Genomic DNA, 124,221 nt, shown 5'->3' on the forward strand with positions numbered 1-124,221 from the left:
CGCCCCGCCCGCCCCGCCCGCGGTGGGAGACGCGCCCTCCAGGTGCGGGTGAGACGCGCGGACAGCGGGATGGAAAAGGTGAGACCTGCCCGGGCCCCCGCCTCGCGCTCCCGCTTCTCCAGGAAGAGGTGTCGCCGCCGCCCGGAGGTCCCCGTCCCTCCCTAGCCCGAACCCCCGGAGCCGCGGCCCCACCACCGCCTGGCACTCCTGGAACGCGCGGCCTCGGAGCCCCCAGCCCCGCGCAGCCCCCTGTCCCGGCTGGGAATGGCGCCTCGCACGGGGTCCCTCGGAGGCCGCGAGGCTCCGCTCGGCGTGTTCAGAAGCCGCCCCCAGCTCCCCCGGCAGCTTCGAGCCTCAGAAACGCGGGGCAGAGACGCGGAACGGAGCCGCCTGGCGCTGAGACTCCCCAGTGGCTGCGCCGCCTTCCCGGGGGCCCGAGGCGGGGGCGGGGGGCGCGCTCGCTTCTTCCCCTCGCGGGGCTCTTCCCAGCCCACCGGCCACGGCCGCTCCGTTCCAAGCGCGCTTTTCATTCCGCGTCATCTAATCTGACAAACGTTAAAAAGAGGGAGGGTGGGAGGCCCCGAAGTCCCACCTGAGTCCCCGCGGGGCCGCTGCGCCCTGGAAGCCCCCGCGGCCACATGGCGGCTCCGTGGAGGGCGCGGTCCTGTCCCCGGAGCCACCGCGGGGAGGGACGCCAGGGCCTGGGAGGCGCCTCCGGGGAACAGAGGCGGCCACGGAGGGGCTCCCGGGACACTCGCGAAATTCAGATTCACGGGGCAACCGGCTTCAGACCTCCTCACTCCCTTCTTCACCAGAGCCGCCTCTCCCAGGTTCACCTGCCAGCCCCTGAGTCTCCTCTGCCAATCTCTCCTCTCCTCCTGGTCTCTCTCTGTCTCTTCTTTGTCTCTCCGTCTCTATCTTTTGTCTCTCTCTATTTCTGTGTCTCTGTGTCTCTCTTTCTCATCTCTGCCTCTATCTTTCTCTCATTACTCTTCTGTTTCTCTCTATTTCTTTGTGTCTCTCTCTGTTCTCTGTCTCATCTCTGTTTTCTGTCTCTGTTCTCTGTATCTCTCTGTCCTCTGTCTCTCTGTCTCTCCCCTGGGCCTGGGCCCCTCCACCCCCTCACCCCACGTGCTGCTCATCTCTGGCTCTCTTGTCCTTGCCTGGGCCCCGGCCTCTTCCCCAGCTCAGCCTGCAGGAGGCCCGTCTCCTGCACCCCTCCCCGTCCTGCATCCTTTCTGGTCCCCCATCTCCTCCACCCCTCTGCATCCTCCATCTGCTGGTCCTCCAGAGACCCCCTTTCAGTTCCTCGCCCCTGTTTCAGGTGTGATATGGTTTGGCTCTGGGTCCCCACCCAAATCTCACGTTGAATTGTAATCCCCATAATCCCCACGTGCCAATCTCGGGACCAGGTGGAGGTGACTGGATCGTGGGGGCGGGTCCCCCATGCTGTTCTCGTTATAACGAGTGACTATCCCCGTGGGGCCTTCTCCCTCCGCTCAGCACACATTCTCTGTCCTGCCACCCTGTGAAGAGGTGTCTTCCGCCATGATTGTAAGTTTCCTGAGGCCTCCCCAGCCATGCAGAACTGCCAGTCAATTAAACCTCTTTCTTTATAAATTACCCAGTCTCGGGTTTTCTTGATAGCAGCGTGAGAATGGGCTCACACAAGGTGTGTCCCAGGCTGGAGGTTGTCCAAGTCCCGGAAGCATCCCCAGCACCAAGACTGGGGTCGTGATCGCTGGCCCCACGGGGGTGGGGGGGCCGGGCCACGGTGGATGGTTCTGGAGCTGCCTGTCCTCCAGCAGGAAACCTTCCTCTTCTGCACTTGAGTGTCTGCGGAAACTCCCACGCCACTTCCCGAAAGGAGGAACCTTCTCACTGTGCTGCGCCTGTGCCTGGCGAGCAGCTTTGGCATTTCTCAGCGGCTCATCTGTCAGGGCATCCACTGGGATCCAGCACTGCTCCGGGCGTGGGGGATGCAACTGATGGGATCATACGCGTGCATCTGTGAGTGTACACGTGCATGCGTAAGGATGTCACCTCCACACTGCATGGATGTGGTGTGTCCGTGAGTGTGCACGTGCACGCCGTGAAATAAGATTTTGAAATCAGTACCCTTGACATTAAGCAAATACCTTTGTAAATAACTTTCTGGTTGTAGAGGAAATGAAAACTTAGATTACAAGCTGTTTAGAGAAGAAGGACCTCTTAAGTTCTCAAAGCAAAACCTCCACGAAGTCGCCAAAGGGAGCTCCAAGGGCAACTTAAAGGCCTTGACTATAAAACAGGAAAGACAGAAAACAAGCCAGTTAGGCTGGAGTATGGCAGTAAAACACACTCCAGGAAAGTAGAGGAAAGGAATTATTAAAAGCAAAATAGAAAGTGATAAAATAGAAAAATTAAAAAGCAGAATTGCTCAATAAAACTCAAAGCTAGACTTGGAAAATAATGAATTTGACCAAAGTAAATAGAAATGAATCAATAGAAAGACAAAACTGGCCAGGTGTGGTGGCTCACACCTGTCACCCCAGCACTTTGGGAGGCCAAGGCGGGTGGATCACTTGAGGTCAGGAGTTTGAGACCAGCCTGACCGACAATGGCGAAACCCTATCTCTACTAAAAATACAAAAATTAGCTGGGCGTGGTGGCAGGTGCCTGTAGTCCCAGCTACTCAAGAGGCTGGGGTAGGAGAATCACTTGAACCTAGGAGGTGGAGGTTGCAATGAGCCAAGGTAATACCATTGCGCTCCAGCCTGGGCGACAGAGCAAGACGAAAGAAAGAAAGAGAGAGAGAGAGAGAAACAGGAAAGAAAGAAAGGAAGGAAAGAAGGAAGGAAGGAGGGAAGGAAGGAAGGTGGGAAGGAAGGAAGGTGGGGCTCTGGGTGAGGACCCAGAGCCAAACCATAACACACCTGAAAGAAAAGAAACAAAAGAGAAAGAAAAGGAAGGAAGGAAGAAAGGAAGAAAGAAAGAACAACCATGGGAAAGAGGAAAGGGAACAAGGGTAGATTCTGAAGACGTTTGAAAATTAAGAGAGAACATGTCACACACATTGACACCGATACATTTGAAGACCTTGATGAAATGGGTCATTTCTAAAGCAACATGGGAAAAACAGACTTGTTCTTTAACTCATTCATTCCTAGATATTTGGAGGCCCTCCCAGGAGCCAGGCTGCTGAGACCGCAGGAGGCAGACAGACAGACAGGGACCCCTGCCCTTGAGGCGTTGACCTTCTCACAGGACCCAAGCGAGGCAGAAAACCACAAGCCATGACCAGGAAGACGTAAGATGGTGCCCGTACCCCCACCAGCAGCTGGGAGACCTGCAGAGCCAGCCCCGCCAACCTCCAAGAAGCAGGCTTGGCCTGCGTTACATGGGCACAGCGTCCAGGGACAGATGGACAGCTCCTATGGCCGTGGTGCCAGAGCTGGGCACGTCCTGACCTCCTACTATGGCCTACCCATGGACAGACACGACACACACAGAGGCAGACACAACACTTGCCCAGAAATATGCACACACACACTGATTCAGACACACATACACACTCACCTCGAAATACGACACACACACATCCAGACACACACAGAGACACACTACCCTAGAAATACACAGACACACTCACATCCAGACACACACAGAGACACCCCCACATCCAGACATACAGAGACACACTCACCTAGAGATACACACAGACACACCCACATCCAGACACACAGAGACACACACTCACCTAGAGATACACACAGACACAAACACATCCAGACACACACAGAGACGCACCCACATCCAGACACACACAGACACACTCACCTAGAAATACACACAGACACACTCACATCCAGACACACACAGAGACGCACTCACCTAGAGATACACACATACAAACACATCCAGACACACACAGAGACACACATCTAGAAATACACACAGACACACCCACAGTAACACACACACACACTGACACAGAAAAACACACAGGTGCACACACACCCAGTGACACAGACACATAGAGACACAGACACACACACAAATACACAGAGGCAGACACCCAGTGATACACATGGACACAGCCAGTAACACACAGCAAGAAAAAAAATGGAAAAGAGAAAACCACAGGACAATATCACACAAAAATATGGATGCAAACATTCTATAAATTTCCATTTTATAGTTTTAATTTCACGAGCCACGCATAGATGATACAACGACACAGATAGTGCCTAGATCCCCCATGGCTGTCCCATGGCCCAGCCCCTTCACCTCCCCAGAGCTGACGCTGTCTGCCTGGTTTAGGCTGGGGTCTCTGCTGCATATGGAAACACACAGTGTGACTGCTGTCCACACAGTTTAGGGTGGGGTCTCTGCTGCATATGGAAACACAGTGTGACTGCTGTCCGCACAGTTTAGGGTGGGGTCTCTGCTGCATATGGAAACACACAGTGTGACTGCTGTCCGCATGGTTCAGAATGGCGTCTTTGCTGCATACAGAAACACACAGTGTGACAACTGTCCGCATGGTTTAGAATGGCATCTTTGCTGCATATGGAAACACACAGAGTGACTGCTGTCCGCATGGTTTAGGGTGGGGTCTCTGCTGCATATGGAAACACACAGAGTGACTGCTGTCCGCATGGTTTAGGGTGGGGTCTCTGCTGCATATGGAAACACACAGAGTGACTGCTGTCCGCATGGTTTAGGGTGGGGTCTCTGCTGCATATGGAAACACACAGAGTGACTGCTGTCCGCATGGTTTAGGGTGGGGTCTCTGCTGCATATGGAAACACACAGTGTGACTGCTGTCCTTACGGTTTAGGGTGGGGTCTCTGCTGCATATGGAAACACACAGAGTGACTGCTGTCCGCATGGTTTAGGGTGGGGTCTCTGCTGTATATGGAAACACACAGTGTGACTGCTGTCCTCACGGTTTAGGGTGGGGTCTCTGCTGCATATGGAAACACACAGTGTGACTGTTGTCCGCATGGTTTAGGGTGGGGTCTCTGCTGCATACAGAAACACACAGTGTGACCACTGTCAGCATGGTTTAGGATGGTGTCTTTGCTGCTTATGGAAATACACAATGCTGCTTTCTTCCTTGCCTAAATAAAACACGAGCAGACAGAAGCCAGCAAGGGATGGAAATAGCACCTCGTCATAGTCAGAAGCGAGTTTATCTCAGCATGCGAGGGCGTTCTGACATTAGGAAGTCTATTAATGCAATTCAGTACACCCGGAGCTTGGGTGCAGTCTCAGGAAATCGGGAATGGAAAAGCACTTCCTGCATTCCATCCAGGGTGTCTACTAAAACATACAGTGTCTGTCTTGTGTATTCTAAAACCTCAGGCATCCATGAAACTCTGGAATAAGATGTAGGTGGGGATTTGCAGAGAATTGACATGCCTGACAACACCGAGTCTTCTGGTCCCTAAATAGGGTCTATTTCTCCATTTTCAGTGACAATCTTTAACTTCTCTTGAAATGTCATAATTTCCACCACCGTGTTCTTCCACATCTTCTATTAAATTTATTTATAGACGTTTGATATTTTGAGCGCTACTATAAATAATAGCTTCCAAATTTGATTTTTAGTGGTTTGTTACTGAAGTGTAAATTTTTATATATTAATTTCTTTATTATGTTAAAATACACATAACATACAATTTACTGTATTAAACTTTTTTTGAAAATTTGAGACAGGGTGTCACTCTCTCCCAGGCTGAGTGCAGTGGTACAATCACAGCTCACTACAGCCTCCACCTCCTGGGCTCAAGCCATCCTCCCGCCTCAGCCTCCCAAGTAGCTGGGACCACAGGTGCGAACCACCATGCCCGGCTAATTTTTTCATATTAAATATGTTTCAGTGTGTAGTTCAGCAGCATTAAGCATTTTCCCAGTGCTTGATTTTTCCTGTGAGTGGTATTAAGTAGCTGGCTAGGGCTGCCTTAACAAAGCCCCACAGTTGGCCAGGCGCAGTGGCTCACGCCTATAATCCCAGCACTTTGGGAAGCCGAGGCAGGTGGACCACTTGAGGTCAGGAGTTCAAGACCAGCCTGGCCAATATATAGTGAAACCCTGTCTGTACTAAAAAACACAAAAATTAGCTGGGCATGGTGGCACATGCCTGTAATCCCAGCCACTTGGGAAGCTGAGGCAGGAGAATCACTTGAACCTGGGAGACAGAGGTTGCAGTGAGCCAAGATCACACCACTGCACTCCAGCCTGGGTGACAGAGCAAGACTCCGTCTCTAAAAAAACAAAGCTTCATGGGCAGGCAGCGTGAACAGCAGACAGTTACTCTCACAGTCCTGGAGGCTGGAGCCAAAGATCAAGGTTTCTTCTTGGACCCGCACAGGGCTGGGTCCTTCTGAAGCCTCTCACCTTGGCTTGTAGACAGCGTCCCCCTCGTGCACAGCTCTGTCTAAATGTCCTCCTTCTACTAGGACACTGGTCATGTTGGATTAGGGCCCACCCTGATGGCTTCATTTTAACTTCATTACATTTGCAAGTCCCTATCTCCAAATAAGGTCACCTCTGAAGTCCTGGGGGTCAGGGCTATAGCATCTGAGCGCAGGGAGGGGGTCACCTCTGAGGTCCTGGGGGTCAGGGCTGTAGCATCCAAGAGCAGTCCTGGGGGTCAGGGCTGTAATGTCTGAGAGCAGGGTGGGGGTCACCTCTGAGGTCCCGGTGTCAGGGCTGTAGTGTCCGAGAGCAGGGCAGGGGTCACCTCTGAAGTCCTGGGGTCAGGGCTGTAGTGCCCGAGAGCAGGGCGGGGGTCACCTCTGAGGTCCTGGGGGTCAGGGCTGTAGTGTCCGAGAGCAGGGCGGGGGTCACCTCTGAGGTCCTGGGGGTCAGGGCTGTGACGTCTGAGAGCAGGGTGGGGGTCACCTCTGAGGTCCCGGTGTCAGGGCTGTAGTGTCCGAGAGCAGGGCAGGGGTCACCTCTGAAGTCCTGGGGTCAGGGCTGTAGTGCCCGAGAGCAGGGCGGGGGTCACCTCTGAGGTCCTGGGGGTCAGGGCTGTAGTGTCCGAGAGCAGGGCGGGGGTCACCTCTGAGGTCCTGGGGGTCAGGGCTGTGACGTCTGAGAGCAGGGTGGGGGTCACCTCTGAGGTCCCGGTGTCAGGGCTGTAGTGTCCGAGAGCAGGGCAGGGGTCACCTCTGAAGTCCTGGGGTCAGGGCTGTAGTGCCCGAGAGCAGGGCGGGGGTCACCTCTGAGGTCCTGGGGGTCAGGGCTGTAGTGTCCGAGAGCAGGGCGGGGGTCACCTCTGAGGTCCTGGGGGTCAGGGCTGTGACGTCTGAGAGCAGGGTGGGGGTCACCTCTGAGGTCCCGGGGGTCAGGGCTGTAACATCTGAGTGCAGGGTGGGGGCCACAGTTCAGCCCGGGATGTAAGGTTCTGCATCTTCTACGCACCCAACCACGTCCTGTGTGACGCCATCACCTTGCTTTCTCCTCTAATCTCTCTTCTTTTGGGCACTGGAATTCAGCCCAGCGCCGCACACAACGCGACACCAGGCCCCCAGCCTTGTTCCTGCCGTCAGGGACGGCTCCTGTGACTCACCCACAGTTACACTGGGGATGTTTCCTGCTATTCCTGGTCTGCTAGGTTTTCTTGTTGTTTTTTAAAAAACCCATGAATGAATGTTGGATTTTATCAAAAGCACTTTTGGCGTCTGTGGAGATGAGTGTGCGATTTTCTTCCTTTGCTAGTGTGGTGGATGCACGGATGCCATTCCTACGGGTTGCGTGCTCACAGGGTCCGGGTCGGTGACTCCTCAGGCATGGATTTTCCACGTTGCTGTGGACACCATCTCCTAACAACTGTCATCGCGCTGCCTGGGACAGCTGACACGGGCACGGTCGGCAGTTTCCACCCGGGCGGCTCCTCCCTGGGCGAGGCTGGACAGCAGTGGCCCTCGGCGGGTGTCTTGCAAAACGCCATTTCAGGATGATTTGGAGAAGGAACATGAGTCCTGCCCCTGGCTGGAGCCTGGCTTAACACCTTTCAGTGAGCTTTTTTTCTTAAGTGCCAGCATTAGAATTTGCAAAATTGTCAGCAGCTGCTCAGAAGAAAACCCCAGCGTTGTCAGTGGCCCACCGTTTTGAGAAATGCTGAAACGTGTCTAGGGAAAACCTTAAGACCCCCAAAGGAGAGTCCCCAGCAGATGTACGTGGGGCCAAGCATCGGGCGAGGTCAGTGCAATGCCGCAAAGGTCCCCACACCTTTTTTGCAGTTAGACGGGTTGATGGCAAAGTTTTTACAGGAAAGCACTCAGGTAAGAAGAGGTGGGAACACACTAGCAGACAGAACACTCCTTGAAACTTCAAAGCAGAAACTGTGGATAGTGCAGGCTGGGCGCGGTGGCTCACACCTATAATCCCAGCACTTTGGGAGGTCAAGGCGGGCGGATCACGAGGTCAGGAGATCGAGACCGTCCTGGCTAACATGGTGAAACCCCGTCTCTACTAAAAATACAAAAAAATTAGCCGGGCGTGGTGGCAGGCGCCTGTAGTCCCAGCTACTCAGGAGGCTGAGGCAGGAGGGTGGCGTGAGCCCGGGAGGCGGAGCTTGCAGTGAGCCCAGATCATGACACTGCACTCCAGCCTTGGCGACAGAGCAAGACTCTGTTTCAAAAAAAAAAAAAAAAAGAAAGAAACTGTGTCTGGTACAGGTGTAGATGCCCCAGGCCTGCAGACAGGAGACCCCAGGACATGGGTGGCTGCAGGTGCAGACGTCCCAGGCCTGCAGACAGGAGACCCCAGGACACGGGTAGCTGCACAAGTCACAGAGGCAAGGCTGGAATTTTGAATAAATGGTGCTGGCTAATAACCCAGTGTCCATTTGGACAAAGACTTTGTTCCGCCTCTGCCACCCCTGAGACAGCAAGACCAGCCCCTGCTCCTCCTCCTCAGCCCACTCAATGTGAAGCCGACACGGATGAGGGCATTGATGATGATCCACCTCCACTTAGTGAATATATTTTATCTTCCTTATGAGTTTTTTAATAACATGTTCTTTTTTCCAGTTTACTTGATTGTAAAAATACAGTAGATAACATATATAACATACAAAATATCTGTTCATCATCTGTTTATGTTATTGGGAAGGCTGTCCTGGGGTGGGCGAGGATGGACGTGTGCCCTGGGGTGGGTGAGGACAGGGCCCATGTCCGTGGGGTGGGTGAGGATGGGCGCGTGCCCTGGGGTGGGTGAGGACAGGGCCCATGCCCCTGGGGTGGGTGAAGATGGATGTGTGCCCTGGGGTGGGTGAGGATGGGGCGCGTGCCCTGGGGTGGGTGAGGATGGACGTGTGCCCTGGGGTGGGTGAGGAGGGGGCGTGTGCTGCTGGGGTGGGTGAGGAGGGGGCGTGTGCTGCTGGGGTGGGTGAGGAGGGGGCGTGTGCTGCTGGGGTGGGTGAGGAGGGGGCGTGTGCTGCTGGGGTGGGTGAGGATGAACGTGTGCCCTGGGTTGGGTGAGGACAGGGCCCATGTCCCTGGGGTGGGTGAGGAGGGGGCGTGTGCCCTGGGGTGGGTGAGGACACGGCCCATGCCCCTGGGGTGGGTGAGGACAGGGCCCATGCCCCTGGGGTGGGTGAGGAGGGGGCGTGTGCCCTGGGGTGGGTGAGGACACGGCCCATGCCCCTGGGGTGGGTGAGGACAGGGCCCATGCCCCTGGGGTGGGTGAGGGTGGGCGTGTGCCCTGGGGCGGGTGAGGACAGGGGCCATGTCCCTGGTGTGGGTGAGGATGGGGCGCGTGCCCTGGAGTGGGTGAGGATGGGCATGTGCCCTGGGGTGGGTGAGGGTGGGCGCGTGCCCTGGGGTGGGTGAGGACAGGGCCCATGCCCCTGGGGTGGGTGAAGATGGATGTGTGCTCTGGGGTGAGTGAGGATGGGCGTGTGCCCTGGGGTGGGTGAGGACAGGGCCCATGTCCCTGGGGTGGGTGAAGATGGATGTGTGCCCTGGGGTGGGTGAGGATGGGGCGCATGCCCTGGGGTGGGTGAGGATGGACGTGTGCCCTGGGGTGGGTGAGGAGGGGGCGTGTGCTGCTGGGGTGGGTGAGGAGGGGGCGTGTGCTGCTGGGGTGGGTGAGGAAGGGGCGTGTGCTGCTGGGGTGGGTGAGGAGGGGGCGTGTGCTGCTGGGGTGGGTGAGGAGGGGGCGTGTGCTGCTGGGGTGGGTGAGGATGGACGTGTGCCCTGGGGTGGGTGAGGAGGGGGCGTGTGCCCTGGGGTGGGTGAGGACAGGGCCCATGCCCCTGGGGTGGGTGAGGAGGGGGCGTGTGCCCTGGGGTGGGTGAGGACACGGCCCATGCCCCTGGGGTGGGTGAGGACAGGGCCCTTGCCCCTGGGGTGGGTGAGGAGGGGGCGTGTGCCCCTGGGGTGGGTGAGGAGGGGGCGTGTACTGCTGGGGTGGGTGAGGACAGGGCCCATGCCCCTGGGGTGGGTGAGGAGGGGCCGGTGCCGCTGGGGTGGGCGAGGATGGACGTGTGCCCTAGGGTGGGTGGCAGCAGCATGAGCTCACACGGTCAATCTACACACATGTAGATTGTTTGTGCATGGGGGTGAGTACACAGGCATGCATCTTCTGGCTCTGTCCACCAAGAGGGCCTAGACACCAGGATACCCCAGTACCAAAGGAAGCACAGGGTGCAGGTCTCGGTCCCCGACGTCACCCTCCAGTGAGAGGACCCCACAGGCCTCGGAGTCTCGGCTGGCACCAAGGCCGGCGCAGGGAAACGTCAGGCTGAGCCTGGAGCACTCACAGTCCCGGAACGTGAGGAAATGCGTGAACGGGAGCAGGGCTTGTGGGGAGGGGACCTGGGAGTCAAGATGAAAGCCCCCAGGCGCCGGGTGACAGTTTACTGGATTGTAACCCACAGAATAAGAAGCCGCGAGCCCACAGTGATGCACACGAATGATTCGCTGAGTGAAGAAGTCAGTGTACACGGAGCTGCCCTTTCTCCTTCCCGGCCTTGATGGGAGAACTTTTATCACAAGCGGGTGATGGGTTTCGTCCGGTGCTTTTCCATGTCTGCCGGGGTGGAACAAACGTGACGTTTGTCCGTGGCTCTGTCAGTGTACAGCATGTCACTGATCATCTGCATGTGTGCCCGGGACCGGGGCAGTCACCCAGCCGATACGCACGCGGGACCCGGCTTGGCCTCATGGGGTGGCAGCTGTGTCTTGGTTTTCATTTGGTTCAGAAGGTGGGTACAGACCGGGCGTGGTGGCTCACGCCTGTCATCCCAGCACTTTGGGAGGCCAAGACAGGTGGATCACTTGAGGTCAGGAGTTTGAGACCAGCCTGGCCAAAACCACCCATCTCTACTAAAAATACAAACATTAGCCGGGTGTGGTGGCAGGTGCCTGTGATCCCAGCTACTCAGGAGGCTGAGGCAGGAGAATTGCATGAACCCGGGAGGTGGAGGCTGCAGTGAGCCAAGATCGCACCATTGCACTCCAGTCTGGGTGACAGAGGGAGACTCTGTCTCAAAAAAAAAAACAAACAAAAAATTCCTTCAGGTCCTGCACAGCTACGAAACTGCTGACTCAGCTGGTCTGGAGGACCCCACTGACACACGCTGGCCTCACAGCAAAGAAACAGTTTTGAAAGACATCTTTGCTGAGTTTTCCATGCTCAGCTGGCACTCCCTTTCTCTTCTGAGTTCCTGGCCTCCTCAGGGGTCTTGTGGCCTCTCCAGAGGTCTTGCGGCCTCCTCAGGGGCCTGGTCAACCCTCCTTAGTTATAGGAAGGGCCTCGTTTGAGGAGATTCCCTCGAATAGGAGGGAGAAGCTTGCAGAGCAGGATTCATGAACAATCCGTGTAAGTGCGGAGACGATACCTAGCATGTTACACTCCAGATGCCGGCTGTCAGTAGCGCCATCACAGCCACTTTGTCTGTGGTTTGCTTCCCACGCCGTGTCTTCAGCCCCATCTACCCCCAGGGCCCCAGACTCAACCCCACCATCTCTGTAAATAGAACCACCAGCCACCCACTGCTTAAACAGAAACAGTGCCAGGAATGCTTGTGACTTTCCCCCACCCTCACCTCCACTTCCAAACAATGCTGGGGACCAAGCAGGGATCATGACCCAGATTCTGTATTTCTGGCTAATGATTAGTTGGAAGTTCCTTTGGAATAAAACCCCAAGTCCTTGCCACAGCTGGCAGGAGCCCGTTCTGCAAACCGCACCCCCTTCACGTCACCCTCTCTCTGTATCACAGGGCCCCTCTCTGGTCCTCAGACACTGTGGGGGGTGGAGGGATCAACCCTAGCCCTCTCTTCCCTACCCACCTTCTGAACTAAATGAAAAGCAAGACCCTGCATGAGCACAGGGGGCCAAGCTGGGTCCTACAAGTGGATCAGGCTGGGCGGCCGACCCTGGTCGTGAGTGTACAGATGTGGCCCCGTGTGGGGTGCTTGGGGAGGGCTGCATCCTTCCACCCGGGAGGGGAGATTAAATCACGCACACAAAGCACTAGCTGGTGGCAAAGGACATGCTTTATCTTATACGGCAGAGTCATGTGGTCACGGAGAACCCTGAGGAAAACCCAGCTGCCCATGAGAAGCGCGTCTGTCCAGCGTCTGGGGGAGGGGCATGTCGTCCTCAGGAAGGCCATGCAGGGCGCCCACCCCGAGCTCTCCAGGGACGGCCCCTGCGTGCGGCCTCGTGACCTTGTGACCTGGGTCTGGCTCTCAGGAGCACCAGGCAGGCAGGGAGGGCACACCCCGGAGGAGCCCTGCCTGTGGCTGCGTTGCCATTAGAATTTCAATGAGGGACACTCAGTTTGATGGACGACTCCTGCGGCCCTGGAGGCTTGAGGCCCCACCTGCTCCGTCTGCTCGGGAGACACAACGTCTTGACTCGGCCTCTGTCCCTTTGTCCTCCCTGACAGGCCTGCCAGCCCTGCGCTGTGGCTCTGCCCTGCAGGCCGGGGGGCCAGGTGGACACCCCTCAGGAAGAAAAGCCTCTGCCTGGAGCCGCCAGCCTGTGCTGGGGGGGCTTGGAGACCCCAGGGTGTGGGCTTCGGAGCTGCAGATGGCCCAGGCGCTGACCCAAATTCAGTGTTCTCGGGGGTGGGTCTGTGTGTCCCTCCACTGGGCCTCTGGACTGGAACCTTCCGGGGACTCGAGCTTTCCCCTAAGATGTCTCGGCCGACCCAGCCCCTCCTATGCAGTGGCCAGTCTGGGGCCCGGTGGGTAGATTTGCTCCTGCACCATCTCAGGGCTGGTGCCCTGCGGAGGGAGAGGCGCTGTCGGTCAAGCCTCGCTCGCTCCTGGCGAGGGCTCTGGTTTTCCAGCCACGCCGCTGCATGAAGAGCAATGCACACAGACAGGGTCTCAGATGCCACCTGCGCCCACCCTGGTCCTGCCGGATAACTCCTCCCTTCCCTCTTCTCAGGCCGTCAAAGCCCCTTACAGAGGGAACGATGGTCCTGGGGGACACAGCCCCTTTCCCCGGCTGTTCCCAGAGCACAGCTGGCTTCAGCCTGCATGCAGCCACGTCTTACGGGTCTAGCCCGAGTCCGTCCACTTCTGAGGGTCCTGCTGCCCTCCCCCACCTGCCCCCACGCTCTGCAGAGCCCTGCAGAATGAGAGGGTCCTGGACCCGGCTCCTCTGCCTGGGAGAATCTGACTGCTCCAGGTACAGTCGCAGCCACAGGAGAGGCCCTGGCGCCCTGACCCCCAGCAGGCAGCGAGGCTGATCTGGGAGGGCGAGACCGCTCCGCCCTGGCTCTGACAACCCTCCCTGTGCTGCTGCCCAACCCTCTCCCCATGCCTCCTCCGCTTTCCCCGGGGTTGGCACCTGGGAGCCGTGCTCTGGGATCACACTCCTCTTTGGCTCTGGGAATTTCTCCTCCCACGTGGAGGCCCCCACAGCAGTGGACACCACCCAGCCAGGCCCACCTGACCGGTCAGGCTCAAACCCTCTGATACCCGCCCCACCCATAGGACCAGGTGTAAACCAGGCAGCGACACCCCAGACGTGTGGCCTTGGTCAGCTCCCCTGGGCTCCTCTCCCTCCAGCCGGCCCTTCTCTGCCCAGGAAACAGTTTTCTGAAGAGTTGTCCATTCTCGAGCCTTCCAGCTGCGTGGGAGAGAGTTGACCCCAAGGCTGCGGCCATAAGAGGCCAGGGAGGGTGGGGCCTGGGATCTGCTGCTCACGGGCTGTGTGACTGTGGGCACGAGACTTCGTTTCCTGATTCATAAAGGTGGGGACCGATCAAAGCTACTCCTTCGACCTTTGTGAAGATTAAATGAGTTCAACACGGAACACTCCTGACCCACGGTGAGTATCGTAAAATGCTGGCCGCTGTAATTTTTCATTTTCACTTCGGCATTATGACAATATATCCCCAATGGCATAGGATTTTAAGTGAATGTACTGTAATCTGCCCAACCTTTCTTTTACTGTGGACACTTGAGTGATTTCTAATCATGTTTACTCTCATTTTTTTTCTTTTTCTGTTTTTTTGAGATGGTCTTGCTCTGTTGCCCAGGCTGGAGTGCAGTGGTGTGATCTCAGCTCACTGCAACCTCTGCCTCCTGGATTCAAGTGATTCTCCTGGCTCAGCCTCCCAAGTAGCTGGGACTACAGGCACACGCCAATGCACACAGCTAAATTTTTTTTTGACTTTTAGTGGATATGGGGTTTCACCATGTTGTCCAGGCTGGTCTCAAACTCTCAACCTCAGGTGATCCGCCCGCGTCGGCCTCCCAAAGTGCTGGGATTACAGGTGTGAGCCACTGTGCCCAGGATAGTAATATTGACTCTTAGGCTAGTAATGTTGACTCTTAGAGCTAACACTCTAACATGGAAAGGAGAAAACAATTGTTTCTCCTTAGGGATTGTTTCCTTAAAATATGGCCCAGAAACTATAATCCTGAGTCAAAGGGTGTTGATGTTCTCATTATCCTGGAAGAATCACCCTGACCTTGACTTTAAAAGGTTGAATCACCTTGGACTTGCGAACGGCAACGGGTCTCTTGTAGAAGCTCAGCCGGGTCTCTCTTGTAGAAGCTTGGCCGGGTCTCTCTCATAGAAGCTCGGCCGCACTGGATTATGCAGATGTGTTTGTTTTCATTAGTATTTTTGTGTTTTACCATTTTTCTGAGCTTACTAATTATGTGTTTTACCAATTTTTCTGAGCTTACTAATTATGTTCTATTTAAATGTTCTCTGTCTACTGATCTGTTACAAATGTAATTTGTAATTACCAGGAACACCCTCAGTGTGATGTGAGGTCTGATCTCCAACCTCATGCCTCCCTGCCTCCTGAGAATTAACCGGTTATTCCTGACACCCCTGCAAGATGGGTGGATAAACCCCCTGCCTCTGCCAGTTTCTCTCCTAGGCCTTATACCTCCACCTCTGCTGACTCCCCTCCTAGGCCTCACATCTAGAGCCCCATACCTCACCCCCCCCACCGACTCCCCTCCCAGGCCTCACACCTAGACCCCCACCCCCTGCCGACTCCCCTCCCAGGCCTCACACCTGGATCCCCACCCCCACCGACTCCTCTCCCAGGCTTCACACCTGGACCCCCACCCCCACTGACTCCTCTCCCAGGCCTCACACCTGGACCCCCCCACCCCCCGCCAATTCCCCTCCCAGGCCTCACTCCTGGACCCCCACCCCCATCGACTCCCCTCCTAGGCCTCACACCTGGACCCCCACCCCCCACCCCCGCTGACTCCCCTCCCAGGCCTCACACCTGCACCCCCACCCCCACCGACTCCCCTCCCAGGCCTCACACCTGGACCCCCACCCCCACCGACTCCCCTCCCAGGCCTCACACCTGGACCCCCACCCCCACCGACTCCCCTCCCAGGCCTCACACCTGGACCCTCACCCCATCCCTGCCGACTCCCCTCCCAGGCCTCACAGCTGGACCCTCACCCCCTACCCCCACTGACTGCCCTCCCAGGTCTCACACCTGGCCCCCCACCCCCACCGACTCCCCTCCCAGGCCTCACACCTGGACCCCCACCCCCACCCCTCATCCCCACCGACTCCCCTCCCAGGCCTACACCAGGTCCCCCACCCCCTCTTGCCTGTCCCAGTGCCTCCTGGAACATGGAGACCCTCTAGCAACTCCCTAATTTTCTTCTATTCATAGCAAATTGTCTCAAAAAATGTGTCTACACCCCCCATCCAAGACCCCCCATGCAAGACCACTCTCTCCTCTAGTCACTATGTGAACATCACCTCTCTGCATCTCATTTCCTCAGCCACCCTGCCGGTCCTGGGCCTGGACTCAGCATGGCCGTGGCTGCACGTGGCTCTTCAGCGTGGCCGTGGCTGCACGTGGCTCTTCTCCCCCTTTCCCAGGGCGCTTTCCAGCCCACAGAGCACAGCGCCACCTCCCTGCCCACCCTCAGCCCCAGTCCCTTCAAAGGGCAAATGTTCCACTTGCCGACCCATTTTCCTGCTTCGGGCTGGCCGGGGCCAGGCCTGGTCTTCCCAGCCCTACTGCGGTGCCCGACCCAAAGGACAGCCTGGAGGCATCAAGCCCCACACCTCTGAGAGCCCGTAAGTGAGTGGCCGCCGCGGTGCTGGGGCTGCTCCAGCCCCCTTGCTTGGCCCCCGGGCCTCCTTCAGGATCTAGATCACCCCCAGACACCCGTCCCTGCCTCTGCCCCAGCACCTCCACCTGGAATGTGAATCCGCAGCTACCTGTGGAGCCAGCTTCTTCTCTCCGTCCTTCTCACACTGAGGGGCACCCCCAGAGAGGTCACCATGGCCCGAATGTCTGTCCCCAGAAATTCTTCTGTTGAAACCTTCACTCCCAAGGTGATGCTGTTGGGAGGAGGGGCCTTTGGGGAGGTCTGGCCATGAGGGTCGGCCTCGTGGATGGATTAGTGCCCAGACAAAAGGGACCTCAGAGAGCCCCTCACCCCTTCATCACGTTCGGACGTGGCCAGGAGGCGCTGGCTGTGAACCACAGTCTGCCGGGGCCTGTTAGACTCACAGCCTCCAGAGCTGTGAACTAAATGTCAGTTGCTTGAAGCTGCCGCCTGGGGTGTTTTGCTGTGGTGGCCGGAGTGGCGGAGACTGGGGAGATCCTGGCCACAAAAGCGGCAGGGCCTGCCGCTCCAGTTCCTGTCTAAGCCATCACCATAGGTGCATCCTTCACCACCTGCCTGCTGCCCTGCTGGTCCATTCTCTGCCTTCCAGACGTGAACGTGAGTGCGAGGGCGGGGACGGCCTGCATGTCCCCGGCCCTGCTCCACACAAGCTCCCGGGTGTGCCAGTGAGCCAGATGCCTGCTGGGTTCCCACAGCAGCCTCTCTGTTCTTCTCCCTGATTGTAGAGACGTGACCCTTGCCTGCCGGCTCCGGCTCAGGGAGGCGTGCTATGTGTCCTTCGCGATGTGCGCTGGGGGCTGGTGCTGAGTGTCCTTCGCGATGTGCGCTGGGGGCCGGCCCCTGCCAGCTGGGAGGCCGATGCTGTGTGTCCTTCGCGATGTGCGCTGGGGGCCGGCCCCTGCCAGCTGGGAGGCCGATGCTGTGTGTCCTTCGTGATGTGTGCTAGGGGCCGATGCTGTGTGTCCTTCGTGATGTGTGCTGGGGGCCGGCCCCTGCCAGCTGGGAGGCGAGTGCTGTGTGTCCTTCATGGTGTGCACTGGGGGCTGGTGCTGTGTGTCCTTCATGGTGTGTGCTGGGGGCCAGTGCTGTGTGTCCTTCGCGATGTGCGCTGGAGGCCGGCCCCTGCCAGTTGGGAGGCCGGTGCTGTGCGTCTGCTCTGTCAGCTCCCTCAGGTGGGTGGCTTGGGTGTCGCCGTGGTGGGAATGTTTACACCATGGAAATTGGCCAGTGCCTCCAGCCAGGGTTTTGTTTCTCTCCTGAGTTGCTCGTTGCTAAATCAGCGCAGCACAGATTGGCCTTCCTCTTCCTCTGTTCTGTTTTGTTATGGGATGTTTCTAACATACGGAAAAGCACAGAGAATGATATGATGAGCACCATCGACCCCTCCCAGCTCTAAGACTCCCTGACATTTGGCTGTGTCTGTGCCATGATTTTCAGTGGATTCAACCCACCCAATCCACCCAAAGCCCCCGGTGCCCTCTGGTGCCATTGCTCTCCCTCCTGGGGCCGATTCCACATCCGGAGTGTCGTGCCAGGGCACGTTTGTAGAACTCACAGCACACATGACCCTCAACACTACACAGCGTGGTTTTTTGTTTGTTTGTTTTTTGAGACAGAGTCTCGCTCTGTCGCCCAGGCTGGAGTGCAGTGGCATGATCTTGGCTCACTGCAAGCTCTGCCTCCCAGGTTCACGCCATTCTCCTGCCTCAGCCTCCCGAGTAGCTGGGACTACAGGTGACCACCACCACGCCCGGCTAATTTTTTGTATTTTCAGTAGAGACGGGGTTTCACTGTGTTAACCAGGATGGTCTCGATCTCCTGACCCTGTGATCCGCCTGCCTCGGCCTCCCAAAGTGCTGGGATTACAGGCGCGAGCCACCGAGCCCGGCCTACAGTGTGGTTTTACATGGGGGTTTTTTGGTTTGTTTTGAGACAGGGTCTTGCTCCATCACCTGGGCTGGAGTGCAGAGGCATGATCATGGCTCACTGCAGCCTTCACCTCCCAGGCTCAAACCATCCTCCCACCTCAGCCTCCTGAGTAGCTGGGACCACAGACTCGTGCCACCATGCCCAGCTAATTTTTTATTTTATTTTTTTTTTAGATACAGGGGGTCTCACTATGTTGCCCAGGCTGGTCTCGAACTCCTGGGCTCAAGCGATCCTCCCGCCTTGGCCTCACAAAGTGCTGGGATTACAGGTGTGAACCACTACAAACAGCCCCTCTCTTCCTTGCCTGGGTTAGGGACCCACTGAGAATAGGACAGGAGAAAAGGCAGATGTGATTTTTTCAGAATGTCAACTTTCTACCCGGCCCCAGCACTGGCTGTCCACCCACGCTGCCCTGCCGTCACCACGGCACTCGGAGCTCCTGGAGCTTTGACTACTTTATCTTTGTGGCCCTTTTCTGCCTGCTTATCAACCCCCTTTCCCTGCCTCTGCAAACAATGCTGGTGAAACTTAGACAGGAGTTGCATTGTACACAGATATTACAGAGGGAAGGAATGACATTGTTGCAACATTGACTCCAACACACAAACCTCTCTCTCTCTCTCTCTCTCTCTCTCTCTCTCTCTCTCGCTGTCTCTCGCGCGCTCTCTCTCTGTCTCTGTCTCTCTCGCTCTCTGTCTGTCTCACTCTCTCTCTCGCTCTCTCTCTCACTCTCTCTCTCACTCTCTCTCTCGCTCTCTCTCTCACTCTCTCTCTCACTCTCTCTCTCGCTCTCTCTCTCACTCTCTCTCTCGCTCTCTCTCTCGCTCTCTCTCTCACTCTCTCTCTCACTCTCTTGCTCTCTCGCTCTCTGTCTCTCTCTCGCTCTCTCTCTTGCTCTCTTGCTCTCTCGCTCTCTCTGTCTCTCGCTCTCTCTGTCTCTCTCTCTGTTTCTCTTGCTCTCTCTGTCTCTCACTCTCTCTGTGTCTCTCACTCTCGCTCTTTCACGCTCTCTCTCTCACTCTCTCTCTCGTTCTCTCTCTTGCTCTCTCGCTCTCTCTGTCTCTCTCTGTCTCTCTTGCTCTCTCTGTCTCTCGCTCTCTCTGTCTCTCTCTGTCTCTCTTGCTCTCTCTGTCTCTCTTGCTCTCTCTGTCTCTCACTCTCTCTGTCTCTCTCATTCTCTCTCTCTCTGTGTCTCTCACTCTCTCTCTGTGTCTCTCTCTCTCTCTCGCTCTCTCTCTCTAGTCTTCTTTGAAGTCTTTCATTAAACTTTAACAATTTTCTGCTCACAGATCTTGTATGTATTTTGTTAGGTTTATTCCTAAGTATTTTTTATTTTGGGGTTTGAATTTTAACATTTGTGTTTGATGCCCATATAGAAAACTGCGAATGACTTTCGAATGTTGATTTCTAGATTGGAGCATCTTGTTAAACTATTTTAATTCTCGTAATTTGTGGATTGCAGTATTTTTTGTAAGTAATCATTTCATCAACACATAGTTTAGTTTCTTTGTTTCCAATTTTTAATATCCATTGTTTCTTTTAATAATTTATTTATTTATTCATTTATTTTGAGATAGGGTCTCTCTCTGTCACCCAGGCTGCAGTGCAGTGGCTCAATCTCGGCTCACTGCAAGCTCTGCCTCCCGGGTTCATGCCATTCTCCTGCTTCAGCCTCCCGAGTAGCTGGGACTATAGGTGCCTGCCACCACGCCCGGCTAATTTTTTGTATGTTTAGTAGAGATGGGGTTTCGCTATGTTAGCCAGGATGGTCTCAATCTCCTGACCTCGTGATCCGCCTGCCTTGGCCTCCCAAAGTGCTGGGATTACAGGCGTGAGCCACTGTGCCCGGCCCATTGTTGCTTTTTCTTTTCTGATTTTGAATGGGTCCTCAAGTTCTTCGTGGGTAGAGTCAGCGAGGGTGAGTTATCTCATTCCTGATTTTATTTAAAAATGTGTAATTGTGATGGTTACTGTGCTTTGTTTTTTGTGGTTTTTTTTTTGCGTATTCCTTTTATAAAGTTAAAAAATTTATTTTATTCCTAGTTTGGTAAGAGTTTTATCATAAAATACTTTGAATTTTATCAAGTATTTATCTTGCAGCTATTGAAATTGACGTGTGGTTTTTCTTTTTGCACTGTTTGTGCGGCAAATCACAAGACTGGGCCATGGAGTGACTATCCCCTGGGAGACTCGGGCGGGTGAGCTGGTCATGCCTGAGCTCCACCCAACCTTCCGCACTCCTCAGTCTCCCGATTCCTTCTCCACTTCCCCGAGGAACTCAACTGTTGGATTGTAGGGAGCACGGAGGTTGAGAGGCTTTCGGGAGACGTGGGAAGGTGGGCTCTGAACAGGAGAGGCAGGGGAGTTGCTGCCCGGTCCCTGCTTTCTGCAGCACCAGGCACAGGCTTGGAAGATGCTGCCGCCATGCTGGGGGCTCCGGGATGATGCCACTGGCAGAGGCTGACCCAGAACCATTCAGTAAAGACATCCCAAGTGGTGTAGTCCAAGCTTCTCCTGTGCTGTGGGAGGAAAGCACGTGAGGGTGGGGGTGTGCAGGGCTGTGACAAACAGGCCAGCAAACAGGCCAGCACGGCCTGCTTCTGGTCACTGGGCCAGGCCTGCCGTGCTGCAGAGTGACGACTTCCTGCAAGGCCCCCCGGCTGCTGCCCCCTGGCGACGGCTCTCCAGTGAGGCCCACCTGCCATCCCCCCGCAAGGGGAAACAGAGGCCTGTGAGTCGGTGTGGCAACCTCCGGGCCAGGCGAGGCTGGCTTTTCTAGGTCAACACTGATCTTCTCTTGCCATCCTGTAAATCAGATACCAAGATTAAAAGCTGACCACAGAAAACCAAACATTGTATGTTCTCACTGATATGTGGGAGCTAAGCTGTGAGGACGCAAAGGCATAAATGATACAGTGGGCTTCGGGGACTTGGGGGAAGAGTTGGGGGGCGAGGGATAAAAGACAACAAATAGGGTGCAGTGTATACTGCTCAGGTAATGAGTGCACGAGGATCTTGCAGATCAGCACTCAAGACCTCACTCCTGGAACCAAATATCACATGTACCCCAATAACTTATGGAAAAATAAAATAAATAAATAAGTAAGTAAATAAATAAATGCTGACCACGCCCCATGTAAAACAGCAGGGAAGGGCCCAGGGAGGGGAAGTGGTTGGCGGGAGAAAACGTGCGTGGCTGCCCCAGCCCTGCTGCCTCTGCATGGCACGGTGTCCTTTCCGTGGCTCCATAGCCATTGTGTTCTCAAAGGGGCTGAGCCATCATTCGTCCTGTTCTTTGGGGTTGTTCCAAAATGTCATCCACGGTCGGGCGCAGTGGCTCACGCCTGTAATCCCAGCACTTTGGGAGGCCGAGGGGGGCGGATCACCTGAGGTCAGGAGTTTGAGACCATCCTGGCCAAAATGGTGAAACCCCGTCTTTACTAAAAATAGAAAAATTAGCCAGGCGTGGTGGCGGGTGCCTGTAATCCCAGCTACTCTGGAGACTGAGGCAGGAGAATCACCTGAATCCAGGAGGTGGAGGTTGCAGTGATCCAAGATCGCACCACTTCACGCCAGCCTGGGTGACAGAGCGAGACTGTGTCTCAAAAAAAAAAAAAAAAAAATAGCAAAACATAAAAACAACAAAATGTCGTCCCTGAACTTTGGCTTCCAGGTGGTCTTGGGGAGACTCCAGGCTCAGCCTCCTCCTGCTCCTCTCGTGAAGGAGCAGTCCTGGCTCTCCTTGGCCGCCTGAGCCTGCTGCCCCAGCAAGAGGTCTACTGCTCTGGTGGCATGAGGACTCCCAGGTCAGTGGCTGTCCAGGCGTTCCCTTCAGGGGAAGTGTGTGTGTGTGACGTGAATACTCCACACCACCTCAGCACCTGCAAAACCCAGACGTGCTGACACGGGGAGCATGGGCTTAGCTGGTGCGTCACTAGGGCTGTGGTGCAGGGAACCACCCTGGGCCTACGTGTCCCGGCTCTGGGAGAACATCACACATGGACCTGGCCCACTTTGTGGGACTGCACCCTCCAGAGGCCTCTTCCTGTAGACAGCTGTCACACATTGTCACATAAGTGAGCCTTCAACAGCCCATGATGGGGGTGACGTGGCCCAGGCAAAGCAAGGGAACCCATGGGCCTGAGCCCTTTCTCTCCCTTTCCTCTGTGGAACGGGGCCCTGGGTCGCAGCTAATGCTTTGTGGAGGACCATGACAGCTGCTTAGGCTCTGCATGTGGTGTCGGCAGAAGCGCCGCAGCCAGGGACAGAAACTCATGTCCAGAGAAAGCGTCTATTCCAACCAGGACACATCGTTGCACCCTCCCTGATGGAGGGGTCCAGTGAAACCAACCTCCCCCCGTGACTGGCTTGTCCCGTGGGGAACAGTGCCGTTTCAGGCCCACAGCTCTGGCTCTCTGCTGCTGGTGGTTGGGCTTTTGGCCGTGGTGGGGGGCCCATGTCTGAGGCTGGGTGCAGCTTCCATGCTCGCTGCTGTGGGCACTGCCCAGGAGCCATCAAGCACGCCTGGGGTGGCTGGTGACATCTCCAAGACAAGCCGTGTGTTCAGCTGGCTGTGATGAGCCTCCTTCATGGACACGCAAATATCCCCAAGCCCTGTGCCCCTCTGGAAAGGTTCGTCCACAAGTCTCTCCGCGACCTCCTTGTCATCAACCTTCCAAACGGACGGCTTCCAAGTCCTGGACCATCCAGCAAACCGTTAGCCACATCCCCTGAAGAGGTCTGGTCCTGTCCTCTTGTCCAGGCACAGGACACAGCCAGTGAGGCCACCCCAAGCGCTTCTCGCTAGGATGACGTCCCTGTCCTGCCTCCCTCCAGGGCCATCCCCAGATGAGGCTGCAGCATTGCCCCGTCCGCTCTCAGCTGGTGCCAGTGTTGTCTGGAACTGTCTGGACCTACCTGGAAACTGAGTGTGAGTGTTTGATTCCTGAGTCCCCTGGTGGCTGGGAATCGCCCTGGAAGGCACTGGTGCTTATGGAGGGAGAAATGGCAATGTCATGGGTGTGCATGCTGTGGGTGTGGGTGCCATGGGCCTGGGTGCTCTGGGCCTGGGTGCCGTGGACGTGGGTGCTGTGGGCCTGGGTGCTGTGGGCCTGGGTGCCGTGGACGTGGGTGCTGTGGGCCTGGGTGCTGTGGGCCTGGGTGCCATGGACGTGGGTGCTGTGGGCCTGGGTGCCGGGGACATGGGTGCATGGCACAGATGGGCGGCCACCTGAGTGAGTGGGAGGGGTGCAGTCCCAGGCCCTCCCAGAGACTGTGCCATAGTCTCCACCCTGACTGACGGTGGAGGGATGCTGGGAACGGTAAGCTTTGATGCTTGGCGAATCTTGCATTGCCTCATTCATGACCGGTAGGTCACGTGGTCATGTGACACTTCCATCTCTTCCAAGGCCCAGTGGAAAGCCAGGAGCTGGGTCTCCAAAGGAAAATGGTTACTTTCAGAAGAGGGCATGATTTTTCTCCAAAACGCTGGGTCCTGAGCTGGGATTCTTCTGCAGGTTTGTCGGAAGCTCCACATGGCATCCCTGTCTGACACAGACCCATTGTCACCATCTGATTTGCTGAGACACGTGTGCAGAGGTGCCTGATGGCAGCCTGGACCTGCTGCTGAGCCTTCTGCTGCTGTAGGCCCCTTCAAAACTGACAGCCTCGGAGGCTTCCGTATGGTCAAAGCAGCCTGCTTCAATGTGGTGCATGAGATCTCTGAGGTCTAAAAAGGCCTACCAAGCAGCATCGTGCCACCTTCTTAGCGCAAAGAACAGGAACTTGGGGCAAGTATCTTATTATTATTATTATCATTATTGTTGAGACAAGGTTTCACTCTGTTGCCCAGGCTGGAGTGCGGTGGTGCCATCACAGCTCACTGCAGCCTTGAACTCCTGGGCTCAAGTGATCCTCCTGCCTCGGCCTCCCAAAGTGCTGGGATTACAAGTGTGACCCACCATGCCTTGCTGTGGGCACATATCTTCATATACCCCAGACCACAGGATGTCTAGAAATTTCACTGAAATGACAGAATCCTTAATTTTGTGGGGTGTGTCTCCTACTATGGAGGCACGAAAGGGCCTTACTAAGACAATTAGAGTATTTACTACTTCCTGCCACCAGGTCTGATCTCCATTACACCATCAGCAGAGTGAACTGGCACTCTGTCCCATGGGATGGCCAGGACTGAGATGAGCAAGGGCCCTGAGGTCTATATTTTGACAAAGGGATGGACAATGGGCAGAGTTCTGAGAAGCACGAGCCGGGGTGTATTGCTGTCCCTGCCAGGCGAAAGCAGCCTTCCCCTGTGGCTCAGCTGTTGTGTGTGGAAGAAAACGTTGGTCAGATGAGTTTCCTCGTGGAAGCCATGGCTGGGTGCTCCATCACATGGGGCACATCTGGAAGGGCAGCTGCAGTTGGAGTCCCCACCCAATTGTGTTTGCAGCCATCCACGGTCACTCTCCAAAATCCATCTCTGTCCTTCACAGGCCAAGGAGGTGAAGTAAAACGATGTGATAGGAAGCTGAGATATCAGCCGGGCACAGTGGCTCACACCTGTAATCCCAGCACTTTGGGAGGCTAAGGTGGGTGGATCACCTGAGGTTGGGAGTTTGAGACCAGCCTGGCCAACATGGCGAAACCCTGTCTCTACTAAAAATACAAAATTAGCTGGGCATGGTGGTGCATGCCTGCAGTCACAGCTACTCGGGAGGCTGAGACAGGAGAATTGTTTGAACCTAGGGGGCAGAGGCTGCTATGAGCCAAGATCACACCACTGCACTCCAGCCTGGGCAACAGAGCAAGACTGTCTCAAACAAAAAAAAAAAAAAAAAGGAGGAATCTGGGATACTGTTGCCAGTATGCACTGTTTCTCCTAGATTTCTCTGAATGAGCCTGCAGCCTTTTAGCAGCGTGGCTGCAGATGGAAGGAAGGAAACAGTTCGCCCTGGAGAATGGCTAGGCAGCATCTCTGAGCTGAGCATCCCACCTGCTCTGACTGGCCCACAATCGTGGGGCCACTGGTGTCTCAGAGCCCTTCTGTAAGGAGGTCCAGTCACCTGGCATTCAGGGGTTCTGAGCTGCTCAGTACTGGGATATGGGGAAAAGCCAGGATTCTCCACCATGCTGGCTGACGCCATTTCTCTGTTCACCAGACCTATAGGATTTTGTCACTTACGGTGATTGCCGTGGTCTAAATGCTTGTGTCCCCCTCGAAAGGTAGGTATTGAAACCTAACCACCAAGGTGATGGTGTTGGGAGGTGGGACCTTCAGGAGGTGGCAAGATCATGGGGGCAGAGCCCTTATGAATGGATTGGTGTCCTTATGAAAAGGGCCCACGGGAGCCTTGTTTGCCCCATGTATGGGTGCAGCCAGAAGTCGCTGTCTGAGAGGAAACTGGCCTTCACCAAACACAGCTGGCACCTTGGTCTTGCACTTCCAGCCTCCAGAACTGTTAGACGTGTTTCCGTCGTTTATAAGCCACCCAGTTCTTTAACGATATTTTTGTTATGGCAGCCCAAACAGACTAAGACAGAGACCAGTGAACACTTTGGCAGGCTACTTACATGTTTTAGTCCTGGGGACACTTCGATCAGTTAGACATTCCCTAAAGTCATACACGGTGAAGGATGCAGGTGCTGCCCTGGCCCTGTCACCCGTTGAGACCAGGACACTCCATTGTGCTGGAGCTGCTACCTGGTTGCTAACACTCAGACAGCCTGTTCAATGAGAGCAACTTCCACCACCATCTCGGTCCACAGAGCCTTCCAAGATGCAGTACCCTCCGTCAGCATATTGCCCAATGCCTTTCTCTCCCAGGATGCATTGCTGGGATGGATGAACAGGGCCATGCGATAAATCCTCTAACGTTGCCACGTCTGCGCTTTTGCCTTCTTTCCTTTCTGTTGTATGGAGGAAGTTCTGACAGCTCACTTCATTTCACGTGGTGTGCAGGCTTCTGTCAAACAACGGAACAGGCTATGAGAACCACTCCCAGCCACTGCTTCTGCACACTTCTCTGCTAAGTGAGTCTCTGCTATGTGAGTCTCATTGGTAAATCTACCCTGATCCAACATTCTGTTACCTCCTTTGTGGTCCAACACTCCAAGAGTCCACGGCCTCAGACGCCCCTGGGTTTCTGCTGATGTAATTGGCAAAAACTTGCATTCAGTGTGTATGTGGCTCCTCTTGGGTCTCACTGTGTGTTTATCCCTCTGCACCCAACTCTAGTCATGGCTCTGGGAATAATGAGGGTCAGTGGATGTGGATCTCAAGGGAGATCTGTCATCTTGCAAGGCTGTTTCCTCAAGTGAAGCCATCACACATCTTTGGGCACAGTTGTACTCACCTCAGACTCTAAGGAAGGGTCACTTCTGCTTACAGGGAGACTCAGGAAGGTCTAATGTTCAGGGGACTCAGAGTCAGAGAAATCCACCCTCTCCAGTTCTCGAGGTCTCATTCTTTCCAAGTAAATGCCTTAACTTTGACTTAGGAGATTTAGTAAGACATTTAATTATTCTTTAGTTGTAATTCATTAGCCTGCAAGATCAAATTTGTACTCTGCATTTAAAAAAAAAGTTGGCTCTGCAGCTACAAGAACTAAAATGGTTTTTTTTGGGACAGCCATAGAAGGGCTCTGGTTCTCTGTCTATACGTTCAGCTGAGCACTTAAGGCCACAGCTTGTCATTTTCTTTGTCAGTTCCCCAGTGCAATAAGCAGCAGCCACCCCATGCCACATCCTTGTATGCATGGTTTCCATCCCCATCCTAATGTCCTATTGCAAGAGCCCCCTGGTGTCTGAAACCCAGGCTTGTGATGGGCACTGCATTGCAGAGACCTCAAGGTAATGATTTTACCAGTGACAGTGTTCATGGATTATCTGCATCCTGCTTCCCACTCATCACGTGGTCATCACTGACATCAGACAAAACCTGGTCTGTCCAATTACTAACCCCAGATTCCCATCTTCGAGGTTCTGCCTTCCTGGAAACACTGCTGGTACTAGGAATGGTTGGTCAGGAACACTAAAGTCACTCTAGGTATTTTGGGTAGAAGGGGATTCATTGCAGGGAACTCTAGGCTTACACAAATGTTGAGAACTTTGGGGACTGAAGGTTATTTCAGGAGATCTGGAAGTACAGGGATAGAAAGGTAGCATCCATTGCTGCCTGATAACTGTACCACTGACATAGCTAGAAACCACCCCAGTGATCCCAGCTGCCTGTAGCACCTCAGGGTGATTCTCAAACTGACTCCAGAAGCCAAGGCACACTGCCGCCAATGACCGCAGGGGCCTCTGCAGAACGGACGTTGATGAATGAAACAAAGTGTGGTCTACCCATAGCAGGGAATGTTATTCAGCCTTAAATAGGAAGGAAATCCTGCAGCTCATGCCTGTCATCCCAGCTCTTTGGGAGGCTGAGGCAGGAGAATGGCTTGAGGCAAGGAGTTTGAGACCAGCCTGGGCAACATAATGAGACCCCCGTCTCTACAAAAAACAATTTAAAAAATTTGCTGTAGTCCCTGCTACCCGAGAGACTGAAGCAGGAGGATAGCTTGAGCCCAGGAGGTCGAGGCTGCAGTGAGCTATGATCTCTCCTGTCTCTAAAAAAGAAAAAAAAAAAAAGGAAAGAAATTAATTCTCACACAGGCTACAAAATGGATGAACCTTGAGGACATTATGCTGAATCAAAGAAGCCACTCGGCAAAGGACAAATCCTATAAGGTTCCCCATATACGAGGAACCCAGAGCAGTGAAATCCCCAGTGACAGGAAGTGGATGGTGGGCGCCAGGGGCTGGCGGAAGGGATGGGAGTCAGTCTTTCATGGGGACAGGGACAGCTTCAGTTTGGGAAGCTGAAGAAGTTCTGGAGATGATGATGGTGGTAACAGGTGCACACCAACGTGAATGTATCAGGGACAGCTTTGGTTTGGGAAGCTGAAGAAGTTCTGGAGATAATGATGGTGGTGACAGGTGCACAGCAATGTGAATGTATCTAATGGCACTAAACTGTACACTTTAAAACTGCATGCATTTACAATGGTAAATTTTATGTTATGCACATTCCACTGTAGTGAAAAAGAGTTAACTTCACCTGAAATGAATTCGTGTGGTAACCATTGGTTCTGTGTTAATAGCATGGACTTCCATTGTATCTGCATAATGCCAAGACCAGTTCAGTCTGGGAGACCCTAACCCAGTGGCACTAGAGGAATTAAAGACACACACACAGAAATATAGAGGTGTGAAGTGGGAAATCAGGGGTCTCACAGCCTTCAGAGCTGAGAGCCTCGAACAGAGATTTACCCACGTATTTATTAACAGCAAACCAGTCATTAGCATTGTTTCTATAGATATTAAATTAACTAAAAGTATTCCTTATGGGAAACGAAAGGATGGGCCAAATTAAAAGAATAAGTTGGGCTAGTTAACTGCAGCAGGTACACGCCCTTAAGACACAGATCGCTCATGCTATTGTTGTGGCTTAAGAATGCCTTTAAGCAGTTTTCCGCCCTGGGTGGGCCAGGTGTTCCCTGCCCTCATTCTCATAAACCCACAACCTTCCAGCATGGGCGTTAGGGCCATTATGAACATGTTACAGTGCTGCAGAGATTTTGTTTATGGCCAGTTTTGGGGCCAGTTTATGGCCAGATTTTGGGAGGCTTGCTCCCAACAACATAAAGCTGCAAAATATATTTAATCCACATTTTAAAGGCTTTACCACATGTGAAAGAAGCCAGACACAAAAGTAGACACAAAAGACAACACACAGTTTGATTTCACTTTTGTGGAATCCAAGAGTCGGCAAAACGGGCCAGGGGTAATAGAAGTTGGGGTTGCGTTTGCCCACGGAGGGGAGGCTGGAGCGGGTGAGGGGGCGTTGGGGCTAGTGGTGACGACATTCCTGGTTCCCTCGAGGGACGTGTTGGGCACATGGGGGTGTGGCTCCGCCACAACTCACGCAATTGTATGCACTGAAAACCTTTGCAACTCACTGTCTGTGATGTTTTCCCTCTTGATTTTAAGACAAACCCATGAACTAAATGAAGTCGATAAAGCCACACTTGTCATTGGAAATCTTTTCTTTTTTTTTTTTTTGAGGTGGAGTCTCACTCTGTCGCCCAGGCTGGAGTGCAGCGGCACCATCTTGGCTCACTACAAGCTCCACCTCCTGGGTTCACGCCATTCTCCTGCCTCAGCCTCCCGAGTAGCTGGGACTACAGGTACCTGCCACCACACCTGGCTAATTTTTTTGTATTTTCAGTAGAGATGGGGTTTCACTGTGTTAGCCAGGATGGTCTTGATCTCCTGACCTCGTGATCCGCCCGCTTTGGCCTCCCAAAATGCTAGGATTACAGGTGTGAGCCACTGCGCCGGCCTTGTCATTGGAAATCTTAACTCACTTCCTCCAGTAGACAACAAACAAGAAGGAAAAAGATCAACAACTTGACAGGTGTTCTGGAGCCCATGATAGACAGACTTGCTCCCAGAAACACCACCTGTGGAACCCCGCCCCCTCTTTCTGGGCGTAAATGGAACATGGGAGCACACATCGTGTCGTGGCCACAGCACAGATGTCCACATGGTTGAAAGGTTGGCATTGGACAGTGTTCTCTGGGCATGGTGGACCTCTGCCAGGACCCAGGAGTGGGGGTACCAGGAAATCCCCTCACATTGGGAGATGGAGACCCCGCTCCCAGCCAGGCTGTGTGCAATGGGTGTGTCCCAGCCCTTCTGATGCAGGGTAAGTGAGCCCCAGTGTGGAGCTTGGCCCTTGGGGATTCCTGGCTTTGCCCAGGAAAGAATCCAAAGGCGAGCAGGCAGAGAGCAGCTGCTGAGGGCAGTTTGCATCACGTTTATACCCACTTGTAATTGCATGCAGTTTATAGAGTGGTCCATGCAGAAATTTCTAGGGAAGCGGTAGTAACTTCTGGGCCATCAGATCATTGCCGTGGAAAGGGCAGCAAGGCCTAGGTGTTGCCACAGCAACGGTAAATTGACCTGGCACAGCGGAGGGCAGGTCTGATTGGAAAGCCGCTTTCACCCTGCCCTGTTTTACCTAGTCCTCAATCTGGTCCAGTGTCAGAGCCTGGCCTCTGGAGCCAAGTCCCGTCCCTACCTCAGCTCCACGTGGCGCTCAGGGCTGTACTGGGTTCCTGCTCACCCGCCCGCGACACCCATTTCACCCTGCCCCAAACGCCCCTGTGTTCTGTTGACCCAAAGCCACCTGAAGCCCCCTCCACCCTGTTGGAAAGTGGCCTCGGGCCCTGGCAGGACTGGACGCAACCTCTTGCTGCAGGGCTACCCCTGCCCTGCGTCTGCCTCCCCAGCCAGGCCGGCCTCTGGGGCTGCCCTCCGGGTAAGCAGTGCCCGCCTCTCCATCTCTTCTCCTGCAGCCATGACCTAGATGCTGAGTGACCCTGAGCCTCATGCCTCTCACCTGTGACCTTGGGGACACTATGCCCCTTGCGCAGGGTTGATTTGGTGAGTGGAATAATTCGGGTGAACGGGTTTTAGGAAACTCAGAGCTTGGTTCAGACACAAATCATTGTAATTAACTTTGCGAATGGTTTTAGGAAACTCAGAGCTTGGTTCAGACACAAATCATCATTATTAACTTTGCAAATGGAGGAGGAGGTTCCAGGTCCCTGGTGTCACAGGGTTTACAGTCGAGTTGGGGGAGCAGCAGGGACCCACACGAAATCAACTCGACAGACGACGTAATTGCAAAATAAATCATGCACGTGCGACGGGGACGGGAGCTGGGCGAGCAGTCACCTTCCTGCACCCACGGCCTCCAAGCCCACCTGCTGGGAGCTGACATGGGCTCCAGCTCAACCCAGGGGACTCGCTCCCGGTGGGAGGCAGGGGTCACCGAGGAGCTCCTGGCCAAGCTCATCGACTCAGCCCTGAGTGGAGCTGACACTCACTGGGCACGTGCAGCCCCTAGGAGTCCGGGGTGGACATGTGGCCCTGCAGGAGTCCCAGGGGCTTCCCAGAGGAGGGGAGCCCATGCCCCCTGGCCAGACCTCAGAGGCATGTGTGGGCACCTGTGTGTGCCGGGGAGAACAGGACAGAGGTGTGTGAGGGCACTTGTGTGCGTGCCAGGGAGGGTGGAGATGTGTGTGAGGGCACGTGTGTGTGTGCTGCAGAGGACAGGGAAGGGAAGGGAAAGAAGGCGGCATCCAGGGAAGGGTTGAATGGGGACCTACTGGCCAGTGGAGTGCGGACCCTGGGGTGGAGAGGTCAGGGGAGCCAGAGCAGAAGGTTCCAGCCTTCACCCAGGGAACTCAGCAACAGATCAGGGAGGGGTGAACTGGCTGGAACTTCCCACACCTGCTGCTCTGGTCATTTCATGGAGGACCAGAAGGAGGCAGGAGGCGTCTCAGAGCCGCTGTAGCACGAGGTTTCGCGGCTCAGGCCCCAGCTGTGTACCAGGGTCTGGGCGCTGTACCCTCCATGGCTGCAGGAAGGAAGGCAGTGGTGGAGTGGGGTTGGGTTGAGGACCCAGCAGTCCAGCGTGGGGTGGCCGGGTGGGTGAGGCGGAGCCAGGCTCCGGGAGCTTCCTGCCTGGGGTCCCCAAAGCTATTGGGATGGGAGAAAGCTGGCCGTGCCCTGGATGGGGGTGGGAGGCCTTGGCAAGAAAGGGACTCAAGACAGCCCTGGAAACAGGTGCGAGGGGGGCCCAGGCCAGCAGGGGATGGTGCCGGTGTGGCCCGTCATGGGTTCCCAGAGTGGCCTCAGTGACACTTCTGGTCCCACCTGCTCCTTCCAGCCCTGCCACCCAGCAAGAGGTGGGGCCCCCCTGCCCCCATGAGCCCCATGGAGGAGCCGCATGTCACCTGCGGCCCAGCCCAGCTAAGTTCTCCAGGGACAAGCAACGAGGGGGAGGAGGGGGAGGAGGAGAAGGGGTGGTGAGGCTCATCCTGGCTGGGGGTCCCCCTTGGCTGCCTTGAGTGTATGGGGGACTCTGTCGAGCAGGCACTGGGACTTAGTGGGGGGCCCTGACCTCCCATGACCTCTCGCCACCCCCCCTCCCTGCCCACTGCCCACCACACTGGACGAGGGGTGCTGCAGCACCTTCAAGCCCACAGACACCCGGCAGGGTCCCCTCTGTGCCCTAAGTCCATCCTCCCATTCATTTGGGCAGCACAGACACTCGCAGCAGAGATGGACTTGAATGTGTCCCCAGACGCACACCCAGAGTCCTAGGGCAGCCCACGGAGCAGCAGGGCTGTGCAGGCAGTCAGGAGCTCAGCCTGGAGCCTTGGGGCATCCTGGCTCCCCCGAGGCACAGGAGTCCCAGGCGTGGGTCCCACTGCCCGGCCCTCAGGGGCTGGTCGATGCCAACATGGGCTGGGGTCATTGTGCAGTTTGGGTTCGGCCAGGCAGTGGCAATGAGGCCAGCAGTCCCTGCGTGTGTCGGGGACCAAGGCATACAAACCTTGGACCAAGGCGTTCGGCAGCTGGACCCTGTGTGCTGTCATGGGCAGCGCCAAGGGGAGAGAGCACTGCCGGAGCCTCGGTCACCCAGTGCCACACAGGGCAATGGAGCAGGTGCAAGGACGGCCGTGGCCAGGGCTGGGGATCGTTCTACTCCGAGTCCCATCTGGGGAAGCCCCCGAGACCTGCCGTCCCCAGGTGATGGTGGAGCACACAGCACCTCGCGGGTCCAGCTGGGAACCAGTGCCTCACCGCTCTGCCCGTCTCACTGGCCTACACCAGGCCTGTGGCCACCTCTGACATGTGCACCTGTGTCCGTGGAAGGCACCACCGGGGACTGGAGGGAGGCTGGCGGGGTCTGGTGGGGCTGGAGGGAGCAGGGGACAGCGACTCACCCCACATCCCCAGCCCTGCACCCTGGCCTTGCTTGACAGCTGGATGCAGCCTGCCCTGGAGGCTTGTAAGCCTCTGAGGGTGGCACCGGGCGTTCTTGCCCTCACTAGACAGCAGCACACCCAGGGCTGGGCAGCGGCGGGAAGGTGCTGAGGGTGCTCTCGCCTGCTCAGACAGTCAGGAAAGTGGAGACCACGGTACCACAGGGCTCTCCCAGGGCCTCTCTCGTAGACCTGCAGACACCACCTCTCCCCGCCTCCTCACGGGGCTGCCCATCTGTGCACAGGCTCCCCGGGGGGCCGGCGGGGGGGAAGTGTTCAAGTCTCCTCTTCTCACGGGGAGAAGACTAGAACAGGGCCTGCCCCAAAGGCCTCATTTTAACAAAATTCCCCTTTGAAAGGCCCTACTTCCAAATGCAACCACTTGGAGGTCCTGGGGCTCAGGACTTTGACGCATGAATCTGGGGGACACGATGTAGCTGATGCAGGACGGCATTGGTGACATCCGCCCTCCGTGTGCTTTCGCCTGCATAGTTGGGGCCAGCCTGGCTCTGGCCGTCCTCCCGGGGGGCCCCTGCTCCCCAGCCTGAGCATTTGTCCCCTGTCCCCTCTAACCCCAGCTGTGGTTTCCGTATTAGAGGGTCAAGAGCAGGGAGACATAAAAGGCCAACGCTGATGCCAAGGAGCCAGTGACGGGGGCTGTTCCCCTCAGCAGGGGCCGGGACCCCTGGGCTCACTGGGAGGATCCAGGTGGGGCTGGGATCTTCACCAAGAGCGCATGGATGGGGACCTCGTGCAGGAGAGGGGAGAGGGGAGAGGGGAGGGGGGCTGCGGACCACAGACCCCAGAACACCCGCGGGAGGGGGCTGGGTGGGAGGATCATGGAGGAGCCCAGGAGGGAGCAAGGGGAAGGGATGGTGGGGGTAGCTGGGGGCCCCGAGCCTGAGGGGAGGCCACGGGACACAGAGCAGGGAGCTCTGTGTACAGGGGTCAAGGGAGCCTCAGGGACCACAGGAGTCCCGGGAGCAGAGGTGCGGCAGGTGCGGGAGAGACGGAGGGAGTGGCCGACCTTGGCGGCCTGCAGTGCCCTTGGCCTCCCTCGGGTTGGGCTGGCCCATCAGGCTCTGCACCCGCCCTGCTGTGGCTCCACGTCGGGATGACGCCGGCTGAGGAACAGAGAAGGAGGACAGGCTCCGGGCCAGGGAGCGTCGGGGAAGGATGAAGGATTCAACCCTTTGAGGGCCAACGGGCCCATGGAGGGAGTCTTCCCTAGTGCCACTGCACTTGCAGCTGCTGTGCCAGGGTGGGCCTTCCTCCCTTCCCTGTGGGAACGGGGCCCTCTGGGATCAGCCCCTCAGTGACTGCCGCCGCCCTGTCCCAGCCACTGCACTGAGGCCCAGCCATGGCCTCCCTCAGCAAAGGGGCCTCCAGGATTTTACACGGGGACCCAGCAACTGCACTCAACTGTGGGAGGCTTCACCTTCGGGTGACCAGAAAAGATGACTAATCCTACCCTGAGCCCACCCTAATCCCAGGCTCCCCCACACCTGAGCTCACCCTAATCCCAGGCTCCCCCACACCTGAGCTCACCCTAATCCCAGGCTCCCCCACACCTGAGCTCACCCTAATCCCAGGCTCCCCCACACCTGAGCTCACCCTAATCCCAGGCTCCCCCACACCTGAGCTCACCCTAATCCCAGGCTCCCCCACACCTGAGCTCACCCTAATCCCAGGCTCCCCCACACCTGAGCTCACCCTAATCCCAGGCTCCCCCACACCTGAGCTCACCCTAATCCCAGGCTCCCCCACACCTGAGCTCACCCTAATCCCAGGCTCCCCCACACCTGAGCTCACCCTAATCCCAGGCTCCCCCACACCTGAGCTCACCCTAATCCCAGGCTCCCCCACACCTGAGCTCACCCTAATATCAGGCTCCCCCATACCTGAGCTCACCCTAATCCCAGGCTCCCCCATGGGGGTCTGGCTACAGGGAGTCTCTGTCCAAAAGTGCCCGGCATCAGGGCTGCTGGAGAGCTGCCTTCGGAGTGGGGGTGGCAGTCACAGACCCCGTTCCCCTGAAGGGAGGCAGGGACCTTTTGTGAGGCTCATTCACAGAAGGAGCTGGAGACCCAAGAGCCACGGCTCTTTGGGATGGTGGACAGGACAAGGGTTTCTCCAGGGAGCCAGCGCAACGTATGCCAGATGGCCACGCCCCCAGCCACAGATGGCCTCACACCAGAGACAGGTCAAGGTCAAGTGATGGAGCTGGGCGTGGTGACTCACGCCTGAGGTCCCAGCACTTTCAGTGGCTGAGGAGAGAGGCTCATTTGAGCCCAGGAGGTCGAGACCAGCCTGGGCAACATAGGGAGACCTCATCTCTACAAAAAAAATAAAAAAAATAATAATAATAATTAGCAGGGTGTGGTGGCATGCACCTGTGATCCCAGCTGCTTGGGAGGCTGAGGTGGGAGGATGGCTTGGGCCCAGGAAGTCGAGGCTGCAGTGAGCTAAGATCACACCACGGCACTGCAGCCTGGGTGACAGAGGCTGTCTCAGTAAAAGATCAGGCGACCGGTGCTGATATTGAGGGGGGTCTGGAGAACCAAGAGAAAATCTCGTATTAAACGCAGATTTCACGGAAAACACTAACTTTACAAAGCTGGAAAGCTACCAGCCTTTTAGGCATGAGGAATTGTCATGCAGGGTTGCCTAGCAATGGACAGGCACATTTCAAGAAATACGGGCGGCTCAACGCATCGAGCCGTATTAACTTTAATTATTAACATTCAATGTAATTATGAGCTATCTTTCTCTTTGCATCCGAGGAAAGCTCTGTTCCTGTGCAGTGGGGCTGTTCTGGGGGTGAGAGAATGTCTGATATACTTCTCCTAAATCTGAAAAACAAATAATAGTAATGATAAAAAACAAATTGAAATCATAAATAAATGGTCTTATTACAGGCAAGGTGCAGGCAGACGGGAAGGCGGGGCTGGGGCACCCCTACAGCCGTGGTGGCCGTTCCCCAGCAGGGACCTCGCCATGGTCTCGAGAGCCGTATTTCATTAAACAAGTAAATACAAAGACAGTCATGCTAAAAATTCATGGAATGTTAAGCCACAATTCGCCAGACTATAAACATCATTACGTCTTGATATTCCTGTTATCGGTCAGAGGGGGAGGCTCCTCACGGTGCATTTTCTGCTCAATTGCTTTGGACACAGTTTCTTTCTACATCACTTCTTCGTGGCTATCTCAGGAAGGGACATGAGGGAGGAGAGTGGCCTCCTGGGCTCCTGCGGCCTCGGCATGCCGTGCTTTGTTAGTAAGCGCGATGTCAGGCGTGGCCTCTCCTCTTTCCTCCTTTGTGGGTGGGGCCCATTGTCCCACCTCACTCCGCTCCGGTTAACCACCACGATGTTGGTTGTGTGGACTCGGCCTGTTCCTCTTGAGGAATGGGATTCACGCTCCAAAAGTATCCAGCCTGCACCTGGGAGCCCCTCAGAGATGACGCCCTCCTTCCTGCCCCCGCCCCCGACCCTGCACCCAGCACCAGCCAGAGACAGCCTGGTGTAGCCCCCAGAAGTCCATGGAGGGGAAAGTGGGAAAAACCCCACTTTTAAGAATGTGACCCCCGTGCTTTTCCCAGCTTGTTTAAGCATTTTAAAACTTGTTCTGAAATACACATAAAAGGCACCACCTGACACATTCTAAGCATATACAGTTTGGGAGCATTCAGTACGTTTGCACGGATATGGTTTGGCTCTGTGTCCCCGCCCAAATCTCAGGTGGAATTGTAATCCCCAGGGTTGGGGGTGGGGCCTGGTGGGGGACGATTCCTCCCGAAGGGTTTAGCGCTGTCCCTGGGTGCTGTCCTCCTGACCAGGCCTGAGTTCTCTCTAGCTCTGGGTGTTTAAGGATGCAGCAGCTCCCGCTCACTCTTTTGCTGTTCCTGTCAGGTTAGACCAGCCTGCTTCCCCTTGCCTTCCGCCACGATTGAAAGTCTCCTGAGGCCTCCCAGAAGCCAAGCAGACGCCAGCATCAGGCTTCCCCTGCAGCCTGAGGAACCGTGAGCCAATTCAGCCTCCTTTCTGTATCAAGTACCCAGTCTCAGGTGATTCTTTATAGTGGTGCGAGAATGGGCGAATACATGCTGTGTTGCGTAGCCCTCCCCCCGCCCCCGCAGCCTGCTCTCAGGCTTTCTATACCCCCACCTCCTCTTTGCTCATGGCTGACGGATACCTAGCGAGGAGGGGACCTGCAGGGGCTCACGCCTTTTCTGCTAGGTCACGGGCAGCAAGCAGGGCCGTGGGCTTTCATCCGAGGCCGGGTCTGAAGGTTCCTACGCTCCCAGCCATCTGACCCCTCCACTCCCTCCCACCCCTGTACGGAAGCCCCACCCAGACTGGGCTGAGCCTCCTGGGGCCCCAGGGCAGTGTGCCCACTTCTGAGTCCCTGGAAGGTCTTTCTGCATCCTGCGGCTGGGTCCTGCCCCTGGGACTTGGGCCCTTTGGCCTCAGAGTCACCCAGGAACAAGGCCCCCATCTTTCTCCAGCACAGCCCGTGCTAATGAGAGGCAGACACAGACTCCGAGCCCCCCTTGCACCCCTGTTTCCCTCCTCAGCGCTTCTCCAGCTGCCCAAAGAGTGGGCAGGAACTGTCACCCTTGGGCTACAGAGGCTGGGCCCTCCAACCCCAGCAGACAGAGGTTCTGGGAGCTGCCTCAGCATGACCCAGCAAGGGTGGGCAGCGGGGACTGGCCATGGGGTGCTATGCATCTCAGTACCTGCTCCCAGCCCCTCCCACCCCCTCACATCTCCTTCCCGCACCCTGAGTCCAGGGGATGGGGTAGCGGCCAGCCCAGCGGGGAAGAGAGTGGAGTTTTAACTCGGGGTGCCCCAGGGCGAGCTGGGGGTGTTGAGGGGGTGATGCAGGTGGGCAGCACTTGGCCCTCACAAAGGCTGTCATTTTCATAGCAGAGAGTAAGGCTGCCAGACACAGCTCTGGGATCAGCTCCAGTCCCCTCGACAGTGTGGTCAATGTTCTGTGGGTGGCCAGTGACCCATCTGATGAGCCCGGCAGACAGGATCGTGTCCTTGGGGATATGGGACCGGCGCCTATGAGGCAGGGCCCGGCCCGAGGAGCCTCCGGGGTCTGCTGGGTTCTTGGCATCCGTCCACCGTGCACCTCCTATCCCCCCAAGCCTCTCCTCCCACACCCCTTCCTCCTCGCCTCTCAGGGCCCGTGCGGCACCTTCGTAGCACCCCAGCTTATGTGACCTCAGGTTACACAAGCAGCAGCCTGGGGCACCTCTGGGCTCCTCTGTCAAATCATCAGGAGGACCTGGCGGGCTGCATGTAGGCAGACGGTCCACGGAGCCACAGCCGGGACCCGAACAGAACCACTTGGGGTCCAGCCCTAGATGCGAGCTCAACAGCGAGGAGAGCCCTGACCTGGAGCGACAGCCCGAGGCCCCTGCTGAGACGGAGGCCATGAGCTCCGACAACACAGACGGAAGGCCAAGCGCAGTGGCTCATGCCTGGAATCCCAGCACTGTGGGAGGCCGTAGCGGGCAGATCGCCTGAGGTCAGTGGGTCGCCTGAGGTTGGTGGGTCACCTGAGGTCAGGAGTTCGAGACCATCCTGGCCAACATGACGAAACCCCATCTCTACTAAAACCACAAAAATTAGCCAGGCATGGTGGCAGATCCCTGTAATCCCAGCTACTTGGGAGGCTGAAGCAGGAGAATCACTTGAATCCAGGAGGCAGAGGTTGCAGAGAGCTGAGATCTTGCCACTGTATTCCAGCCTGGGTGACAGAGTGAGACTCTATCTCAAAAAAATAAAAAATAAAATAAAATAAACACAGATGAGAAAATGTCCCCAGCCCCCGAAATACCACAATGAAACCGAAAGCCAAATGAGCTGGGAAAGAAACATTGCTACATGCACGCCACAGAGAATGCTAATATCTTCCGTTTACATAGGGCTTTATAAATCAGTATTAAAACCCGGAAAGGGCATGAACAACTCACAAAAGAAAAAGGCAAATGGCTACTAAATACATGGAAAAAATGTGGAGCCTCAGCAGTGAATGAAAACACGCAAGGCAACAAGCGTCAGAGCTCGGCCCATGAGGGCACACCAGGGCGGCTGGTTCACATCCACAGCTGACGGAGGAAGGAACGGGCGTGAGCCCATGGCCTTAAAATCAGTGCAACTCGGCCCGGCACGGTGGCTCATGCCTGTAATCCCAGCACTTTGAGAGGCCAAGGAGGGAGGATTTCTTGAGCTCGGGAGTTCAAGACCAGCCTGGACAACATGGTGAAACCCCATCTCTACAAGAAATACAAAAATAGCCGGGAGTGGTGGTACATGCCTATAGCCTCAGCTACTCGGGAGGCTGGGGTAGGAGGGTTGCATGAGCCCGGGAGGCTGCAGTGACCTGAGATTGCACCACTGCACTCCAGCCTGGGTGGCAGTCGCCATGCTGACCATTATGGCGTCAACTGCGTCCCCCCAAAATTCAGAGGTCAAAGTCCTAGCCCCCAGGGCCTCAGAACGTGTCTGTATCTGAGGAGAGGGTCTTTAAAAAGGTAATTGATTTAAAATGAGGTCCCTGGGGTGGGCCCTAATCCAATAGAACTGGTGTGTTATAAGAGGAGTAGATGAGGACACAGACACACACAGAAGGATGACCACGTGAGGACACAGGGAGAAGGCAGTGTCTGCAAGCTGAGGAGAGAGGCCTTGGGAAGAACCAGCCCTGACACCTTGATCTCCGGCTCCAGCCTCGAGGACTGTGGGACAATTAGTGTCTGTTGTCCAAGCCGCCCTGTCCTGGGTGCTTTGTCTTGGCAGCCATAGCAGATGAATGCACTGGCGTTTGGTGAAAAACTGGCAGGCTCTGAGGGAGTTAGTCAAGTGCATGTGAAGGGAAGGCCCTCTGGGCCAAGTCCAGGGCGGTGGCCGGAGGCAAGCGTGTGCCCACCGCACAGCACCGTGAGGAGGAGCCAGCCAGCTGGAGCAGCGCACGGCAGGTGAGTGGGAGACGAGGTCAGAGAGATGGGGGGCATCTTGGCTTTGACCTTGAGTGAGAAGGGCTCACGGAAGAGTTGCAAGCAGATGGGGGATGGACTCTGCCTTATGTTCTTAGAGGGTCCCTCGGAGCCTATGTTTACCTCATAAGGGGCCAAGGGTAAAAGTCAAAGACCACAGAGAACTCATCAATATGAATATACACGTTATACCAACAAATTAGATTATTTAGTGGAACAAATTAGATCACTTAACTGGATAAATCAGGTAAGTTAGTTGAAATAGACAAATTCCTAGAAAGACACAATCTACCAAAACGGACTTAAGAAGAAATAGAAACACTGAATAAACAAGATTAAAGGAATAATTTAAAAATTTCCCATAAGAACAAACTCTGGACCAGATGGCTTCACTGGTGAATTCTACCAAACACGTAAGGAAGAATTAATACCAGTCCTTCACAAACTCTTCCAGGAAATAAAAGAGGAGGGAACACATCCTGATTCATTCCATGAGGGCAGAACCATCCTGACACCCAAACCAGACAACGACATCTCAAGAAAAGACAGTTATAGGCCCGGCGCGGCAGCTCACGCCTGTAATCCCAGCACTTCGGGAGGCCGAGGCAGGCAGATCACTTGAGGTCCAGAGTTCGAGACCAGCCTGGCCAACATGGTGAAACCCCATCTCTACTAAAAATACAAAAATTAGCTAGACGTGGTTGTGCATGCCTGTAATCCCAGCTACTAGGGAGGCTGAGGCAGGAGAACTGCTTGAACCCAGGTGGGGGAGGTTGCAGTGAGCTGAGATCACGCACTGCCCTCCAACCCTCCAGCCTGGGCAAAGAGTGAGACTGTTTCAAAAAAAAAAAAAAGGAAAAGAATAAGAAAAGAAAAGGCAGCTGTGCAGCTATAGATCAATATCCTTTCTGAATATACACACAAAAATCCTTCCACAAAATATTAGCAAACTGAATATACCAACACAGAAAAGGATTATATATCATGACCAATTTCTGGAGTCTATCCCAGGAGTGCAAGGCTGGTTTAAATTCAAAAATCAATTAATGAGATACACCATATCAACAGGATAAAAAAACAAAGCCACATGATCATCTTAACTGATGCAGTAAAAACATTTGACAACATCCAACATGCTTTCGTCATAAAAAAATCAACAAACTAGGAATAGAAGTGAATGTCTCTCACCTGATAAACAGCATTTTTTTTTTTTTTTTCCCTGAGACGGAGTCCTACTCTGTCCCCAAGGCTGGAGTGCAGTGGCGTGATCCTAGCTCACTGCAACTTCTGCCCTCTGAGTTCAACTGATTCTCCTGCCTCAGCCTCCCAAGTAGCTGGGATTACAGGTGCCTGCCACTGTGCCTGGCTAATTTTTTGTATTTTTAGTAGAGACGGGCTTTCACCATGTTGACCAGGCTGATCTTGAACTCCTGACCTCCTGATCTACCTGCTTCAGACTCCCAAAGTGCTGAGATTATAGGTGTGAGCCACCGTGCCCAGCTGATAAAGAGCATTTTTTTTAAAAAGCCACAGCTAACGTCATTCTTTTTTTTTTTTTTTATTGAGACAGAGTCTTGCTCTGTCACCCAGGCTGGAGTGCAGTGGTGCAATCTCGGCTCACTGCAAGCTCCACCTCCTAGGTTCACGCCATTCTCCTGCCTCAGCCTCCCGAGTAGCTGGGACTACAGGCACCCGCCACCACGCCTGGCTAATTTTTTGTATTTTTAGTAGAGATGGGGTTTCACTGTGTTAGCCAGGATGATCTCGAACTCCTGACCTCGTGATCCGCCCGCCTCGGCCTCCCAAAGTGCTGGGATTACAGGCATGAGCCACCGCGCCCAGCCAGCTAACGTTATTCTTAATGATGAAGGACTGCTGCTTCTCCCCTAAGATCAAGAAAAGAAAAGGATGTTTGCTTTCACCACTCCTATTTGACATTGTACTGGAGATTCTAGACAGGGTAATCAGTCAAGGAAAAGAAACGAAACGCATCCATATTGGAAAGGAAGAAGTAAAACGATCTCTATTTGTAGGTGACATGAACTGGTATATAGAAAATCCTAACGAATCCACTGAAAAGCTATTAGAACAAGTTCTAATAAACAAGTTCAGCAACATTGCAGGGTGCAGATCAATATGCAAAAATCAATTCTATTTCTATGTGCTAGCCATGAGCAATCTGAAAAGGAAATTAAGAAAACAATTCCATTTACAATAGCATCAAAAGGAATAAAATACTTAAAAATAAGTTTAATAAAAGAAGTGCAAAGCTTGTTCTCTAAAAACTACAAAACACTATTGAAAGAAATTAAAGAAGACCTAAATAAATGGTAAGATATCCCACGTTCATGGATTGGAAGTCTTACTATTGTTAAGATGACAATACTCCCCAAATTGATCTACACCTTCAATGCAATTGCTGTTAAAATCTCAGCTGCCTTTTTTACAGAAATTGACAAGCTGAGTCTAAAATTTATATGCAATGGGCATGGTCTACAGTTATGTGGATAAGTAAGGCATGGTCTACAGTTACGTGGATAAGTAAGGCATGGTCTACAGTTATGTGGATAAGTAAGGCATGGTCTACAGTTACGTGGATAAGTAAGGCATGGTCTACAGTGTCCGTGTGACGGAACATTATTCAGCCACAGAAGGAAGGAAATTCCAACACATTCCACAATGTGGATGGGCCTCAGACATTGTGCTTAGGGAAAGAAGCCAGACACAAAAGGCTACATATTGTGTGATCCTGTCCGCGTAAAATGTCCAGAACAGGCAAATCCACTGAGTGAGGAAGTAGATCTGTGGTTGCCTGCAATCGCAGGGGCCGGGAGTGGGGAGTGTGTTTAATGGATGTGGGGTTTCTGGGGGGATGATGAAAATGTTCCAAAATTGATTGCAGTGATGGCTGCACGGTTCTGTGAATACACTAAAAAACACAAATCACTGAATTTAAATTGGTGCAATTTAAATTGTGCAATTTAAATTGGTGAATGGTCTGGGCATGGTGGCTCATGCCTGTAATCCCAGTACTTTGGGAGGCTGAGGCGGGTGGATCACCTGAGGTCAGGCGTTCAAGACCAGCCTGGCCAACGTTGCAACACCTGGTCTCTACTAAAAATGCAAAAATTAGCCGGGTGTGGTGGTGGTGCACGCCTGTAATCTCAGCACTTTGGGAGGCCGAGGCAGGCGGACCACGAGGGCAGGAGATCAAGACCATCCTGGCTAACATGGTGAAACCCCGTCTCTACTGAAAATACAAAAAAATTAGCTGGGCGTGATGGCAGGCACCTGTAATCCCAGCTACTCAGGAGGCTGAGGCAGGAGAATCGCATGAACCTAGGAGGCAGAGGTTACAGATCACACCACTGTACTACAGCCTGGGTGACAGAGGGCGACTCCATCTCAAAAAAAAAAAAAAGAAAGAAAGAAAGGAAGTAGAAGGAAGTAGATCTGTGGTTGCCTGAAATTGCAGGGGCAGGGAGTGGGGAGTGTGTTCAATGGAGTGGGTTTTTTGAGGGGAACATATTGCAAAATTGATTGTGGTGATGACTACATAGTTCTGTGAATACACTAAAAAATACACATCATTGAATTGTGCAGTGTGAATTGGTGAATTGTATGATACGTGAATTATATTTTATAATTTATAATTATATATATTTATTATATAATTTATAATAAAGCTGTTAAACATTTTTAATGGAAAGGAAGATGTTACACACATCACATTTAGCAGAAGACAGCTGGCAGACACAGAGCTAGAGGTGAACTAGTGGTTTGCTCTGGGTGGTGGGACCAGAGGTGATTTTTGTTGCCTCTTCATTTGGCTACATTTTTCAAAATTTCTTCAATACCCATACATGTATTTGTCAATTTAGAGGCACATAGCATCACTTTCTCAACCGTCTTTTCAGACACATGGGTCCCACCCTCCTGTCTAAATTTTGGCTATCAGCTCATCCTGCCACCTCTCCCTCCCTATTCCTGGTTTCTCTCAACAGGAGGAGGAGCAGGGGCTTCTGCATCAAAGGCCGGCTTTGGGTGAGTCAGGTCACCACTCTGACCCTCAGAATCCTCTTCCCCACCGTGGGAGCTGTACCTTGCTTCCATGACACTCTCTCCCCTGCTTTCCTCCCGCTGCTCTGCTCCTTCTCTCCCGGGGCCTTCCCTTACTGCACCATCCCTCCGTGTACCCCTCCCCACCCGCTGGCCTGTCTTCTCACTCCGCAAGCCCTCCTTGGGTGTCTGGCTCCTACGTGGGCAACGCTTACCTCTGTGTGCTGGTGACCTGCAGAGCTTCCAGAACAATGTGTGCAGTGTGGAGCTGACCCCCCTGCCACCCCCAACAGGGGTCACCTGGGCACTGCCCTTCCCAGACTTCCCTCCTTGTCCCTCAGTGGGGGCCATCGTGGGGGTCTGAGCACACATGCTGGGCAGATGCTGGATCTGTGCTGGGCTTCTGAGCATCAGAGGCCTCAGTGTGCCCCTCCAGGCTTCCTGGACACCTCCATTGGGTGCAGCAGGAAGCCCCCAGGCTGGGACAGGGACAGGAGCTCAGATAGAGACAGGCGGTTCAACAGCTAATGTCCCCACTGTGACAGGCGCTGCTTTCCACCAGTGTGGCTGGGAGCACCTGGTGGTGGGGACACCCAGAGGGGCCTGGGTGGGAGATCCCGGCACCTGCTCCCACCTGCACACTGACCTCCTGCCTGTCCCTATGGGGGTCTCTGGCCACCTATGTACAACAGAGGGGGAATTAGACTGTGGCCATCCTCTCTAGAACTGCACCCTGTTCCTTTCTGCAGCAGGACGGGCTGGCCAAGAGCAACCGATTGTCAAGGTAAGAGGCCGATAGCTGTCGGGCACGGAGCTGGTGGGTGCCAGGCTGGCGGGGCATGGGGTAAGCCTCTGGGAAGGGACTGATGAGAGAGCAGCGGGAGGACCAGAGGCGATGATGAAGGCAGGGAGGGAGTGGGACGGGGTCAGCAGCAACAGCGACCCCAACCTGAGCCGCCCTGACCCAGCTCTCTGACCCCTGTCCAGGGACAGGTGGGTGCGGGGTGTGAGCAGAGAGGACAGAGGCAGGTGTGGCCGTGGGCAGGGTGGCCTCTCTAAGGCCCCCCAGGGTAGTGGGGGATCTGTTTGCAGGACCGAGTCATGGGCAGCCTGGGCCAGCCAGGGAGGCCCTGCCAGTGGGGAAGGAGGTGGCTGCTCCGACGGCTGGGCCAGAGGTGTCCCCTGATGTCCGTGAATGGTCTGGCAACCAAGAAAGCGGCCGCTCTTCCTCCTCCACACAGCTACCTTGGTGAGCGAGACGGGACAGATCAGGGATGGGGCAGGCGCAGGAAGCCCAGCTCTCAGGCAGGTGAAGGGGGCGGGTCCAGGAGGGGGTGTGAGGCTCGCTGGGAGGCCCCAGGAATGCGCCCGACTGCAGGCCGGCTGCCCACCCGTGCCACCTGCCCTCTCCCCCCGGGCCCTCGGCCCAGCTCCCGGTGGCCGCGAGCATGTCCCGCAGCTCGGAGATGCTGCTTAGCGGGGCGCCCCGTCATTGGTCGTGCGCCTGCTCAGTCTGGGGCAGGGGCTGGGACAGCGTCTTTAATCCCTGGTGCCGGTGCGGGGATTAGGGCAACGTGGAGTGAGTGAGTGAAGGGATGGCGCCGTGAGCCCTCAGCGCGGGGAGACACACGCCGCCGGGCCGGGGCGCCAGGAGCGGGGGTGGCGGGGAGGGGAGGGAGAGAAGGTTGATGACGTCAGTGGTTCCAGTTCCGCAGCAGCGGAGGCCAGAGGGGGACGGGAGACACCAGCTGACGCCCAGAGCCTCACAACCTCTGGACACACATTCTCCCGAGGGCCAGTGCCTGGAAACAAAGGCCACCCCCGCCGGCCGGAAACTTCTAGGCTGGCAATGGAGATGGGACATCCGGTGACCCCCTCTGTATCCTCCTCTCCCCTGGGGTCCTCCAGGAAGGCCTGCGTGATCGATGACCCACTTTGTTGTGTTTTGTTTTGTTTTTGAGATGGCCTCTTTTTCTGTCTCCCAGGCTGGGGTGCAGTGGTGCGACCTCGACTCACTGCAACCTCTGCCTCCCGGGTTCAAGCAATTCCCCTGCCCCAGCCTCCCGCGTAGCTGGGACTGCAGGTGCGCGCCACCACACCCGGCTGTTTTTTTTTTTTTTTTTTTGAGACGGGGTCTCACTCTGTCGCCCAGGCTGGAGTGCAGTGGCGCTATCTTGGCTCACTGCAAGCTCCGCCTCCCGGGTTCATGCCATTCTCTTCCCCAGTAGCTGGGACTACAGGCACACTCCACCACGCCCGGTTAATTTTTTTTTTTTGTATTTTTTTTTTTAGTAGAGACGGAGTTTCACTGTGTTAGCCAGGATGATCTTGATCTCCTGACCTCGTGGTTCACCCCCCTCGGCCTCCCAAAGTGCTGGGATTACAGGCGTGAGCCACCGTGCCAGGCCAATTTTTGTATTTTTAATAGAGACGGGGTTTCACCATGTTGGCCAGGCTGGTCTTGAACTCCTTACCTTAGGTGATCCACCTGCCTCAGCCTCCCACAGTGCTGGGATTACAGGCATGAGCCACCTGGCCTGGCCTCAATGACCCACTGAGCCCGGCCTCAATGACCTACTTGTCCACTGGCCTGCACTTACATCCTCAAGCAGCTGGAGCCGCCTCCTGCAGGAAGCCCTCCCCCTGCCACCCACCCACCCACAGGCAGGGCTTCCCCTTGGGTTGCCATGGACCTTGTGGTCGGCAGGGCACCCGGTGCACCCAGGTGTGTCTCCCTGTGTGGACCATGGGCTCTTCTGGGTGGAGCTCAGAAGAGCTGCTGTGCAGCTTTACTGAAGTAAGATTGTACGAATGTGATTCGATGAGTTCGGCAAACGACCCAGCCATCAGGATGCGCGAGAATTCCTATCGTCCTGGACCCGCAGCCACCCTTCTGCCTTCTAGCTACAGTTTTGCCTTTTCTATAATGTCAGAGAAATAGAATCATACAGCACATGGCTTTCTGAGGCCAGATTCTTTCACTTGGTCTAATGTGTTTGAGATTTGCCCACATCTCGGCCACACTCCCCAGCCCGCTGCTGTCACGGCTGAGTCGTGTTCCCCGTGTGGGTGCACCACAGCCTGTCTGTCCAGTCATCACCCAAGGACAACGGGGTTCTTTCCACTTCTAGGCTGTTACTAATAAAGTGGCTATGAACGTTTGCATGCAAGTTGTGTGTGGCTGTAAGTTTTCATTTTTCTTGGGAAAATACCTGTAAGCAGGATTGCTGGAGCGTATGGTAACGGTGTGTTTAATTTTATAAGAAACTGACAGACTGGTTCCCAAAGCATCATTTTGCACTCCCATCTGCAACGTCTGAGAGTTCGAGGTGCTGTGCGTCTTCTAAATTTTTGTCATCATTTTTTTGAGGCAGGGTCTCACTCTGTTGCCCAGGCTGGAGCGTAGTGGCTCTATGGCAGCTCACTGAAGCCTCCATCTCTCCAGTTCAAGCAATTCTCCCACCTCAGCCTCCCAAGGAGCTGGGACTACAAGTGTGGAGTCCTGGTGTGTAGCCATGCCTGGCTATTTTATTTTTATTTTTCATAGAGATAGTGTGTTAGGCTGTTCTTGTGTTGCTATAAATACCTGAGACAGGGTAGTTTATTTTAAAAAGATGTTTAATTGGCTTATGGTTCTGCAGGCTGTAAAGGAAGCATGGCATCCGGAAGCTTCCAATCACGGCGGAAGGCAAAGGGGGAGCAGGGGTCTCACGCGGCAGAAGCGGGAGCAAGAGAGAGTGGGAGGGGAGGCACCCACTTAACCAGATCTCACAAATACTCACCATTGCAAGGACAGCACCAAGCCACGAGAAATCCACCCCGTAACCAAAACATCTCCCAGCAGGCCCCATCTCCAACATTGAAGATTCCATTTCAACATATGTCTGGGTGGGGACAAATACCCAAACTATATCAGATGGAGTCTTGCTATGCTGCCCAGGCTGGTCTCAAATTCCTGGGCTCAAGCTATCCTCGCACCTTGGCCTTCCAAAGTGCTGGCAGTACAAGCATGAGCCACCGCACCTGGCAGCTTGTCAATTTCTAAAAAAAAAAAAAAAGAGAAAATTTTAAAAAATCAAATTAAAATTAAATCGATTACTTAGGCCTTGTTAAGTCTCACTCAATATACTGAAAAAGATATAATAGTTTCCTGTGTACAGGTCTCATCCAAATTCTGATTAATTTACCCCTAGTATTTCATGGTTTTTAAATTCTCTTTGTAAGTGGTACTGTTTTCATCATTTCAACTTCTAATTGATGGTTAGCACACAAATAGAATTGACCTTTTTTTGACTTTGTACCCTGTGGCTTTGGTAAACTTGCTTATTCGTTTTAGTACCAGTTTGTAGCTTAGAATTTTCTGCAGACAATAATGTTATCTTCTTGTCTTTCTTTTTGAGACAGAGTTTCACTCTTGTTGCCCAGGCTGGAGTGCAATGGTGCGATCTCGGCTCACTGCAACCTCTGCCTCGTGGGTTCAAGCGATTCTCCTGCCTGAGCCTCCTGAGTAGCTGGGATTATAGGTGCCCATCACCAAGCCCAGCTAATTTTTGTATTTTTAGTAGAGACAGGGTTTCACCAGGTTGACCAGGCTGGTCTCGAACTGCTGACCTCAGGTGATCTGCCTGCCTTGGCCTCCCAAAGTGCTGGGATTACAGACGTGAGCCACCCTGCCCGGCCATTAATGTTATCTTCTAATAAAGATCACCTAAAAGTTCCTTTTCGGCCGGGTGCGGTGGCTCACGCCTGTAATCCCAGCATTTTGGGAGGCCAGGGAGGGCAGATCACGAGGTCAGGAGATCGAGACCATCCTGGCTAACATGGTGAAACCCCGTCTCTACTAAAAACAAAAAAAATTAGCCTGGTGTGGTGATGCGCGCCTGTAGTCCCAGCTACTTGGGAGGCTGAGGCAGGAGAATGGCATGAACCCGGGAGGTGGAGCTTGCAGTGAGCCAAGATCGGGCCATTGCACTCCAGCCTGGGCAACAGAGCAAGACTCCATCTCAAAAAATAATAATAATAATAATAATAATAAATTTCCTTTTCAACTGGTACAAATTTTGTCTTCCTTGCCTCATTACTTCGGCATGTCCTCTGGCACAACACTGAAATAAGTGATGATGATGGACAACCTTGCCCCATCCCTGACCCAAGGAAAAACTTTCAGTTTCTCACCACTAAGCCTGACGTTAGCTGTGGGTTTTTGTAGTTTCCCTTTGTTGGGTTGGCGGTGCAGGAGTAGAATAGATTCGAATTTTCTCCTCCTGGTTTACTGAGAGTTTTTGTCGTGAATGAGTGCTGAATTTTGTTGAATGCTTTCCTTGCGTCTGTGGAAATGACCCACGTGTGGTTTTTCTGTGTCAGTCTGCTAATAGTGAATGACAATTGATTTTGAAATGTTAAACTAATCTTGCATTCCTGGGTACGCTCCACAAGGTCATATGTGTTCTTTTTATATATTGCTGGAATTGATTTGATGTTTTGTTAAGGAATTTTTGTGTCTAGGCTCCTGAGCGGACTTTAATTTTCTTGTCATGTCCTTGTATGGTTTTGGCACCAGGGTGATGGTGGTTTCACACAGGAGCTGGGAAGTGGCCCGTCTTCCTCTGTGTCCTAGAAGCGTCTGTGTAGCGGGGTGCTTTTCCTCCATTAGTGTTTGGTGGGCTCCACCGGTGAGTCTTGGCCCGGACGTCTTTGTGAGACTGGGCCCTTTCCTAACTCGGGCAACAGACCTTCGTGCTCAAGAGCCCTGGCTCCCTTGGGGCTCCTGCTCCCACCTTACACGCGACAGAGGGGGACCAAGGGCTGTGGCATCACAGTCGTGAGCACCTCCTGGCTGGCCACACCCTGGTACACCCTCTCCTGGAGCACCCCAGTACCAGGCCCGCTGGATGGATGGGCAGTCATCCTGTTGACTCCCACAAAGATGGGAGCAGGGAGGGTGCGGCGTGCTATCGAGGTGTTGAGTCTGGGGTTTTTTGTGCAGCACGTTCAAGAGGGGACAGCAGGGCTGAGGGAGGCTGGGAGGGCGATTTGAGGATAGGCACTGAGAGGCTGAAGGCTGAGTAGCCTCTCGCGCCTGGAGGACAGGCAGGGGGCCAGAAGAGAGGCCCCAGACTGAGCCTCAGAGGCCACCGATGGCATAGGCTGCTCAGACACAGACAGGGAAGAAAAGGCCTTAGGGCTGCAGCCAGGGGTGGGAGAGGGATGCAGGCTGGCAAGGAAGTGGGAAGGAAGAAAGCAAGAATTTGGGCCACTGGAGCAGCCGGATGCAAACGGTCAATAGGGCAAAATGCTGCTGAGGATGTCACAAAGGTGCCTGTGACTCTGCTGCAGGCTGGGAGGCCAGGTGACTGTGGCAGCAGAGAGAGGGCATCTCGGGTCAAGTGCCCCTGCCCTCTGGCTGTGGCCTGACGCCCTCTCCTAGTCTCCTGCACACCCTTGGCCTCTGTTGGCACCTGGACCAGACCACTAGCAGTCAGCCTCCAGCCAGACCCTCACTGCTTGACAGTTTCTCCAGCTGGAGGTCCCTAACAGTCTACATTCAGCTAAAAATGCCTGCCATCACCACTCACAGCAGCAGCAGCGGGGGAAAGGGGGGTGCCCTCTGCCTCTGTCCCATGCTCTCAGCCCTCCTCCCCTGCCCCCACTGGCGGGGCCCTGACTGCTCATGCTCAGAGGCCCCAGAATTGGGTAGGGAGGACCCTTAGTCCACAGCATTTGAAGGGAAGCAGGGCGGGGGGGGGGGGGGCGGGGTGCAGGCCAAGAATGGACAGGCGCTTTGGGGCCCACTCCCCTTCCCCAGCTGGAAATGCAGACAGCCCAAAGAGCAGGAGAGCGCACTGGGAAGACCTCGCAGTTTCCTGAGCTCATACGGGCTTACCAGGGTGGGGAGCGGGCCACGGTCAGCAGCAGTGTGTGGCAGAGCCCGCAGGGGAAAATTTGCCCACAGACCATACACGGGCAAGATCTGGGACCCCCACTTCTGCAGCGTTCCGGGTCTCCCTCACCTCTCCCCTCCCACCACCTTCTGCAGCACGGGCTTAAGGAAATACCAGTGTTTTTCTGCAAAGATACAGAGGGTCCGTCCAGGTCTGGCTGCCTCTTCGGCTGCCTGTGTTTAGATCTCCAAAGGCTGCTCCCAGCAGCCCCTGCCCAGCTGCTCAACCTGAAAGAGGGATCGGTAGCAAGGGCCGGGAGGCGCCAGGGCGCTGCGGCCGGATCCCAGGTGAGTTCCTTGACTCCGCGCCGCGCAGGTCACTGTGGCATAACTGGGAAAACCGTCGCTTCTCCCTCGGGCGTGGAGGCGGAGGGCCACGTCCTCCTTGGGGGTGCACAATCACTGCTTGGACAACGCCCGCGTGCAGCAGCCCCACAGACTCCCATGCAGCCCCCCCGCCACGTGTGCCGCATCCCCGCCCCGCATGCAACACCTGCCCCCTCCAGCGCAGCATGCCCCTCGCTGGCGTGCAGCACCCCCCATGTGTGCAGCACCCCTGCCCCGAATACAGCACCTCTCCCCAGTACAGCACTCCCGCCCCGCATGCAACACTCGCCCCCCTCCAGGGCAGCATCCCCATCCCCCGCGCGTGCAGCACCCCCTCGAGGGGCGGGTAACTCTTTGGGACACCCGGAGTCACGCCCTGCAGGGTAAAACCCCCGTCCAGGGCAGCCATCTGCACTCCCTCGCCATGGGCCCACTGCCTGCTCCGTCCCGGGATGCGCCTTAAGGGCGGGTCGGGCGGCAGCGGGAGCTCTGCTGCCTGGTGGGACCGGACGTGGCAGCCGGCGGGCTGGAGGCTCCCGGGTCCCGGCCTCGCCCTGGCCTCGCCTCGCCCCCTCGAGTCTCCCCGAGCGCTCGTAGCGGCGGGGCGGGGTGGGGAGGCGTTGATTGGCCGGCGCGGGCACCGCTGCCGCCGCCGCCGCATCCCTCTGCGTTCGTACAGGCTCGTGTCGGCTCGGCTCCGTTGCGCGGCCCGGCTCGGCTCGGCTCCCCTCAGCTCCGCTCGACTCCTCTGTTCGGCTCGGCTGTTCGGCTTGGCTACACGGCTCGGCTGCGCGGCTCGGCTCTGTTCGGCTCGGCTCGGCTGCTGGGCTCGGCTGTTCGGCTCAGCTGCGCGGCTCGGCTCGGCTCGGCTCTGTTCGGCTCGGCTCGGCTGCTGGGCTCGGCTGTTCGGCTCAGCTGCACGGCTCGGCTCGGCTCGGCTCGGCTGCGCGGCCGCGGACGGGCGTGCGCTGGGGGCGCGGGGCGCGGGGCGCGAGCCTCGGCGGCGGCGGCGGCGGCAGCGGCGGCGGCGGCGGCGGAAGCCAGGTGCCCCCGCCCGCCCTGTCCTCTCGACGAGGCGGAGGCGTCGCCGCGGGCCAGGCCTCGGACTGCCGCGTCGGAGTGGACGCGGGGGGCGGCGGCGCGGGCGGACGCGGGCGGCGCGGAGCAGCGGGGCCCGCGGGGGCGCCCCGGCCCGGTCGGCGCGGACGGCGCTCGGCGGACGCGGGCGGACGCTGGGCGGCCCCTCCCTGCCCGCGCGCCCGGGCGCCCCTGGCCGGCGCCGGGCCCCGGAGCGATGACATCGACGGGGAAGGACGGCGGCGCGCAGCACGCGCAGTATGTTGGGCCCTACCGGCTGGAGAAGACGCTGGGCAAGGGGCAGACAGGTGCGTGCGGCCGGGGCGGGGGCCGGGGCCGGGGAGGCCGCTTTGGCAGCGCGCTGGGTGGGGGGCGCCCGACGGAGGCCCCGGCCGCGAAGCCGCAGGCCCGGCCCGGGCCCCGGCCGCGAACAATGGGCGGCCCGTGCGCCCCCGTCCGCTCGTGCGCCCCGGTTCCGCCGCGGACCCCGCAGGCCGGTTGGCTGCGGTCGGCCGGGCGCGGCCCAAGGACACGCGGCGCGGCGCGGCGCGCGCAGGCGGACAGGGGCGCACGGGCCGGGCCGGGCCGGCGCCCCTCGGGCCCCGCTGCAGGTGCGCGGCCCGGGCCGCATTGTGCGCCCCAGCGACCGGGCCCATTGTGCCGCGGGAGGAGGGGGCCGCGCGGGCGCCCATCTGCCGTCTGCCGCGGCCGCGCTAATAGGCGTTCTGCCCGAGCAGCTGCGCCCCCGGCGGGACTCCCACCTCCGCGCGCCGGCCACCGGGGCCTCCGGGCAGGCCCGATCTCCCTCCGCGGTGGGGGCGGAAGAGTGCGGGGACCTGCAGAGGGCTGGACAGCGCCTTGCGCTGCTCCGGCTCCGGCTCGGGCGAGCGGAGTGTCTGTGACCTGCATTCCCCCGGGGCAGGGAGAGGCCATTGGTGCTGGGACCAGAAGTGCGTGGGACCTGACCCGCGGAGCGGCCCCGCGGCCTGCCGGTGGAGGGGTCTTCCCGGTGGGGCCTGGCTGTCGTTCTAGGGAACAGGCCGGGTCCCTGCGGGGCCGAACCCAGGCCAGAGGCAAGCCCGGCTACCCTCGCATGTGGCCAACTCTCCCCGGCCCGCTGGGCTTGGCTAGCCCTTCATCTGGTCAGGCGCATTCACAGAGTCGCCTTTGTGGAGGCTGGGGCTCAGCCATTTTCTTTCTTCTCCCAGGACCGGCCTGTCTCTTGGTGTCCCCGAGGTCCCACGGCACTGCCTCTCCCTTCCAATCCGAGAAGTTCCTTAGACCCGGGCAGGCAGGGGTGGAGGGAAGGAGGAGGAGGGCGCTGGTGCAGGGTGGAGGCTCAGCCCCTCACGGCTGCACAGAGGAGGAGCTGGGAGGTGGCGTTGGGGAAAGAAAGTGGGCCAGGCCCAGGCTCTTGGGGGAGGGCCGTGGCTGTGATGTAACTACGGCAGAGCTGCAGGAAGGGGTTTGGACCTAGGGGTTCAGGGGAGCCGCCTCGCCTTGGGTGCACAGCCTTCCGCCACCCGCCACGTCACGGAGGGGCCCCTGGCCACAGGGCAGGGCCTGGGCAGGTGGGGTGGTGCGGCCTGGGTTGGAGAAGGAGGTGGCATTCAGCCCATGTCACCTGAGTTCAAAATTCTCGTCTTTCCCGGAAAGAAAAACTAGTGTGTGAAATCCATGGTGAAGTAGGGGCCCAGGGCAGCAGGATGCAGGAGTCAGTGAGATAATCCAATTACGGTTCCAATAAAATGTTATTATAAGGAAACATCCACGTGTAAGTGAAGACACGATGAGTTATGTGCTGTGCGCGGCCTCGGTGGGTAGGGGCTTGTCTCCACTCCTCATGGAGTTCTGCTGGCGGCAGTTAATTACGGGAGGTTTCCACTGTAATTAACAGTAATGAATACAAAAGGATGGGCTGTGTGTGTCTACAACGTGCTGAGAGAGATATTTAGAAAACAGCTCGAGGGGGGGCACAAAGTGGCCCCTCTCTCCCGAGTTCTGACGGGCAGAGCGCAAGCGTGTCACCGGGAGGGCCCTGGAGAAGGCCACCATTTCTGTGCGTCTTCCATTGCTGCTGCTGAAGGGTCACCAGGAGTTGGGTGGAGGTGGGGCCCGGAGTGTGTGTGCTGGGCCACTTGGCACCAGATGCCAGGAGAGCTGCCAGGTCCCAAGCTCAAGAGGGAGATAGGCTTCCTGCCAGGAAACCTCCGTGGGAGAACGGGAGGCTGGGCTTCTGGCCGCCACCACCCGAGGACAGTCTGATCCTGCCGTTGAGAACGCTTCTCCTTCCAGGACCTGGCCACAGGGGAGCTGTGGAGGCCTTGCTTGGGGGGCCATTGGTGTGGACGCGACTCCAGCCCCTTCCCCGTGTCTGTGGCTGGCAGCTTTGTTTGGCCTTCTCTGTTCATCTTCTCTCTCTGCCTGAGTCCTTGGAAGTAGGAGCTGCTTGACTCGAGGTGGGCACTGAGAGGGAGGTGGTCAGTGGCAGTGGCAGTGAGCCTTGTGGTGCCACGAGAGCCCTTCCACCCGGCTGACCCAAGCTAGGGCCTGTTGGACGGTGGGTCAAAGATGTCCCAAACCTGTCCTTGGGGAGTCTAGCCGTGTGGGGAGGGGAGACCACGCAGCGCTCCCTGCACCCCCCCAGCCCAGGGCCTGGAGGACACCCTTCTAGACGCCGCAGGGTCCAGTCAGCTGTCTTCTTGTGCCTTTCAGCGGGAGCGCTCCATCGTCTCACCTGTACGGCACCTGCCTGTCTTGTTGTTTCTGTGCCTCCTGCAGGGCCGGTGTGGCTGTAGGGTCATCCTTCTGCATGGGGCATCCTGTGCACAGCTCCCCTTGGTGGCCATGGGGGTCGCCTCCAGTAGTCCTACTGCCGGTGCCAGGCACCAGGTGAAGCCGTCAGAGCACTGAGCAGCTGTGGAAGCCTCCTCACCAGCTGCTTGGTGGATTCTGGCCAAGACTTGGGGGGATGTAGGCTGGGGTCGGGGTGGGAACCCATCTGCAAAGGTGCTGCCCCAGCTTTTCTCGGGGCTGAGAAAGGCTTGTGTAGCCTCATCTGAGCTTGACCCCTGCAGAGATGCTGAGACACAGTCCCTGCCAGCAAGGGCAACCGTGGAGGTTGGAGGGTGCAGACACTCTGAGTTGGGGCATGCAGGTCCAGGAGGGTGTGTGGCACGGGCTGGGTGGCTTTTGTCCCTGTGCACCTTTGTCCCTGTGCCCCATCAGTACGCAGAGCAGGGCACCTTCTTGCCCAAACCTCAGCTCAGCTCCTGAAATCTGGGAGGCCTGGGAAGGCCCTGTGGGAGGAGCTGGAGAACCTCGGGCCCTTGGAGCTGTTCTTGGGGGCAGGCGGCTGGGCTGCATGGGATGATGAGGGGCCTGCCTTCGGGAATCCTCTGTCTGGGGGGTGGGAGAAAGGAACATGGCCGGGATAGGGCTCCCTGCGAGGGAGCGAAGGAGATAGGATGAGGGGCTGCCCTGCAGCTCACCTGGCAATGTTCACCTGCTATGGCGTGGGGGAGGGCCCTAGGCTGCCAGGGACCTGGGACATCCCCTCCACGTTCTCAATGGCCTTTAGAAAGGTTGAGCCCTGGTGGCTGCCAGGGTGGAGAGGGGTCCTGGGATGGGAGGAGCCATTGAAGATGGAACAGGGGAGGGGAGGGAGAGCCTGTGCCGGGGAGACCCTGGGGATGACCCCAGGCCCAGAAGCTGGAGGCAGTTGTGGAGGGGAAGGAAGCTGGCCTGAGATGGGGTCTGTTTAGAAAGTTGAGCAGGATGGGCAGTGACTGGCTGTGGTGTGCAGGTCCCTGGAGATGGGTCCCTGGAGATGGGCCCCTGGAGATGGGTCCCTGGAGATGGGTCCCTGGAGATGGGCCCCTGGAGATGGGTCCTGGAGATGGGCCCCTGGAGATGGATCCCTGGAGATGGGTCCTGGAGATGGGCCCCTGGAGATGGGTCCTGGAGATGGGCCCCTGGAGATGGGTCCCTGGAGATGGGCCCCTGGAGATGGGTCCCTGGAGATGGGCCCCTGGAGATGAGTCCTGGAGATGGGCCCCTGGAGATGGATCCCTGGAGATGGGTCCTGGAGATGGGCCCCTGGAGATGGGCTGTGCAGGGCCGAGCCTGGAGAGCGCATGGGTAGACAGGAACCGGCAGCCTCCCCAGCCATGAAGGTGAAGGTGGACTCAGCGTGGGTGTCTGCTGTGAAACCCCGGGGATTCTGTAGCCCTCCCCATATCAGGCCCTGGCCATCTGACCCCAGCTGTTTTGTCAGGGCGGCAGCTGCCTGGGGCTGGGCTGAACCCCTCATCTGCCCTGCATGGGGTTTCTACAAGCTGAGGTCTCAGGACGCTGTTCTCAGGGGCGCCGTGCACAGGGCCCGGGGAGCCAGCATGGTGGGTAGCCCTCCCATCTGAAGTCTCCCCGGCCCCCTGAAGTCCCTGGAAAGGCCCATTTGGTGTCGCTGGGCGCCATGTCAGTGACTGCGCCAGGGTGGAGGCCTCAAGATGCTGCCCCTGGCGTCTTCCTGCCCTGTATGCCCTCCACAGGGAGCCCCCTTTCCAGCTGAGAGCTGGCCTTGAGTGTCCGTCAGGGCCCTTGGCACAGAGTTTCCGGGTGGTGAGGACAGCAGTTCCCCTAGGCGGGGGTGGGAGGGTCCTTGGAGGCGGGAGCCCTAGGCCCCTGTCCTGTCACCACCCACTGTGGCCCTGGGCACCTCAGGTGTGTGTGTCCCTGTTGACATGGGTCTCCCTGCCTTGTCACTGGCAATGGCAGGAAAAGACACGCTGGGCAGAGGGCACCACCTGGCCCTGATCGTGCTGGCCGTGCTGGCCCTGCTCTGCTAAGGTGCGTGCACGCTGTGGATTTCCTGGATGTGGAAGCCTCAAGGCCAGGCTGTGCGCCCGCCCCCAGCTGTGCCAGGGAGGGCTTTCCAGAGTCACCATGGCTGGCTGCCGTCCCGCCTGCTCCACCATCTGCCTGAGCAGGGAGTCGTGTCCAGAACCACCCGGGAATGCAGGGCCAGGGCTGTGATGCGAGGTTGGCCCCTAGGCTTCAAGGGGATCTGTTTCTGGCAAATCTCACGCAGGCCCAGCTGGGGCTACTATCAAGCGCCGTGGCTGCTACCCACGACCAAAGCTCCAGGGCCTCTGGGTCCCCACCATTGTTGGCTGCCAAGGTGGCCAGATCCCTTCCTTGCTCTGAGGGTGGCTGGGAGTGTCTTAAGGTTGTCGCTGTGCCAGGTGTGTGTGGACCCCTGCGTCCCCCGCTCCTGGTCCCTCTTCCCTTCCACCCACGTCCCCCACTCCTGGTCCTTCTTCCCTTCCACCCACGTCCCCCACTCCTAGTCCCTCTTCCCTCCCAGCCACCTCGAGGACTGCGTGGGGCCAGCAAGGCCTGTACCCCAGGACACCAGGGTTGCTCGGACCAGCTCCCGAACCTGGGCCTAAGCGAGCTCTCCTGGTTCTCACCCCCGGAGTCGTCTGCGGAGTGACCCCGGGCCCTCTCATCATGGCCTCACCCTGCTCCAGCGCTCTGGGTGCCTTGCAGCAGACAGGAGACCCCCTCCAGGCTGGCCCGAGGGCAGGTCAGACCCCAGTCCCTGGGAACAGCCTTAGTGGGCTGCACCTCCCCGTCGGCCACTGGCGCCCAGGAGGAGCTGTCGGGAAGGCCCCTTCGCCATCACCTGGTGGCACTTGCTTGAGGGCTTCTGTGCCTTCTAGTCCTCACTGGGCACACTAGCTTCTTTGGGCACCTGGGGAGGGTCAGGCTGTCTCTGAAGTCAGCAGCCCTGCTGGGCAGCCGGCACCAGGAGAGGAGGCGGGCTGGTCCCCGTGACTGCCAGCTGCCGGCATCCACCTGTGCGGGGCTGTGCCTAGATGGTAGCACTGTGGGGCATCACTGTGCAGTTCTGGGCCCTGCCCTCAGCTCTGGACAGCCCACCTGGACCCTGGTACCTCGGAAGTGGAAGGACTGGGACCTCAGGGCCCCTGAGTGTAGAATGGGGTTTCCCTGAAGCTTGTGCGAGGTTCCAATGGCTGGAAATACCGTACGGGGCAGGAGGACGGCAGACCAGCATCTGTCAGGCCCCTTGGGGCTCACATGGCTGGTCCTCTGTGCTGCCCTGTGCTCCGCAGGAAGTTAATGGCACCCCGCCACCTCCTCTGTGCAGGGCAGCCCTGCTTTCACCTGTAGGGCTGGTGCCTGTGTCAGGCCCAAGCCCCAGGTCCTAGCCCAGGCTGACCAAGCGGCCCACAGACCTCCCCAAGGCCTCACCCCAGGGATGTCCGCCGGGCCAGGCTGCCCTGAGCCAGCTGCCTGGGGCTCTGGACAAGATGGAGGCTGGGCTGGGGCAGAGGCTGCAGGGACAAAGCATGGATTGTGCCAAGCCGGCTGCCTTTCAGGGCCCGGCCCGCCAGGTCCAGGCCTTGTTCCACCGCCTCTGAGGGGCCAGTGTTCTGGGCCCAGCAGCTGGGGGCCAGGCCCCACCCACAGAGCAGTGCTCCCGAAAGTCCCGCTGTTAAAGAGAAACTCCTCGTTTTCCTGGACGCCTCCAGCTTCCCAGGCTCGTTCTGCCTTCAGTCCCGGGGCCCACGGAGGCTGTGGCTGCCCTGCGCTGCTTTGCCCCAGGGGCCTGGGCTGCAGGCTAGGCCTGGCTTCCTCCCTGAACCCTGGAGAGTGACAGCACCACCCCCAGCAGATGGCAAGGTCCCGTCGGTTGGCATGCGTCTCTCTGGGCACCGTGCTCCTCGTTGTGTGCCACGTCCTTGGGCTGAGCTTGGGTCCTGTCTGCCCTGGGGGTGCCATCCTATGAGGACAGAGCTGCCTTTCCTGGGTGGCCATGGCAGCCTCGTGGTGCTGGCTGAGGGGAATGGACACTCCTGGGCTGGAGCTGGGCTGGGGTGGGGCTGGGTAGGGCTGGTGGGAGTCCTGGGCACCTTGGCCTGAGGGGGATAGAGGTGCCCAGGGCATTTGTGCCATCACTGCCCACTTGGCTTAAGCTGGAGCCCAGGGCCCTGGAGGGCAGGCTGGTCTTTCCGGCCCCGGGCAGGGGTGGGAGGGCGCCTGGACGGCCGCCTGCATGATCCCCGTGATACAGCGGGGATGGCTGCATGTCGGGCTGAGTCCAGCGGTGGGTGGTTTGCGGGGGCACAGGGAGCCTGCCTGGCCAGGAATGTGGCCTCTGCGGGTGGCTTGGCCTAGGAGCCCCCGGGAACCCTTTGTACGGGAGAAGGGGTCAGGATAGGGGTGGGGGTGCAGTGCCTGGTGGCCCTCCATGCTGAGGGAAAGCCCCTCTTCACAGCTGGCGTCAGGCCCCATGTCCTCGGCACCCTGAATCAGCTGCAGGGCCGGCTGCTGCCTGAGCTGCCTGGTTGGGGCTGGCCTGGGCCCCTGATTGGCTGCTTCCCCGGGCAGGGGTGACGTTGCTGCCCTGGGTCCGAGAGTTAACTTGTGCGGACGGAGGTAATAGGTGTGGTACCTGCCCCGGGAAGGGTGGTGGCCTGGGTGGCCATGTCAGGCGCCTTGGCCCTGCCCCCTGGGGGTACAGGGGGTGGATAGGCAGCCCCAAAGCTGGGTTCTCGGAGAGCTGGGGTGGCCAGATGGGGGCTCATTCAGCTGCCCCCTGTGCAGCCCCTTGGTGCCATTAACTTTCTGCAGAGCGTAGGGCAGCACAGAGGGCCAGCCAGGCCGAGGGGCCAGAGGGTCCACTCCCACACAAGCCCTGAGGCATCCAGGCAGGAGGCGGTGGCCCCAGTCCACACAGGCCAAGGCAGCCCCTTCCCCAGGGTTAGGCTGCAGACCCTGCTGGTGTGGCTTCAGGAGTCCTGGTCCCCGTGCTCAAGCTTCCTTCCTGCTCATCTGTGATGGGGCCTGGGTGTACCCAGGTCCTTGGTAGGCACCAGGAGATGCATGGGGTCCCCTGGAGCCTGGAGCCCTGCAGCCCCTCCGCTTGCCTTTGGTGTCTGGGGCAGGGACTGGCCCTTGGCACCCGCGGCCGTCCCTGGCTTTCGTCCTGTGCCGTCCTGGGTCTTTGGGTCCCTCTGCCAGCCCCGTGGTGACTTCTTGCACTCAGGGTTTGCAGGGGGCTGCGGAATGACCCCGTCCCTTCCACAGCACACAGGCACCTCCAGCCAGGAAGGAGCTGGGCAGGCAGCCCCACCCCCAGGCCAGAGCCACAGAGCCGTTGTGACTGGGGGTCTCTGGCCAGGACGTTCCTGTGCTGTCTGTTGTGGGCAGGCCCCCCAGGGCAGGGCCACCTCCAGGGTACTTGGTTCCAGACGCTGGCTGAGTGGTCACTTGTGTCCACACCGCAGTTTCCCTATCGGTGAAGTGGCTTGGACAGGATGGTGGGATGGTGCCAGGGGGTTGTGCCTGCCGGGACTGAGCCCAGGGCCTGGCCCTGCCACTGGGGCCAGCGTCAGCCTCGGGACAGAGTCGAGGAGGGGAGATGGCTTGTGGGCCAGGATGCCCGAGGGTGGGGAGAAGCAGCTCAGACGGCGTCACTGTGTTGCCTTCCCCCAGCCGATGGGATTTTCGTGGAGCTCTCTCTGCTGGGGACAGTGAGAGGGGAGCCGTGAGCTGTGAGCCATGATAGGGATTGTGGCAAGGCCGGACCGGTCAGCTGGGGATGCCAGGGTCGCACCGTCCCTCGGGTCTCAAACTGGCGGCTGAACCCCCAGGGCTCTGGGCTGGTGAGGAGCTTGTCCTGCTCGTCTCTCTGCTGCCACAGTGACCCCGGACACATCCCATGTCGCCTGCTGTGGCCCTGCCTTCTGTCGGGTGGACATGGGGGATTTGGGGTACGGGGGAGCAGTGAGTTCTGGGCCTGACCAAATTCCCCGGTGCCATCGGGCCCAGCCTCCTTCTTCCTTGGCACCCTGGGGTGTGTGGTGGCTGAGCCCCAGCTCTGTGGCTCCCGAGGCTTTTCTGGGATGGAGGCCTCGCTCCAGGTCCTGGCTTTTTCACATGGGAGCAGAGGAGAGTGCCCCAAGCCTGGCGAGCACCGCCCATAGCCGCCAGCAACACCCCCCACCTCCGTTACGCAGAAATAGTCCCAGGCACTGTTTATTGTAAACATTTGGTCTGCACATATAACAGAGAAACTCTTGAAAACCAAAGGGCCGTTATCACCCTGAGAAATTAGCACTGATTTCTAGAAACCGGCAGGAAGCCAGTCAGATGCTGGGATTTTAACTTTAAAAGAACATTTCCCAGGCCTGGGCCTCCGCTGCCAGCCCAGTCTCCCTGCAGGAGGGCGTGGGCAGGCGCTGGGCTCTGCGTGGGGCCGTGGACTCAGTCTCCCGCCTGCTTCATGGCTGGGGGCTGTTCCCAGGGGCCCTGAGCCTCAGCTTTCCGCGGAGGCCCGGGCATGGGGTGGGCCTGGGCTCTGCATCTCTCAGGAGTTTCCAGGTTATGCTGACGCTGGTTGGGGGACCCCACTTGGAGAGCTGGGGTGGCGGTGGCCTCCTCTTCCATAACCCCTGACCCTGGGCGGTGGCCTCCTCTTCCATAACCCCTGACCCTGGGCGGTGGCCTCCTCTTCCATAGCCCCTGACCCTGGGCGGTGGCCTCCTCTTCCATAACCCCTGATCCTGGGCGGTGGCCTCCTCTTCCATAGCCCCTGACCCTGTATAGTGGCCGTGGGTACTGTCTTCCACCCGTCCACATCCTTCCTGGGCACCGAACGCTGCCAGCACCAAGCCAGGCACGGGGCCAGCAAAATGCCCTGCCCGCCTGGGGCCACACATTCTGGAACGTTCACTGTGTGTCACACACGTGGTCTTGGGGGGCAGATGCCACGTGGGAGGAGTGGGCCCCCGTCAGCTCTGTTCTCCGTTGTGGTCGGCGGTTGGGGGCAGGTAGTGGAGGACCCGCCGGCTCTGCCTGGGCCCTGGGCCACCCACTCCGGACACTGGCTCTGGGAGGGGTGCAGATGAGGAGCCGGCCCAGGGCTGGGGCCCTTCCCGTCTAGCCATGGTCCTCCCCAGGGTCCTCGTGGTGCTGGGACCCTGTGACATCTGCTCTTCTGGCCCAGCGGCTGCCGGCAGCGGGGCTGTGTGACCCTCCTTCCTTCCGTCCCTGCTGGTGCCCAGCTCCCAGCCTGGCCTCAGTGTGGGGCATGAGGGCTCATTTCATTCAGGCCACATGAGTGTCAGGACAGCCACCGTTGGGCATCAGGGAGGACCAGCAGACAGAACAGTGGCGGAGCCGGTCACAGAGCTGTATGGGGCAGGGGACACCCTGCCCACTCCGCAGGCCTCTAGGCTCCTGTCTTCACAGTTCTTCTGCCGAGGCACCTGGCCTGTGTCCTCAGCATGTGCCCCCGGCATCACACCTCACCCGTGAGCAGCTGATGCACGGCTACCCTCGCGTGTCTGTATTTTGGGATTTCCTGCCGATGTCTGTGAGTCGGGGCTCACGCCCGGGGTACGGGTGCCCTCCTGGAAGTGTCTGTGTCTCACAGTGAGTCTGTCTGCCCGGGATTGTCACAACCTGGAAGAATAGGTCACTCTTCCATTCCCCCACCTTCCTGCACGGTCCGGGGGCGCTCAGGAGCCCCTGGGACCAGGGTCAGCATACCCTGGAGTATGTTCCTGGAGCAGGGGGACGTCACTCATGGGCCAGCAGCCCCACCTCCTGCAGGCTGCACAGAGCCCCTTCGGGCCCACGCCAACCGCCGGTGCAGCCCCTGCCCGTCCTCTGTGGTCTCCAGGGAAGGCGGCAGCAGCCGTGGGTGGTATGGAAGCCTCTGCTCTGCTGCGTCGTCCTGGAGGGGACTGTGGGGACACAGCAGAGAGTTCGCTGACTTTGAGGAGGAGGAAAGGACCTTGCGCCCTGTTCGGAGGCGGAGAGGCCCCAGGGAGCTGTCCAGCACCAGCCGTGCTGAAGTCTGCAGCTTCCGCCTCCCGCCAGGGCGCCTGCCTTGGCGCTGGGTCCTCACAGCCCAGCTGCAGCTGGAAAGAGATGTGTGAGGGCTGGTGATTTTTGGCAAGATCCCAAACCTGTCCTCAGCTGTGGGTCTCTGGTTCTATGCCGAGGAGGGGCAGGAGGAAACCAAATGTGCTCGGTGCCTCCTGCTGGCCAGTCCCCCAGCCCTAGGCCCTGAGCAGACCCACAGGCCCCACCGCTCGTGCCCTGCCAGGGCCTCTCTGTCTTTAACTTGCAGGGGAGAGGGAGGGCCAGGGCCCCACAGAGCTGAGGGTGCCCCCGCGTGTGGGTGCCGGAGAGCAGGCATGGAGCAGCCTGGGGAAGGCTGGGGGGCCTGGCCTTGCGCTCTCCAGAGGCGGTGGGTGTCAGGGCTCTCCGAGGTGGGGCAGGCACAACAGGCTGTGGTGGGGTCTGGTCCATGTCCCCTGGAGCGCACTCCTGGGAGCCCTTTGTGACAAACTCCTCCAAGTCCCCTTGTTTCAGGGCTCACATGGCCTGAGGGTAGGTTAGTTGCAGGAGTTTGAGAAGGTGGCCTTGGGGGTGGATGGTGGTGGGAAGAGGAGCTACTGCTGCAAACCCAGCTCCAGGCTGCCCCCACCTAAGCCTTGTCCATGCCTGAGCCCCGCCTCCTGGGAGGAGCATCACAAAGAGTGGGTGGTGCTGCGTGTAACCCTCTGGCTGCCCCACTCTCCTCCAGGGACTTGCCCCTCAGGCCAGCCCAGCCAGCCCTCCTGACTCCTCCTGGGGAGTGAGGGGCAGTGTCTCCCTGCAGCTCCCCACACACAGGAGAGGGTCCTCTAGGGCCTCATCTGATCCTTCCTGGGCACTGGTGGAGGGCCAGGGCTCAGGGGGCCAGGACAGAAAAGGCCACTCAGGCCCACAGCCCCTCACTCAGGGACAGAGGGTCTCCTGCCAAAAGGAGAGGGAGTGGAGTGGGGGCAGCTGACGCACAGGGAGGGAACGGGCCCCCAGCAGAGGAGGCGGGAGGGGCGCTGAGCTTGGCAGAGTGAGGGGCTGCGATTGCCTCTGAGGAGACGGAGGGCTCAGATCAGCTTGGAGGTTTGTTGACCCTAAACCCCAGATCCCCGGGGATTTGTGAGTAATCGTAAAGTGCACAGATGAGTGCCGTCTCCAGCAAAAGCCAGGGCGGCTGAGGGCATTTGCAGATGGTGTGGGCAGGAGGATGGGTGGGGCCTGCCGGGGCCACCATGGGGGAGGTGCCTGGCTGCAGGCCTCTGCCTGGCCCCTTACCCACGGGGTGTTGAGTCCCCCATCCCACAGCTCAACTGTGAGGTCAGCTGGCATGGGGCCTCATCCTCAGGGGGCCTGTGTCACGCTACCCTTCCCTTGGGGCAGTGCCCTTGTCACTGCCTGCTGTGACCGGACTGGCCAGCCTTGCCTGCTGGAGGGAACTTGGCAGTCGTCTCCCAGCCCAGGATGGAGGCTGCTGTGCGTGGCAGAGTGTGTGAGGCAGCCACCCCTCACCCCAGGCCACGGCGTCACTGGCTCACTGGTCACTGTGGGGTCCTCCTTACCAGGGCTACCCTGCTGGTGCCCCTGCTGGTGCTGGGGTTGGAGCTGAAGGTTGCTCTCGGGCCCGGGGACCCTGCGCTCCTGGCCTCAGCCTCCTCTCTGCTCCTTCCACTCAGGAGGCTATGAAACCCGCAGGCTCATGGGATGGGCAGGGGCAGCGGAGGAGGGGCCTGGGCGGTGGGAGCTGGCTGTTTGGTGTGAAAGGGGGATAATTGATACCCCACCTCTGACGGTGTGTCCTGAGCTCCCATCACCCCAGTTCAGTGGCGTCTGGCAACCCTCTTAGGTCCCTCACCTGCTGGTGACAGTCCTGTTGTGGCGCCTGCTGCACTGATGGTCGCCTGTGGACCCCGTGCTGGTGAGACAGAAGTGCGCTCTGTTCTGGGCTCTGTGGCTCCTGGTGGTGTTGGATAAACCAAGCCCCCACAGGGCCTGTATTGAGAGTGACCTGGGAGCGTCCAGGCTTCTCTGGGGGAAACACATTGAGCGCTTACCCACGTGGGGAGGCGGCCGGGCTCCAGGCCCCACTGCCCAGCTTGGGGCAGTGGCATCACGGAAGTTGGGATGGGAGGCGGGCAGCCGGCCTGGTCAGATGGGGCAAATGGGGTGAGCCTGGCCTGGAGTTGTACCCAAGCCCCTGCCCCTCTCCCGGGCTTCGCTCTTTGACCAGTGAAGTGTGAGCAGAATTCACATCTGTCTGGGTGAAAGCTTCCAGAGCCAGCACCCTCTCCCCTGTCCCACAGAAGCCGGTGTGGGTACACAGTGCCTCCAGCCCGGCCCCGAGAGGTTGGAGACTCAGCTTCCAGAGCCAGCACCCTCTCCCCTGTCCCACAGAAGCCGGTGTGGGCACACAGTGCCTCTAGCCCGGCCCCGAGAGGTTGGAGACTCAGCCCTGCGGCCACCCTTTGATTGCTCCCTGCCCCAGCTGCCTGCAGGTGCTGCGGGATCCGGGTGCGGGGAGCTGGCTCCCTGCCCAGGGCCTCACTCGTCTGTGTTCCCCTCCTGTCTCTAGGCCCCGTGTCCTTGATGCCACCCCTTTTCCTGACCCTGCTCTCCTGTCACGTCTCCTCTTCAGGGGAGTGGCCACAGGAGGAGGCCGTCATCCCAGTCAGCCCTCTCCCTGCCTCAGCCTCGCAGGACAGACGTCCCTTTGGCAGAGAGTTGCACCTGCCTCTGATCCTTGCCCTTGCTCTGTCTTCCCCTCTGTCCCTGTTCCAGCACCCAGAGGAGGTTGGGGTGGGGAAGGGTCCTCAGGGGAGACCATCCTCATGGTCCCTCCCTGGATGCCACAGAGCACCGGCCTCGGGAGGGCAGAGGGGGCGCCCCGGAGGTGGATGCCCTGCCCTGGTTCCTGATGTGGCCCCTGCCTCCAAGACCGCAAGGCACTCAGGGACAGATGCTAACGTTTGGGAGGGCAGGAGCAACGGGTGTGGGCCTGCAGCCCCTGCCTCTCCCCTCTCTGCCCTTCCCGCAAGCTGCCTGCTACCCACTGCCCGCTAAGCAGCTCTATTCTTACCGTGCTCTGGAGATTACTGCTGCGGCGGCTCCTCCAGGACGGGCAGGCTCACCGGGTTGGGGGCAGGGCTCAGCACTCCCGCCCCGTGGGAGGGTGGCCACAGGGTCCTGCGTGGAGTCCCTCCCCAGCCCTCGCTGCCCCTGTGTCCTGGCACAAGGCCCCCAAGGTGTGGCAGGCAGGCGGGCCTGCAGGCCTCCGTCTCTGGTGGTCTAGGGGGTGGGGGTGGCTCTCTGAGGGGTGTGGACCTCCATCTCTGGTGGCCTAGGGGGTTGTGGGGGGGCTCTCTGAGGGGTATGGGCCTCCATCTCTGGTGGTCTAGGAGGTTGTGGTGGGGGGCTCTCTGAGGGGCCTGAGCAGCCTCTAGCCCCTCCCCAGGGAGGTCAGTCACCCTGGGAGGGGGCTTGGGAGCGGCTCGGGCCAGGCTGCCTCATCCACAGCCCTGGGCCAGTCAGTGGGGCAGGGAATGTGGACACTGCCCTCCTAGCCCTCTGCCCAGGACCCTCCACGTCTCCCCACTCGGGACAGGAGCTGACGTTGCTCCTGGAGCCCTGTGTGCCAGCTGGGGTGGGAGGTGTGTGTGTGTGTGTGTGGTGTGTCTGCATGTGCAGGTGTGTGTGTGCGTGCCCACCTGTGTGTGCAGGTGCCAGCCTTGCCCAGCCTTCCCCTGTGGCTCGTGAAGCTCAGGATGGCTAGGGGAGCTGGTGGCAGCCCCACCGCGTGATAGATGAGAAGTTGGGATCCTAGGGCTTGCCTGCAGCCAGCACCACACAGTTACAGGCAGCGAGCTGCCAGCCCCAGCCCCTTCCTCTAGGAAAACACGCCCTGTCCTGCCCAGGGGTCTGGGATGGGGGACTGACCAGCAGCACCATATCCCACCAAGGGCACAGGCTTGGCCATTGACCTTTGCTCCCCAGCTTTGAGGACCCAGGGTTGAGCCAGGAAGATGGGGTGCGGAGCTGTTGGGCTCAGGGCAGCCTGAAGATTGTGCTCTGTGCCGAGGTGGGGAGGTCCGTCCTTTCCTGAGTGTGGCCCCAGCCAGCGGCCCGCATCTCCAGGGCCCGGTCCTTCCCGCCTGCCTGCGTGGCAGTGACCCCATCCAGCCCCTGCTCCTTGGCCCCACAGACCCCACACCCCTTGCAGAGTGACTGGCCCAGCCCCAGGCGCCCCTTCTGTCCACATCGGACCCTGGTCCGCACCTGTGCCGTTCCATCCCCAGCCTTCCCAGACCCCCACAAGCCCCCACAGGCTCCTAAACCCACCCAAGATATGGAGACAGGACCCTCCCGACTCTGTCCCAGCTCCTCACCCTCTTTGTTTGTTGCCCGCAGCCCTGCCGAGGTCAGGGTGTCCCTCGGCCAGCGGCTCCTCCTGCCCGGCCTTCCCCTCCTCTTGCCTGGCCTTCCTCTCCCTGCCCAGCCGCCAGAGGCTCCTTCTTAGGAGATAAACTGGGCCGGGCGTGGTGGCTCACGCCTGTAATCCCAGCACTTTGGGAGGCCGAGGCAGCGGATCACGAGGTCAGGAGATCGAGACCATCCTGACTAACACGGTGAAACCCCGTCTCTACTAAAAATACAAAACAAAAACAAAAATTAGCCGGGCATGATGGTGGGTACCTGTAGTCCCAGCTACTGGGGAGGCTGAGGCGGGAGAATGGCATGAACCCAGGAGGCGGAGCTTGCAGTGAGCTGAGACCTTGCCACTGCACTCCAGCCTGGGTGATAGAGCTAGATTCTGTCTCAAAAAAAAAAAAGATAAACTGAGCCACACCTGGGCTGTCCCTGCCACTCAGGACCCCAGAGAGCTCAGCAAATTGCATGGGTGGCGAGTGGAGCTGGTATTTGGCAACACAGGAGGGCGGGGGCCCAAACCCCTGCAGAGGATGCCAGCAAGCCCCAGGCTCTCAGGATGGGCCACACGGAGCTGGCATGAGGAGGCCTGCAGAGGCCAGGACAGCTGTGTGTCCAGCACTCGGCCCCCTGCTGGCTGTGCTGCTGGAGGGTGCGGGGGTGGGCCTGTCACTGGGCCACATCCCAGGGCCTGGGGAGGGGCTGGCAGGGTGTCAGCCTGCAGCCTGGAGAAGAGGAGCCCAGGCATCTGCTCCCTCCACGAGGTGCACGCATGTGTGTGCATATCCGTATGCAGGTTTGTGTGCGCCTGCATACCTTTGTGTGTGTCTGTGTGTGTATATGTGTGTGTGTGTGCATCTGTGTGTGTGTGGCGCGTCTGCATGTGCAGGTGTGTGCGTGCGTGCAAACGTGTGTGCGCGTGCATGTGTGTGCAGGTCTGTGCATCCTTGTCTGCCTGCACCTAGGATGACAGGCAGAGGCTCCTGGGGTTTCCCAGGGAAGGGGGTCCCAGGGTCATCACGGCAACTTGATAGCCATCCCCTGGGCTGCCGAGGGTGGGGCCTGGCAGATGCAGAGTGGAGGGAGCTGCAGGCCCTGGAGGAGGCTGCTGTGATGGCTGCGGTGTCTGCGTGGGCCCCCCACATCTGCTCTCTCCTTCCCAACCCAGCCCTCTCTGAGCATGGTGTGGGTCACTGGCTCTGACTGGCTCCCGCTGGCCACCTCTGCTGTGTCCACTACAGCCCCACTGCCTGCAGAGGGCCCTGCTGCCCCCTGTGCCCTCTGGCTACACCATGGTGTCCACACAGGAAGTGTGTTTCTGGCCCTACAGAGTCCACTTGGGGTGCTTCTCACATTGGACCCTTGGCCACAGTGTCACCCTCGTCTTCCTGCATGGGCCTCCCCTCCGAGGCCCTTGTTCCTGCCGCCTGCCCTGCATGACCTTCAAGGAAATTGCCGACCCCCAGGAGACCCCTTCCTTCATGGGGTGCCTCAGGCCCCACCTCTGCGGGGGTTCTAGACCCTCTAGGGGCCTCAACGCAGCCCCTAAACTAGGACATTAGCTTCAGAGACTGAATCAGCAAATAGTTACAGGATTCAATCAAAATGTTTCATCGGGCTAATTTTACAAGATTGAATTGTGAAAACCAGTTAATAGAAGTCTAACGTGATCATCTGGCTCCGCTGGGATTGGGTCGCACCGCCTCCAGGCAGGTGCCGCCTCCAGGAGGGCTTTCCCAGAGTGTGGGACGGGCCCTGCAGGGAGGGGCTGTTTGCTGCTCCATTTGCCCAGTGTGCCCTCAGATCCACAGCCTCAGGGCACCTCTGCCCTCCAGGGAAGGCCGCCTGGGTCTCCTACCCACCCTGGAGCTGAGCCCACCTGCCCTGCAGCTAGTTGGAGCCTCCTCCATCACCTCCTGGTGGAGGGGTTCCTGGTCCCAGGTCCTTCCACTCCAGAATCCACCTTTGAGCCCCATACTCTGCAGCCCATCCTCTGGCCTCCCTGGGGTGAATGGTGAGGCTCATGGCATGGGGAGCACAGGGCGGGCCTGGCCTCGGGCCCCAGCCTCCCTCCACCTGTGCCTAGAGCCCACAGTTCCACTGCTGGGGCTTTCTCTTGGCCACCTGGCCAGTTCACCTCCCTGTGTCCAGCAGCCCCACACTCATGCCCCAGGGATCAATCCAGCTCCTGCTGATCCTCTCAAAGCCCCTGGCTTTGGGGAGGGTGGAGTCCAGGGTCCCGGGTCACCATCCACCTTAGGAGTCCAGCGTCCAGCCCCAGGGCAGCAGCCATGAGGGAACTGGGGAGAAGGCTGTATGGGGTGGGGGTCTTCACACAGCGGCCACCAGGCTGGGGGTATCCTGAGGTCAAAGCCTGTGCCAAGTCCCCCCGTCTTCCCAGGAGACACCTGAGTGCTGTGGCCACTCCTTGTCAGGTCCAGGGCCTGGACCCTTAAGGACACCCCTGTGGCTGCCATCCTGACAGGCAGAATTCACTGCAGACCCTCAACCTGATGGCACAGGTCAGGGTTCACGTCGGAACCCTCCCCGCTGGTCCTTATTAGATCTGAGAGTGAGTCAGGTGGGGTGTGTGTGTGTGTGCACATCTGTGTGTGTGCAGTGGTATGTGCGCACATCTGCCTGTGCAGGGGTATGTGTGTGCACGTCTGCCTGTGCAGGGCTGTATGTGTGTTTGGCTGTGCGGGTGTGTGTGTGTGTTTGCCTGTGCTGGGGTGTGTGTGTGTGTGTGTGTGTGGCTGTGCTGGGGTGTGTGTGCATATCTGCCTGTACAGGGGTATGTATGTCTGCCCGTATGGAGGTGTATGTATGCCTGCCTGTGCAAGGGTATGTGTGTGTGTATGTATCTGTATACAGGTGTTTGCCTGTGCAGGGGTGTGTGTGCGTATGTCTGTGCAGGGGTGTGCATATGTTCTGCCTATGCAGGGATGTATGTGTGTCTGCCTGTGCAGGGGTGTGTGTGTGCACGTTTGTGTGTGTGTGTATGTGTCTGCCTGTGCAAGGGTGTGTGTACACACATCTGTGTGTGCCATCTGACCCTGGAGGCATGGGCCTGGCTTTCCTCAGGGCCTGCAGTTCCCTCTCTGGTTCTCTGCCCTGCCCCAGCCATCCCCTTCACCCGTTGCAGCCTGGAGCTGGGGGAGTCAGGGAGAGGCTGGGGCTGCAGACGGGGCAGCTGGCATCCTCATGCTCTCGTGCCCGCCTCTTCTCCCTGTGCTCAGTCGTGCTGCTTGGGCCGTGGGAGTGGAGCTCCTTCGCACAGGTGTTAGTCATCTGTGTTTCCTTAGAGATTTACCCGTCCGTGGCTCATTTAAAACAGTTGGGGTGTTGGTGGTTTTGTAACGAACTGGTCAGAGCACCTTCCATGAGAAGGGCCTTCTCCCCCAGTTCACCGGGGCTCCCCTGCTCAGGGTGTGCCGGGGGTTTTGAGTCACTTCTGTGTCTCCTTGGAGGCTGCGTGGCGTCCGCGGAAGTTGGCGTCTGTGCCGTGTGGTTCCGTTTATGGGTGTTGTAGAGAAGGCGCCGTCCAGAGACTGAGCCGCTGCTGAGGCGGGTGGGGGGTGTATGAAGGGCACGAGGACGCTTTGGGGGTGTCAGGTATGTCGGCCCCCAAGTCATGGTTTCACACGCGTGTGCTTTAAATGCGTGCTGGCCGTCACGTGTCAGTCGTGCCTCCACAGAGCTTCGCGAACCACCGAGATGAGGAGCTTGCCGGAGACACAGGTTTTCTGAGCACACCAGCGGCTCCAAAAGCAGAGGGAAGAGCCCTGCGTGCAGGTGGGGCGCTCATGGCGTCGGCCTCGCAGAGCGGTGACGGACGCAGAGTCCGTGTTTGGGGGGGTTTGTGACGTCGGCCTCGCAGAGCGGTGATGGACGCAGAGTCCGTGTTTGGGGGGGTTTGTGACGTCGGCCTCGCAGAGTGGTGATGGACGCAGAGTCCGTGTGTGGGGGCGCTGTGAAAGCACCCAGCGTAGTCAAGCTGCTGTGTGTGATGGGTGCTGGGCCTGCAGACCTCGGTGCTTTGAAGGCCCCACTGCTGAGCACAAGACGCCGCTTTTGTTGTCGTCAGGCTCTCTGGTCCCCGGGAGTGGACTTGGGGGCTGTGAATACAGGGGCTCACACTGTGTCTCCGAGGGCTGGTCACCCACCCAGGCACACCTGTGGCCCTGAGCCAGCACTGCCTGACGCCCGCCCTCAGGAGCCCCCGCCTGCCTAGGGTGGGGCCATGGGGGAGGCTGGTCTTCCATTCTCAGGGGCTGGGGGACACCCCTTCTGGTTGAGAAGGCCACAAGTGGGGCCCCCCCTGGCAGGCACAGCACAGCACCACCCAGACCACCGTGGCCTGAGGAGGAGCTTCGGCAGCCACTTGGTAGGAGGGCCTTCGACGGCCCTTTTGTGCAGAAGGTGGGTGTTCCCCGGTCTCAGAAGCCAGGGCCCTTGCTGGCTGGGGTGGGGGCTCCAGCCCAGGGCCCCGCTGAGTGGGGCAGGAGCAGAGGCGGAGAGAGCAGCCGTGCGTCTGCCTTTTCTGCTCCCATCACCATGGTAACACATGGAGATCTGGCAGGAAGGAGGAGGGGGCGGGATTTGGAGGAGGCAGCCCAGGTTTGGAGACCAGCTGGGGATCCTCAGGGGCCTAGGATGGGGGCTCCAGCCTCAAGCTGGCTGGTTCCTCCTCCCTGGTCACTGAGCCAGCCTTGCTGAGGGGAGAGTGGGCTCTGGACCTGCTCTGAGCTTCCTTCCTCATAGCCTTGCTCCTGGGCCAGATCAGCAGGAAAGCAGCCAGTGCCCCGCCATGGCCTGCCCGGGTAGAGTCCTGAAGCTGGGTCCATAGCAAGGGGCACAGTTCTGCCCCATCTGGCCCTAGTTTGGGGAAGGAGCCTGGCAGGGCACCAGCCTCACCCCGTGAGCCCTGAGGGCCACGCCAGCCGATGGGCACGTCCCCGCCGGCCCTGCACCCCGCCCTTCCTCCCTCTGCTCCCCAAGAGAGCCCAGGTCTGGCCCAGTGGTGGGCAGGGGAGGGGCCGCACATCACAGAGTGCCAGATGGCCACACACTCCCGGCCCACAGCTGCTCCAGCCGCGCCGCCACCTTCCTCAAGGCCAGACCTGGCTCTGCCCGCAGCCCAGCCCAGCAGGTGCATGCCACGCTCCCTGGCTGGCCAGGGCCCCTCAAGGGAGGAGTGTGTTCACGCGTGAGGGATGCAGCCCCCGCAGCAGGGATGGGGGACCTCGCCAGCCCCTGGTGGGCTGCACCTGCTGGGAGGGCCAGCTGTGTGGGTTCCTACGCTGGCACTGCCTGCCCCTGTGTGGGGAGGCTCCTGCCCATTGGCCCGGCCTGGCATCCGGGCCCTCGTCTTGCCCTCCCCAAAAGAGCTCTGCCCCCTGTGCTGCCCCGTCCTGTGGGGAACGTGGCCTTGGTCACCGGCCTTAACAGCAGCCGTGTGGTGAGTGAAGTCTGAGCTGTGCTGCCCCGTCCTGTGGTTGGCGGAGTCTGAGCTGTGCTGCCCCGTCCTGTGCTTGGCGGAGTCTGAGCTGTGCTGCCCCGTCCTGTGGTTGGTGAACTCTGAGCTGTGCTGCCGCGTCCTGTGCTTGGCGGAGTCTGAGCTGTGCTGCCCTGTCCTGTGGTTGGTGAACTCTGAGCTGTGCTGCCCCGTCCTGTGCTTGGCGGAGTCTGAGCTGTGCTGCCCCGTCCTGTGGTTGGTGAACTCTGAGCTGTGCTGCCCCGTCCTGTGCTTGGCGGAGTCTGAGCTGTGCTGCCGCGTCCTGTGCTTGGCGGAGTCTGAGCTGTGCTGCCGCGTCCTGTGGTTGGCGGAGTCTGAGCTGTGCTGCCCCGTCCTGTGGTTGGTGGAGTCTGAGCTGTGCTGCCGCGTCCTGTGGTTGGTGAACTCTGAGCTGTGCTGCCGCGTCCTGTGGTTGGCGGAGTCTGAGCTGTGCTGCCCCGTCCTGTGCTTGGCGGAGTCTGAGCTGTGCTGCCCCGTCCTGTGCTTGGCGGAGTCTGAGCTGTGCTGCCCCGTCCTGTGCTTGGCGGAGTCTCAGCTGTGCTGCCCCGTCCTGTGGTTGGCGGAGTCTCAGCTGTGCTGCCCCGTCCTGTGGTTGGTGGAGTCTCAGCTGTGCTGCCCCGTCCTGTGGTTGGTGGAGTCTCAGCTGTGCTGCCCCGTCCTGTGGTGGGTGAACTCTGAGCTGTGCTGCTCTGTCCTCTGGTCGGTGAAGTCTGAGCTCTTTGGTGGGCGGGGCCGAGGGAGCAGGTGCCCTCAGAAAATTCAAGACAGGGTCGGGTTGTAGGGAGGACGTCCAGTGGTGGGAGGGGCCCAGTGGAGCTGGGGTGTCTGTGGGAAAACTTTTACTGAGCCAGGGACAGTGGTTGGGGGGTCAGATAGGGCAGCCCCAGCCCAGATGGGATCCTCCTGCCTGCTGAGAGTGGGCAACGGTGCCCTGGCTGCACAGATCAACCCAGGCCCATTGGGTCACTAGCCCTGGCCACACACAGCAACCCCACGTCCCAGGCCCATCGGGTCTCTAGCCCTGGCCGCACACAGCAACCCCATGTACCAGGCCCGTCGAGTCTCTAGCCCTGGCCGCACACAGCAACCCCGCGTCCCAGGCCCGTCAGGTCTCTGGCCCAGGGCATGGTAGTGGCAGTCACTCCCGAGGGGCGGGACCGCCCACGGCCTCCCACCGTGCACGCCCTCCCTGACTGCTGTAGGCATGAGGGCTGGACGGGCGGGGCTCACTGCAGGCGCTGCCCCCAGCACCCCAGGCCCTGGCCTCCTTCTTCTCATGTTAGGAACCCACGTTCAGAACCCCCATTCCTGGGGAGGATGGGGCTGGGCAGGGACTGGGGTGCGTCTCTCCCCATCTCATGGCATCAGCTCAGACCTAAGCCAGGATCTCTGGCTGGAGCCAGCCAGATGTCTAGCTGCCATGAGCTCCCCTGGGGGCTTCTGCCTCCCAGATGGCCCCTGGGGACGGCCCCTCGGGACACCCTCTCAGGTGTGGTGTGCCCTGACCCCACTGTCCACTGGGGTCAGCCCAGGAGACCCTGCCTCTGGCCCACCCGTCCCACCCCTGCAGCCACTTGTGGGGGCCACGGGGAGACTCAGAGGCAGTGCCCCAGGACCATGGTAGGACACTCATACCTCTTGGAGGCCAGGGGCTTCTGCAGGGCCTGAGCTGTCTCTGTCCAGCCCCGAGGGCCCTGGCAGTGGTATCTCTGCAGGTGGAGGGGCCCTGTGCCCAGACTCTGCCCTGGCCTTCTGCCCTGGGAGCCCTACAGCCCACATGGGCCCTGGCATCCAGCTCCCCAGTAGAACTTCCCCAAGCCAGGAAGGAAGTGGGCATGGGCGTCTGGGGTCTGTGTGCCTGGAGCTGAGCCATGTGGCCTGGGCTCCCTGCACTGCCCACCACCCACTGACCCCGACCACACAGGTCCACGGCGGGGCCTGGGAAGAACGGGGGAACCAAGAGGAGGGGCCTGAGCTGAGCCTGGGGTGGTGGGGCCTGGCACCCCCCCTCCATCAGCCCCTCCTGCCGTCCCTGGGGGCATCAGTTGCCCCAGAGCCAAGGAGCAGCCCCAGGGGCTGGAGCTCAGGCGAGGACAGGTGGGTAAGGGACTGCTGCTGCACAGTGGTGGGCAGCCACAGTGCCCGGCTCTGCCTTCCGCCCCGAGGAAAATGGGCTGCCTCCCACACTGGACACACAGCGCTGGCCACTTCCTCACACGCTTTACTGTAGCCAGACTTGGAAATAGTCATGTGATCCCCAGGGATAAATAACTGCGTTTTCTCTATCTGTGCTTAGTTTAAAAACAATTGTTCATTAATTTAAAAGGAAGAGTTTCCCTTCAAACATAAAGACATTCAAATTAAAGATATTCAAATTTTTCTGTATGAACTAAGATTTGCGCTGGTCAAAAATACCACACCCCAAAGTTGCCATTGTTCCATTGTTTAAAGTTCTGCGTGCAAATAGAATCTCCAGAGGCCGGGCAGGAGGAGGACGGCCTGGGAGTGTCCAGGCTGCTTCTCCACCTGGACAGCTGTCTCCATGCCCCTGTGGCAGTTTGAGGCTGGGGATGCCACTGCCCCACAGTGTGCTCTGGGGATCTCAGGGCGCTAGGAACTTCCCTCTGCAGAGAGTTTGCATCACTGGGATCCCAGGATGAACTTGTGTGTGGAATGCAGTGTTCATTAGAAGCTAAGGAGCCTCAGAGTGTGCTAAGGTGCAGCTTCAAAGGCAGCAATTGTTTGGAACTTAGGCCAAGGTGGATTTGTGTTTTGGAAATGGCATATATTTCATCACTGACATTGTTTAGTGTAGGGTGATAAAAAGTAGACTGAATTTTTTTAATTAAAATGAAATTTGCATAATATAAAATTAACCATACAATTCAGGGGCGGTTAGCCCATTCACGGTGCTCCGCAGCCACCACTGTCTAGTTCCAGAATGTTCCACCCCGAGGGACCCTGTGCCACACGTCCTCTTGCCCCTCCTCCATCCGTGGGAGCGTGGCCTGCCTTCCGTTTCTGGACGTGTCACAGACATTGGTCCCACGCCGTGCGTCCATCTGTGTCTGGCTTCCTTCATGCAGCAGAACGTACTCAGGGCCATCCCTGTTGTCATCCCTGTTGGGGTTTCCTTCCTTTTGAGGCTGAACGCACTTCCCTGTGTGGACAGACCACATTGTTCGCCTGTTGTCTGCCGTGGACACGTGGCTGCCTCCACCTTGTGGCTCTCAGGAGTGGCATGCTGTGGACGTGTGTGTGAGTACCTGCATGGGTCCCTGAGCTCAGTGCCTGGGAGCATAGACCTCAGAGTGGTCATTTTGTCTTTACCTTTTTTTTTTTTTTTTTTTGAGATGGAGTCTCGCTCTGTTGCCCAGGATGGAGTGCAGTGGTGTGATCTCGACTCACTGCAAGCTCCTCCTCCCAGGTTCACGCCATTCTCTTGCCTCAGCCTCCTGAGTAGCTGGGACTACAGGCACCCACCACCACGCCTGGCTAATTTTTTGTATTTTTAGTAGAGAGGGGGTTTCACCGTGTTACCCAGGATGGTCTTGATCTCCTGACCTCATGATCCGCCCGTCTCGGCCTCCCAAAGTGCTGGGATTACAGGCATGAGCCACTGTGCCTGGCCCTGTCTTTACCTTTTTTAAAAAATTAGTTCATTTATTTTTCTGAGACAGGGTCTCACTCTGTTGCCCAGCTGGAGTGCAGCGATTTGATTCTGGCTCACTGCAGCATTGGCCTCCCAACATGCTAAGATTACAGGCTTGAGCCACTGCACCTGGCTTGTGTTTAACTTTGAGGAGCTGCCAGACTTTCTCATTGGACCCAGTTTTAGTCAGCCTCATTTGGGTTTTTAAAGGCCCCAAAGAAAAGGCAGCCCTAGTCCCTGCTGGACAGCTGGCACCCCTGCCTGCCTGGGGCCTGCTCTGCCCCCTCGGGTCCCTCACTTTCCTTCATAGAATTCACTGTCTTGGAGGAACCCGTTACCTGCTCGCTGCCCACAGGGTGGTCCCGGCAGAGGACTTGGAGTGGCTGCCCCTTCTGTTGCACGGGCTCCACCACGGCCTCCTCGGCCACTGTCCTCTGGGAGGGCAGCTGTGGTAAAGGCCAGAGCTCCCAGCTTTGGGCAGGTGAGTGCCCCTGGCAGTTTTGTTCTGTGATGTAGGTTTTTCAGACTGGGAAAAGTTGAGAGTTTCAAAGTCCATTGCCAGTGGGAACTGGAACCAGGCAAGCTGAACCAAGTTCATTAGTGCTCTTGGCAACCTCAGGGCTCACCTGGTGCACGGGGACGTTTGCAATGGCCAGGGCCTGGGGCCACCCGAGCTAGGGCAAAGGGAGGGGGAGGGATGTGTTTATAAAATTTCTGTTTTAATTTCAAGTACAATAATGTTGGCAGATAAAAACACACAAACCACAGCACTTTGATTTTGTCAGTAACTCTTAAGAGTATGGAGGGTCCTGAGCTGGGGGGTCTCATGGGCACAGAGTATGATGCCCGTGAGGACGTCCTTCCAGCCATGCTGCCCGTGGACCGCAGCATTGAGTGTTCTGTTTCCTGGGTAGCACGTCTGCAAAATCCGCTGTTTTGCAGAGTCAGTCTTTGAGAGATGCTCTTGTAAGAACAGGTTTTTAGGCTCATGTGCCCCCTTCCCAGTGCCCGTCACCCCTCCCTGAGGCTGTGGCCTGGGCTCACCTCCCTCGGACCGAAGGGCTTCCCACACGTCTGTGTCTAACACGTTCCCCCGGCTTTCATTTAACTACCGATGGCTGTATTTAGCCTCGGTTTTGGAGGATACTTTTGCTGAATGTAGAATTCTGGGTCTCCTTTGAATGCTTAGTAGGTGCTACACCATGGTCCTCTGCTGGTGAGAGGCAGCCACCACTGAGGCCCCAGGTGTGATGTGCATCTCTGGCTGCTTTTGAGGTTTTCTTTTTATCCTTTGGTTTTGTGAGTTTCGCAGTGACCCGCCTTGGTGTGTTCCTCCAGGTGTCTGTCCTGCTTGAGTTTCAGTGAGCCCCATGGATCCACGGGCTGATGTATTTAGTACATTTGGGGAAACTCTTCATTGTTCTCTCTTAAAATGTGGCCTCTTCAGCCAGGTGCGGTGGCTCATGCCCGTAATCCCAACACTTTGGGAGGTCAAGGAGTGCAGATCACGAGGTCAGGCGTTCGAGACCAGCCTGGCCAACATGGTGAAACTCCATCTCTACTAAAAATACAAAAATTAGCCAGGTGTAGCGGCAGGCACCTGTAATCCAAGCCACTCGGGAGGCTGAGGCAGGAGAATCGCTTGAGCCTGGGAGGCGGAGGTTGCGGTGAGCTGAGATTGCACCACTGCACTCCAGCCTGGGGGATAAAGCGAGACTCCATCTCAGAAAAAAATAAAAATAAAACGTGCTCTTTTCCCTGTTTGCTCTCTCCTGTATTGAGGGACTCTGGGAACAAGTGCCTTAGACCATGAGGGGGCCCCGTAGGCACCTGACATGCTGTGAGGTTCTCCACCTCCCTCTTTTGCTTTGGTGCTTGTCAGGATAGTTTCTGCTGGCTGGTCATCGAGGTCACTGTTCTATTGTACCCACGCTGAAGTTCAGCCAATCCACTGAATTACTTTCGTTTGTCTTTTTCTCCAATGAAATATATATATGTGTGATATTATCTTACCCTTTTCTGAAAATTCTAGCATTTAGATCACCTGTGTCCTGCTTCTGTTGGCTGTTTCTTCTCTTGAGAGTGGGTCACACTGTGTCCTGCTTCTGTTGGCTGTTTCTTCTCTTGAGAGTGGGTCACACTATGTCCTGCTTCTGTTGGCTGTTTCTTCTCTTGAGAGTGGGTCACACTGTGTCCTGCTTCTGTTGGCTGTTTCTTCTCTTGAGAGTGGGTCACCTGTGTCCTGCTTCTGTTGGCTGTTTCTTCTCTTGAGAGTGGGTTACACTGTGTCCTGCTTCTGTTGGCTGTTTCTTCTCTTGAGAGTGGGTCACCTGTGTCCTGCTTCTGTTGGCTGTTTCTTCTCTTGAGAGTGGGTCACACTGTGTCCTGCTTCTGTTGGCTGTTTCTTCTCTTGAGAGTGGGTCACACTGTGTCCTGCTTCTGTTGGCTGTTTCTTCTCTTGAGAGTGGGTCACCTGTGTCCTGCTTCTGTTGACTGTTTCTTCTCTTGAGAGTGGGTCACCTATGTCCTGCTTCTGTTGGCTGTTTCTTCTCTTGAGAGTGGGTCACATGTGTCCTGCTTCTGTTGACTGTTTCTTTTGGGAGGGGTCCCATTTCCCCACCTCTTTGCATACACTGTAATGTTTCATTGGATACTGCATGTTGTTTATTTAGAGTAGCAGTTCAGACTGAAGTAGGAGCCGTCATCCTGGAGGGGCTCCCTGCCTGTGTCGGGCACGTTGGGGGCTGCTCAGCCAGATCCAAACAGGACTTCAGCTGGACTGGGACTGGGGGTCCCTCCAGCAAATTTCTGTTCAGCTCTAACACATATCCAAGGGACTGAACCCCTGGGTGGGGAAGTTTTTTTCTTTTTTTTTTTCTGTAGTGCCATAAGTGCCTGTCACTAATAGAAGCTCAGTGAATACCTGATTGATTAACTGATTGATCGGTTGATTGATTGAATGCAGCAAGTGTCTGGGAGCTCCCAGTTACAGGTGCGTGTCAGGTGTGAGTCTGGGCACCGGGGTGGGCCTTTGCTCAGCTGTGTTTGTGGGCTCTGCAGGTGCGTGTCAGGTGTGAGTCTGGGCACTTGGAGGGGGGCCTTTGCTCAGCTGTGTTTGTGGGCTCTGCAGATGCATGTCAGGTGTGAGTCTGGGCACTGGGGGGCCTTCGCTCAGCTGTGTTTGTGGGCCCTGGGACGTGATTCCCTCTTGGGTGGTGTTTCCAGCCGCTGGCTGCCCAGGCAGCTCCAAGCACTGAGCTGTCAGGTCGATGGTGTGTCTATGTCTTTCTGTTACCTTGTTCTGCTTTGCTGGGAATTTTCTCATTTTTTCAGTCCTTAGTTAAATAGTTTCTTATTCTAGCAGTTACTATTATATTTGATGTCTTAGAGCATTTTTTTGTTTCTTAGTTGTTTTTGTAGACCTTGTTTATAGATGCAGCCACTCACTAAATCCTAGCACACTGGTACAATCAACAGAATTTTTGAAATACTCGTTTCTGGCCAGACACGGTGGCTCATGCCTGTAATCCCAGCACTTTAGGGGGCCATGGCGGGTGCCTCACTTGAGGTCAGTGGTTTGAGACCAGCCTGGCCAACATGGTGAAACCCCGTCTCTATTAAAAATACAAAAATTAGCTGTGTGTGGTGGTGGCATGCGCCTGTAATCCCAGCTGCTCAGGAGGCTGAGGCGGGAGAATCACTTGAACCTGGGAGGCGGAGGTTGCAGTGAGCCGAGATGGCGCCCCTACACTCCAGCCTGGGCGACAGAGTCAGATTCCATCTCGAAAAAAACAGAAACAAGAATGTTTGAAATCCTGATTTCCTGAGGGCTGGTGCTCCCGATTCTGCTCCATGCTCCGCGCCTCCTCCCGCACCCGGGTGCGTGGTCGTTCGTCTCCAAGGAAGCCTGGTTGAGTGCGGAGCCTCCTCTTTCTTGGATAAGAGGGAATGTTGTCTTGTCTGAGTCTCTGGAAGGCAGGGCCTCTGCCCGGAGGGTCGGTGTCCATGCATGCATGCAAGTGTGAGTGCGTGCGTGTGTGTGTGTGTGTGTGTTTGTGATGGCCTAATGGGCAGGAAGTGGGGCAGCCTTGTTAGGATGAGACAGATTTTGCTGCAGGGCCCGCCCCCGCTCTGCTGGGTGTGAACCCGACTACCCTTCTTGTTGGCCCAGAGAGGGGAGAGGCTGGCCAGGGCTGCCCCAACCTGTGCACACCCTTGGCAGATGCTCCAGGGTGTCTGCAGCCACACCTGAGGCCTGCCCTGCACTCTGGCTGACACAGACATTTTCAGTTTCCCAGGTCCCCTGGAGACAGGCGGGCCCAGGCCTACCCCCTGCCTCCTCTGCCTGCCTGCCTGCCTCTAGAAGGTTCTTGAATGTTTTGAGGTTCCCCCATCATGGCCAGGCTCCCTCTTGTTTAATTCAGGAAGGTTTGACAGGTGAGTGTGAGGTCCGCCAGCCTGGGCCTGGGCCCCTCCATGTAGGCCCTGCCTGACCCCCGTGACTCCCCCAAGTCCTGTCTCCACCCCCTTGGTCCCCAGATCCAGCCTCTTCCTCCACTGCCTGGGCTGTCCCCTTGGGACACACCTCCTCCCTGGCTGTCACCCTCTTTGTGGCCTGCCTGGGGGACTCCTCTGGTTACTCGTGTCCTCAGCTCTAGGTGGGGCCGGCAGTCCTGGGGGCTCAGCCTCCGTGTGGCATCCAGCCGGTGCCCAGCAACTCCCTGTTTTTCCACCTGACCTTAAGAGCCTGGCCTGAGCCTCTTACGGGGAGGGGCCTGTGCCCCCCAGGGCCCCCTCGGCCCTCCGGCTGGGTGCTGGCAAGTAGGTTTCAACCCTGGAGCCTGACTGGGGCCTCCCACCGGCATCTTTCATTTGGGTGCAGAGCAGAGAGGGGCTTTGGGATGCTCACAGCGATACCCTCAGATCTTTAGGATTCAGATCTTTGGGCTGCCTATGGGCTCCTGGCTTGGCCGACCCTGGGCCTCTTCCTGGTGCAGTCCCAGGCTGTGCTTTGGATCCCAGGCTGCGCTTTGGAGGGGAGGGACAGTGTGGGGGCTCTCTGCAGGGCCTGAGCGGAGCAGATTGATTAAATCTTGGTGAAGATTTAATCTTCACCCCCCAGGACGGGGTGTCAGGAGACCCCTGAGGCCAGGCATGTCCGGGGTCACACCCAGGAGGGAGGCAGGCATCTGCAGTCTGGCCCTGGCTCAGGCCCACCCTTGCCCATCTCTGGCTGCAGAGATGCCCGCCTCTGCTTGGAAGGGACCTGGATCCTGGAACAGCCTAGGGCTGGGAAGCTGCTTCCTCCTCCACAATCTGGTCCCCAGTGGGAGCTGCATCCCACCTTTGTTTGGGTGCTGGGTTAGGAGGCGGGAGCCAGGCAGAGGCAGGGGAGCAGCTGCAGTGCGTGTGAAATGCTTCAGGGTGGCATGAATTTAACTAGAGAGGTTCTTTTCCAACGTGAGCAGTTGTCTCCCAAGAGATGCGCCGCCCTTCCCTCTGTGCCTGGCACTGGTGGGTGGTGGAGGCTGTGGGATCTATTGATGTTCTGAGCGTGTGCTGAGGGCCTCGCTCCTTCCTGCCCTCTGCCCCAGCTCCTCTGTCGGGGCTGTTACCATGGGTGTGCGGGGTGGGGGTGCATAGAGCTTGGGTGCCCCCAGACTGAGGAGGCCGAAGGGTCAGGGAGCAAGGGCCTGGGTGCTAATGAAGGAACAAGGCTTCAATGTCTGCGGCAACTTCAGAGGCCCCTCTTGGGGCAGGTGGGAGGACCCCCAGCCTGGGGAGCAAACCTGCCGGCCCAGCACCAGGGTCTCTGCCGGAGATGTGAGCATGGCGGCCTGACCAGGGCCTGGGAGAGGAAGGGGCAGGTGGGGGCGGGGGCGGGGCAGGTGGGGGCAGGGGCGGGGCAGGTTGGGGGTGTCACTGGGTCTGCTGGGGGTCTAGCCTGAGGTTGGGGTGCCCCATGGGGGGAGGGTGGTCCCTGTGCCTGTGCCGCATCATCGGGTGTATTCAAGGTGGGGTCAGAGCCAACTGTGTGTCGGGTGAGAGCCCAGCCCAGCCCTAGCTGTGGGCCCCCCATGAGCCCCTCATGGGAGCATGCAGGTGGGTGATCAGGGGTGAGCCAAGTAGATTGGGGGGCAGGGGCTGGCCAGGCCTCATCGCAGCTCACAGCCCCCAGCCCCCTCCTAAGCTGTTTGGTACCCTGTGTGTGCAGAGTCCCAGGTGGGGCCTGCCCTCCTCCAGCCTCTCCTCCACCCTGTCTGCCGTGTGCCACCCATGGGGTGCTCTGGGGAGGGGTGGGGGTCCCTGTATTGCTGGGGGAGGTGTGCTGACCACAAGGGGAGCAGCTTATGGGGCCGAGGGTGGCTCAGGATGCATGAGGCTCTGTGGTGGGCCCTGGCGAGTGAGGAGCTGCGGGGACAGTGCAGAGGTGCCTGTGCACCTCCTGAGTTTGCAGTTGCTAAGGTGCCCACACCCCCAGGATGCATGGCTGACAGTCCCCACTGGGTGGCCTCAACAAGGTGTGGCCAGGGCGGGGCCTTCGAGGAGCTGAAGACCTGCTTCCAAGGACACTCCTCCCTGACAGTCCTGTCCATGGTGCTGGAAGAGCTCTGGTAGCCCCACAGGCAGGCAGGCCTGACCGTCCAAGGCTCAGCTGCCTGTGGGGAACTGGACACACTCCCTCCAGAGTCTCACTTTTGCCAGCTGTTTGCCCAGTGCCATGTCCACTCCCCAAGCCACGACCAAGGGGGTGATGGAGATGAAGCTTATGCCAGCCCCAGCTGGGGGCCGCTGCCCGCCTAGCAAGCCCCACAGCCAGTTCCAACCTGGTGATGTGGTGTCCGGAGGATGGACCTCGAGGTCTCTCAGACCTGGGTTTCTGAGCTCCTCAGGTGTCTGTGTCCCCTCCTGGGAAAGGGAACAGAGCTTTGTGAAGATCAACGGGAGGGCAATGCAGCTTGGGAGCCTTAGCTCAGCCAGAGAGCAGCCCGGAGGGTTGATGTCCAGGTACCTCCAGGGCCCATGCACCCAGGACCTCCCTGAGAGCTGTGCCTCCAGGTACCCAAGGCCTCCCCCAGAGTGGTGCCTCGTGGGGGATGCGGTGCCTCGTGGGGGACATGGTGCCTTGTAGGGGACGTGGTGGAGACGGTGGGGTCGTGGCCGTCCAGGCTTCAGAGACGGCAGAACCGGGGACCCTCCCGCATGTCCTGTCCTTAGTATCTTGAGGCTAGGGGTGGGTTCGAGACCTCATAAATACTTCAGTGCGGAGCCTTCAGTTAGGAGCCGAGGCCTCTGGCCGGGTTCAGGCACATGGAGAGTGTGTGTGGGGAGAAGTTCTGAGACTGTGAGGGGTAGGGGTGTGCTGCGGCCACAGTGGTCCTGGAATTCGAGGTGCCTTAGGAGGTTCATGATGAAGGCCGCTGCCCACGGACAGTCGTGTGAGCGGAGGACGGCACTCGTGAGCTCTCTGGGGCTCCCCAGACCCGGTCGCTGAACAGCAGAGACATTTCTTTCGCATTCTGGAGGCGGGAAGTCCAAGATCCAGGGTGGGCTGGCTCTTCCGAGGCCTCAAGGAAGCCCCGCCCCAGGCCTCCCCCGCTGGGTGTTCCCGGTTCCCCAGGCTTCCCCCGCTGGGTGTTCCCGGTGCCCCAGGCCTCCCCCACTGGGCGTTCCCGGTGCCCCTCGGACTGCAGAAGAGCTCCCCCACCCCCACCGAACCTCACGTGGTGCCCCTCCCCACTGTGTGTCCCCAGCCACACTTTCCTCGGCCTTTCTCTGATAGGAAGGCTGGTAGTTGGGTTTAGCATCCACCCCAAATCCGGGGCTATGTTATATTGAGATCCATAACTTAGAAACCTCTGCAGAGGCTGTTTTTCCAAGTTGGGTCACATTCGTGCGCCCCAGGCATTGGGACACACATCTTTTTGGGGTCACCATTCCACCCCCGCATCCTCCAGCTGTGATGTGGGGACATGGTAGACCCCTCGGCACCCCTGTGGCCTCCGGAGCTGCTCCGTGAGCCCCACCATTCCCCTGGAGTGACAGCGGGTCCTGCCAGCCAGGTGGAGGGAAGTCTCTGCTGGCTGTCCACCTGCCAGGCCCTCACCCCCCCACTGCCTCATGTGGGGGGTGCCCCAGCACTGGGTGGGTCTGAGTGTGGGGGCAAGAGGAAGAAGGACAGGGAGAGCCAGGTGGGGACAAGGTGTCCTTGCGGGGTGGCCCCCACCTGCCCTCAGAATCCCTCCAGGCAGACAGTGGGGGCTGTGTGGCCAGTGTGGGAGTTGGGGATAGGTGAGGGACCCCCTTCACTGGGGTGGGGCCGAGCGGCAGGAACTCCCCCAACATTGAAAGGAGAAGGGTCCAGGACCCTTCGCCAGGACCTGGGCTGCTTTGTGCCCCGGCAGGACGGGACAGCTACACACCTGCTGCCCCACCCTCCATCTGCATCCAGCCAACAGGCGTTCCTCCCATGCTTCACCCTCCATCCTGGCCTGGGAGGCCCAGGCTGAGGACCCGTTGGGACTGGTTGGACAGAGGGAGTCCTGGGGGCCAGGCAGGGCCCTGTGGAGCCTGCTGGGGCTCTGTTCAGACAGATGGGGGCTCTGGACCTGGGCCTCTGCCAGGTGGGCTCCCTGGGACCAGCTGGCGGGGGGGTGGGATGCAGGGGCGGAGCAGGACCCCCTGGCCTTCATGCTTCCCCTTTCTGGGGCTCGCACACAGCACCTCGTGGGCCCAGAGTGCTGGCGGGAGGGGTGTTCTCCCCGCCTCCATGGGCAAAGAATCTGGGGCCCTTGTCAGAGACCGCGGGGTCGGTGGGATTGGCGCCCAGGCCCTGCAGAGACCGTGGGGTCGGTGGGGTTGGAGCCCAGGCCCTGCTGTGACGCCACGTGTTTCCCACTCAGCGAGGCTGTTCCTGCCAGGCGTGGGGACTCGGACCCCGGTCCTGAGTGCTGCCCGAGCCCTGGGATGGGAAGCCTGACGTCTGCATCGTCCTGCGCTGCGTGGCCGGTCGGTCCTGGTGCTCTCAGCACTTGGAGTCTCAGCTCCCCGGGTCATCAGTCCAAGCCACTCAGCAGGTGGCTTTGGCTTAAGGCCTCTGAGGTGGGTCTGATGAAGGCGTCACCCAGGGCTGCCTAATCTGCAGGCTGGGCTGGAGGGGCTACTTCCTGGGGGGTCCTGCAGGCTGTGTGGGGGCCTCGGGTCCTCAGCACGTGGACGCCCTGCAGGGCACTGCTGCCAGACATGCCCACTGGGCTCCCCTGAGCTCCCCAGAGTCCAAGAGGAAGCTGTGGTGTCCCTGTGATCTGTGGATGAGGCCCACTTGGTCCCAGAGGTGCGGGTTGGTGACAGCGACGGGGCAGGTTGTCACCTGTCCTGGTCTCTGGGAGCTGCCTCGGTGGGGTGGAGGCAGGGCAGGCCTGTCCAATGACCCCACCTCTCAGGACGTTTCCTCCGTGCAGCCTGGGCCAGGGGCCACGGGAGGCTCTTCACCTACAGGGGACGCATTCAGCACCAAGGTCAGCAGCCCATCCCGAGCCCCCGACACCCCCGCTCGTCTCCTGCCCTGCGTCCTCTCCACTGGCCTTGGGGTAGATGAGCCGCCCCCGTCCTTTCTCTCGGAACCCGCCCCCTTCTGGGTGAGGGTGGGTAGCAGACACCTGACAGGGCCCCCAGGTGGCACTCCAGGCCATGGCATTGGGTGTGCACCGTGGAGATGGGAAGAGGCGTGGGGTGGGGGAGGGCATGGGGGGGACGCTGAGCTTCCTGGGTATGCCTGCCCCGGGGCCGGTGCCTTAGGCTTCTGGAGAGCGGATTTGCGGCCTCATGGCTGGGGAGGGCTGAGGTTCTGCTGTCCGGTGTGGTGCCGTGGTGAGCACACCTCACCTGTCCAGCCTTCCCCCTAAACCCAGTGCTCCGGACGGTGGGCCGGCCTGGCTCCTAGCCTGTGCGCGCCCATTCAGGAAAGCAAACACCAGCACACACGGGTCCCTGTGGGGCCTTGGGTGCTCTGGGCACCCAGCTGCGTGGGACGGGCAGGGCCACGTGGCCATCAGGGCCTGGATGGGGGCCTGGCACGCAGCGGGCACTGGGGATGTGTGCGGGGCGTGCTCTGCTGGCAGCTGGGCTTGGGTCTGTGGGGTGTAAATACCTGAGATGGCCCCTCCAGAGGAAAGAAGAGGCTTGAACTGTCACTTTATTCCTTTCAGACTCCGCAGGAGACAGGACACGCTGGGGAGGACGCATGTAGCCCTCGGTGGGGTGCCCAGTCCTGGCAAATCTTGGTCTTGAGCCTGGTTCTGTCCCAGCAAATCTAGGGTGTGCAGGGAAGGCCCTGGGGTGCTGGGAACTCGCAGAGGCCCTGGGTGAAGGCGTTGCGTGTCTTCTCTGCATGACTCCTGCCTGGCCCTGGGTGAAGGTGCCCCATGTCTTTTCTGTGTGACTGTCACCTGTGAGGTGTTCTCCCTCCAGTAGGTGGTTGCTGGCAATGGGGGTGGGGGCAACGGATGGACCAGCAGCCACGTGGTGGGGAGCAGAGAGGGCCTGGGGGGTGCAGACACAGTCAGGATGTGGCGGGGCCGCTCAGCCAAGGGCAGATGGGGAGGGCCCTGGAGTGGCCAGCAGCAGGCAAGCGCATGAAACGGGACCACTCTGCCTGGTGGGAAGCCCCCTGAGTCTGCATGCGAGGGATGGGGGGGCAGCACCCCAGGCTGTCCCCATACCTGCTGCGCAACTTTAGTCTGGTGCGTGCCGGGGCGGTGACAGGGCTGCTCAGGGTCCTTCCCCACTGCCAACACTGCCACCTGCCCTAGGGACCCCTACCCAAGCTAAAGAGCAGCCGGTCCAGCTCTAGGCTGGCTTGGCTCCTGGACCTGCAGCCCCCCATCCCCTCTCTCTCCACAGCCCCACTGGCTTCCTGGGGGCAGGGCGCTGCCAGCAGAGCTGCAGAACTGAGCCCTCACTGCCCCTCCAGAATGTGCCAGCCCTCCTGGCACAACCCTGCCTGCCAGCCCTCCTGGGTAGCTGAGTGCAGAGGCAGGGGCTGTCCTGCTGCCCCGCCCGGCCCAGGCAGAAGGCCCCTCACTTCTTGGCCGGCCTGGGACTTGAGTCAGGGTCTGCTCTCAGATACCACGTGCAGGGTAGTCCTGGGGCTCCCTTTGACTCTCCTGGCTGGCTCAGGAGCACCTGGGGGCACCCGTGTTAATGTGCTAGTCTGCTCCCTAAGGCCCAGCATCCTCATGGCATATCCGTGGCTTCCCTGGGATGCCCTGGGGCTCCACATGCCCAGGCCCTTCCCTGTGGGGGGCACAGGGAGACCCAGCACTCTTGGGCACCCGCCGGCGCATGCTCCCACAGAAATGGGGCCTGGCATGAGCTGCTGGCCCCCGCTGCTGTGCGCCGCCTGCCCCCTCAGGGCCCTGAGCAGTGATCTGTGGCACAGTGTGCCTTCCCTCTCGACAGCCAAGCCTGTGTTTGTGTAAAGACAGTAATTAGACATGGACTCTCAATTGGAAAATAAGCCACAGTGAGTTGCAGGGGGAGATGATGAAGGGTGGCCCTGGGCTTCCCCACTCCAGCTTCCCGTACCCCATCCTTCAGGCTACGGTCCACTCAGGAGGGCCTCTCACAGCACACTCCCCACTCCCTGCCTCCAGAAAGTGGCAAAACTGCTCATAACCCAAACATTCTGCTCAGAGAACCTCGGAGCTGGGGGATACCAGGACGCAGAGGCCTGCACTGCTGCCTAGGACCCCAGGAAAGCTTTACCTAGGAGGGACACCTCCATGCTGGGCTCTGAGGAGTGTGTAGAAGTCTTCAGAGTACAGTAATGGGGAAAGGACTTTCTAGGCATAGGGGCAGCAAGTGAAAGAAGATGGAGGCAGGAGGAGTGGCCAGAGCTCCAGGACGCAGCTGGGGATGGCTCTCCTGCACCCCAGCTTGCGTCGTGGCTGCCTTTACCTGAGCCACTGTGAGGCTCCTGAGCATAGGCAGGAGGCTCTCGGTGGCTGTGGCTCCTCTGACTCTGTTGCTATTCGAGAGGCCACCTGCAGCCCCCAGACTCCAGCCTCGAGGACGTGGGCAGGCTCTATGGATGCGGCAGGCCCACCCCCAGTGACTCCATCCCCTCCATGGCCTCCTCTGGGAAGGTGGGGGCTTGCCAGGAACGCCTTCTTCCACATGGTGCGCTGTCCTCACAGCCCTTCTGAGCCACATGTGCTGGCAGGGAATGGAACCAGCTTCCTCATCTGAAATGGGGGTGAAGGGGGCCCCACTCAAAGCAGTGCCTGGAGCAAGGCCAGTGCTCCGAGACTTGGCTGTCCTGATTTCTGGTGGGCCCAGCAGTGTCCTTTCAATATCGGCTTCTGGGAAGTTGGCCCAGGTGGCTGTCAGGCTCCCTCCCATTTTCAGTCCCCACTTTCTTTCCTTTTCTGGAGGCGGGACTGTGCTCTCCACACCTTTTGGCTCCTGTCATTCAAGGATGTGTGTGCACACTGGGAGTATGCCTGCATGTTTGTACATATGTGTGCATGATGGTATGTGCAAGAGGGAGTGTGTGTGCACTGCGGGTGTGTGCATGTGCACTGGGGTGTATGTGTGCATTCGTGTGTATATGCATGGGTGTGTGTACAGGTGTGTGTACTGTGTGTGCATGGGTGTGTGCACACAGGTTACTGGGGGTGTGCACTGGGTGCTTGTGTGCACTGGAGGTATGTGTGTCCCGTGTGCGTGTGTGCACGGGTGTGTGTGTGTGCCCTTCGCATGTGGGCGTGTACACTGGGTGTGTCCCGGGTGTGTGTGTGTGCACGGGTGTGTCCTGGGTGCGTGTGTGTACACAGGTGTGTGTGCACGGATGTGTGTCCTGTGTGCATGCGTGTGTGCACTGGGTGTGTCCTGGGTGTGTGTGTGCATGGGTGTGTGTCCCGGGTGCATGGGCATGTGCATGGGTGTACTCGGTGTGTGGGCATGTGCCCATGGGTGTATGTGCATGGGTGTGTCCTTGGTGCGTGTGCACAGGTGTGTGTGCACGGGTGTGTGTCCACTAGGTGTGTGGGCGTGTGCATGGGTGTGCGTGTGTGCACGGGTGTGTGTCCTGAGTGCCTGTGCACATGTGCACTTGGTATGTGCACTGGGTGTGGGCACAGGGGTGTGCACTGGTGTGTGTGTGCATGCATAGAGGTATGCACACATCTAGGGGTGTACACAGGTGCGTGTCTGTGTGTGTGGCCACATGTGCTGTTCCTGCCCAGGGCCCTGCTGCTCTGTAACCAGCATCCTGCCATGCTCAGCAGTGAGCATCTTCGGCGGTCTGATCAGGTTTTGCCAGTTTAACAGCTGCCCTGTGTTCTTGGTGGCTGTGCCCTAATGACTTCCCTCCTGTGTGGGGCCATCTTTTGTGAAAATGCAGAGCCACCAGGGCCTCGTCACCCACCCTGGGAATGCTGTCCCGGTGCCCTTCGGGGCTTTGACCACAGCCTCCCTCCTGCTTCACCCCGTACCCTCATGATGCCCTGGGGCAGGGTGTGGGCCCTTCATCCTTTGGGGTCTCCTGATCACTCCTGAGGGGTCTCCTGAGGGTGCCTCGTGCTGGGCATTTCTGGGTCATTTCTTCCCTCCTTTGGGAGCCTCTGTCCTGACAAAATCCTCCCAGGAGTTTGTCCTGAGAGTTTTTAGGAGCTCGATGGCCTTCGGACCAGAGGCTTTTGTCACGGACCACGCCTTAGCCTTGCAGCCATGTTTGGGGGACATTGAGCTCTTTTGCTCCTTTCCGTTGTGGGGCTGTCTTTCCTGCAGGGACTCCTGCCCTGGGGTGCAGGCCAGCCTCGTGCCTGGGGAGGGGTCCCCCTGCCCTGGGGTGCAGGCCAGCCTCGTGCCTGGGGAGGGGTGCGCTGTGGGCACCTCCAGCCGCCCTGGATTATGGATGAAGGGTGCTAGGCCCTCCTGAGTGCTCCTCTGGCTGAGTGAATCACAAGCCTTGTGCTGGATCAAAGGCCTTCAGGGAGAAGCAGCTCTTCCTACATGAGCACACCCTGCTGAGGCCACCCCCCACCCCCGACACTGGGCTCCCCTCTGTGCCCAGCTTGTGTCCCCACCCGGCCTGCAGCTCCCCCTGCCTCTGGGGAAGCCCGCGTCTTCGGCAAGGTCCTGGGTCCCCCACCCCGCCTGGGCTCACCCAGATCCAGGCGTGACACCACACAAATGAAACTGACAGGGCAAAATAAAGCCAAAAGCCGATGGGGCCGGAGGAATGGAGGCTTGACGTGTGAGACGAATAAAGGATTAATTTCCCATAAAAATCAAAGGGCTCTTGCAAATTGGTAAGAAAACGCACACATGTGCGTGCACCAGTATAAAAACGAGAACAGGAAAGGAGCCCAGAGCAAACTCACACGGTCAGTAAACACCAGTGACGTCCTGCGGGTCACCAGGGCGAGGCCGAGTCTGGGTGAAATTTGAGCACAGCGCGTGCACGGAAGGATGGCGGCCACTAAAGCCCAGTGGGAACACCAGCCAGGATCTGCGTGTCTGGGCGCTCCTAGGAGTGGGATCTCCTGTGATAACCTGGGCCAGGCTCTGGGTGTCTGGGCGCACCTAGGAGTGGGGTCCCCTGTGATAACCTGGGCAGGCTTTGGGTGTCTGGGCGCTCCTAGGAGTGATCTCTGATAACCTGGGCCGGCTCTGGGTGTCTGGGTGCTCCTAGGAGTGGGGTCCCCTGTGATAACCTGGGCCGGCTCTGGGTGTCTGGGCGCACCTAGGAGTGGGATCCCCTGTGATAACCTGGGCCGGCTCTGGGTGCTCCTAGGAGGTGGGGTCCCCTGTGATAACCTGATCCCCCCATGGTTCCAACATGTCCCAACATGGAATGGCCCGTGAGTGCACCTGAGGACCTTTGATGGTAGCAGAGGGCCTGGGTTGTGGGCGCCTGGGGGCATCTCCAGTGTCAAGGCCACAGCTCGGGCCAGGTGGTGCTCAGGGATGTGGCCGGGCTGTCCTGGGCAGGGGCAAGTATCTGGCTGTGAAAAGAGTGGGGAGAGGAGAAAGGGAGAGTGGGCCGAGGCGGGGAGGGGGACCAGGACCGTGTGCCCAGCCAAGGCACATTCCCAGAGCACCCTGCCTGCCTTTTAGGTGGGTCTGGGAAGGAAGGGGCTGCGGGACTGCGGAGGTCTAGGGCAGTGCTGCCTGGGGAGCTACCCAGGGCCCGTCCTGGTGTCCTGGGGTGAACACAGGGCCGGGGCTCAGGTGCAGAGCAGCATCTCGGCAGAGGAGGGGTGCCGGTGGGGGTCTCAGCAGAGGAGCGGTGTCGGTGGGGGTCTCAGCGGAGGGCTGCAGTTGGGGGTCTCAGGGCGGGGTGTGTGGGGGACGGCCTTCTTGGGCCAGGCAGGCACCTCCAGGGCACCCTGGCTCCCAGCTGAGGGTGGCTGAAGGCTGGAGGGAGGGGATTTGGGTGCTTTGGGACGGGAGGACGAGTGGGGCCACAGAGACCTGAGAAGCCCAAAGGGCCGGCGTGCAGGGAAGAGACAGCTTTGTAGGGGCAGCATGACGCCAGCACTGAGCTGTTCTGGACAGCGACCCAGGCGGGCAGGGGCTGAGTCCAGCCCTGGAGCGGGTGGGGCCCCTGCTGCCCAGGACGTGGGAGGAGGCCCCCAACCTGCACTGTCAGGCCGGGTGCTCGCTGCAGGCGCCCTGGGCGGGTCTGAGCGTGGCTGCTTCTCTCCCGCAGGCCTGGTGAAGCTGGGGGTTCACTGTGTCACCTGCCAGAAGGTGGCCATCAAGATCGTCAACCGTGAGAAGCTCAGCGAGTCTGTGCTGATGAAGGTGGGCGGGGCCGGGGAGGGAGGCGGGGCCGGTGGTGGGGTGGGGTGGGGTGGGGAATAGCACAGGGGTGGGAGCCAAGGTTGCAGGGACCTGCGGAGCTGAGTGCGGGGGGGTCCTGCAGGCTCCTGGGCTGCCACACCCCTGCTGGCCCCCTGGCAGGGCGCCTTTACCCTTGCTCCTCCTCTCCAGCCCTGCTCACCTTTCTCCTGCCTCCAAGCAGAGTGGGCACCCCTGAGGGAACAGGCCACAGCTGGGCAGTTCAGTTGCTGCATGGACCTGCTGTGCTAGCAGGCAGGGCCTCAGTGTCCCCAGCTAGAATGGAGAGGAGGCCCCTGCTTCAGAGCACCCCTCTACTACCAGGGCCCAGCTTGGCAGAGGGGAGCCCCACCTCCCTCCTCCACTGGGGCCTGGCCTCCGTCGGCTCCATGTGGTGGTGTCTGGTCACTGTGGGGACCGGGCAGGCCCCCTGGGTGGAGGGGTCCTGGGCTCTGACCCACTTCTCAGTGGGGAGGGGGCTGTCCCGGCTGCTGGGAAGCCTGACCCTGGGTGTAGAGAAAGACTGTGGCTCCCAGCTGCTCTGGGTCCCGCCCACAGTGGGACCTGGGCTGGCAGTGTGGGACCCTCCCAGCACCGGGGCCGGCCGAGCCCCATGCCCTCCCTTCCCCTCCATTCACTCCTTCGCATGCAGGGCTTCAGGGCTTCGGGTGGGGCAGGACACGGGGACGGGGACAGTGGGAGTAGCTGAGAGAGGGGAGGCTTGTGGAAGCTGCTGGTGGTTGGGGACTGTGACATGTTGAGCACCCCCCAGCTTCTGGGGGTGTGGAGGAATTAACCAGACTAAACTGGGGAGGCCTGGGGACTCTACGGGGAGGTGGGGGCGTGTTAAGGGCTGCTGATGGCTGCCTGGATGGGGCTGGTAGGGTCCCACCCTATCTTGGAGGAGAAACAGTGGCCCTGGGATTGACGGGGCCAGGACAGCGCCTGGCAGAGAGACCCAGTGTGGGGCGTAGCTGGGGAGAGTCCCATGCTGAATTTGGGAGGTGCGTGTGAGCCCCAAGTAAAGGAGGGTCTGGGGATGCGGGGAGGGGAGGTGTCCCTGTCACCTGCAGGCGCCGTGCACAGATGCCCACCTGGGAGGGAAGGGCTTGGGGACAGGCTAGCCAACTCACCAGGGCTGGGACCCCATCAGAAGACTGGCCCCAGCTCCAAAGCCTCGTCCACACTGGCTCCTGAGTGCTGGGACCCCAGGCTGTGGCCTCGGCTGGCCCCACCACTGACACGGCGACTCCTCTGCTGGGCGGAGCACCAGCTGCCCGTGGCCAGGCTTGCATGTCTGAGGGAGGGGGCCCTGCCCTTACCTCGGAGCAGGACTGGTTGTCCTGAGTCAGGTGCCCTCCAGGGTCACTTCTGCCTCTCCCTGGGGCCCTCCCCACTTGGGGGACAGTACCAGCTGGGAGCCTGTGGATGGCGGGCACGTGCCCTGCCCATGGCCTGCACACCCACTCTATGCCCCACACACACAGGATGCCTGCCCCCACCTCATGCTAGTCCTGAGCCCACAGAGGCCTGTCCCGGCCCCTCCTGTGAGGCCTCCACTGTGAGGAAAGACGGAGCCCAGGCACAGCCTGCCTGGAAGGGCCCTCCATCTGACTGGCTGGGAGCCTGGGAGGCCTTGTCTCCAGCAGCTCCAGGCCCCATTCCTGAGGCTGGGCTCACAGAGAGGCCCGGGCTGCCTGCCTTCCTGGGCAGGGTGGGGAGGGGCCCTCGTGCTCCAGGGGCCCCCAGTCCTCAGCCCTACAGGCTGGTGACAGCCCGGGGGCCTGGGCTCTCTCCACTGAAGCCCCTGCCCTCTGCCCTCTCCACCAGCCAAGGCCCCGGCTGAGCAGCCCACATCCCTGCATCCCCCAGAGCTGGCACCAAAGGCCCCTGTGTCCCCCAGAGCTGGCATCAAAGGCCCCTGCGTCCCCCACAGCTGGTACCAAAGGCCCCTGCGTCCCCCACAGCTGGCACCAAAGGCCCCTGCGTCCCTCACAGCTGGCACCAAAGGCCCCTGCGTCCCCCACAGCTGGCACCAAAGGCAGTGTCTGTGGGAAGCGATGCGTGCCCCAGCCCTGTGAGCGTGACGTGCTCTCTCCCATGCAGGTGGAGCGGGAGATCGCGATCCTGAAGCTCATCGAGCACCCCCACGTCCTAAAGCTGCACGACGTTTATGAAAACAAAAAATATTTGTAGGTATTGCTGGGTCTGAAGAGCTGGGGTGGCGGAGGTGGTGGCTGTCACTGCAGGGGTGGGTGTCCGGGGCTTGGGGAGCACAGGGGCTGGAGGCCAGGGGCTCCTGCTGCATCCCAGCAGCCCTGGCCCTGCCAGCATGAACACCTGCCTGGGTAGGGTCTCAGCCCAGGCCGCTGTGGTCTCTGCTTCTTGACCAGACCGGAGACTTGCCCTGTGGAGGCTCGCAGAGCCACCAGCCTAAGGCCGGCAAGGGAGAACAGGGCCTTCTGGAGGGGGAATAGGAGTTTCAGGGTAAGGGGCAGGAGCACCTGGCCCTCCCCACATGGCCATGCTGAGCCTCCTGGCCTCTGTCCAGGACTTCCCCAGCCCCCCTGAGCCACGTCTCTATCCCTGAGGCTCCCTCACACGAGGCACAGCCACCAGGATCCCGCCCTGGCTGGACCCTGGCTGCCGAGTGTGGCTGACCGTGTCACCTCCACAGCTGCTGAGGCCAGCAGAAATCCCCACCCTGTCCCAGGCATGCCTGGCTGTGAACCCCATCCCCCTACACACAGCCTCAGGGAGCTCCTGGGAGTGGGCACAGTGGGCACTCACGGCAGTCTCCTCTGTGTGCTCTGATGGGGCTTTCCCACGGATGAGGGGCTGCTGCCCGAGGGCTGTCTGGCCTTGAGCCCCATCTGACCCTCGCTGGTTCCAGGGCGGCGGCGTGACCTGCCAGGTGATCCCAGCCAGGCGTCTCTGAGGCATCAGGCACTGAGGGAGCAGGGAACATACAGGGCTGGGCTGGGGGCTGCCCTCAGGGTGAGCTGGCTGAGGGCCTGGCTGAACCCAGCAGCTCCCCTTCCCCCAGCAGCGACGTCCGTGCTCGCTCTGGCCTGAGTTTCTGCATTCTCGTGGGGAGCATGTGCAGGAGGCCATCTCGTGTGTAGCTGGGGAGAGGAAACCCAGGGGTGGGGTGTGGGGAGTCTGCCTGCCCCACCGTGAGCAGAGGCTGAGAAACTGTCACCAGAGGCCTAGGGGGGCAGGGGTGGTCCTGGCCCTGATGCTGGCGAGGTGGACTGTGACGAGGGGCACGGCTTCCTCATTGTGACACAGTGCCAGTGCAGCGGGGTCCTGGGGAGGACTTCTCGGAGGGGCGGGCACAGCAGGCCAAGGCCCAAGAACAGGAAAGAGCCCAGGAGGTGGGCACGGCCGGGCTCACAGCTTCTCCCGAGGTCTGGCCCTGGGTGTTGTCCCACCCCCTCTGGACACCGTGTGGCCTATGCTGAGCCTTGGGCCTGGCCACTCCCTGCCCAGAATCCCACCCTGTGGCCCCCACCACCTTCCCCTGCCCTGGGGGGGGCTTCACAACTTCCCCTGCCCTGGGGGGGGGCTTCACACCTTCCCCTGCCCTGGGGGGGGCTTCACACCTTCCCCTGCCCTGGGGGGGCTTCACACCTTCCCCTGCCCTGGGGGGGGGGCTTCACACCTTCCGCTGCCCTGGGGGGGGCTTCACACCTTCCCCTGCCCTGCCCTGGGGGGGGGCTTCACACCTTCCCCTGCCCTGGTGGGGGGGGGCTTCACACCTTCCCCTGCCCTGGGGGCTTCACCATTACCTCTGCTCCCATCCCCACACTGGGCCCTTGACTCCTGCCAAAACCAGCTCCTGGGACAGCCAGTCATCCCAGTCCACATGGCAGCTCTAAGCATGCACCAAGGTGCCACCCCCTTGGCCTGTACAGCCCCCCTACATCACCACAGCCACACCCGGGGCCACCACCCTCACAGGCCGCCCCCCAGGAGCTGGTTCAGCCTGGGTGGAGTGGCTCCCAGGCAGCTGCATCCAGCGTCCCACGGGCCTCTCACCAGGAACCAGCCTCTCAGGACCCTCCATGTGGCTTAGACCCCACGGGGGCAGTGCTGGGAGCCTACCAGGGCAGGAAGGGGAGGGCCACGCCAACCTTTTCCTCACCCCCTCCCCCTGGCCTTCACACCTCCTGCTCCCCCCACAGAGGCCCAGGCAGTCCCTGGGCCCCTAGATGGCGGCTGCGTGGTCTCCCTGCTCGGTGCCCGTGCCACTGAGGACCACAGGCTGTGAGGGCCAGAGCAGGCAGGGCAGAGTCCCGAGGCCACCCCATGCGCCGAGCCTCGGCCCCAGCACCCGCCACACTCAGCCTGCAGGTTCCAAACCCTCCCTGGCGGCTGTGCCCCCAGAACCATCCCTTCACCCGCCCCTCCACCCTCACCCAACCCCACCCCAACCCAGGCTCCTTGCAGACTCATTTGAGGTCCACCCCCAGGAGCCCAGATGGTTTGAGATCCACCATAGTCAGGGCTCCTCTCAGCTGCCCCCGCAGCCAGCGGGAGGATGGGGGCGGCCTGCAAAGAGGCTGGGCCAGGAGGCGGCTGTGGGAGGCCCTGGGATGAGAAGGGGCGGCGGGCAGCCGCAGCTGGGCGCACTGGTGGCCCCATCTCCTGCAGGTACCTGGTGCTAGAACACGTGTCAGGTGGTGAGCTCTTCGACTACCTGGTGAAGAAGGGGAGACTGACGCCTAAGGAGGCTCGGAAGTTCTTCCGGCAGATCATCTCCGCGCTGGATTTCTGCCACAGCCACTCCATATGGTGAGCCCCACCCCCCAGGGACCCCCAACCCCAGTGCACTACCACAGACGCCCCCTGTGCCCCAAGGACTACACCCCCTATGGTGCTATTCCGAGGTACACCATGCCCCCCATTAGCTGCCCCTCAAGTGCACCGTCCCCCCCATTAGCTGCCCCTCAAGTGCACCGTCCCCCCATTAGCTGCCCCTCAAGTGCACTGTCCCCCCCATTAGCTGCCCCTCAAGTGCACTGTCCCCCCGTTAGTAGCTCCTGAAGTACACCATCCCGCTCCTCATTAGCTGCCCCTCAAGTGCACCATCCCCCCATTAGCTACCCCTCAAGTGCACCATCCCCTCCCCACCATTAGCTGCCCCTCAAGTGCACTGTCCCCCACGTTAGCTGCCCCTCAAGTGTACCATCACCTCCCCCCATTAGCGGCCCCTCAAGTGCACCGTCCCCCCCATGAGCTGCCCCTCAAGTGCACCATCCCCCCCATTAGCTACCCCTCAAGTGCACCGTCCACCCCATTAGCGGCCCCTCAAGTGCACCGTCCCCCCATCAGCTGCCCCTCAAGTGCACCGTCCACCCCATTAGCGGCCCCTCAAGTGCACCATCCCCCCATTAGCTACCCCTCAAGTGCACCGTACCCTCCCCCCCACTAGCTACCCCTCAAGTGCACTGTATCCTCCCCCCCATTAGCGGCCCCTCAAGTGCACCGTCCCCCCCATTAGCTACCCCTCAAGTGCACCGTACCCTCCCCCTCATTAGCTGGCCCTCAAGTGCACTGTCCCCCCCATTAGCTGCCCCTCAAGTGCACCATCCCATTAGCTGCCCCTCAAGTGCACCGTCCCCCCATTAACTACCCCTCAAGTGCACCATCCCCCCCATTAACTACCCCTCAAGTGCACTGTCCCCCACGTTAGCTGCCCCTCAAGTGCACCATCCCCTCCCCCCATTAGCGGCCCCTCAAGTACACCGTCCCCCCCATTAGCTGTCCCTCAAGTGCACCATCCCCTCCCCCCCATTAGCTGCCCCTCAAGTGCACCGTACCCTCCCCCCCACTAGCTACCCCTCAAGTGCACTGTATCCTCCCCCCCATTAGCGGCCCCTCAAGTGCACCATCCCCATTAGCTACCCCTCAAGTGCACCGTATCCTCCCCCCAATTAGCAGCCCCTCAAGTGCACCGTCCCCCCCATTAGCTACCCCTCAAGTGCACCGTTCCCTCCATTAGCTGCCCCTCAGGTGCACCATCCCCTCCCCCCCATTAGCTACCCCTCAAGTGCACTGTCCCCTAGCAGGAGCTACCTCTCAAGTGCACCATCCCCCCAATTAGCTGCCCCTCAAGTGCACCGTCCCCCCCATTAGCGGCCCCTCAAGTGCACCATCCCCCCGATTAGCTGCCCCACTAGTGCACTGTCCCCTCCTCATCAGGTGCCCCTCAAGTGCACTGTCCCCCTCCATTAGCTACCTCTCAAGTGCACCAGGTGCTTCCCTTTTCCCCCGAGGACCCCCTGTACCTCCCCTTTCCCCTGAGTGGGCAGTGTGTCGGGAAGGTTTCTGCCTGGCACCCACCCAAGCGCTCTGGGAGCCCCTCGGCCTTTCCAGGGGCCATTGCTTGCATCCCTACGCGCCTGGGGGCCCTAGATTGGCCTAGGCCAGAGCAGGTGTGCTAGGGATCAGGAGGGGGCAGGAAGGAGCCTGCCAGGGTGCAGAAGGGCATGGCAGGAGAAACAGGGATGCCTGACCAAAGGCCGGAGCCAAAAGGAACAGGCAGGCGACTTCTGATTGGCTGCCTATGACATCACCAGGCTGGGCTGCTATTGGCCCTTCTGTGTGATTGGCGTTTGGAGAGGCAGTGGGCTCTGGGCAGGGGGTCTCCAGGGCGGGGAGGCGCTCAAGGCAGAGACCTGCCCTGTTCAGCCTCACCGCCCTCCTCCCCAGCCACAGGGATCTGAAACCTGAAAACCTCCTGCTGGACGAGAAGAACAACATCCGGATCGCAGACTTTGGCATGGCGTCCCTGCAGGTTGGCGACAGCCTGTTGGAGACCAGCTGTGGGTACGTGGCCCTCTGCACCGGGGAGAGGCTGGGGGACGGACTGGGCTGGGGGAAGAGGAGCCAGTGGGCTGAGGCCACCAGCCTGCCTGAGCCTCCCGGCACCCCACAGGCAGGCCCCCCACAATGTGCCTGAGCCTCCCAGTACCCCACAGCCTGGTGGTGGTGGGGAGACAGGCCTCCCGGCACAGTAAGGGTAGAGGTACAGCCCTGGTCCTGGCCTGCCTGGGAGTGAGGCTGGGACCCACTTACATGCCCCTCTCCTGGGGACCCCCTGGCCCCTGCCCGGCCGAGTGGGCAGACAGCCTTGGGCGCAGCAGAGACCCAGCGCCCCACCTTGATCTCCTCCCAAAAGCCTGCCTGGGGATTCAGGGAACGTGGGGGCGTCTGGCACCACAGCCCTGGAGGCCTCCTTGAGGGCCCTGCGGTGCACCGTGACCGTGGGGGGAGGGCCTGGCAGCGCCTGGAGCCCCGCCGCTGACCTCTGCCCTTGCCTGCAGGTCCCCCCACTACGCCTGCCCCGAGGTGATCCGGGTGAGTCAGCGCTGCCGCGTGCAGCTCTGTGGGTCCCAGGGTGGCGGGGACCTAACCCTGGTGGGACCCCAGCCTGCCGCACCCCCAGGTGCTGCTAGGCTGCCTGTTCCCGGGCCGACTCCCTCTGAGCCCAGGCCCGCCAAGGCCCCCGCCCTGCCCTGCGCCCCTCAACAGCCCGGGCACTGCTGTCCACAGGGGGAGAAGTACGACGGCCGGAAGGCGGACGTGTGGAGCTGCGGCGTCATCCTGTTCGCCTTGCTGGTGGTGAGACCCTGGCCCCCCCAACCCCGCCCTGGCCTCTCCCCCAACCTGCCCGCCCACGCTGACCCCCACCCGGCCGCCCGCAGGGGGCTCTGCCCTTCGACGATGACAACTTGCGGCAGCTGCTGGAGAAGGTGAAGCGGGGCGTGTTCCACATGCCGCACTTCATCCCGCCTGACTGCCAGAGTCTGCTACGGGGCATGATTGAGGTGGACGCCGCACGCCGCCTCACGGTGCGTGTCCTCGGAGCAGGGCGGCCCGAGAGTGTGGCGGGGGACGCGGGGGCGGGTGTGTGCCCGTGTGTGCACAGGTGTGTGCCCAGACGTGTGGGCACCCAGGTGTGTGGGTCGGTGCCCAGGTGTGTGGACGTGTGCACAGATGTTGGCTTGTGTTCAGGTGTGGGTGCCCAAATGTGGGCATATGCCCGTGTGTGTGCCCAGGTGAGTGTTCAAGTGTGTGTGTGCACCCAGGTGTGGGAGTGCCCAGGCGTGTGTGGGCTCATGTTCAGGTGTGTGGGTGCACAAATGTAGGCACATGCCCAGGTGTGTGTTCAAGGGTGTGGGGGTACCCAGGTGTGGACACATGCCCAGGTTCATGTGATTGGGTGGGGGCGTAGGTGTGGGCATGTGCACGTGTGAGGAGGTGTGTCCAGGTGCATATGAGCACTTGTACCAGTGTGGGGTGTGCACAAGTGTGGGGGGCTGTGTGCACATGTAGGTGAGACCTGGCTATAAGTTACACAGAAGCACGGTGCTTCCCCATCACGGCCATCCTGCCTCCAGACGCTGCTGGGGCAAGCTCCAGGCAGCGTGAATAGTTCCGCTGAGTGCCCCCGGCAGCTGTGGGGGCTGGCAAGAACCAAAGGTAGCCCCCACCTGCTGGTCCTGACCACCTCCAGGGCTGCCTGGTGTGGGGACCGCACATGTCCACTTGACAGAAGCAGGTCACACTCTGGGCTGGCCCTTCCAGGGTAGCGTTGCCCTGTTCCCAAGTGGCCACCGCCTCACACCCCATGAGCTGTCCCTGAGTCAGGGTGGAGAGAAGGGGCCGTGTGGCTGGCCGGCCTTTGCAGCCTCCTGCCTGCACCTGCACCCAGCCCTGCCCCGCCGCACAGGTGGGCCGGGTTCTCCTGGCTTCAGCTCCCTCCTGGCTGCTCCCTGCTCTCCTGCCTTGGTTCCTTCCTAGAGCCACGGAGGGGCCCAGCCCAGGCAGCACAGGCACCTGGGGCCGCCCTGGCTCCAGCTTCCCTCCCTCCCCCTCTCCCTCCGCTCCCCAGGCCCCTGCCCCTACCTGGAGCACCCCCAACTTCTTGAGGTTTGCGTTTTCTTCTCCACTTGGGAGAGGCAGGGGCAGGGGTGCTGGCCTTGAGCCTCTGGGAACGCAGCCCCCTCCCCATCCTCCTCCCCGCCTTCCCCCCACTCACTTGCTCACACCCTCTCCTGCTCTCTCCGTGCTCTCAGCGCCCCTGCCTTCCCCCTCACCTCCTAATGTGGGCTCTTTCCGTCCCTCGTCCGTACTAACTCCCTGTTTCTCTTTCCTTGTAGCTAGAGCACATTCAGAAACACATATGGTATATGTAAGTAGCTTTTCCACCCACTAATCGCCTGCTTTGCCTGTTGCTGTGGCCTGGAGGCCCTGCTAGGAAAGGCGGGGGGAGGGCGCCGGCCCAGCGCAGGCCCTGCCCTGCCTTGGCCCTTGGCCCTCCGTGGCCTGCGCTGGGTGCGGGGTGCGGGCAGGACGCAGGAGGCCTCCCCGGGCTGGGCACAGGGAGAGTGGCAGGATGAAGGGCCCCAGGTGAGGGCGGGCCTCCTACCCTCCCAGCCGCCCAGGCCCAGCTGGAGCTGATGACCGGGCGGCCTGCCCTGTGTCCACAGAGGAGGCAAGAATGAGCCGGAACCAGAGCAGCCCATTCCTCGGAAGGTGCAGATCCGCTCGCTGCCCAGCCTGGAGGACATCGACCCTGACGTACTGGACAGCATGCACTCACTGGGCTGCTTCCGAGACCGCAACAAGCTGCTGCAGGACCTGCTGTCCGAGGAGTGCGTCTGGGGCTGCTCCTGGGTGGGGCACGGGGCCTGGGGTGGGAGCGCCGCCCTGGAGGAGCCGGCGGCCCCGTGTGCCAGCGCGTCTCGCGCCTCTCGCCCGCTGTAGGCAGAACCAGGAGAAGATGATTTATTTCCTCCTCCTGGACCGGAAAGAAAGGTACCCGAGCCAGGAGGATGAGGACCTGCCCCCCCGGAACGAGATAGGTATGGGTCCAGGGGTGGCCTCCAGCCCGGCCTGCACTGCCCCACCGGGGTCCAGGGGCTATGTGGCCTGACCTTCATCTGTACTCAGACCCTCCCCGGAAGCGTGTGGACTCCCCGATGCTGAACCGGCACGGCAAGCGGCGGCCAGAGCGCAAGTCCATGGAGGTGCTCAGCGTGACGGACGGCGGCTCCCCGGTGCCTGCACGGCGGGCCATTGAGATGGCCCAGCACGGCCAGAGGTGTGTGTGCCCCGAGGCTGCTGGGCCTCTCTCCCTGGGCCCTGGCTGCGCGGCACTGCTGCCTGGCTCATCGCTGCCCCTTGGCCTGGGGTCTTGGCTGAGGCCATTGGGTGGGGCTGCATGGGCTAAACTGGGCTTAGCTGAGCTGGACTGGGCTGGGAGCTGAGCTGAGCTGGGCTGGGCTGGAATGGGCTGGAATGGGCTAAGCTGAGCTGGGCTGTGCTGTGCTGGACTGGACTGGGCTAGACTGGACTGGGCTAGGCTAAGCTGGGCTGGCATAGGCTAGGCTAAGCTAGGCTGGGCTGGGTTGGACTGGGCTAGAATAACCTGGGCTGGGCTGGACTAAACCGGACTAGACAGGGCTGAGCTGGGCTGGGCTGGTCTAGACTAGACTAGGCTGAGTTGGGCTGGCCTGAGCTGAGCTGGGCTGGTTTCGGCTGGGATAGACTGGACTTGGTTGAGCCGAGCTGGGCTGTATTGAACTACGCAGCTGAGCAGGGCTGAGTTGAATTAGGGTGGGCGAGTCTGGGCTGAGCTGGACTTGGTTCGGCTGGGCTGAGCTGGGCTAGGCTGGACTAGAATGGGCTGAGATGGATTTGACTGGGCTGAGCTGGGCAGGGCTGGGCTGGGCTGAACTGGGCTGAGCTGGGCTGAGCTGGATTTGGCTGGGCAGGGCTGAGCTGGGCTGGGCTGGGTTGAGCTGTGATATGGTCACACCATGCTCAGAGCCATCAGCCCAGCAAGCCTGTCCCCAGCAATGCTGGGCCCAGCTCTGGGTGGCAAGTGTGGTGTGTGTGGCCAGGGACATCACAGAACTCAGCAGTGATGAGCAGACCCGTGGCCGGAGGAAGGGCACCCAGCCCCTCTAGAGCCTCTGCTGGGTGGGGGCAGGGCTGGGCTGCCTGCACGAGGCCCTCAGCAAATCCTTGGAGCCGGTGTGGCCTCTTGGGGATGAGCTCAAACGTCCCTCACCAGGTGGCAGCTTCCAACACTTGGGGACAGCCCTTGGGCCCAGGAGCACACCAGGAGGTCCAGGAGCCCAGGCAGCAGTCTCTGGTCTGCCCTGTGGTCTGGGCCTCAGCACCCCAGGGCCCCCTCCTTGTAATGGGGATTTGGGGGGTGGGACAGGCAAGGCCTCTTCCTCAGGAACTTGGGGGGAACTGTGGGGAACTGTAAGGTAGCTTGGCAGCCATCAGACTAAACCTGTTCCAGCCCCAGCCCTGGCCAGAGTACTGGTGGTCCCAGTTCTGGCGGCTCCCAGGCCATGGCCCCCGGGAGTCCTAGGCCCTCCCTGGGGTTTCAGGCTGGCCCAGCCTCCAACCTGGGGTCCCAGCCCCCAGAACCTCCTTCCCAGGGCCCAGTCAGCTGCAGCCCTGACCCCAGTACTAGGGGGCAGCAAGGGGCCCTCCTGTCTACCTTCTACTGCCCTGACCGTCAGTGGCCTGCATGTCATGGGGGCACCTCAACCTGCAGCCCAGGTGCCTGCCTCCTGCCTGCCCCCGGACTCCCCTGACCCTGCAGGGCAGGCCCCACCACCCCACTTCCTGGCCCCTCCAGTCAGCGGCGTGGGAGGCCGCCCTCTCGGCCTCTGCTGCAGCTCCCAGGCCTGGCTGCCTGGGGCAGGTGTGGGATGGGCCAGGGTGTGGACCATTCCGGGGCCTCTGGAAGGCCACTAGTCCTGGCATGTCCCAGCCAGATTCCACTCCTGGCGGGGCCACCTGTACAGCCAGCAGAGACCCAGCTGCTTGGTGCTGGGCCACACGGGGCTGCTGACTGGGGATGCAGGGGTCCTGGGGGCTGGGGTGGGGACGACCAGGCCACCCTGCCCAGCAGTTACACGGTGCGGGCTTTGCTGTCTGGCCCAGCCTCCTCTCTCGCCGTCTTTGTGCACCGGCCTCAGAGCCGTGTGGAGTTCTTATCTGGTGTGGCCCGGGCCCTGGGGGCCGACCTGTGCCCGCGTGTGGCCGTCAGTAACTGTGTTTTCTCGCTCTGTTCTGCTGTAGTAAAGCAATGTTCAGTAAAAGCCTGGATATCGCTGAGGCCCATCCCCAATTCAGCAAAGAAGACAGGTATACACCCCGACCACCCGTCCCCGCACCTCCCAGCCCCAGACACGCTGTCCTGCCTCAGGCCAGGCAGGCATACGGGCGGGTCTGGTGGCGGGCTGGGCTGCAGGGCTCCTGTTGCGGTGAAGCCGGCCAGCAAGCCAAGCAAGGGCCCTCGGGCCAGGCAGAGGCCAAGGAGGAGGGGTGGGGCTGCTGAGGCGCGGCCCACGCCTGCCTGCAAGGGACCGCACACCATGGCTTACAGGGCCTGGGGCTAGAGCCCAGCGTGGCTGCAGGCCGAGCCGCTCCTCCTGCCAGCCCCTGTGCTGTGTCCAGTGGGCCTCGGTGGCCCTGCTGCCCTTGGGGCCAGCCAGAGTTGAAGCCGAGCAGCCGTCCTGTGCCCACCTGCAGGAAGTGAGGAGGGCAGGAGGCGCCGCCGTCAAGAGGGGCCTCTACCTGGGGCCAGTTTTGCGAGCCTGGCCGGGTGGCGCCGCCCCCCAAGGCTGCACTGTGCTGGCTGCCGGTCGGGCCCCTTCTCTTTGAGCCCTGGCCCCGCGCCTACCTGGGACCCTCACCTGTGTGCCCTCACCCTGCCTGCCCTGGCTGCCCTTGGCTAGCGCCGTCTCTCCTGCCCCAGCAACTGTAGCTCAGCGTTCCCAGCGGCTGCCTGGCCGGACAGGACCAGGGCTCGGCCCCTCCACCCCGGGGTTTCCAGCGCCTCTTCTGTCTTCCTCGTGCCCAGTCACGAGCTCTGGGCGGGCTCGACAGGAACTGCAGGTCCAGGGCCTCACTGGTGGCTGCTGCCCCCACGAGGGCTGTCCGCGCTCCCAGCTCAGCCCTGAAAGCTCTGGGTCCGGTCCCAGCCCTGGGTGTCATCCTGGCCCAGACAGGCTGGGTTGGGCATGGGGTCCCCGCCGCCTCCCTGTCCCTTGGCTGTGTCTGGTGAGGGAGTTGGAGGGTTGTCGCCGTGGGGCCCAGCCCCCGGGTGTCCGGGAGCCAGGTGTGTGGCCAGCGTGGCGCTCTCCACAGTCCAGGGCCTGGGCTGTGGTGTGGACCAGCGAGGCCCCTCGTGGCCGGCTGGCGGTGGGCAGGCCTGGTGGGCAATGCAGGCTGGGCTTTTACTCTTCTCTGTCCTCTTCTCTTCGGCGGCTGCCTCGGCCCCTCCCTGCATTTCCTTCCTCCAAGGATGGCAGCTGCCACTGTCTGGGCACGTGGGCGCCGGCTCGTCCGTGCAGTGTGGTGGAATGACGCACAGCCGTCCTGGTCCCTGCACGGGGGTGGCGGCCGCACACCGGAGTCTCAGCCGGGCACGCCGGGCCAGGGCCTCCCTCCTGCTGTGTGCAGGTCTCAGGCCGAGTAGGGCAGTGGTGGGACAAGGCCCCACCGTCCCTGCCAGCAGCTGCCCCAGTCTGGCCCTGCCCAGGCCCTCCTGGTTGTGGACAAGGGAAGGGCCGGACGCTGACCCAGGCATCCCTCACGGGCATCTAGGGACATGGAGGACCAGGCTGCAGGCCCTGTGAGAGCTCAGCCGGGGGGGCTTGGCAGATGGGAGGCTGGAGCCAGCACGAGGCCTGGAGCAGAAGGGGCTGGATACAGGAAGCTCACAGGAAGCCCCCGTCTGTCCCCTCGTCCCTCCATCCACCCCCACGCTGGATGGTCTCTTGCTGCGGCCGTCTGATGCCGTATCCTGTGCTGTGCCTGGGCTGCTGGCATGGGGTGGCCCCCACACGTGGGCTCTGATGGGGGCCCCAGTGGGGCTGTGCACAGCCAGGCGCCCTGGGCCCTCCTGAATTGACAGGGTGTGCAGCAGGACCCAGGGCCTCGAGGCTCTTGGCCCGGGCTCCAGGCCTCCTGGAGGGTTTACCTGGGGGGAGCAGAGCCCAGCGCCTGCTGCTCTGCTGCCCCCTGGCTGAGCCGTGGCCCTGTACCTTGTGACCTCCAGGTCTCGGTCCATCAGCGGTGCCTCCTCAGGCCTTTCCACCAGCCCACTCAGCAGCCCCCGGGTGAGTGACCCCCCCGCCCCCACCCAGCTCGGATGCACAGAGGCCCCAACCCTCCCAGTCAGCGTGTGCCAGGGTGGGGGCAGCCTCGCGGACCCTGGGAAGCAGCCCCAGGCACCCCCCCACGCCCAAGCTCCTGTGGCGGCTGCTGCTCTGCTAACTGCACGCTCTTTTGTTTTGTTTTGTTTGTTTTCTTGTGTGTCACTTGTTTTCTTTTGTGGCGAACCCTCCTGCCCATGCCTGCCTGCCTCTTCACCCTCCCGCTCCCGCCTGCTTCTTTCTGGTCCTTCTGTGCCGTGTGCATGCGGGGGACTGGGGTGCATGTGCCGCGCGGCTGCCCCCACCCCGCTCGCTCCCTGCGCCTCCCTGTAGCCTATTAGGAAGCTTGTCCTGCCCCCACCGCCCCCCGAGCTGCCCTTCGTGGCCCGCCCCCTGGCCACCTCCACGGAGCCCGAAGCTTGTGGGAGCGCCTCGAGGCCTGGACACGTCCTCCCTCCGCAGGCCGCCCCGCGGCCCGACCCCAAGACCCAGACCTTGCCGTGCAAGGCCAAGCTGACCGACAAGCCTCTGCAGGGCACCAAGTCCAACCCCTTCCCGGCCAGCACCCCGGCCCGGCCTCCCGCCACTGGCCTTTGTCCCCAGCTGGCACCACCCCTGGGCCCGCCTGCCCTGCGGGTGCCCCCACGGCCCCCACCCGCCGGGATTGAACCAAACACCAAATCTGTCCCCACCATACAGGTGACCCCTCACCCCTCACCAAGGGGCAGTCCCCTCCCCACCCCCAAGGGGACACCTGTCCACACGCCAAAGGAGAGCCCGGCTGGCACGCCCAACCCCACGCCCCCGTCCAGCCCCAGCGTCGGAGGGGTGCCCTGGAGGGCGCGGCTCAACTCCATCAAGAACAGCTTTCTGGGCTCACCCCGCTTCCACCGCCGGAAACTGCAAGGTGAGTGTCTGCCCGGAGGCGCCATAGTGGGGCTGGGAGAGAGCAGAGGCTGCCTGGGGGAGGGCCCCGCCCCCCGCCCCCCGCCCCCCGCCCCCACCCAGCAGTGCCAGACCAGTCTGCAGGGCCTGCAGCTGCAGGGGTGGCCTGGGCCTGCCCATGGCTCACTGTCCCGAAAGCGCCTAGCAGCAGCCTATGTCCTACCTGTTGCACAGGCTGGTATCCCTCCAGACATTCTGTGTTCCTGAGTCTACCCACTCCGTGTTCTGGGGCCAGGCACACAGCAAGGAGAGCTGGCCACCGAGGGGGCACTGCCAGTCAGGAGGCCCCATGTGTGGGGCACTGAGGGCCAGCCAGTGCTGCTGGAGAAGGCACAGCCGACTTCAGCACCAGAGGCGGGGACAGCTCCCCTTAGCCCGGGGGTGCCATGGCTGGTGGACCTCTAAGGTGGCAGGAGCTGGGGTGGGCCAGTGCCCCTGGGGGGCTGTCCCAGTGTGTGTGGGTGGACTCCTGATGACCCTGACCTCAGCACAAGGTGGCCGGGGCAGGGGAAGGATGGAGCGGTCACCACACCTTCCCTCCTGTTCATCCTGTGTGCACAGTTCCGACGCCGGAGGAGATGTCCAACCTGACCCCAGAGTCATCCCCAGAGTAAGTGGACCCTGCTGGAGGCCTCCTGGTACATGACACCAGGCTGGCCGGGAGAGGGGCATGGAACCCTTCCCCTATGGCCAACGGGGTGCTCCTTCTCCACGTGGCCCCACCTCCCACTGCAGGCAGGCCCGTCTCGGCCACTGAGTCTCTGAAGTTCGAATTCCCGGCTGTGAGGGGAAGGCCAGCCAGGGGAGGAGCCCCCAGCCCTGTTGAGAAGCTTCAGGCCTTGGGAGAGCCTGGGGTTGGCTGGAGGCGAGAAGGGGGGTACACTGGGCAGAGTGTCCCTAGGGCCTGAGCTCGCCAAGGGCAGAGACTGGGTCGCTCAGGTCTCAAGGAGAAAGCAGCCCGTGTTAAGAACAAAGGGGCAGCAGGCCTGGTGGGAACACGTGTGCAGGGGCAGAGCAGAGCAGCCAAGCTGAGGTCTGGCCTCGCTGCCTTTCTGAGCCGTGAGAGGTGCCACTGCAGAGACTCTACAGCGCCCAGGTGCTGAGATGCCCTGGGGGCCGCTGTGACCGGTGTCTGGACAAAGATGTCCCCAGAGAGACCCCCTTCCCAGTGCCCAGGCCCTCTCCCTCCCCTCCATGATGGCCTTAGTCACTGTGCAGTGTCTCAGAGACCAGGCGACTGGTGGTGTACATGTATGAGCCTGCAGCGTGACCCCAGGCCAGGCAGCTGCAGAGAGCGGTGGCCAGGCTGGAGTCACTTCACAGGAGACCCCGGGAAATGAAGGTGTGGCCAGCTGTGGACTGAGTAAGAGAAGAACCTTCATCCTGCTGCTGGCTTTAAACCAGGGGCCCCTGTGGAAACTGCTCAGTGCTAAGCCCCAGGAGCAGCATCTGCAGTCTGTGCCAGGATCCCACCCCAGTGGCCTTTCTGCACCGATCAGGTGGCCCTTCCAGCTGGGTGCCCAGGTCGGAGGTGTGTAGGTATCATCACAAGCCCAGATGCACAGGGCTCAGCAGACTTGGGAACCCTCCGCCTAGGCCCTGACATTGCCGTTTCTGCTGCTACCAAAAGCCTTCATGAACAGACTCATAATTATCTTCCTCAGAGAAGGTGGAAAACATCAAAGCCGCGAAGGTGGCTTTGATGCCACTGCGGCTGCCTGCGCTTCTCCCCTCCCCCATCTTGAGATGGCCTGGAGACCCTGACGCCTCTCGAGGGCCCGGCACGGATGCCTTCCACAGCCCTACCCAAGGGCCCGGCACAGACACCTCAGACAGCCCTTCCCAAGGGTCCAGCACAGATGCCTCCCACAGCTCCACCCAAGGGCCCGGCACAGATGCCTGCGACAGCCCTTGTTGAGCGTCCTGCACAGACACCTTGGACGAGGGTCCAGAACGGATGCCTCCCACAGTCCCTCTTTGGCGACAACTTGCTCGCTGGGGACCTGAGATAACCCCCAGCCCCAGCTGCTGCCAGCCCCATGTCAACCAGGCGCCCCAGAGGAACAGCACCAAGGGAGGCAGCTGGCTTCAGGAAGGGGCGCATGCGGTTGTCTGGGACACGCAGGGCTGCAGGCTGGACACTCACGGCTGATGTCCTTGAGTCTGAAGCCCTAGCTGGAAGCCCAGGCAGTTTCCAGGTTGCAGCCTCGAGGGGCGTTCTTTCCCCAGGAAGACCGAACCTGGCGGATGCACCCACCCTGTGAGGAAGGGTCCCCCGCCAGACTCAACAGGCGACTGATTTAAGTTTGTCTCATCTAAAAATAGCTTTGTAGCAACACCCGGGCTAGTGTCCGGCCAGGCTGTGCACTGTCCGCCACGTGGGTGCTGGAGTCACAGCGCAGGCCCCTCGCCCCTCGTCAGCCTGGCCTCCCTGGGCCGTCCGGCATCTTTCACACATGGGACTATTTTTGCCAAATGCTGCACCCCTGGGCCTCAAGGCAGAGAGTCAAGTTTGCACCATCTTTCCTGTCTCTTCGTCGGGCAGAACATCGACCATGCAGAAACTCACCTGTGCTTCCAGAACTGCCTGGTTGCCCCGTGCACTTCTGGCTCCAGGCCCTGGCATGGGGCTGGGGTAAGGTCAGGGCCAGAGGTGGCCCTCGGAGCTTTGAACCCAGAACAGACAGCCGCCGAGACCGGCAGGACACTGAGGAGGCGTCGAGGGGCTGAGCAATGGTTGGACCTGGTCCCCATGCCTGTCCGGCAGGACTCCCAGGCCGCACAGTGGCCGAGGAGGCAGCTCCAGGAATGGGCAAGGGAAAGGGGAGTTGTGAGGCCGCTGGGAGGGGCCTCAGAATCAGTCGGGAGAGGGCACCACTGAGCTCCAGCCCCGCTGGCCCCTCCTCCCGGTCCCCGCCTCTGCCTCTCAGCGCACCTGGTTCCGCCTCCAGGCAGCAGCGGCATGGGACGCCGGCAGCGCGTGCCACCACTGTGAACAGCCACCCAGGCGCGCTCTGCCTGAGAGTCTCAGGGGCTGTGCTAGAGGCGCCTCTGGCCGTGGTCCTCTCATGGCTGGGCTTCCTAGCCCCCACGCTGGTGGGTGGGGTTCGGGTGCGCTTGAGCTGGAGAGCAGAGGGCCTCTGCATGTTGGGGTGAGCCCACCAACAAGACAGGAGTAGCCTTCTGTAGACTCAGAAGCGCCTCCCCACTCTCCTGTCGGAAGCGAGTTGCAGGTCCCACCTGCTCCTGGGGGTGGGGGGCACAGCTGACTTCAGGAGCCCAGCTTGAGCCACCTCTCAGCGACCTTGGTGAGGGGCGGCTCACCTGTGGAGGGCTCGCCTGTGAAGGGACATCCCCAGACTTGGGAGCGGGTGGCAGGTCGCAGGCGGGCCAGGGGTGGGGAGGGGATGTGGGGCGGCTAGGCGGGCTGGGCAGGTGGGTGGTGCCAGCTGTTGTCACTGGGCTCTGTGTCCAGCAGAGGAAGTGATGTCAGGCCTGCCAGTCATGAGGTTGGCAGCACTGCCCCAGCCTGGGGTGGGGACCACCCACTGTGGTGGCATCTGGGAGCCAGGGTCTGCGTGGCTGTTGCAAGCCCTGAACCGCCCTGCCCCAGCCAGCCTCAGAGGTCTGGAAGCGATCTCTACTCTACAGGGTAGGGACCAGCCCTGCCAGGCTGGAGCCACAGGGAAGCCACATGGCCACACGTCTGAAACACAGGAGGGCGGCCCCAGGGGTGCTGAGGCTGCCTTGTCTGGTGGGAGGACTCGCAGCCCCTGGCGTCTGCTGAGGCTGCCCTGTCGGGTAGGAGGGCACACAGCTCCCAGTGTCTGTGCCATATCTGTCCTGCCACTGCCTGTGTACAGCTCCCTGGCTCTCCCAGCTCCAGGCTGGGCACCTCCGCCAGGATGTCACCGGGCAGCTGACTAGGGCTTAGCCAGAAACGGAGGAGCAAGGCCAGGAGCAGGGGTCACCCCACTCTCCTCTCCTTTCCTTCCCAGTGGGGTCTCCTGCGAGTGCTGCCCGGGTACAACTCTAGGGAGCCAAGAGGGGCCAGTTAGGGCCATGGAACCTGGTTGGGCCAGGGTTAGGGCATTAGGGCTTGGATAAAGGTTAGGGTTACGGTTAGGATTAGAGTTACAGTCACGGTGATGGTCAGGGCATATGGGCTAGGGTTAGGGCATTGGGGTCAGGACCATGGGTTCTGGCTAGCACTGTGGAGACGGCCGTTTCTATCACGCAGGAATTGAGGATTCCGCCATTCCAACCCCAGATTCGAGGGAGGCAGGGGTGTGGACGGTACCATGCCTCAATCCTCACAGCCTCTGTCTCCCACTGCCCAGGCTGGCCAAGAAGTCCTGGTTTGGGAACTTCATCAGCCTGGAGAAGGAGGAGCAGATCTTCGTGGTCATCAAAGACAAACCTCTGAGCTCCATCAAGGCTGACATCGTGCACGCCTTCCTGTCGGTGAGGCCACAGGGCACCGGGGGAGGCGGGCAGCCCTCCCAACCCCACACCGCCCAGCCCCGAGAATCCAGGCTCTTCACTTAGACAGGACATGTCCACGCACACAGCACAGACGTCCGCTCACCCGTGGGCCTGCCTGGCCGCCTTCACTGGACAGGCGCTGTCTCCTGCCCGCCCTCGTGAGGGAGGGGTCACTGCCCATCTGGGGTGCTTGGCCTGCGGAGGGAGTCAGGGCTTTGCTCACTGGTCCCCAGCAGCCCTAGGTGTGTGCCGGGCAGGCCTGGGCAGCTGGCACGTGAGGCAGAAGGCAGGCTCCGGCTGGGTGGGTGTCAGAGGGGGACATTTCCGTCAGACTCAGGGAGAAGCCCTTGTGAGGCCATGGCCCCAGGGACCCGTGGGGCTCTGCTGGCCCTCAGTAGACACCCCCAGCCCTCAGGTGTCTCAGTTTCCCCGGTCTCACCCTGCCCTCGGAGGACGGGTGGCTCTCCACAGAGTGGTCGCGCTCAGGGTCTTGGGTGGGCTTCATTTGTCTTTGCTGGGCATCTTTGGGTTAGGAGGAGCAGAAAGGCCCTAAAAGCCTCAAATGGAGAAATTTTGTTGCCAGGACTCCAGCACCCAGTCCCATCAGGACGCCCCTTCCTTGCCGGCCCTGCCCCATCCTGTGCTGCTCCTAGCGCCCAGGCATTACGGGGGCTGCCCCCCACCCGCCTCCCCCACCGCCCCCAGCCTGCCTTCCCAGGGCTGCTGTCCTGCCCTGTGCTCACCACTGCCCAGGCGCCCTCCCTGGCCCCAGGATCTTGGCAAGATCAGGCTGTGGCTCGCTGCGGCGGCCTCTCTAGCTAGGGGCTGGCCTCCACCCCACCGGATGCTCTGCCCCTGGGCAGTCAGGCCACTGCTGCCTTGGCTGCAGCTGAGGTTCCCTTAGCGCCGTGGGGACAGCTTGGAGCCCCTGCAGAAGGCTCCAGGGCCAGGAGAGCCCAGTGCTGGGCAGGGCAGGGCAGGCCTCAGGCTGCACTTGGACCCTGGCCTCAGGGGTCTCAGCGTCCCCGTCCCCACAGGCTGCTCACTTCCTCGGCCTCCTCTCTCACCACATCCCTTCATGCTGCCCCGGTTGCCATGGCCAATCTCAGACTCAGCAGTGGCCTCAGCCCCTCCCCATGCCGGCCCCAGTGAGGCGGCCGTGTGCCAGCCTGGGCCCTGTGCGCTGGGTGGCCCTGAGTTCTGCTTCCTGCAGCTGCTCCCTCGGTACTGTGGAGCCCACCCAGCCAGTGCCCAGCACCATAGGTCCCACAAGCAGTGGGAGTCCCACGAAGCCCCAGCAGGAGGGCACGGCCCCAGCCCCGCCCTTGCACCTCCCGCTCAGTGGCAGCTCCCAGACCCCCCACCTCCCACTCAGCTCCACCCTGGACCCCCACCTCAGGCTGCAGGGGTCACCTCCCACCTCTGTCTTTGCCCTTAAGGCTCCTCTGTAAGGTCCTGGTCGTCCTGTGCTGTGGCTGCGTGAGAAAAGCCTGGCAGGGGCTTAGCTGTCCCCGCTGAGTGGACCAAAGCTTTGGGGCGGGCGGGGGGTTGGAAACGCCCCTCGCCCTGCTCCAGCTGTCTCCAACCGCACTGTGCCCCTCACAGAAGCAGAGGTGCCTGGGTGATCACAATGTGTGCACGGTGGGGCTGGCTCGCCCCAGGGCTGCCTCCCCAGAGGGCCAGGGTGGGACCTGCCAGGCCAGCCATGCTCACGCTGCTCCCTCTCCACAGATTCCCAGCCTCAGCCACAGCGTCATCTCCCAAACGAGCTTCCGGGCCGAGTACAAGGCCACGGGGGGACCAGCCGTGTTCCAGAAGCCGGTCAAGTTCCAGGTTGATATCACCTACACGGAGGGTGGGGAGGCGCAGAAGGAGAACGGCATCTACTCCGTCACCTTCACCCTGCTCTCAGGTGAGCTGGCGCCCCCAGGGTGGCTCCGGGCCCAGGCCCGTCCAGGGCATAACCCCCTGTCTCCCCTAGGCCCCAGCCGCCGCTTCAAGAGGGTGGTGGAGACCATCCAGGCCCAGCTGCTGAGCACACACGACCTGCCCGCGGCCCAGCACTTGTCAGGTGAGGCGGGCTCAGCTCTGGCCAACCTGCGGCCTGCGAGTGGGGCGTGGCCAGCTGGTGCTGCGCGGACGGGAGGCGTGAGGACCCGGGCGCAGCCTCCTGGCCCCTCTTGACGGACACCCCCACCTCCCTGCCCCGAGCTGTGGCTGCACCCCTCAGGGAGCAGGGCCCCTCCCTGGCCCGGCGGGACCACCCGCCTCGCCTCTGCACGCCAGGGACATAGGGCGCAGCCGCACCACACTGAAAGGCGCCTCTTGTCCACCGTAGAACCCCCCCCACCAGCGCCAGGACTAAGCTGGGGTGCTGGGCTTAAGGGCCAGAAGGTGGCCACCAGCTACGAGAGTAGCCTCTGACGCTGGCAGGTAAGGCGCCCAGCCTGTGCTGGGGCGGGGAGGGGCTGCGGGCAGGTCCTCGGCGGAGCCAGGCTGGCCCTGAGCAGGGCCCTCCATGCCCACCCACAGGTCTCGGCCCTGGACAGGCCAAGCATGCCCCGGGCGGCACATCTGCTAAGGAGCCAGACACAGGGCAGCCCGCACAGGCCCTGGGAGAGCAGTGACAAGGCCCTGCCCTTGGGGCTCCCCGCCATGGCACCCTAGGAGGGCCGCGGGCTGCCTGACGGGCTGTGACTTCTCATCTCTGCATACTTCCTGACAGCCCAGGGCCGTGCCTCCAGCAGGGCAGAGGGGCTTGAGCCCAGCCAGAGTGGGGGCTTCACCACAGCCTGATGGGCTCATGCAGGGGAGGGCTGCCCCCGCCTGGAACCACCAGGGTCTAGGAGCCCGAGGGTCCTTGCCACTCGGCATCTGGCAGGGAGGGCTCCCCCCACTCCCCTGGGCCCATGTGTGGTGGGGGCAGGGCGGGGCACTGGGCACATGCATGGGCCTGGTCTGTCAGCAAGGGGGTGTGGGTGTGCCTCTGAACAGCGGTACAGCGTGGGGGCGCTGGGCGTCATGTGGGGGGAGCACTCGGCTGGACCCTGGGGGTCCCCTCTCCCAGCCTGCATCTCCGCAGCTCTGTGACATGCTAGGGTCACCTCCTGTGTTTCCGTGTGGGGTCCTGGAAGCCAAAGAGGGCCCCCCTGCCCCTCCCCGTGACATCCTCATTCCATCATCATTCCATCACCTGTGGGAGCCCCCCCCGAGTGTGCTTCACCCTGCTGCGGGCTGGGGGCTGAGGTCCCCAACAGCCCTGGCCCTAACCAAAGCCCCAGTGGGTGGAGGAGTGGCCCCCTTCTCCTGATTTTGGGAGCCAGGCTGGCACAGCAGGCAAGGAGGAGCAGGGTTCCAGGTGCTCGGCCCCGCAGGTACACGTGGCGCCGCCCTACAGCGGAGGCCATGCCGTCGGCCGGCAGCAGTCTCTGGCTCTCTGAGCCTTGAAAGCCTTCATCTTAGGAAGGGAAACCGAGGCCAGGGAACGACAGGGCAGCCACCAAGGCCAGGGACGGACAGGGCTTGTCCGGTAGGGCAAGCAGAAACGGGCCCCGGGGTGCTGCCCAAGATGTCCCCGCACCTAAGCGGTCACCTGGGTGCCTCAGTCTGCTCCTGCGTGGGCTGTAGGCAAAGCTCCCCCAGCCTGGCCCTGCAAAGTGTGGTCCTGCCCGTCGGCACGCAGCACTCCCCTAGAGCCAACTCCAAGCCCCTCTCCATTCCTGCCCTGGACCCTGACCTCAGTGGAGCCCATTGCAGAGGCTCTTGGGGGCCTATTCTGGGCCCCATCTGTCTCCCTTTGGACTTGGGGAGCCCAGCCTGTCCCCGTGATCTCGCTATGCCCAGCCCTTCCCAGCCCTGCCCCCCTCCCACACTGGACGCTTTTGTCCAGTGAGCCCAGCTCCAAGGACGTGTGGAACGTGGCTAGCCAGCAGGGGGCCTCCTCAGGCATTGCCCACCCTCCTAGAGACTCCGGCCCGGCCGAGGGAGGGGAGGCTGAGAGCCCGCAGTGAGCAGGCACAGGCAGACCAGGGCATGTGTCCACCCTGTGCAGGTGCCAGTGAAGGCCTCGAGGGAGCAGCCCCTCCCAGGGCCTTGCTCCCACCCCAGTCCTGGCCTGGCAGCACCAACATCCCCAGGCCCAGCAGTAGGGGAAAGGGCCGAGGAAGAGGGTGCCTGCCTTGAGTTGAGGGGCAGCTGGAAGCCACAGGGCCCTGGAGCTGCCGAGTGGCACAGTGAGGGTGCAGGCCACGGCCAGGGCAGGGTTGTCGGCCCAGGGGAGGGGCTAGGCCCACCCAGGGCACCCGCCATATCCAGGCTCAGGCTCAGGCTGCTGGAGGTCCGGCTGCTGCCCAGGTGGCTCCGCCTTGTTCCCCGCCTCCGCAGCCCCGCCTCACTCCAGGCCCTGCCCCTGCACTGCCCCTTATAAGCCCCGCTCCCTCTGGCTCTGGCCCCGCCCAATGTCCCCCCCCCCATGCCTCTGGGGCCCTACCCACTGCTGGCTCCGCCCCCTCCCCATCGAGGCTGTGGGCGTGCAGCCAGAAGGCCCAGGACAGCCTTTCACTCACTCCCTCCCTCCCTCTCTCCATTCTGTGCTCCAGACACCACTAACTGTATGGAAATGATGACGGGGCGGCTTTCCAAATGTGGTAAGAATCCCCTACGCTCACCTGGCACCTCCGCCTGCCACTCCACCGCTCACCCTCAGCTCACTGTGGCTGCCACCTGCCGCCCGGGTTGTCCCAGCCTCCCTGTGTAGATGTAGGCACCCAGCAGCCCAGATGTCCCCGGCCCCATCCTCTACCAGGAGCAGCCCAGGTCGCTCCCCCACCACAGCAAGCCCAGGCGGGGTTCCTGGCCAGACTCACCTCTGCCAGGCCCTAGGATCAGGGCAGGCCCAGGAAGGGGCTCCCAAGGCCTGAAGCCAGTGAGGGTCCCACTGGTCCCACTGGTGCAGGCTGTGGCCTAGGGGAGGGGCCGGTGCCCATCCCTCTGTCCACTGGAGGCTGTGCCTGGCAGGGAGCGGAGGGGCCCACAGCTCAGGGCTCAAGTGGGGGTTAGGCTTAGGAAGTGGGATTGAGGGGCCTCCATCGACACACCTGGGCAGTGAGCACAGGGCCCCAAGAAGGGTGGGCTCCCCATTTCTGCCCCTCTTCTCAGGACTGCCCCCATCCTAGGGACCCGGGACATGACTCTAGCTGCCTGTCCCCAGCCCCCCAGCCTGCCTCCCACATCCAACCCTCCATGCCTGTCCACCCATCTGTCCATCTGTCTGTCTGCTGCTAAACTGTGTCCAAGCTGGCCAGGGGTCGGGCTTTAGGCTTCTCTGGGGAGGTGTGGTGGGCACACCCTCTCCCTGTCATCCACTGGGCCTCATGCAGTGGGGCCAGCAGCTGCCCCCAGGGTCCTACGAGGCTTCAGAGCTCCCAGCAGGCCCTTGTCTTTACGCTGTCATCTCCGGAGTTAGGGTGGGTCGGCCCTCACGGCTGCAAGGTGGGGAGGGAAGGGGGTGGGGCAGGGCCTTCCGGGCCAGGCCTTGGTGGGGAGGGAGGGGTCTCACCACCTGCCCCGAGCCTCACTTCGCCAAAGGAGCGCTGGATCCTGCGCAACAGCTCGGAGGTGCTGGGGTCCTAAGCTCCTGGCCCCACGGCGCACAGCTTCCCCACCGCACAGCCCCCAGCATACAGGGCCCCTGCCGGCCGCCGCCTGCTCACCCTGCTTGCCGCCCGCCGGTCCCCGCTCCGCCCCATCTCAGCCTCATCTCTGGGTTCTTTCCCTCGTCGAGGCCCCTTCGTTCATTTGTTTGTTTGTTCTCTTTCTCTCTCCTTCTCTCCCTTCCTCTTTCTCTCCCCCTTTTTTTTTTTCTTTTTTCTTTCTTTTCTTTTTTTTTTTTTTTTTTTGTCTCTGTTCTGTGTACCCAGGCAGCCCATTGAGTAACTTCTTTGACGTAATTAAACAACTTTTTTCAGACGAGAAGAACGGGCAGGCGGCCCAGGCCCCCAGCACGCCCGCCAAGCGGAGTGCCCACGGCCCACTCGGTGACTCCGCGGCCGCTGGCCCTGGCCCCGGAGGGGACGCCGAGTACCCAACGGGCAAGGACACGGCCAAGATGGGCCCGCCCGCCGCCCGCCGCGAGCAGCCTTAGACACACTAGCCCCCCCCCCAGCACAGCACTGACAGCGGCTGCCTCGCCGCCCGCCGCCCGCCCTGCCCCAAGTGGACCCGCGGCCGCGCCGCCCGTCCGTCCAGACTGTTCTCAGAGCCTGGGAGGAAAGGAAAGGGGCGTCGGGGCCGGCCTGTGGGCTGCGCCACCCGCGCCCGCTCTCTTTTCTCTCTCCTGTCTCTGTCTCTGCCTGTCTCTGACAGCGTCGCTTGTTTCCACTCTGATACCAGGAATTATCCCGAAAAGTTAACATGTCACCTCCACGAGGCCATCCTCTGTGACCGAAGGCAGCTGCTGCAGACCCGCCCTCCCTCCGCTCCTGCTGTTGCTGCCGGGCAGTGAGGCCCAGCCCAGCGCCCCGTCCACCCCGCGGCAGCTCCTCGCCTCAGCTCCGCACGGCCCGTGGGAGGAGGGCCAGGCTCCCGGTCACCTGACCCCTCGGCAAGATCAGCCTGCCTGGCGGCCTTCTGGGGCCGGGACCCCCGGTGGGCAAAGTAGCCACAGAAACAGACCCCGTCCACCGCCTCCACGCCGCACCTGGAGGCCTCCTCGCTGGCCCGTGCCCCGCCTCCCTGGCAGCGCCGCCTCCGTGTAGTCTTGGCCTCCTCAGGCTGCCTCCCGTCCTCTCATCTCACCCGCGCCTCCCTTGCCTCATCTGGGGCGGCTGTGGGCTCTGGCGCTCCTCTCTGGCTGAGGTGGAAACAGAGAGACCCTGGGGTACCAGAGCCTTCCCGGCAGGCCAGGCCGCTGGGCTGGGATCAGTGTTATTTATTTGCTGTTTTAATTTATGGATTCTCTGCATCTCTGTTCAGGGAAGGGCGGCGGCCACATCCCCTGCCGTCTGCGCGTCTCAGGCAGTGGGGGGGCTGGGGCCAGGGCGCCCTCTGAGGACAGAGCTGGTGGGGCGCGGGGGGGGCTGGCGAGCTACTGTAAACTTTAAAGAATTCCTGCAAGATATTTTTATAAACTTTTTTTTCTTGGTGGTTTTTGGAAAAGGGTGTGGGGGTGGGGGGCGCCGCTGGGGCAGAGCCAGGTCTTGTGTTTTAGTCCCTTGCTCCCGATTCTTTCTACACACACATCTAAAGACGGTGCGGTTTGCTCTGTCATGGGTTCCGTCTCTCTCTGTGGAGAAGCAGCTCCATCTCTATGGGGGCTTGGGGCAGAGGGGCGGTGTCTCGTAGAGGGCGGCAGCGCCAGCGCCCCTCTGTCAGGCTGGGGCAATCTTGGTTTTGTGTCCAAAGGTGAAAGGGTAGGAGAAGGCCCTCAGCTGGCCCTCCCCACACACAGGACGGCAGGGGCACTGTGGGGCTTTTCTTATTAAAATGAAAAAAAGTTGGAAAAAAAAAAAACAAAGGACAGAAAGAGTCGGTGGCGCTCCTCCGCAGGGCGTTCTGTGCAGACCGAGGCCCAGGCCCACCCTGCCCAGTGCCCATCTCCGTGCTTCACCCCAGCTCCAGCTTCTGTGTTCCCTTCCGCCCATGTGCCCGGCCTTCCCAGGCGGGCACAGCCCGGGTGCAGCGGCCATGGGGGGCGGCGGGTCTGATGCATGCCTCTGCCGTGGAGTCTGTCTGCTTCGGTGCCTGCCCCTGCCTCCCACCCACCTCGTGTATAGATTTTAACGCTTCTGTTAACATTAGACCTCTGCCACAGGCTGGGATTTCTATACATAAGAACAAAAGCAAACACCTAGGACAGCAAACGCCAGGCGGTACAGGCGGGAAGGGGCTCTCCACGGAGATCGAGGACACGAAGCAAACTGCCTCTTGCTCGCCTTCCCCTTTTGTGCTTCGGACACACGCGGACTCCAGCAGGCGCCACGGAAATGGGCAAGCCCCTGCAGTGTACCCCTGTCATAACTGTGAGCAACTGCAGCTCCGGAACAATAAATCCCTTCCGCAAAGACAGCGACGCAGGTCTTCATCTGGGCAGGGCGGGCGCGCAGGGCTCTGTGACAGCCCGGGACAGCTTCTCGTTCCCCACTTGCAGCCCCTGGGCTGCGCCAGTGTGAACGCAGCTACCCTCTGCCCAGCTGAAGAGGGTGAGATTCCGGGCAGCCAGGGTCAGAGGTCACTTCCAATGTGTGGGGCCATCCCCCGAGGCTGCCCCAGCCTGAGGCGGGCTCCCATTCAGGGCCAGGGCCTGTGCGGAGCACTCTTTGCACGGCACCTCTGCCACCCCACAAGGCCTGCACGGGCCACCCAGGGCCTGGGCCTTTTCCTGGAGAATGAGCCGCCTTCCCATTCCTTACTTGGGAAGGGTCCGGATAGGGTGCCATGACCCAGCCTTGGGAGTGAGGGGCCCAGGCTGAGGACAGCCCCTGGAGCTAGAGCGGGGATGGTCCCAGCCATACCTGCCACAGAGAGCAGCCAGGGCCGTGGGCTCCACTGGCACGACGCCCTGGCCCAGCTGCCCCTCTGCCACCGCAGCAGAAGGGCGAGCCCAGGCCCATGCTGTGTGAGGCCAGTGGCCGGGAGTCCACCGCAGCCTGGAGGAGGCCAGGAGCCGGCCTCAGCAGGGACCAGGCAGAGACTGCGGCGTCCACAGAGCTGCCCTGGGAGGCCCACGCACACTCCCCTCCCATGTGAAGGACTCAGATGCGGCCGGACTGCACCCAGCTGTCTATCATTGGAGCAGGTGCTAAGCAAATGGTGGCTGGGGGGAGTGGGCGGGGGGGGATGACGATGGGGTAGGGGCCACATCCCTGGTCTCAGTCCAACAGAAGCTAGTAGCTGTTCCACCTCCATTGTGACAAAACGTTCCCAGACATTGTCATGAGTCTCCTGGTAGGGGACAGAATCACCCCCAGGTGAGAGCCACTGCCTGAACTTCAAGCTGTGCCTGTGCCCATCTCTCTGGAGGGAATCGGGGGTCACCATGTTTGTTAGGCTTAGTAAGCTCAGGGCTCCGCTCAGAGCCCAGGACAGAGGGAAGCTGAGCCGTCCTCTGTTTGACCCTGGACTGCCAAGTGGCTGAGCTCACAGGAGGTTGGTACCCTGAAGAGAAGGCACTTGGGAGGGGCCCAGGGAATCAGGATCCATTCCAATCCCTGGATTACAGTTCCCCAGTTCATTTTACTTTAACAAACAGGCTGAGGAAAGGAATTTGGCTGCTACAGTTCAGTGAGGCACAGGACAGTCTGTGGGGCTGCAGGCTACTGGCCCTGGACCGGAAGCCTTCCTGACCTGTGGTCCTGCACCTGCTTCTCTTAGAGCGGCTGACACACACTCTCCTGGTCCCCTCTAAACATTCACGGTGAGAAGTCAGCCTTCTCAGGCACATGACTGGAGGCCCAAAAGGAAACAGTGTGTCAAGAGCCCTGCCAGCTCCCCACTGCTCAGGAAGGGGCTGTGTCCTGCAGTCCCACTTCTGACACCAAGCTCTCTTGGTTGTAAGTAACAGAACCCAAAGTGAGCTAAGCCAGAATCTGCTGGTTTATATGAAAAATGAAAACAAATATGGCAGGACCTCTGACGTGGCAGACACTAGTCTCACTTTACACCAGTCAGTCCTCACATTTCTATGAAGAAATTAAAATGGAGATTGAAAAAGGATGTGGTGACCGGTCTGCCCACCTAGAGGATGGCTTCACAGTCCTGGTCCTCAGTTCCCAGGTGGCTAATCTGATGGGCACATCTGGGCTCAGAGCCTGCCACGGCCTGGCCTGAGAGCTGAGGCCCTGGTGAACGAGCCGACTGGTGAGCCCACCCATGAGATGGCAGGTGGGTGGCGGGGGAAGACAGTCTGACCCACCTCCTGCACAGGACGCAGGCGGGAGGTGGGTGCTCCAGGGAGGGGCCCTGCACACAGCAGTCCAGGCCCAGGTCTGCTCCGTGGGGAGCCTGCCCTGGGCTTTTCCATCAGCTGAAGGCAGAGGCAGAGCCCCAGCCTCCTAAGCTGTAAGATGGAACAATTCCTGGTGTCACAAAGCCTCAGAGCTTGCAGGAGGCTGACGCCCGCGTGCCAGCTTCAGGGTGGGGCGTTCCAGCTGCCCTGCTCTCATCCCCTGCCAGGGAGCTCACCACAGGTGGCCTGGCCCTGCCTCCCTGTTCTGCCTGCCTCCTGCCCTCCAGTGGTGTGGTGCCCAGGCCCTCTGCCATAAGTCCAGTGCCTCCCCACTCACTCCAGTGACTTCTCCCCATCCCACCCCAACTCCCCACCACCAACCCAAATCTCTTGGTGTGATTTGGCAAGGGGTCGGGGTCAGCAGACAGCCAGAGAGGAGGAGGCCGGCAACAGGAGGGAGAACCAGTGGCGACCTTCCAGGCAGCGGGGCCTGCTGGAGATTGGGCAGGGCTGACAGACGTGCAGGGACCACCACCCGGGGAGCCATGTTTGTGCCAGCCAGACTGGCACAGTCTACACTGTGGGTCTCACGCCAGGGAGTTGGGCCCTCTTGTGCACCTGCCCCCAGGACCCTGTAAGAACGCCTTGGCCTGCTTGGTAGATGCATCGTCCCCTGTGGTTTCCTATCACCGCCATAGTTAAGTTACCGCAAAGTAAGAAGCTTAAAACACCAATACCTCACAGTCCCAGAGTCAAGGACTGGGCAGGTCTCACTCAAGGGGTCTCCCTGGTCTAGAATCAAGATGTGCTCCTCCTGGAGGCTCCAGGGGAGGACCTGTGGCTGCCTGCATCCCGTGGCCCGGGGTCTCCACCTTCGCAGCCAGGAGTGTGGGTAGAGCCTCCTCACAGCTGTGTCCTGCGCATCCCAGCCTGCGTCCAGCTTCCACGATGAAAGCCTCGTGCTCTCACTGGGCCCAGACTATCTCTGCCTCTCAAGGTCAGCTGATTGCCTTAATCCCATCGCTGCTTTCATTCCCCTTTGCTGCCGGGTGGCACGTTCACTTCCATGGGACTAGATGTGGACATCACCGGTGGTGAGGGATGTCTCAGGCCGACCGCAGTACCCTCCCACTCTCACTGCTTCACACCCGTCCCACGTGCAAACGCATCCCTCCCCTCGCGGCCCCAACAGTCTCCACCAAACACAGCACCCAGTCCAGTCACAAACCTCACGTACAGCTCATCAGCTCACAAGTCGCAAGTCGCACCCTCTAAGCTACCCAATCAGGTATGGGTGACACTCTGGGCATTCCACCCTGGGGCAGTTTCCTCTCCACCTGTGGACCCCGAAAGCTAGAAAACCAGTTACCTGCTCCCAAAATACAACCAGAGAACAGACGCGGAATGCCAGTCACAGACACTCCTGTTTTCAAGGAAAGTTTGGCTGGGTGTGATGGTCCAGCACTTTGGGAGGCTGAGGCAGAAGGGATCAC

The 124,221-nt window shown here is 60.1% G+C and overlaps 1 protein-coding gene across 15 annotated transcripts; it reads left to right on the forward strand.

Moving 5' to 3' along the window:
• Nucleotides 1-50,782: 50,782 nt before the first annotated feature.
• Nucleotides 50,783-121,561, forward strand: BRSK2 (BR serine/threonine kinase 2). Of its 15 annotated transcripts, none has more exons than XR_008510971.2 (22): nucleotides 52,976-53,122; nucleotides 93,027-93,121; nucleotides 95,264-95,349; nucleotides 97,814-97,954; nucleotides 99,875-99,991; nucleotides 100,489-100,522; nucleotides 100,718-100,786; nucleotides 100,870-101,016; nucleotides 102,328-102,359; nucleotides 102,658-102,822; nucleotides 102,935-103,032; nucleotides 103,121-103,271; nucleotides 105,275-105,340; nucleotides 107,259-107,319; nucleotides 107,689-108,262; nucleotides 108,862-108,910; nucleotides 112,641-112,764; nucleotides 114,517-114,697; nucleotides 114,767-114,856; nucleotides 115,124-115,218; nucleotides 117,384-117,431; nucleotides 120,596-120,619. XR_008510971.2 is itself a non-coding variant. In XM_054524092.2 (21 exons), exons 3-21 carry the CDS (start codon nucleotides 95,331-95,333, stop codon nucleotides 118,925-118,927), a joined length of 2,346 nt encoding a protein of 781 aa, XP_054380067.1. In that variant the 5' UTR covers nucleotides 50,783-51,698; nucleotides 93,027-93,121; nucleotides 95,264-95,330; the 3' UTR covers nucleotides 118,928-120,310. The 15 variants fall into 15 exon arrangements, 10 of the variants coding, with proteins under 10 accessions (XP_054380067.1, XP_054380066.1, XP_054380071.1 ...); XR_008510970.2 differs by lacking the exon at nucleotides 120,596-120,619 and adding an exon at nucleotides 119,176-119,365; XR_008510975.2 differs by lacking the exon at nucleotides 120,596-120,619 and adding an exon at nucleotides 119,176-119,365 and having other exon boundaries at nucleotides 108,055-108,262.
• The last annotated feature ends 2,660 nt before the right edge of the window (nucleotides 121,562-124,221 follow it).

The sequence above is a fragment of the Pongo abelii genome, chromosome 9, assembly GCF_028885655.2.
Source record: "Pongo abelii isolate AG06213 chromosome 9, NHGRI_mPonAbe1-v2.0_pri, whole genome shotgun sequence".
Taxonomy (NCBI): domain Eukaryota; kingdom Metazoa; phylum Chordata; class Mammalia; order Primates; family Hominidae; genus Pongo; species Pongo abelii.

Excerpts from the sequence above, each read along its gene's own strand:
- BRSK2 (XM_054524088.2), top strand. The coding sequence starts at position 53,032 with ATGACATCGACGGGGAAGGACGGCGGCGCGCAGCACGCGCAGTATGTT. Across the intron at positions 112,765-114,516 it reads TCGTGCACGCCTTCCTGTCG|ATTCCCAGCCTCAGCCACAG; the intron begins GTGAGGCCACAG and ends CCCTCTCCACAG. Across the intron at positions 114,857-117,383 it reads CGCGGCCCAGCACTTGTCAG|ACACCACTAACTGTATGGAA; the intron begins GTGAGGCGGGCT and ends TCTGTGCTCCAG.